Genomic DNA, 120,579 nt, shown 5'->3' on the forward strand with positions numbered 1-120,579 from the left:
GTTCGTACCAAGATGGCACACAACCTGAACATAGTATGGGTATCAGGTTACGGATAGCAGGTTGTGCGCCATCTTGGTCCGAAACAATGTATATTCAAATTAGACCCTTTCACTATTTATACTTACATGCGGGGATTCGCGGATATCACGACATTTCAAGAAAGGGTTCGCGTGATTGCTACTACTAACTACTAAAGCCCACAGTCTATCCAAAATAGCAATGTTACATTCTATTTATCTGATACAGGAAATACTGAGAAACTTTTTCGGCAGCGCGTCGACTACGTTCAACAATCGACGAACTGGTACAAAACCTCTTCAATAAAACCAGACAAATTGCACTTCTCAAGTTGTGTACAAATAACGGTACTCCCGTAGTATAAGTACCAGCACAAATACGGATTATGGTTAGGTTATAATTGTATTCCGATTATCCTTATTTTAGTTTTGTTACAAGTTCGGGGAGACTGTCTGTGTTAACCAAGTGAATATACCCTCTGTCCCTAGGTTTCAGTCCCTTTAGACTAGAGTTTAGACAACTTGATGTAAAGTAGGCAAACAAAATTAGTTACCTCCATATTGGTACACACACTTCTGGAGCGCCCAAATAACTACTATGCCGCAGTCCATTCAAAATAGTATGTTATAAAAACCTCCAAAACGTTTTCAACAACGCGCCCACTGCACTCTCAACTTGACAAGCACACGACGAAAATAAAGCCTACCTGAACAAATTGAGCTATATTCTATTTACTTGACATACCGAAACTTTGCGCAACGTTTTCGGCAATGCGTTAATTAGTTCCAACAATCAACGAACTTTTATTTGATACAAAACCTCATCAATAAAACCAGGCAAATTGCACTTACTACTATATAGCGTAATTTATCTAAAATACTGATGTTTTAAAAAAACAGGTCATCGCAGACTATTTACCTATTCGAATACCGTAAAAGTTTACGTTGCTTGAAGTTCTTGGCAATTTGAGGAAGAAACTTACTACCGTAGGCTCGGCGGTGTGGCGCATCGTGATAAACGTTAGAAACACACTGGTAATTTGCACTTATCAAGCTGTGTACAAATAACTACTATAGTGCAGTTTATCCAAAATAGTAAAGTTATAAAAACCTCCGAAACATTTTCGACAACGCGCTCACTACACTCTCAACTTCAATCGACAAACACACAACGAAAATAAAGCCTACCTGAACGAATTGAGCGATATTTTATTGGCGACATATGCTCCCCTGTTCTATTGATTGTGTTAGGCTGTGTCGCGTGTCCTAAAGTCCATTTATAAAATTGCTTAAACCACTTATCGATTTCAAATAATAACATTGAGCCGAGATACCAATTTTTTAAATTGTCTATTTCTCACTTGGTCGCGTTTTAACCTATTTAAGCAAAAGATCATTTTCATAAATAAGTTTATTCACTTTCGTTAATTTGTTTAATCAATAAATGAATCCATAAGAAATTAGTTTATGAAGGAATTAGCTAGCTCAATTTAACTACCTTATGGTTAATTCAACTTTCCTGTCGTTTCTTTTCATATCTGAAATGTCTACATATGGTTTATTTAAGCGAATATATAAACATTTTCACGATAATTATATTTCACAGTCACTCCGGACAGGTCTAAGTGCAAGCATACACTTAAATATGCATGGATACTACATTTCCAATACGCAGGAATTTGTCCGATTTCCCCTTGTGACTGACTGACTAGCTAAGGCAGTGGTTTTCAAACTTTTTCGTTTGTGGCCCATTTTCGTTCACTAACATTTTCATGCTGGGGAAAAACTTCAAGAAAAACATAGAATTCTTTATGCGAAATTAGACACTTTCACCTCAATAATAATTAGATTGAAATTACCACTCTGTAACAAAAAAGCATCATCCATTGCTACTACCATCAAATAAAACTAACTCATCAACAACTCTAGCAATTTTTGTTAGGTGTGTGGCCCGCCTGACAATGTTCCTGTGGCCCAGTTGTGGGCCATGGCCCATTGGTTGAAAACCAGTGGACTATAGTGCATGAACCCAAGATATGCAACCTGGTGCTAGCTCGGTTTATCCAATTCGCTAAACACGAGGTAGAATGACTTCACAAATCTTTCGACATTGAAGAGTATAATTAGACGAACAACTCGAATACGTTCCACATTACTACTTAATATATTTCGAATCTATTCCCCCATACAGGAAGAATTTGGACAAATTGAAATGCATTATAATACGTTTGCGCTTGCTATTTCTGTCCAAAACTCATCGACTTTGCATGACGGTATTCATGGTTTAGAATAAACCTTGTTCTATTGCCCAACTTCAAAATCAGAATAAAATATTTGATTTTGATTTTATCCCTTTTCCATTACAAGCACAATTCATAAACCTGTGAGAATGTTACCACAGCAGGACTGCTGATTTGAAAAATAGTACAGCGCTCTTCAGATTGTACAAGATTAAATATCGATCAACAAGAGAACTTGAAACAAACAAAAATTCAATACACTATTAGGGGAAAGTTACTTAGGCAACTATGGAACGCCAAACGGACTTTTAACTTTAGTCAACAGGTATACAGATGATTTGAATTATTCGCCAAATATCTTTTGCCCAACAGAACCACTTCACAAGCTAACTTTGACCATTTGCCAAAAGTTACATATTTTTTCCAACTCAGAACATATACATATGTCATCAAATAATTTTTTGATGGAGTCTTTTAATACATTCGTTCCGAACGAGTGCCCAGAAAAACAGCTATCAACTAACACAACCGTTTCCAATCTTTTTCGATACATTTCTCTCATGCCTATCTTGAAACTCTTAATTTATCGCTGGTAATACACGTAACAGGCACTCTGGCTTTTAAACAGTGCGAAAAGCTATATTAAGCGCATAAATATACGGAATATTAATAAGAAGGTTTAGAAACCCCGCACTCGCAATTAATGATTCAAATGGTTTGGTCTCATATGAGTTGCCTAATGTAATGGCCTTCTCTCTAAAACCGATACAACTTTCACAGACGGTGTGACGATTTAAATTTAAAAGTCGACTTTTCAATCACTATTGTTTACTGCAAACATATCGAATATACAAATCTTATTCTCCTAATGTGTATATAGACGTGCATATTACAATTTTGAAACTTTAATTTTTATGAATCAAAAGTCCTCCGTCCATTTTATATAAGTACACCTGGGCGACCAAGTTACAATTCCATAAGCTTGAATTTTTGGATCTTCCGTACAAAGCCTCACCACTGATGCGAAAAATGTGAGATTTGAGTGAAACACCTCCGCTGTGTTTTAAAATAACAAATTAGAAGTTATTCAGTTAGGGTTAGGGTTCGGAATGATTTGAAAATTTAAACTTCCAGCGCAATCTACATTCTTAACCCTAAAACTAACTAGACAACTAATAGTTTTTTTTTTTGAGAGGCGGCGGGGATGTTTTTCTGGTTGAAGCTTTTGTACAAAAGATCTACATTTCGTTTTTTTTTCAATTTGAAAATTTTCCACATATTTAAGCACAGTATTCACTCACCCATAAGTGTAAGTCTGTTAAGAGCCCTAAAAGCAGTGAGGGAGGGATTCAGAACGTTCACACGAACCTGTTCCTAGAATTGTCAGCGACCCCGTTCTTGGAAAGTGAGATACATACTATATTTGGAATGAGGGAACTTGTTTTAGTGAGTTCGACACAGAAGAGAAATTGTTTGAATATACATACACGGGTGATCGTTAGAAAAGCAGAAAATTTGAAGGTCAGACGAGATCACGAATAAAATGCGTGCTTACTCATGACTTTTCGATACTTTTTTATTGTTGTTAGGTTTTAGGTTGATACCTTTTAGGTTCTATTTGATTTCTGTAATATTCTGTGTAATATAACATATACCTTTAAAAAACTTTGTAAAAGTTATTCATTGTAAAATAAAAAGCTGTTTGACAAATTTTCTGTTTTCTAACGACCACCTTGTATATTGTTTTGTTACTGGATTGCGGGGTTGCATCAGAATTATTTAAAGCAGATTGATTATTACCCTCCGTGATTGACATACTCTCCTCGCGTGTAATTTGAATTTGATCTCAGCACGTTTATAAGTTCTTAATCATAGAAAGATAATCTAGGCTTTTGGGGATAATCCGATTTTTGAATTGATTAATTGTGAATCGAAAAAGTTTTTATTCTGCCAAAATTGAAGGAAAAGTCGACTTTTTATGTTGACGTTTCTTTGTCTTACTAACAATCTTTCCTCCAAACGAACCAACGGAGATAGGTGAATTTGCGCGCTTCTATATTTGGTTAACCTCGACCGCGAAGTAAATCTGTAGATCTTCTGTAAATCTGTAAGAAATCAGTGACTGCCTATACTTGGCCTTGTTCGGACCTCAAAATTTTGGGCTGGCTACGTCCTTGCTTCTGGGTCTACGCGGAACCTTATTCTTGAGCCCACCTCCTTGGTGATTAGGATACCAAAACCAGCGCATGTCGCATTTTGATAATTACAGTAATATCCTTGATAATATACTAATAATTGCTGAAATATGACGTAATATTTTCGTAATGTATAATTAAGAACTGTCCTTCTCCTGCATTGATCGGTGTATTCGAATAATGTTGAATATTTTGAAATATTATTATCGCGCGGGGAATCATCTGCAAGGGGTGTTTACTGCACAGTCTACCTCACCGTGGTTCAACCCTCGGCTATTGCATATCTTTACGAATACCTACTGCACTGACTAGCTCTGTGAGTTCCAACGGATGGTTGTACATAAGTTATACGAAAACAGAGAACTTGGAGAATGTCTATCTAACCTTAGACACAAACGCCACCATTTTTTGATCCAAATTTTATATCTAAAATACTGATTTTCAAGCAATTTGTTTTTGATATAAACACTTAAAATTCTTTACCATTGAGGTAATTCAACTGCTCACTTTCAAACACAATAATAAGAGCGCGCAATCTCAAACATCGCCTCCGGGAATGAAGAAGAGATACATGATATCATTTCAAATTTTTTTCCTACCTAAATTACGGAAGATAGCCGGAGGCATATTTGTACGACCTGTGAAGTATCCATGTACAATCTGTACAACGTGAAGCTTTTATTCGCTGTTTTGCTCACACTGCATTACTCACACAACATGCGAAGTTTGTGGAATATTACTTACTATTCGTCGCATAAGCGAGTCGATGTCAACGTCATACAAACTACCTCTAGTTTATTAATACTAACAATTCGATCGCTCCTTTTGCTGAAATAATTGCATGTTTTATTTTTGCGATTATTCTTTTCCCGATCTTCTATATCGCCGAGAGCTGGTTGAATGAAATATATTTCTCTGCACTGCCTACCTACATCAGACAAACTTCTCTCTTTTTCTTGTTTATTAACACTATCGATGCGAATGCCCCATTCAATAAAATACTTGCATCAAATAAATTAAAATACTAGGTAAAAGAATTAAATGAAAATGGAATATTTTTGTCGTTTTCCTAGTTGGAGTTATAAATATCCACCACCAGCCCGTTTTATGTTCGCTATACCAGTGCATGTGCCTTGGCCAGAATTACACGGTTTGTTGATTGCAATTCTGCCCCACAAACCATACAAAACTGCCAGTATTCAAAAAATGCAAGCCCACACTTTAGATTTTTTTCTAAGAATGAGACACGGGAGAAAGTATCATTATATAAACGAACTAACTCCGCATAATTACCGGGTTTTGAGATGATTTATCGAAATTTTTCGAGGTTCACGTTATTAAAGATTCATTATAGTCGAAGAAACTGCTTGCCGTGCCAATCGTAGGCCGTGGAAATTTTGTAATTACTATGCTCTCATCATGATGGATCAGACTTGGCTAATTTTTAGACATTGTGATCAAGTGTTCGTCAAAGAGAAGGTAATTATTGGACATTTGTTATGGCTGTAACGACGTTGATAAAGTAGCCTCTCGTCTAAACACGAATCCTTTGCAGATCAATGCAAGAAACCTATTTTATTCTTAAACGGGGATTTTGGGCAACAAAGAAAAAATTTACAATATGCATGTCGATTTAAATTGATCTATGACTTCACCATAAACAATATGACAACACGGAATATGACGTCATAATACATTCTGCACGTGAGATCCAATGCTCCCCGTTGGTCAGAATATCGGCCTGAATGCTATCATACATCTATGATTTTTAAACGAATTTGCAAGCGGTCAGGGTCGCAATTCCAAGTTGTCAATCCACCAATGTGCGACGCAAATTTGCAAAATTCCACTGCGACACTCCATGCCTTCATTTTCTTGAGTTTAGGCCTACTTTTAAGCTTTATCGATATAATCCCATGTGAATCAATAATCGCGTCTAGAATAAAACAAGTACCGGTAGCTAGTTTATCCGTCGATGGGATTGAAATCATTAACGAAATACTTTGTTGGAAATATGCTGGTTTTATACGTCATCAATTTTCTAAAGCGAATTCTATACTGTGACAAAAAAGATAAAATCCCTTGGATATATAAATAATTTTTCATACAGTAGTGCAGATGCGAATTGAGCAAATAAATTTTTAAGACGTTCATTTTTTGAGTTAAATCTCGTCATCAATAGGGCTCGGCATTTCGAATTGAATATTCGAAACGAATCAAATAGTAAATTATTCGAATCGATCCCGACGAAAATTCCGAATCGCCACCATCTTGGTATTTTAGTGAATTGCTCAATTTTGTTGTTGAAGCCATGTTTTAGAAATTCAATTCTTAAATGTGACTGTTTTCCTATTGATAAAACATGTTTCTATTGTATGTGACAACTACGCCAACTGACTAAGTGGTGGATTCTATGTTTCCATTAATTTATGTGTATGGAGGAGCCATTACAATAAAAAGTCGCATGGCCTACAATTACGTCGTTGTATTAAGTTTACTATCTTCCAAGTATTCGAGATTCGATTCAAAAAATATATTTGTTGCGATTCTGAAATTATCAAATATTCCAAAATGCCCAACCCTAGTAATCTAAAGAAGAAAATTGTTGTCGACTAAGCAGCTTGATAATACGGTACGATACATTTTTATCGCATCCCTTTGCGACAAAAACACCACAAAACGACTTATCATAAGATTTGACTACGTTTCGAAACCAATTACCCCCTTATCGCGTTTCTAAAACGTCACACAAACCACTGGCGTCACACGCTTCCTTTGTGTATTGTTATATCACTTGTCAACAAGTCAGCTTCGTTCTCTTTTTTTCATATATCCTGGGAGAATGCATTATTGACCCCTTCATGACTCAGACTTCCTGAGAATTCGCGGTTTGTTATTGGATACTCCCGTAGTGCGTGTACCAGGTTAAGGTGAGGCCATAAATTTATTCCGATTATCCTTATTTTAGTTTTATTACGAATTCGGGGACTGTGTGTGTTAGCCTAGTAAATATACCACATTTCCATTGGCTTCCGTCCCTTCATACAACTTGATGTAAATAGGCGAACAAAATTAGTTATCTCTATATTGGCACACACACTTCTGGAGCGCCTGTTATTATACTCTGCTTAAGACTGCAAATGGAGTTTGGATATTTTGTACAAAGTCCCACCCAAACAAAAAAACACTCAAAGTAAGGAAATTAGGAATTATCCAGTTAGGTTTTTGTGTTAGGAATGTTGATTGCACTGGAAATTCAGATTTTCTAATTTCTTTCCTAAACCGTACTGGATACTGTAATTACAAATTTGTTATTTTAAAACATCTCGGGGTGTTTTTCTCAAATGCCACATTTTTTGCATTAGTGGCGGTGACTTTGCACAAAAGATGCGAGAGTTTTAGTATATTATGCACCACACCATACCATAACTAAAATATTGTGGTCAGCCTAAAGTTCGATTTGACGATTTTCTCGTTAAGCAACTTGATATAGTATCCGAACAATTAATAATAATTTATAGTAGTAAAAGTAACAATTTAAGATTCCATTTTAATTGGATTTCAGTCTAACAATTATTTAATTCCCAATAGTTAAAAAAATATATATATAACAATAAATATCAATAAATTAGCTCATAAAACTTTACGGCTTTCACAGGTTTCAATCTGAGAATTATTGTCATTTCTATAATCATAAATACGGAAGCACAATCAAATAAGGAATGGATGTAGGGTTCCAATCGCCGTTTCGTCCAGGTTTTTTCAAACGGCGGGCGCGACCACAAGAGGGCGTAGAAAGTTTTTTGAGGGCGAGGGTATGTTTTATTTAAAAAACACGTTGCAAATACGTGGATAGAACGTAAATAATGAAAAAAAATGGAATTTTTGGAATGCAAATATTCAAAGGGGGCAAGGTCAAATGTTACGAATATTTTTATTTTTAATTAGATTTACGCCCCCTCAAAAAATTGTCTACGCCCCCTTGTGGGGCGCGCCCCACCGTTTCAGAGCCACTGGCCTAAAACAAGAACGAGTTAGTGCAAACTACTTGAATCTCACCACCGGTTCCAACCGAGATTAGATAGTACACGGTACTCTCATTTGAAAAATTGCACCCAATTTGACAAGCGCAAGTAAATTTTACAACATTTTACGACGTAAAATAATGAATTTCTCGTTCTCATATCTCCATGATCTTCATATGCGGATATTAATAAGAATCAAGTGTAAACAATAGATCGATATTGTTGATGACTAATAAATAAATGAACCAGCAATCAATACACAATACTTGTCGAAAGTTATAGAAGAGCTGTCGAGAATATGACGTTTTTACGGGAATATGCCATATGTCAGAACGCGATAAAACTCACGTCATTACTTTGTGTTATCAAGTATAGCACTTCTCCCGTTTGTCATTTCGTAAAATAAACGGTACTCCCGTAGTGTGTACTTTTATTCCGATTTTCCTTATTTAAGTTCTATTACGATTTTGGAGACTGTTTGTGTTAGCCAAGTGAATATACCCCCTGCCCACAGGCTTCAGTCCCTTTACACAACTTGATGTAAAATAGAGGAACAAAATTAGTTACCTCCGTATTGGTACACACACTTCTGGAGCGCCCAACATAGATAGTGCCGAAATTCAATTTTAGCGACTGTTTTGTGGAAGTGGGATAATACAAATACTCTATATCTATAAATCTATTTCAACTCACTTAAAAATCACAAAGTTTCTGATATACATGCTCGTCTATACTTTTTCTTCATCGCTTTGTTTTCTGTAAATCTGTAATTATACATCCCTCTTGATTTAACTATGCCTATCTGTTTTGTGATGTAAAAGTTAGCCGAACTAACTTCATGTGCGTCGGCCAGCATTCTGCTGTGACTAGGTTTGAACGACCTTTTACGTAAAATAACGTAACAACTATGGAAACAGGTCAATAGGAAATTCATTAACTTTAGCCCATGGACCTACGATATCCCTTGCTAGAAATCATGATTTGTTCTCGCGATTTTTCAATTCCTGATCTACGATTTAGTATATCGCTGAGAGATTTGCTGGTTGAATAAAATATATTTGTCTACACTTGCCATGCCCACTCTTTCATTTTCAAATTATTTTACTGTTTTAAACTCTCAAATACTTGAATTTTGAATAAATATTCAAAAACGGTTCTAGGAAAATTCGCCGCAGGAAATTTTTGCCGTAGGAAATTTCGCCGCATAGGAAAAATCACCGTATGAAAAATCGCCTAATTTAAAAAAGATTCGTTATTTTAGAGCATACCCTAACCCTATAATTTGAACTGTTTCAATCACAAATACTTGTTTTACAGCAAAATGCTCTTGCGATTTTTCCTATGCGGCCAGATTTCCTACGGCAAAAATTATCTACGGCCAATTTTCCGGACACGTTTAAAAACCACCCAATTTATTCAAAGTAAACAAGCTATGGGCTCCACCCATTTAAAACAATTACAGTTTATGATTTCGTCTAAATCTAAACAATGTCGGTACTGGAGTTGATCTCATCACCCAGATGTTTGCCCCGGGCGTTTTCTGATTAAATTTCTTCGTCTGATTTTTCAACTAATTATAAAGGTATCAACTTTGTAGCCATAAAACGCAGTACGATGCTATAATAATTTTGCAGATATAAAAAGTGCTAAAAGCATTTATCTTAAATTTGGTAAGGAGTACAACGCAAAATAACAAAGCTGGCTTACTTATACGTTTTATTAAGAAGAGTTTGGCACTTTATTTTGGAGAGAAGAAAATCGTACGGCGAATGGAACCACTTGTTGCACGTCCGACTATCTGTAAAGTTTTGAGAATAATTAGAGACAACCAATTTCATTTAACATATATCGGCTTTGATAGCGTTGGAAGCCTTAATTAACCGACCGGTGGCGAGGAGTCCAGCAATCCTCTCGCATATTATTGTAACCTGACTCGTGGTTGTGAGATTCAAATACCAATTTGATTGTAGAGATAGTAGCAAAAGTGACTGGCATTCCTGATGTCCTAGAAATTTAGTATTAGTATTAGAAGAAGTATATTTCAACAAAGTCATGTCTGCAAATACCTTGTGAAATACTTGTTCTAGTAATGTTATGTTATCAAAATTTAAATATTAATACATGCTCAATACAGACCCCTGCAGTAAGCGATAATCATGGCAAACTAACTACCGGTATACTTATTTGAGATACAACATCGCCTTGTATAACATATATCACGCTTCCTGAAATAGCAACTTGGCTAACATCGCACGCTACATAATGAAACATTACATTAACTCAACCTATTTTAACACTTAAAATATGGATATGATAAATATAGGATGTCTATGAAGTCCCTTTTAAAAATTCAAAAAATTTTACAGAGTAAAATGATGAGATATCGAAATTAGGGTTGTTTTATGTTATCAGTATTTCATAAAGTTTTATTGACACATTTAATACACTTCTAAACGTTTAATCAAAATTATCATTACTCTATTTAATATACTTCTATATATTCATTGAGGAAAAATCTGTAAGCACAATCTCGCTCACAACCTGGTAACCCTATTCTGCTCGCTACAGGTCTATTCAATAAACGTTTCCTGAAATAGCAACTTGGGTGACATCGCACGATACATAATGAAATATAAACTCAATCTATTTCAAAACTAAAAATATGAAATTCTTTGAATATTCTTCGAGTAAAAATTTGTATGCAGACGCAATCCCATACATAACCTGGCAACCCTATTCCGCTCGCTGCAAGTCTAGTCAATAAAGTTAGAATGATCTAACTGGCAACCCGCTCTCTACAGGGAAGCGAATCGACATCAGGTCGCTAATACGTCGCGAGTGGTCGCGAAAAGCAGTGATTAAATTCACTTGAACTCCCCTCGTCAACGCTGTTAAAAATATTGATTGAATGTACTTAACATGTTAAGTATATACAGTGGCGTATCTACGTGAAATGACGCCCATGGAAAAGTTTAAAAATGCGCCCTCTTGATATTTGGTTAACAAATTCTGATGACTGTTATTAAAATGAAATACTTGTACGTTATTATTTGAGAGTAAAAATACCAGTTTCAGTTATTTTCAAATTGAAATTATTTTATATAAACATATTAAGATTGTAACTTTTCGCCGTTTTGTCCCTTTTCTAACGGCGCCCGTGGCACGAGTCTCGACCAGGTTTGTTATTCTTTAATCAATAATTGTTTAGGTATTTTTACTTCATTTAATACATCTGTGAGGGCCAAAACAATATATTGTATCGATAAATTCTCTTTCCAATTTTAATTTTTTTTAAGACGTTATGGACACTCCAAATTTTTTGTCGACGTTATTAATTTATTAACACAAAAACGTCATCAAATTTCATCATACTATCGTGTCTTTAGGTTAGATATCACGCCTTAGTGAAATTAGTTACTATAAATATATACCTTCCCCCTATCACCATATATCATTCTCGTCTGAATTGTGGTCATAGGTTCATTTTGATTTCCCCGGAACAATAACATACACAAATCCATGACACACAAAGAGAGAGAGAGATTTTATTTACACAGACAATGAAAAACAATATCGATAATTTTTATAGAAACATTGTTTTGTGCTGTCCAGTATGCAAGACCGTTGAAGGCCATTGAGGCTCCTGACCAATTTTACACTGCTATTAAAAAGTCGGAATTGGTTGCTACAATATAAATATAAAGAAGACGGAAAATGAGTCAGCAGATATTTTAGTTCCATGATTCGACACTAACAGCACCTTATGATAGAGTTCAGAGGACATGTGAAAATATATATAATACCGGTACTACACTGTGATCTTGTACAGGGCTACTCAACTGGCGGTCCGAATCCGGACCTTTCAAGTATTTGATTCAGACCGCACCTAATTCTTTATTTTGGATCACTAGCCCCACTTTTGAAGTTTCCTTTTATAAAATGACTTTGATAATTTTGAATTTATATGAAAAGAACTATAACACTATAATAAACATTCTTGATTATCTAATAATCATTAGCCGGCCGAGGAAGTGCGCGTTTAAAAATGGCGAAATATAATTTCTGGAAAGACTGGACCCAAATATGTATGTAGTTTTGTATGCGGATCTTCGGTAAAATAGTTGAGTAGCCCTGATCTAGTACATTACAGATTACCATGAGCAAATCGGGCTCAGTATAAAATATAAATAAACAATAAGAATAGCACAGACAGAATAATGAAAAAATTTCGCACCATGTCATACTATTATTAAGGTAGGGCAAAGGTTTTAAAATTTTCTATTTTATATACATATTTCATGTCCTATTGAATACGAAATGGATTGTTTTGTCATTTTGTATTCTTAATCTTTTTGTTATGAAACAATTGCCTTTTTCGTTAATTGGTTTGAAATTTTCAGTGATTAAAAGGCTGTATTTAGCGCTAGAAGGCTATTACTTTCATTCATTTCAAAAATGTCTGTGGACTCTATGAGATTCGTTTTTTGTGTGTGGTGACGTAATCAAAATTTAAAATTGCAATGTAGCGGTTCCGCGTTTGGGGCCAGGCGAAATCGTGAAGACTGCGGTATCGGTAGTCTATTGTGACAGATTGCACACCCGTGATACCTCGTTTTGGCTTTCGTGTCCATATATTTGAGCATGTCTCTCTTGTTGTTTATCATTTTACATGGATTTCTAATCATTTTTCTATATACGACACAATATCATGTAGGGTTTCATGCCATCTTAGAAGCCCCAAATCTGCTTATCTTGAATTGTAATGGAGATACATATAAGAGGCAGTGGATTTGATTCAGTTAGAATAAACATCAACAAAGCAAACACGATTCTAGCTACGCAACAATTACGTCGTATAATAATAGCGTGCTTGTCAGTCTGAGAAAGTAGTGGTTTAACTGGTGCGAAGTATAAAGGTTCAGCATACTCCACTCGATAGGAAAAAGATTCGCACCGCTGAGAATAACCATGGGCATGATCTAATAAATTTGACTGGCTATGACAATTTAAAACGCGCACCCGCTCACGGCTTTTCAGGTCAAATCCAGCAGCGCCGCATTTCGGACTGGCAGAATATAAAATCTTTTTCAAAGCAAGAAATATAATCTATTTGGTTAGTACCTTAGTATCTTGAATATTTCAGTGATGGCTCGTGACTTTATTCTAGTGAATATTTTTCTCCTTCAGCCATATTTCTTTATATTGCCTGTGCGCGCACGTAACTTCGCTCAGAGATCTCACCTCCTTTCTTGGATAAGCATAACCTTGCTTTGAGCAAAATTTCACAAAAAAACTTATTGCATTGCAAATTTTTATAAAAAGCACGAAGGAATATTGACCCAAAACCCATAACGATAGTTTGTATAGTGTGTTAAAAACATAAACGGTACCCGTAACCTAGTTAAAAAATCACATCCTTTGCTTCTGAGTGAATGCGCATGACCTTCTTTCGAGAAAAAAAACATGATGCCTTGCGACAAACCCACAATGGAAAGTTAAATGACGGTTTGATTTTAGGAACTAACAATTCTTCAGAATGTAAATTTTTTGTATCACATATTCGGAAATAACACCAAAGACTTGTGTAGTTTACGGTGTTTTTTGATCAATTATGTAAGGGTCAGTTGTTTATGGTCGTATTGCAGGTCGAGGATGTGTCATCGCTTCATGACTCGTCTATTAGCGTGTTATGGTGAATCTTTAGAACTTTGACAACTCATTTAACGGTTTTAACCTCCATAAAAGGGCGTTCCAGAAGTATGTGTACCAATATAGAGGTAACTAATTTTGTCCGCCTACTTTACATCAAGTTGTGTAAATGGACTGGAACCTATGGGCAGGGAGTATATTTACTTGGCTATCACAGGCAATTCATTTTTGAAATGGGCTAGAAGTTTTATTGTAATCTACAATATATGGCTGAAAATAAACCGGGGTTTGAAAGTTCAACTTGACAATCTGTTTTGTCGAACTTATAGCTGTACTAACGAGCTCGCACCAAACCAAACCCTGCGAACCCCCTATCACCACCACTGTCCTTGTACACAAATAAGTTCAGATATCTCCTCAAAGAAAATCCCGTTTGTTTATTAAAGTAAAGTCTTAAAAATCACGGGAAGTAAGGTTACGCTAACGGTGTACTAAGAGGTACACACAAAAGTAATTATATGTTAACAGTTGAACTTATAGCTTAAATTGTGCAAAATGTAAATACTCGGTTACTAGACTTCGAAGCACTGACTCCAGAAAAAAGGAGTTACTGAAATGCGCAAATGCAAAGTAAAATGTGAAGGATAAGTGTCCGAGTTAACCTACCTGAATTGGAACAGCAACAACGTTCTGCAAACTCCTGTACACAAAACAAAGATATTTGGTCTCCGCTGGGAATTATCCAAGGACCTCGATGACGGCCTACTTTCACACTGGTTAATTATTTAAAGAACTAAATTTAACATAACTGGAGCTAACTCAAAACAAATTATTGCTTTCAAACATAATTTATTTTTCGCCGGTGTAATATGATGTTGAACCTGAATTCTTTAGAAAAACGGGAAAGATATATTTGATTCAAATATTCGTTATACTTTGAATTTGCCATTTGAGATCGAAATGAGTTTTTCAGCCGAAACTTAGGACTACCAGTAGTAATTTATTACAAAAAAAGTTTGCGAGAATATTGCCTGGAAACATTTCCTTATATTTTAGTATATAGCGAGATCCGATCGGATCGGGAGAAGACCGTAATATTTTTAAAAGTTTAGCTAGGAGTGTGCTAAGTGTGCTTTAAATTCTTTTTCATACCTTCGTTATGTACGTATACGATATCATAAAAACACATTTCACGAGAATGCAAGCTTTCAAACAACAGAAAAAAATTCTAGAACTATTATTTCATTCCTATATATAAGCGCTGTGAATCGATAATCCTTTACACCGTAAAAGCATAATTAGGAATACCTAATCCTCAGAACGGCGGAAACTTCAACTCACATATCAAAATAAAACTTGTAAAATTCACAATAACAAATCTATGTATTCCGATTTTCAGCTAGTTTTTAGCCCCTCAAACCGTATATATTCCAAATTTTCCTACCTCTTTTTACTACATACAAAAACATCGCGATAATTTTTTTCCAATTTTCCTTATTTTAGTGCTATTATCAGTTCGAAGACTAGCCAAGAGCCTCTCGTAGTATTTATACCTAAAATTATGGCCTAACCCTAACCTAGTACACATATTACATTCCGATGTCCGCCATCTTGGTTCGCATACTTCGGGAGCCCCAAAACATCTCCCAGTTTAGATAGAAGTTCGACAACACGATGTCAACATTTGACTTGGACTTCAATCTCGTTTAACACTTCGAATCACTATTTCATATCGAGAGAAAGAGAGATTCGTCTTTTCGTCAACCAAAATGATACAACAGTCATTGTAATAATAAAAATTAATAACAAGTAATAAATTAGTTTGGTAGAGACAGGAAGAGGTGATAGGAGTAGGACTATGTTTAAGATTCGCCACTGTGTTCAAGATTTACAATTTTAGATGACTGAATATTGGAACGTAGAACGTTCTAGGACGAATGTCTAAGATATGTTGTTATACAGCTAGAGTCTTTGAGCTCCTCGAGTGTTCTTGCTAAACATTAAAGCTAACAGTTTTCAACTGCTCCTCCAAAAATAGTTACTAATAGCTGAACTCGTTAAATAAACTAAATCCTTTATTTAAAACTTGTGAAACATGTAAATATTCGTTACATTACACAACATTATAACTTGCGAACGCCCTTTAGAGATGGAATGTCGCAAATAAATCTCCAAATTTACAATATTGTAATGAAGGTTTGAAGACTCAAAGTTCATTTGCAATACTTTTACAGTTACCATTCTAGAACCATTATTTTATTCTTATAAGGGATGTGAATACATAATACTATACTGTAAGCATAATTATAAATACCCAACCCAAATAAAAACACTTACCTTATAAAATCAACAATAACAAACTTTCCAGCTAGTTTTTAGCCCTCATAACTCAAATATATTCCAAATTTTCCTACCTCTTATTACTACATACAGACATATAAAAACATCTTCCAGTTTAGATAGAAATTCGGCAACACTTTGAAACGGTCGATCCGTAGTTTACCCTTTAACATTTCCTGCAACCGTTTTCAGTAATTGCTGACAATTTAACCCTGTTTAACTAGCTCAATTAATTTACACTTTCAGGAAATGTATAAATTGAATACTTTGTTACGGGCTCCGACGTACATTTTCATATTCCTCCAATTTAAACCTCCTTCTAACTCTCAAAATATGTCTACCTATGTGTTCTAAATTTACCTACAAAATAGAGTGCACCGCGCCACAAAATCTCTCCTAATCAGATTCATTAATAATGCAAAAATAATTTTGATTCGGTCGTTGTCTCTTATGCGCACCAGTGGAGTCTTTGGGAATAATATCAACAGGCTGTGGCGTTGTCATGCCTATATTACTCCACCAAGTGGCGTAAATGTTATTTTTGTGAAATTGTACCATTTTTGGACACGAAATGACCTATCTACAGTTTTGTTAAAAGGTTTATGAAACTTGATGTTATTGTTAATATTTTTCTTCTTTTATCTTTGCCTATTGGACAAATTGCTTTGAAAGGTTTTGTGCTTTGAAGATTGTTGTTGTCTCCAGAATGCTATAAATTTCATTCTTTCTCGCATTTCTGTGGGCTTTATGTAATTCGTTTTATACTTTTGTGTGCTGACGTCATCAATATTAACAATTGGGCACCTAGCGACGGTTCCGCGATCGCATTCGAGCGATTTGGTTGTCAATTTGTACATTCAGTTGGCATTGCTAATTTGAGATGCATTGTTTAATAGCTTGTCGAAACCGGTAAAACATTTGGACGAACTTTTCAATACCAAAGGAAAGGATTATTTTTAACCCATCCAAAGCAGTGCTAAGATATTTAAACCTAGTAAATATTTAAACCTAGTTGATCATACAGTGCTACCTTTTCTTAATTTTCCAGATTATTTTGCTAGCTGACCGACAAAAAGCTTGTAATGTAACAATTTAATTTTGACAGTGCCAACAAGATATTTTGTAACCCGACGCTTTCTACAAGTGATTTGTATTAAAAAATATTGTCATATTCATCATGTTATTAGAAGTTCGCCATTCAACGCTCAATAAACTCTCGGATGATTTATTTATTTATTCGTAATTACTGTCTTTTTCTGTAACACAATTTCTGTATAACTCTTGATTGCTAAAAATGATTGATAACCGATAAGATTGTCCTATACTTCCTATAATGCCGTTTTCAGCCCTACATGTACAAGATAGGGTACTCCCGAAGTATGTGGACTAAGATGGCGGACACCGGAATGTAGTATGTGTACCATGTTAGGGTTAGGCCATAATTTCAGGTAAAAATACTACGGGATCACTTGGCTAGTCCCCGAACTCGTAATATAACTAAAATGAGGAAATTGGTAAAAAATTATAGCCTAACCCTAACCTGGTACACATACTACGTTCCGGCGTTCGCCATCTTGGTTCAAATACCTCGGGAGTACCCATAATAGCATAAGGTGCATATGATTAAAAGATTTATTCCGGGAATAAAAGCCGATAAATCGGCGCTCCAGAAGTGAGTGTACCAATATGGAAGTAACTAATTCTGTTCGCCTACTTTACATCAAGTTGTGTAAAGGGACTGAAGCCTATGGGTAGGGGTGTATATTCACTTGTATAACACAGACAATCCCCGAACGCTTAATACAACTAAAATAAGGGAATTCGGAATACACTCATGGCCTAACCCTAACCTGGTACAAATACTACGGGGGTACCGATATGTCGGCGTAATCACATACCAAATCTAACCACTTCGGTGACTGAAACTACACTTTCGAGTAATATCCTTACCTTATACGAAGCTCGTCGTCTAATCGTTTCATCAAGTGACAATATTTGTTGTATTGATTATAGGATACACCGATATTGGGCAGGAATGTGTGCAGCTTTTTATTATTACAGCGTGAGAAAAAGAATTAATATATTTAGTATTTATAATTTCACACAAATTGTACACAAGGACAGTTTTTCTATTTTTTGCTGTTGAAGTCATATACATATTATGGCGCTCCCGAAGTATGTGCACAAAGATGGCGCACAACCTGAAACCATAACCAGGTACTATGTTCAGGTTGTGCGCCATCTTGGTGCACATACTTCTGGAGGTCCCACATAATTATATATTTCTGTTATTTTACCCAAAATTTTGCTGCATTATTTTAGCCCGATGCAGCAATTTATATGATATTTGGAAGCACTGTTGGTTATCACATAACCTTCGTATAGTTGAGAATTGTTCACAAAATATTGATTACCTCGACCTAAAAGTTATATGTCAGAATATTAAAAATGAAAATTATAAAAACGCATTGTTCAAATACAAAATAAACATTAAAGCACAAAATTTGATCAAAATCTACAATCCACTAAACAGATTGTTGAACATCGCCAACATTAGGTCGTTTCTTTAGGGTTTCTGCATCGTCTCTTGTGGGCGTTTCTTTATTGGTTTGTTTTTTATACGTTCCCAAAGTCTTCTAATAATGTTAGAAATTACATCATTTTTATCGTGACCAGCTTCATCGGTTGTTCTAAGCCACCACGGAGTAGTTGTTTTCATTGGAGTTGTCTCTGTTGGTGTTGCTGACGTGCTGGTGCCGTAATACACTGACGTATACTGTATTTTGAAACCCGGTGCTGTAATAAACTTGTCACTATGGAAAATAATATAAGCGCTGTTGTTACTGGACTGAATTTGAGCATTGAAGTTTTCATAAAATCCCGTCAGATGAGCCAGCTGTGGTCCTGTTTGATCCGGTGTACCATCATACATGAATACGTAGTCAAAGTCATCTTCTGTGTAAAAGTAGTCTACTTCGAAAACAATATTATACCAGGAAGGAACATGAATGATCCAGATGCAGTCAACGTTATTTTGATAATTTTCCGGATAATTTGGCGAAATAATTGTGCCATTGTTTTCGTATAAGGTGCCCCCACAGCTAATCGATTGAGATGGCAGTTTGTCTGGCGGTATATAAAACTCTGCATCGTATCGAATATTAAAACCGTTTGCCACTGAGTACGAATTAGTTGTGAAACGAAGAAAGGCAAAATTTGACGAAGTAACGATAGTGTTATTGTATGGAACATATCCCTCTAGATCTGCTATGATTTTATTGTTTTCAGAATCCCCGTCGTAAACGTACAAATAATCACCACTTCCCAACGAGAACGATTGTATACTCATTCGAATAAAAGTACCGAAAGGTGTTTCTACAGACCATTGGCATTCAAGATCGTTTCCATAGTAATACGACGGGTAACCTGGTGATGAAATATATCCATAAAAACCAGATAAAGAGCTTTTCCCGCATGTACTATTGGACATGGGTTGCGTGGTAACAGGTGAGGCTGTTGTATCAGATTGTGTGTACTCATTTGTTGAATACACATAAATCAAAAATCCTTGATCAGTTACACCAGAGTTAGACTGAAAGTGCATTGTTGCGTAAGAAGACGTTGTAATATCGAGGTAGAATAAATAACCTGTAAACTTTGCAATGAGTTGTGAAGAATCGGTTCCAAATCCATTGTAAATTCTCACCCAATCGTTAAAGTACTCAAGTCTGAAATAATGGATCCCAAATCGCAAAGCGCCGTATCCACTGTCTGCTTGGATTCTCCATTGACAATTGGCATTGTTGGGATACCCAACACTAGAAAATCCCGGAGACTCTATAATCGCAGATCCCGTCAAATACTGAATTTCGCTGCGCTGCTGTAAGCTAGAATAAGTCATATCCCAGTATTTTTTTTCTTTAGACGTTGCTCCGATAACGACAAGGTCCACCTATTAAAAAATGAAAAGTAGAAATGCAATAAGCTTCAAATACTCTTGAAGTAAACAAGTTAATATATGAGCACAGATGACTGCGACAAAATGTCCGCGGGCCACAGTCCAATTGCAACGACACCATAGGGGTTTTTAATGTCGTGTTACGTGTTTGCGCCAAACTGGGACGAACACGTGCCTGACAAAAATTCAATAACGGATATTTTTTTTTCATTGGTGCCATGTTATAATTAAAAAAGTTGAAATTTCTGACAGTAAAAACGTTGATTACAAATGGCGTAAGTTAGATTCGAGTGGTGTCTGAAATATATGGTTAAGCAATCAGGATGCAGTTAGCGTAATTTGTCAAAGCAGGTGACATTATTGTACAAAACATTCACACGAATTACGATAGCTATGTGGAGCAATTACGGGTTGAAAATATTTATTAAGAAAGTGTCACAGGGGAAGAAATAGTTGTCGAATGCAGTGTCGAATGGACTATCTCTCTGGAAATATCCAAGGAGAGCAAAATTACTGGCCAGACAATACATACCGTGTTTCCTTGGAAATAAGACAGGGTTCAGGACAGGTCATTTCAATTATTTTTTTCGAAAAATAACACTATAGGGCTTATTTTATGGGATGTCTTTTATTTACATTTATCAAAAACTAAAATTACAAAGTATCGAATTACGAGATTTCCAAATATATAAATTATGAAAAAGATGACTGGGTCTTATTTTAAGGGGAGGGCTTAAATTAAAATTCTTTTTAAAATTCAGGCTAGGTCTTATTTTCGTGGAAACACGGTAAGCCTGCGTCCCTCTTGCTTTATATTGATGGGATTTTATTGAATAACTAAGGTTAAAATTTTATAATGCTCAAGTTATAGTGAACACTAAAATGCAAAGGTGCCAGTGGTTTCAGTTGTATTTAAATGTAGTTGTAGTAAAAAGGGCAATACGTAAATTCTATGGTGTACAAATGTATTGTATATGTGCAGTTTCGTAGTGTATAAACCTCAAATTCATTACCAAAACACTTTTTGAAGAAACTGTTGTGTTAAACAAGAAATAGGTGATCCAGTAGTTTGTGTACCAGGCTAGGGTTATGCCATAATTTTATTCCAATTTTCCTTATTTTTAGGGTTACCATATTTTTCTGATCTCAAAGCGGGACACATCCAAAGACCATAGCTGTGGTTTTTTCAACTTTAAGTTTAACGATTTTCCATTAGGGGCCTATATTAAAAACAATCCCGCTGTCTTCATTGACCATATTGTCATCGAGCGTTCATGCGCTATCTGCCTAAATATCGGTTTCAGTTCGAAATAAAGAAAGGAATTTACGTTAACGTTAAACATCATTTTGGCATACGGGGCTTACACATAACAACTCGTAGCAATTATCCGCTAATGTTAGCGGAAAACAACCAACCAGCGAGACTTTTGGCTGATCGGTCGGGACGCCGGGACAAGACGTTGAAAAGTGGGACAGTCCCGCCTAAAACGGGACGTAGGGTAAGCCCACTTATTTTAGTTTTATAGCGACTTCGAGGAATGTCTGTGTTAGCCAAGTGAATACACCCCTAGCCAATAGCTTCAGTTCCTTAACACTACTTGATGTAAAGTAGGCAAACAAAATTAGTTACGGTACCTCCATATTGATACACACACTTCTGAATCGCCGCGAATTGCTTGTAAGAGTGTATTGAATTGCTTGTTAGAAAATATAAAATGGCGGTGTATTATATTAGGAAATAAATTAAAACTCACTTCATTGTTTGTTATAGATCTTTTCTTCACTTCATCGTTTTCTGCATTTGATAAGGCAAGATCGAATACACACAAGAAGGCAGTAAAACGGATAAAATCGCTTTCAGTGAAATCATTTTACCGGCTGGCCTAAATCTGAAGATGAAAAATAATTTTGACCGTGTGAAAGAATAAATTATAAATTTTGGTCCTCCCGTAGTATGTGCATCAAGATGGCGACCACCGGAAAGTAGTGTGTGTATCAGGTTGGGGTTTGGTCATAATTTCAGGTACAAATACTACTGGAGTCACTTGGATAGTCCCCTAACTCGAAGTAGAACTAAAATAGGGAAAATTGGAATAAAATTATGGCCTATCCCTAACCTGGTACACATTCTATGTACAGGTGTCCGCCTCTTGGTGCACATACTACGGGAGCGTTTGCCTCCAACTAATCTTGCCGTTTTGAGCCAGTACGCTGTCGGTACTAAACCAGGAAATTCGGTAAACTGCACCCTGTCCCAAAGAGTGCATAAGTACAGTTACCACTCATTTTCGATGTTATATAGTTTGAAGAGCGAGACGACATACGAAAAAATAAGATGAAAAAAGGGTGCGAAACATCAAACCATGCGTGTGTCACGTGATCACATTTATAAATTTTTCTTCGAAACTCCAACTCAAATTCCGACCCCGAGAAGTAACTAAATATAATGTATATATGTCAAATAATTACAAGACGATACATAGTCCACATCTTAACAATGCTTATTACAACCATATAAAAGGTCATGGTGTTTTATTTCGGGGATATTTATTGCAGTGACTTTAAAATACGACTAAATTTAACCTTCAAAAAAGTACTTGATTATAAGATTGCAGATTTCCGATCAATGTTTACCCCCATATCAACTTGGGCGTTTATTCGCCGGAAACCGCTTCCCGCCAATTGCTATTTTTCTATAAAAGTTATCCGTTACCAAATAATCGCGATAAACAACCATTAGTAGAGTTATAATATAATAACCGGCAATATTTATCATTAGGCAAGGTATAGGCTTGAAGCCTGGGGGTCTCAACATTTAATTTTTGGTACTTTCGTAGCGTGTGTAACAGGTTAGGGTTAGGCCGTAATTTCATTCAGATTTTTCCTAATTTTGGTTCTAAAACGAGTTCGGGGATTGTCTGTGTTAGCCAAGTGAATATACCCCCTGTCCATAGGCTTCCGTCCCTTTACACAACTTGATATAAAACAGGCGAACAAAATTACTTACCTCCATATTGGTACGCATACTTCTGGAGAGCAAAAAAAAGTACTTGACGATAAGATTGCAGATTTTCAATCAATGTTTACCCACATATCAACTTGAGCGTTTATTTGCTGGAAACCGCTTCCCGCCAATTACTATTTTTAATAAAGAAGTTATACATTACCAAATAATCACGATAAACAACCATCAGAGTTAAAATATATATACAAAAAGTACTTGACGATAAAATTGCAGATTTCCAATCAATGTGTACCCCCATATCAACTTGAGTGCATATTTGCCGGAAAGCGCTTCCCACCAATTGCTATTTTTTAATAAAAGTTATACATTACGGAGTTATCACGATAAACAACCATTAGAGTTGTAATATAATAACCGGCCATATTTATCATCAAGCAAGGTGGGCTGAAGCCTGGGGCCTCAACATTCGATTTTCGGTTTTCCCGTATATTTCCCGTACCAGGTTAGGGTTAGGCCATAATTTTATTCCGATTTTTTCTAATTTTAGATCTCTTACAAGTTCGGGGATTTTCTGTATTAGCCAAGTGAATATACCCAGTGGTGGGATTCAATTTTTTGTCAGCCGGTTCCTTCACAAAATTCATATTTTTTTACCCGGTTCTGTTACAAAAATTAATTGACAGTAACCAGTAATGCTAACCGGTTGGCTGATCTCATAAAATTCCGTGAGACGGTTCTATAGAACCGGTGCGAACCGGCTGAATCCCACCACTGAATATACCCCCTGCCCGTAGCTTTCAGTCCCTTTACACAACTTGATGTAAAGCAGGCAAACAAATGTTTAGCCACATATCAACTTGAGCGTTTATTTGCTGGAAACCGCTTCCCGCCACTTGCTATTTTCAAAAAAAAAGTTATACATTACCAAATAATCACGATAACCAATCATCAGAGTTAAAATATATTTAAAACCTTCTTTGTTCATTCCAAATTCACGGAATCATTTGACGTCACAATGCTTGCATACGATGTGCATTATTAGAACTAAAAGCAATATTATTTATATATATTTTAGTTATTTCGTTTGGTTCTTATTTTTCATGTATATATATTTTCTATTTAACTATTTGCTCCAGATTGTGTTTATTCAAAAAAAGTTTAAATACTGGTCATTTGACGTCATCTGCTGCTGTATACAGCAATTTAGGTGTCGCTGACACGTTAACTTTATAGTTTATTCGCGGCTTCTCGCCTATTGCAGTCGAATTATTGTACGACTGTTATTTTTTTTCTCTCAAATCATTTATTTTCTTTGTTTATTTATACAATATTCCATGCACGACGGTAATAAATATCTGAATCTGTAAATTCAATAAAAAATAATAAAATAAATTCACGAATCTAATGCAACGTATTACTTCGGATTTCAATTGTGACAGTTTGTAATTGAAAGACGCAATGTAATTCCACTTACTTCAAATATATGTGATATATATAATATTATTGAATAATATTCACATAGAAAATTACAATCATTTTCAGTGATCGGAAAGTTGCGACGGAATATTACGGAGGGTTAATTAACGTTTCAAACATGCCATCTAACATGCGGGGTTAGTTATGTGCGAGAGGATTGCTGGACTCCTCGTCGCCGTAGGATGGATGGTTCCCGTAACCGCTGGTCGGTTACGGCTTCCACCACCATTAAGTCCATGCTTCCGAAAACAAATAACTAACTAATTCCATACCTGACATGGAATGGTAACCGGACGAGAGGCCGTGGTTCACCATGTGGTTACGCCGAGTCAGAGTTCAACTTTGGGCTTCACAAGGTGTTATATTTAGTAATGTGTGTGAATGTATTGCATTGGGGCGTTACGTTTAGATTATACTTCGTCACATTGCTCTCAATACCTCAAGCCTTATGTCTTCACATTTGCGGAGAAGAAAAATAAAGTCAACTTTGAGGAATTGGAATGGTGAGTTTTTTGAATAAAATTTAGGCGCTCCATAAGTATGTGTACCAATATGGAGGTAACTAATTTGTTCGCCTATTTTACATCAAGTTGTGTAAAGGGCCTGAGACCTACGGGCAGAGGGTATATTCACTTGGCTAACGCAGACAGTTCCCGAACTCGAACTAAAATAAAAAAAAATCGGAATAAAATTATACCCTAACCCTGACCTGGTACACATACTACGGGAGTACCAAAATTTTAATATTATAAACGAAGAGGTAACCAAAATTTGGTTTTCGGATATATCAATGCAAAGTATTTGAACATTTCCGTTTTAAACAAAGCCTTCAAGTTTGTCAAACCACTTCATCCGAATCTATCCAGATGATTCGACGCATTTCATTGAATAATAAAACGCCAAGGTTAGCATACTACAAAGCGATTCAAAAAAATTGAACATCATACGACTGTATATATATATACAGACTTTTTAGCGTTAAAATTTTTTTAAAGAGTTGTCCAGCATCCCAAAGAAAGAGATTAATTGGCAAATTATACGGATTGCAATTATCTCTCATTAAAATAGAAAAATGTGTTTGAAATTAAAAATTTGCACTATGAAAAACGCAATTGCGCAATGGTCAAATAACCAGTACAAAGAATAACCTTTTGAACTTATGCATTGCACTTTTGTCATCTGAACTCCAGATGCCCGTTGAAAAGCCCTGCGCGAATTTTATTTTATTACGTAACAAAGGACATTACTCGGAATGTTGCAATCTGAAATATTCTCAGCTATTCACGATAAGGAAACCGACAGCGGCAAGCATATTATTGGGGTAAGGAAAAGTGTAACTCTTCTGCCTGCGAAATTTACTCCCAAGGGGTAAATTCACCACCCCCCCCCCACCCCTCCCGGTTGAAAACCCCCCGTCAGCAACTAGAGAGCCGATTCAACTTTGAAAATATGGCGTTTGATGGTGGAGTTTTCTTGGCGGATGATGCTTAAGTAGTATTTAAAAAGAACAAGTAGAAAAAAAATCACAAAACTAAAAACACGTTTGGAGCTTGCGTTCGAACTACGCGGAAGCATGTTTAAAAGAATTTTAACCCAAGCCCGCCTACATTACCGAAGCAAAATTGACGTAAAGTATATGACAACGCAATTGAGTAACTGCGGAAAAAATGAGTTTAGGTTGAACGCAAGAAGCCATCAAAGAGCGTACTTGGTGTATATGCATAGGTACCGTTTTATTATTATTATTATTGGACACGTACCGTTTTTCCCCGAATTTTCAATTTTCTTCCGAAAGATAACACTAGGACTTATTTTCAGGGATGTCTCATATTTTCATTTATCAAAAACAAAATTACAAAGTAGAGGATTACGAGATTTTCAAATATACAAAATATAAAAACGATATCCATTTACTTATGAATAACACATTTTTATTCAAAATACCTGCAAAACATAGATTATTAATCATTTAAATCGTGTAGGGAAGATTTCTTGATATAGACTGGGTAAAAAAATATTTGCGTTATTTACTAGGTCCTATTTCAAGAAGAGGGCTTATAGCAATGAGCATATATACAATGAGTAGAAACTTGCAAAGATTTGCTCATTGTGGCATTGCTCCCTGCATTTTTTACGTCGTCCAGCTAAATGGTTCGTTGCATATTAAGAAAACGCATTGCTCGCTGCCAAAATCCCTTGCTTCAGCCGAGTCGGGTGCGAAATTGGCCGTGTTGAGGTCTTTAATTCTTCAATACATATTTGGTTTTGGGTTTCGAAGTATGGTACGCTGAAAGCATACAACTATGAGCATATGCTTATTGCGAATGCATATCTATTAGACAGAAAACGTATCTACAGAACAGAATATGAACCAGTCGCCGAGAGGAGTGCGGTTATTTATGTATTTATTAATTGATATAACATGGGATTTACATATCCAAGGGGAGAAGAAAGCCGAAAAGAAGGCCTAAATATATGGCGAACCACGGCCTCTCTCAATCATAGCTCTGTGCTCCATATGAATCACATGGCTCTGCGAGCTATTCGTTTACTCATTAAAAATACTGATTTTAACTATAGATTACTCTGGGATATCTTGCCATTGAAAACAAAAGCCAGAAATTGGAAGAATAGCAGGGAATGAAATGTGTGTATTATGTAATGGAGAACCTGAGTTTGTTTCACATATTTTCATGTATTGTAAATTTACAAAAAATATTTATGAAGATTTTGTTTTAGATATATTAAAATTGTTATCAATATGATTCTTGCATATTATTTAATTTTAACGATCCTTTATATAGTCATATAGATACTGTTGATTTGGATGCAATTATACTTTTGTAATCAATAGTGAGTTATAAAATTTTGACCATGAGAAATTCTATTATATTCGAAAATAAAACACCACATTTTGCCTTTCTCAAAAAGCAGATAAAAATGGCCATAATATGTAGAAAAATATAGAGAATTATAGAATAAACAACCCATTTGAGAGGGAATTGAAAAATTTATGTAAAGCATTATTTTAAAAAGAAAATTATATGTTTATGATATGTATTTTATGTTTACTAATTTTATTTTTATTGTTTTATATCAATGCATTTATTAAAATAACCTAATTATGGTATGAATTACTACTGGAATTGAACAAAATAAATACTGGATCAAGAATGCAAAATGGAATATGAACTTATTTATATTATATATATTATTTTATATTTACCGTAATTAAAATCACTCATTGAGTGAACGAATGAGCATACTGTAATGCTTATTGGGAATACATACCATCTATTAGGCAGAACACTTATCTACAGAACAGAATATGAACCAGCCAAGTGGGGACCTGGGATATTGTATTCATTGATATAGATAGAGATAGTTTATTTTGAAAAGTCCACAATCTGACAATACAAACAAATAAAAAATGGAGAGTTCTGGAGAGCGAGCAAAACCTTTAAAAAAGTTCAAAACACGATGAGTATCATGTGCCTGCTGTGTTATAGCAAGTAGTAATGTGTAATGAATTTAATTCACTGTGGTAAATGAATTGCTATCTTTTTATTTGTTATGAGCACACTTGCTGAAACTCCATAATCTATTATTTTATTTTTTAGTAACACTTTTTATAAAAATATCAAATGTAGCCGAATGTAGATATGTACATGAGCACTTTATTACATATATATATATATATATATATATATATCTGCTGTAGAATGGTCAAATCCTGATCATGTATTATTGTGTGTTACTATCCTTCAAATCACTTGCCAGTCATAATCAAGTATTATAATTTGATGTGTTCAAATTATAGTGTTTAAAGAAATCTACCCATGATTTCATTACTATTATCAAATGTTTATATTTAAAGTGCTATAATAATAGAATTTTCCCCATCTTTGCTTATAAAAAATCCATGTCCTATTACATTCATTTTTAGTAGACAAATTTTCCAAATAATATGTATCCTCGCTAACCCATTTTTATGCAGTCGATATGCAATACATGTCAACTTATCAGCTGAATAAATGATGATCTTAGGACAAAAAATGATTATTTAGTACTTTCCAAATCAAAAATTCTTGTGAATAATGTATATAGTGAATAAGGTATATGAGAGGTATTGAAGAATTTAACACCGAACCTGTTAAATGACCCGAAATGTTGTAACGTTGTCTCCCAGTCAAACACCTGAGCATCTGTTTTTTTTTTAATATAATTTATATATGTTCATGGTTTGACGAACGAAATAAACTCTCTCTCTCTCTATTAGTTTAAAATACTGACTTCTGGACTTGGCTAATTTTATGCATATCAAAACTTGTCATTTATTTTTTCCACATGTTTTTCCAATAAAACATACTTACGCCTTACTACTGTTATTTGTAGCTTATTATTGTTAGCTAATTATTTTTGAGGTGGGGCGCAAGACCAACTGGGTTTACATACTTCAAGAGTACCTTTTTGTATTACAGTTGTGAAACAGAAAAAGCTGAATGTCGGTCTTATTCCATCTGTAAAGTTACCAAAAACTCCACAAAGAATGAACAATGTGTATTATCGATGAAATGAAAAGTGACATATAAAAAATACAGAAGCTGTGGAAAATATTTTGCATTACAGAAAAATTAGTTCACATATTAAATATTTTACATTACAAAAAAAAATGGTGCTCCAGAAGTATGTGCACCAATATGAAGGTAACTAATTTTGTTCGCCTACTTTATATCAAGTTGTGTAAATGGACTAAATTCTATCGGTAGGGGGATATTCACTTGTGTAACACAGACAATTCCCGAACTTTTAATAGAACAAAAATAAGGAGAATCGTAACCTAACCTGGTACACATACTACGAGTACCGAAAAAACAGCCCACATAGTAAAAGCAGTTATGGAAATACTTTACATTACAGAAAAATTAATTCACATAGTAAATAGCAGACGAAGGAAATATTTTGCATTGCAGAAAAAATAGCTCACATAGTTAATAGCAGTCATGAAATATTTCTCACTATTGATTACAAAAGTATAATTGCATCCGAATCAACAGTATCTATACGACTATATAAAGAATCGTTAAAATTAAATAATATGCAAGAATCATATTGATAACAAAATGTATTCTGATCAATTTTAATATAACTAAAACAAAATCCTCATAAATATTTTTAGTAAATTCACAATACATGAAAATATGTGAAACAAACTCAGGTTCTCCATTACATAATACACACATTTCATTCCCTGCTTTTCTTCCAATTTCTGGCTTTTGTTTTCAATGGCAAGATATCCCAGAGTAATTTATAGTTAAAATCAGTATTTTTAATAAGTAAACGAATAGCTCACAGAACCATGTGATTCATATGGAGCACAGAGCTATGATTGAGAGAGGCCGTGGTTCGCCATATATTTAGGCCTTCTTTTCGGCTTTCCTCTCCCCTTGGATAAATATGTAATTCCCATGTTATATCAATTAATAAATACATAAATAACCGCACTCCTCTCGGCGACTGGTTCATATTCTGTTCTGTAGATACGTTTCCTGTCTAATAGATATGCATTCCCAATATGCTCATAGTTGTATGCTTTCAGCGTACCATACTTCGAAACCCAAAATCAAATATGTATTGAAGAATTAAAGACCTCAAGTCAAGTTAATACGGCCAATTTCGCACCCGACTGAGCTGAAGCAAGGGATTTTGGCAGCGAGCAATGCGTTTTCTTAATATGCAACGAACCATTTAGCTGGACGACGTAAAAATGCAGGGAACAATGCCACAATGAGCAAATCTTTGCAAGTTTCCACTCATTGTATATATGCTCATTGCTTATAGTAAAATCATTTCTAAAATTCAGGGTAGGTCTTAATTTCCGGGAAACACGATAGTGGACCCATGGATCGTTTTGTTTTGTTAAAAATTTCCCTCTTATCGTTATTACCAAATGATTTAAAATTTCATTGGGTAAAGATTATATTTTTCGCTAGAAGGCTATTACTTTTATTTGGTCCTAAATCTGATATTTCATCTAAAATGTATTGCATAATTTTTAATTCCGGGAACACGTTTTTAGGACATCGTGATGGCTGTCTTCCACGTTTTTATGACATCGCAACCAGTAGTCTACTGTGTCACAGAACTTGAAATATATAAGATAAGATTTTATTTCGATTCATTCGATAAAACAAAATAAACATATATACACAAAAGATTAAGACGAATAATCTGGAAAGTGAACAAAACCCAATAAAATAAGTTTAAAACGTATAAAACGCGTTCACTTACTAAAGAAGAAAGAAAACAAGTCATAAACACAAACAAATAAACATGAATATTGACGGCGGTCATTACCCACGCGTGTCACTTGGTAATCAGGTTGCGTGGAATTTTTTCAAAAAACAAAACATTGAATTAAATATCCGCTGTGCGTGGGATGCGGCATGTAAACAAACAACCCGAAAAATCCTAGAATGAGGTGCGAATGCATGTTTCCGTTCCATGCTTAAACATATATCTAGTAAAATCCACTAAAACGTTAACATACCGATGTAAAAATTGAATGTAAATTTTCAAATATCAGTTCGTGCAGTTTAACTTTTGTATATCCGGTCTAGGGATGCCACTTTCGGATTTACGAATCGGATCGATTCGAATCGCATCTTTTCCGAATCGATTCGAATCAGATTTACGCGATTCGGAAAAAGAGAGCGATTTAGCGAAAAAAAAACATTGAACGTTTGTTAAATCGTCGTTTTCGGCGGCTTTAAATCTGCCAGAGTGTGTTTATGCGGCGCTCCAAATAACGCCAAATTACGGGACCGAAAAAAAAACATTGAACGTGTGTTAATCGTTGTTTTCGGCGGTGTTAAAACTACCGAATGCGTTTATGCAGCACTCCAAATACCACCAAATTACGGGACCGAAAGAATAACATTGAATATTTGTTAATCGTTGTTTTCGGTGGCGTTTAAACTGCCGAATGCGTTTATGCGGCACTCCAAATAGCAACAAATTACGGGACGTAAATAAATGAAAATGAATTTTTCGTGATTGACTTTTTTACTTGTCTGCCGTCATTTGTTTCAAGTTCGACACAACACACTCTTTTACGCATCACTCGAGATGATGTGTGGCGTAATTACCAGCAAACTGCGAGTTCAGTTTTCCACTAAATAGCCGAAGTTCCCATTATGCGCGAATTCAAATGGATCGTATACCTGGAAATTCGTGACAATTTTGATGAAAATTTTCAACAGCACACCTGCGCTGCCACTAAGTTATTGTACGCCCTGGCATGATTGGATAAAGAATCGGCTACCGACGTCTAGATAATGTTTAATTTTGATTGAAATTTAATTTAAACTTTGTTCTGAGAGCAATATTTCGCGTACATTTGAAGAGAACTATTGCTGAATGAGTTCATCGGCCGGCAATGTTAATTTACAATCATGTATCTCATCCTAAAATATATTTTTATTTTGTTTGCGTTTGTCAGGCTTCCACTCGAGTGGCGGTAAACGAAATCAGGGGGACATAATGTAATAGTACATACACGTCTTTTTCCAGCTGTTACCAAAAAAAAATAGTATTTACTTTTAATTTTGTTAGCGCGATACAAGCGGATAAAACATTTCGGATTATTTCGAGCAAATGTCATAACGGACAGGTGGGAGTAAATAATACTTGAGGAATGGCAACTTGTGCACTGTTTTACATCAACACGTGGCAGATTTCATACCAGACCGAGCATACGGTGCGAATGTCGTCTTACTTTAGCCCCAGCGACCATGTTTGATCGAGATAAAGCGTCAACCAATTATCGCTCGTCAGCGCGGCGTCCATTATGCACATTTGGACTTTCTGAATTACGAAATTAAACGTAGTCCACATTAATAATGAAGCCCGAGTTAGCCAATAACGCTGTTTGCCACAAATAATACTGTCTCTAATATTTATGGAAATTTTTGTTCGCAATCGTAGTCGGATGAACGATTGTTTTTATCGAAATTAATTTAATTTAATCGTGGTTAATTTTATCGTCTTCAATCATATTCTTGTAAGCATTTCCCATTTATAGTAATTCAGATGCAATTAGAATGTTTTTGTCGTATTACTCTATGCTGCTAGCATAAATATAAAATATTGTACTAAGATTTTGAAGATAAAGAATCGGTAATAAGGCCGTCCCTGATTCAATATAACAAGAAGGGAAATACCACGGTCACATATACTGGTGTGGGACAAGGGAAAGCAGTGATGTTACTGTGTTTACGACATAACAGTACAACTGTTCCCTGCTTATTTTCTTATATGAATTCCATCAAATTGCCTCAGCCCTGATACAAGTATAACACAATAACTCAGTATTGTAAGACTCACAGATAAGTTGCAACAGCAAGTTTTTCATCAATGCATTTATTAGTGATATCTATGACCTACATCTTTTTATCATGATGAAAATAAGTGTGGCTTGTTCACTGAAAAACCCTCATCACCCTTGCTATATAGCCTATTCCATTTTCAAATTTTTTTCTTCTAGATTTGAGCTTTTTTGTGAGTTTGGCCAAACATACGCATGTAATAAAAAAAAAAAAGCTTAATGGAATCAGATTCGGAAAGATTCGATTCGAAAAGTTTTGATTCGAGATTCGATTCGAAAAAAAATGTATCCAGAAGTGGCAACCCTAATCCGGTCACATATTTGAGCAGAGCATAATTTCGTCCGAACTTATTTTCATAATATATTTAAAAATCTTCCATTTTGCACCCATGTTGCACATTTTTTCAGTCCATCATTCAAAAATCTGCTATTTCTGTTATTTGTTTATTGATGTCACTTAGTCTGAGATTCACTTCTCGAATGCATATCTTCGGCTCGAGGTAGCCACGTCCGCATGCGACGGCGGTCGGTACCAAAGTGAATATATATATATTCAACTACAGTGACCTCACATTTCTAAGCCAAAAGCCTCTAGTGCTCCACACGCCCTCGTGTTTATTCCTTCTATAATTTGGACTTATTTTAATCAATTTAAATAATTTACCGTTTTCCCAGGGTATTATTTCAATTTTCTTCGGGGAAATAACACGAGATTTTCGGATAAACAAATTATTAAAACCGATATCCATTTACTTATAAATACCACGCTTTTTTCTCTCATGCGGTTTAGATTATTCTTTTAAATTTTAAAACGTGTAGGAGAGATTTCTTGCTTATTGACGAGGCCAAAATAAAATTCCGCTATCGACTAGGTCCTATTGTAAGGAAAAGCTTACATAGAGGTCATTTTTAAAATCCAGGCTAGGTCTTATTTTTTGGGAAGCACGGTAGTATTCATTTCAAAATGAATCCAAGACCGAGTCATCAGCCATATTTCAACAAGTAGATGTAAGGAAGGCATAGTACACTTTGGTGGCGCAACATCGTGGCGCAATATTTTCGGCGTCACGTGTTCAAAACAAACCAACAAACGCAAACGTATAAAAGCCATTGACCTCAATGATGATAGCTGATTCGCTTCTTCCAGTTTTCAGCGTTGCTGTTTAGTCAATGCGTGCATTCAAAGGTAGGTGGCGTTGCTTTGTAAATTGCTAGTTTGCAATGCTGCAACACTTTAATACACTTTATCTCCTGATCTTATACACTTCCACACTTGTCTATATCGTTTTATGAATCCCGTCTCACTCATCACACGCACAGCCGCTATTCACTACATTGTTTGTAAGTAATTTCATGTAATTTGATTATGAAGTTAGACGCCCGAATAATGACCAATCGTTTATGTTCATATTTGTTTGTTGTGATTTGGTTTCTTTCCTCCTCATTGAGTGAACTCGTCTAATACGTTATGAACTTATTTCAAGTTTTGTGGGCCTCATGCTGGTTTCTGACAGTTAAAAGATAAGGTAAATTTGCAAAAATAACTGAATGAGGGATGTTTTTGTATCTAAAGTAATGAGCTGATGCTACGTCCAAACGTGTGTACAGGCACAGCCAAATTTCTGCACAGACAAATTGCAGGATTTTGATTAAAAAATGACTTAATCTCTGTTATGGTACCGATAGTTGTAACCGGGTATCGGTAATAGCTAAGAAAAGTCCTTCGTCCAGATACCTATTCCTGATTTTACTATATTCAAATTTATTATTGGTACCGTAGTTCGCTATTTCAGAATTCTACATCTCAGTTAAAATTGACTTCGTGGACCAAAATTTCCATTCTGCGTTTTTATATCATATTGTTAATATTTTCAAATTTTCTATTTCCTGATTTCAGATCACATATTTGGCAAAGATTCAATTTTCTGACTGTTCCCAACATCATGTCTGATTCTACAAGGTAACTTTCAAATGCATTCATCTTACAGTCCTACTTTGTTGCGATTTATCGAGCCCGTTCACTCTGAATGTCGGTGCATTTGCAGGGCTATTTTGGCATAGTGTGCTAATTTTTGCCGTGGAGCACATATCTCATAGTGTTCATCTTATACCATTGTACCATTAAATCCTATTACTGTATTAAGCATCATTCTCCATACTAGTTCACCAACGAAAAATAAAACTAATAAATGTCTCTTTGGTGGGCTCGGTCTTTCTATATGAAAGTACAGAAATAGTTCTTGCTTGAACGGGCCACTTGGATGTTGGAAAAAATTGTCCACTAGCAGCTATTTGAACTAACTCAACGAACCCAGCAATTATCTGGGTCTCCAGAAGTCTGAGTATGTGCCCATAAGTGCTTAGAGGGGCTTTATTATGTGACGCAGTGATGTAATTTTCGATAGCATAGTCAGGTGGGGGTTAGGAATGACGTATTCAAAAATTGTTGAGCCAGGAGCCAGCCGAAGTACGCAAGTACTTCGAGAGACCCAATTATCCTACATGTAGTTACCCCCATCAACTCGCACAATTCAATTGTGATAACCCCTATAGTAATTAATGACAAATATGTACCTAATGCATAGCAAAATTGCCCAATGTGCCATAAGGTTTGCTATCAGTAAAGACTATTTTTCAGCGTTATTAATTCCCTGCACAGCAATTGATTATGTCAGTTTCAACTCTTCACCTATTCATAATATATTTAACAGATTCACATGTGATTATGCGAAACGAAAAGCGAATTGCAAAAAGTGCAAACAGCCAATAGACAAAGGAGTTGCCAGAATCGCCAAGGTTACTCCTAATTTTTTCAACGATGGGGACGGCGAAATGAAAATGTATCATCATATAAACTGCATGTTTGAGGTTTGTGATACATTAATGTCTTTTCTACTTCTATATAAATCATTGAACCGTGAGTAGTCGGAATCGTCTCATTTCACCTGGCATGTGCATATGCTGCTATTTATAGCATACTTGTTTTATGTTACGGTAGAAGACAAATAGTATTGAAGTGGAATCACCAGTTGGTTCATTACAATGTAATTTTTATGTTTTTAGTGCACTTTAAATTATTTATGTTATTAGTGTTTCAAGAATTAAGTTAAATTAATGAGAAGAAAAGCTATGACTCGAGTCATTATTTTTCTAAAACCATGAAATGACACGTTTATCTGCATTAGTTTCTACTCAAAGTTCATATCATTTGTAAGTAAACACATATACGACATTAATTTGACAATGAATTCTACGTTATACACTCAATCCAAGTAGTACTGGTACTTGATCAAACTTTCGTACCCATCCAAATTCAAAACACAGTCTATACCGGGCCTATTTAGCTCTTGAGTGCTGTGATTCAAATCATTTGGTCATTGAAACACTTTTGTTCATAAGCGCACTCATCTTGGTTATAATTTAATTCATACCCCCTGTGTCCTACATGTCAATATCTGATACTTATGACTTTTACTACCCTAGTTTCCACTTTTTTAATGTAGTCAATTCCCATTCCACAGAATATGCAACTGTCATCAAATATATGAATGTTTCAAACTCAATTTACGGAAACTTCAACATTGCTTTAATTTCAACTGAATAACTTGATATTCTTTTGTGTGAGCTTTGATACATATTTCACTATAGTCAAAAGTGTATTTTCCCATTGCTTAGGTATTCTCTCGAGCACGAGCAACCACCAAGAAAATTGAAGATCCGAGTGACTTGGAGGGTTTCGCAGACATGGAAGATGATGAGAAAAATCAAATAAAGAAATTGATTGCAGGTAATGACTGATAACAGAATTTTTGTTATATGGTCTTAAGATACGGAAATGTATTGGTACATGAATGTTATAAATCTGACATGGGCAAACCACGGCCTGCGGTTCAAATCAGGCTCTTCGGGTGATTTGGAAAAAAGGGGGAAATTTCTCCTCCGGAATAAAGCCGGACTGTGGAAAGTGACTTAGACCAATATATTTCTATCTCTCCCCCTTTGTGAGATGGGACCGAATCCGAAGAATTCTGGCACATTTATTTTTTAGAAAATTTTGTTTGGTTTATCATACCGAATCTATTACACTTTTAGTTAGGATGGTTGGCATGGGGATAGAATCAAAGATTTGTGTCGCATATGACGCCAACATACTAAGCATTTTAACCACACCATTATTTTCATTTACCTACTTCTCACAAGAATATTATCCCCACATAAACATATTGTGACTTTCAAGTCAACTCATATTTATCTGATATAACGATAATCACAAAACTTGGTCAACTGGTCCTTCACATGTAGCATTGTTTTATTCCAACCTACAGAATTATGTGCAAAACAAGCTGAAAAGCAGGCCAAGTCACCTCGTGGTGGAGGAAAGAAAGCAACACCGAAGAAACAAAAACCTGCTAAAGCACCTTCTCCAGTTAAAATGAGTAAGACATATATACTGCATTTAGGTTCGGTTATGTCAAAAAAAATTATCGCTCGAGTAAAAGATTTATTTTTAGGTCCATGGAAACCCAACATTGTCATATTTATTCATAAAATTTTCAATACATTATTTTTTGATTACGGTATATATTGTTATATTTTCCTATCAACAACTTTATGGTTATCTGGGATGCGGACTGCTAGTTTAGGACTTCTCTAATTGGAATCAATCGTTAAATTGTCAACTGAATGGGAAATAGGTTAGCGCAGACAACAGAGTTTTCAGAGCCAATTTTTTGTTTTTTTGAGGTGTAGTTCCAAGTATTTTTTTACAAAACATTTTTGTCAGCTTAGAGTCTGTAGAAACTTTACAGTGGTTCCACTGCTGTGTAGTTATGGTATTGTTGTTCTTCTTAATATGTTCTGGAATTTTATGCGAGATAAAAGATATTTGCAATTGCAAATTGTTAATCAAAAACAATGTTACTATTCAGAAGCGAGTCCACTGTCGAAGCCAATCCAATCTGCTTCCATACACACATTGAGCACAAGTGCTGATTCATCTAAACCGCCTCCTCCGTTCTCGAAAGATAATAATTTTCGTGAATATCGTAGACTATGTGCAATGATTGCTGATGAATCAAGTTATAACGAGAAAACCAATATTGTCAAGAATTTTATTACTCATGGAGCAAGTGGCTGTAAGTTTAATTTAATAATACAATTAATTTATTGTATATTGACAGATTTAGAAATAGGAATTTTATATTCATTTTTGGTGGGGGGAAAGATGATAAGACAGCTCACTCATAATTATGGCGTACCATGGCCTCTTGTATTGTTACCAGTCTATGTCTGGTATGGGATTAGTTAACGAGGGTTTCTGATGTATGGACTTGATGATGGAGGAATCCATGACTGACCAGCGGTTATGTAAGCAACCTTATGACAGCTGGGAGTCCAGCAATCCTCTCACACATAATCATTCCCCCATGGGGATCCCGCTTTTCTCCTATCGTGATATGATATGAGAATACCTAAATCAAAGCAATCTGTATTTTCGATAAATGGACATAGTTCAAAAGACATAGTACTAACCACCTTAGAATGATCAATAGTTAGACAACATGAATGAAACATCAATGATTTCTTCTGACCGATCTTTCATGAATTTTACAGCTGGATATACAGGTGACCTCCACATCCTGATCAAACTTTTACTTCCTGGTTCAATCAAAAGAACTTATAATCTTCAAAATAAAACAATTGCAAAAATTTTCAGCAGAATATTTGATACAGACCTTGATGAAATGATGGAACATCTAGAACAGGTACAAGTTTACAGCTATAACTAAATTTGAATATTTTTTTAACCTTTAACCTTGCTTGCTCAAAGTGACGCTCACTGAAACTAAAAGATCACTGGTGATACGCTTCACCAACCATGTGTGAGCGTCTACATGAATCAGCATTGTACTGATCGTTAGGAATACGTTTGCCACCGCACCTCTGATTACCCTGATTGTGTTCGCAAGTTCGAAAACCGTGGGGAATATTTATGTGCAAGAGGATTGCTGGACTCCTCGCCGATGTTTATGTAACCGCTGGTAGTTCACCATCAAGTCTGTGCATCTGAAACAAATAACTAGCTAACTAATCCCATACCCAGAATGAAATGCTAACCAGACGAGAGGCCATGGTTTGCCATATGATTAGAATGTTTTATCCCCTTTAGAACTATACAAACATTGTCATAGTAAAGACTTAATAATTTTAACATACTTTAATAACATAATTTTTAGAACTGCTCGATTTTGATAATCGATATGTTTGCGATGGGCTTGACCAGCCGCTTTCTGATCTTAAAGTTTGATTTCCTATTAAAGCATTCAGCAATTTTTAGTAAGGATGTATCTTAATTTTATTTTTCAAAGTAATTTATCACATTCTGTTAATTAACAATAATCCTTTTTTTGCCAGGGAGATGTTTCTGAAACTGTGTTTAAATTTTTTGAAGAAAGTGACTTTTTTCCACCTTGTAAGAAGAGTAATTTAACAATACATGATGTTGATGGAATGCTAGGGAGATTAGAAGGGTAAGACTACCTGTACTATTGTTATTGAGATTGGATTATTATTGGGAAAGAATATTGGGAACTAACATTTTTTCCTTGGAATACAATATTATAGGTATTTAAATGCCCAGGTTTGGCACAATCAATCAATCATCATTTATTTGTCAACACAACACAATATAAATAGATCAAGAGGAATATGACGAAATATGAGGCAAACAAAAACGACTAACATTAATTGTGTGACAGGAGTCGCGAGGGACTTCAAATGTCTTTGAGCAGGGATACATATGATGCTGATTCAGCTTAATGAATAAATTTAGTAAATGCAGATGCTTCTAATTAATCTTAATTATGGTAACCTCCAGGCACATTTTGAACATTTCACGACTGTCAAGGCATAGTTTTGGTCTACGAGGAATGATAATCTAAATTTCCATCAATATACTTTTTCTTACATTACTTGAATAGGAGACTTATAGTCATATTGTCAAACTTTATCATCACTAGCTATCCCAATCCAATGTTAAAAGTTTAAAACCAACATTATACACAATGATTAACCTGTTTATAGCTTTGAATTCTCTTCTGAGGGTTATTGAAGTGTAAAGGGATTGCTTGATTCTTTTTCACATTAATTTTTCCGGATTTATTTGGTCTTCTTGGTCATGTCCTTCAAGTCCATACATTAGAAACAAATATCTAGCTGGTAACTTGGCCGTGGTACACCATATTATTAAGGTGTCATCCTTTCCCCGGTTTATTGGATAATCAGAATCCTATCCTATGGTATGTTGATTATTATTAACCTCGAATTAAAATCCCTGCGACACATGGGTTTTTCACCTATTAAATACTCAAGCATTTCTTAACCTTTTTGACTTTCTTTTTTGTTAATTATTGCTTATTGTATGTTTTTATCACAGCCTTACAAGAGAAGAAGACCAAGAGAATGTATTGAAGACTTTTGCACGTAAATGCACAGCAAATGATTTGAAAGCAGTGATAAGACTCATAAAAGGAGATCTGAGGATAACAGCTGGTGATAAGCATATGTAGGTTCACCCTATTCATATTAGTCTTCGATAACTGCTAACTTGGTTGTGCTGTCTATTTGATTGGATTAGTTTAGTTGCTACATAGCCTACATATACCCCAGCAAGCTGCTACCTATTATATTTTTAAGATTCCGTCTTTCGTGATGTTTTTATAAATTCTCAAATGCTATAATGTTAACTGATAGTTGAAGTCTGGTAGCTTTTTCTTCACCTCTTTCAGACGCATTTTTTGGCTTTTCTAAACAATTCTCATTTTATGCTATTTATTTTATGCGGCAAACAACCAGAATTTTTTGATTTCTTCAGATTTGAATTTTTATCACATTTTTATAAAATTATCATATGCTGTACTTTGCATTTGACTGAATGTTACTACCTGGTAAATTTTTCATCAGTTTTATTTTTCATAAAATTCCTCCTGTTTAATAATGCCACTATTTTAATAAATCCCACCCCATACTGAGTAATCGTTCCATATTAAATTCAAATGTTGCACGGCCCATATTAGCATATTGTTTTGAACAAGCTGATACATAGAAAGATGCACTAGGACCATAATTGTCCTAATCAGTTACTGTATTTTATTTACCCTGTGAAGATAGCAGACTCTCTCAAAGAATAACTCTCAACTCAACAAAACATCAGGGACTTCTTCCCAACACTGATTCTAAAGTCTGATACAGGGGTCAGCAACCTACGGCCGGATCCGGCCCTCGACACTTCACTGAATTATAGTAACAAAACAGCTGTTTCATAGATTATATTCTTTACGCAAAAGAATTTACGTTTAGACTAAATTATATTGTATCGTAACAAGTATATAATTCACAATTACTAGTTTTAATAAGTCTATAATTTAATTATAAGTTAGACAAATGGCAACAAAACGCAGAAAAGTTGATGCTAAGTGCAAATGGTTTAATGGTGCAAATAATATTCAAATGGTCAGTCTTCGCGTGCTGCTTATAATTTAACTTCTGATTTGTATGAAAAAATGTGAATCATATCAGTCATCCGTTCGGTTTTTAACTTTCTAAAAATATGTGCGGCCCGTCAAGGACTTGCAACCTTTAATTTTGGCCCGCGAGCGACAAATGGTTGCCGACCCCTTCTCTAATACATGAGGCAGCTAGTTAATAAGGCCATATTAACTGCAAATTCTGTTACACCGTAAAATCATATTGCTTTTAGCAAGCTGGTACATTGGAAGATGTAGTCAGACAAGAACTTTCAAGTCTAATCAATTTCTCTAATCAGGGTAGATTGTTGACTTGTACTTGGCAATGTACAGTTATTATATATCAGCATAGTCAAGACATTAACTAAAATAAATGTTGCAATAAATAAAACTTGAATTTAGACTCGAAGCACTTGACCCAAATGCTCATGAAGCGTTCAAAGCATCAAGAGATTTGGAAGACGTCATCAAACGTACGTTGGAACAGAAAAAATCTGGGGGTTCAGGGTTGGAAGTTCGGGCTTCTCTGATGACCCCTGTCGCTCCTATGTTAGCTGAGGTAGGTTTTAATAAATTTTCATTTTTCTATTTGCTGACAAATTAATCTATTTGAATTCTTATGATATTACGGAAAAACATCTTTTCAACATCAAATGATAAAATAGTGCTTTTCACCCTTGAATTTTGTAGGTTTTTGGAGAAGAAATTTTTTTCATTTCAAATCCATACCAAAGTTTAGCAAAAGTTAACTTTCTTAAGTTTAGATTGCAATTTGTTGGATGGCTTTTCACCTCTATTTTATTACTCTTTGGAAACTGTCTTTGGCCATATGTCAGCACATTTTCACTTCATCGCATTTTTAATAACCTTACCTTTTTTAATAATTAAGTGCAAAAACAATAAAAAAACATCAGAAACCTTGCAAAAACACTGAAAAACCGTCCGAAACCGCCAAAAACCCTGCAAAAATGTCCAAAACAGTGAAAAATTGTCAAAAACCAACAAAAGTACTCTTACTATTATAATTTGATACTGCAGCCTTCTAATTGTTTGCTGTTTAATTAATCAAAATGTTTTCCCAGGCTTGCAAATCAGTTGAACAAGCCATGAAGAAATGTCCAAATGGAATGTATTCTGAGATCAAATATGATGGAGAAAGAGTTCAACTTCACATGGATAAAGGAAACTTTCAATTTTACAGCAGAAGTTTGAAACCAGTGCAAAAGCATAAGGTGGGGTTTGTTTCTATTATTTGTTGATAATTAATGAAAATAAATAAATACTCCAGTAGTGTGTGTCCCATGTTGAGTTGGACCATAATTTTTTCCGATTTTTCTTATTTTAATTTCATTACGAGTTCGGGACTGTCTGTGTTAGCCAAGTGAATATATCTCTTGCCCATAGGCTTCAGTCCCTTGATGAAGAGTAGGCGAACAAAATTAGTTACCTCCATATTGGTACACACACTTCTGGAGCGTCTTGATTTGAGGATAGAAGTAATTGTGTTTAAGCTATAGAGTATTACTTTAAATATTGTAGCGTATTTACGCTAAAGGTCAGCATTTGATTGATTCCACCTAAGTAAATATGTCCGTTTCTAACAATCGAGAATACAAACAACTTTGTTTGCAAATACTTATCGCCAAGCCATAGAATTCAAAGTTCCAATTCATAAACGTTTTTGAGGGCCCAAATGACATAGCAGTCCAGTTTCGTACCAAAATATTTTTAGGGGCAATTGTTTAAAGCTAGGTAATGCACACTCGCTCAATTATAACGGATTAATCTTCGAGCGAAGGTGTGGTTGACCCAAAATGCCAAGAGCTACCGAGTTTTTATTCAATCGTGAGAAAATCCAGTCAAAGCGGATTGGATTGGGCTTCTACAGTTCAAATTTATACTTGATCAAATTTTCAAGAATTTCAATATGGTCTTCCAGAAAATTCAACGCCACCACCATTCTTCTTTAGTTATATTAATACATATTACTGTACGTCTGCTCACAGCTCATGTATGCAAATATGCAATGCTCAATTCCTGTTCACCAGGAGTTGGCAAATTACGCCACACTGGTCAAATCCGGCCTGGCGAAGTGCCCATTTGTGCCTGCTGAAATTATCGATATAAATTACTGTTGAAAATATCGATGAAACTAAAGTCATAATGACCCGAGTTGTTACATTGTGATTCTTATTTATAAGTACCGGTATATATAGGTCAGCCTATATGCTGGACTAGCTGATTTTTATTCATAGTTTTTCATATTGAGTTTTTAGCCTCCGGTACAGTAACCACGTCTATTATCTGTAACGGGTCTGTTCAGGAAAGTAATTGCCCACTCATACTGTACACCCTTATGCTTCCACACTTGGCAATGTGCATGTATCATATTGGTCATTTTTTATATATTTGACAGATTGCTTTTAATGATCTTTTTTTCAGATTGTCCATTTTGAAGAAGTTATTCCAAAAGCATTTCCCCATGGTCACAGTATGATATTGGACAGTGAAGTGTTACTCGTGGATAACAATACAGGTATAGTAAGGAAATATTGTTTGTTCAAAATTTATTTCGGCCGTAGTATGTGTACCAGGCTAGGGTTAGGGCAAAATTTTATTCTGATTCTTCTTATTTTAGTTTTCTTACGAGTTCGGGGACTGTCTGTGTTAACCAAGTGAATATACCCCCTGCCCACAGGGTTCTGCTCTTTACACAACTTGGTGTAAAGTTGACGAACAAAATTAGTTACCTCCATATAGGTAGGTACACACACTTCTGGAGTGCCTTTATTTCATCACAGATACCATTGTTGATTGTAAATTCTGTTGAAGTGCCTTATTTAAGAATAGTGTTTGCCTACTCGTAACTGGAAAAGTAAATATAACGTTTTTGTGTGTAACAGGTTATAGTTAGTTGCTTTGCCTGACGTTTATTTTCACAATAATCTTCATTTCCAGTACATGGCTTATAGATTTGCTTTCAAATCTTAACTGCCCGTATTTCAAACCCATTTCTACTTTTGCAAAGCTCTAATCAATTTGGTTGTGCTGTATCATTCACGTCTAGTCATTCAACTAATGTTGCTGCATACTTTTTTGATTACCTATCATGCCAGAGATTCGAATATTAGCTTACTGCTTATGTTAATCAATTCAAATCATTGGTTATTCTAAAATGGCCAGTTTTGATGCTTTCTTGAATACAAATTTTTGAAACTATGTTTCACAGGTATTCCTCTACCATTTGGAACACTCGGAGTTCACAAGAAACAAAAGTTTACTTCAGCCACTGTTTGTCTTTTTATTTTTGATATTCTGCATTTCAATGGAGAAAACTTAATGAAAAGGTAACAAGTATTTGAGTGTTCTCTTCATTTTTTTAAGCAATAAGCTGCCCCACAACAAAGGTAACAACAGCGATCTTCAATAGTATTATTCAATAAACTTAATACTCAGTTCGCCATTCAATTTTTTTTTTTTTATAAAGAGACATATCTCATTTCATTGTGGTTTTTGCCATGATCAAAACATTTTCGTCAACGGTGTAAAATGTGAATTTGCAAGACTAAATTTAAATAAATAATGTGAAAAGTTCCCGAAGTATTCGTAAGTTGTGCGTCATCTTAGTGCGAATACTTCCGGAGCGCCAAAAGTTGGTCTTTATATGGATTGTAAACTGTTGAAATATATTTATCCCATCTATAATCATCTAAACTGAATTTGGAACATTTTTAATAATCTAACATTTCTTGTAACAGACCAATTCGGGAACGAAGAAAACTTTTGTCAGATAATATAAATGAAATCAAGAACAGAGTGATGTTGTCAGAAATGCAATTTGTGAATGTAAGTTTTGTGTTTGACTCAACTATCTCGACTCTGACTACCTTGGGTGTAATAAAATTAAGATATTTGTAGGAAAGGCCATTTTTTACGGGTTCCGATGCCATGCTCAAAAGTGATAGGCCCGAAAAAGCGTCAAATTTAGCAATTTTCTAAATGTTCTCATGTTTGAGAGATAACGACTATTTAAAAGCATTAGTCAAGTATTTATATAGAACAATTGAAAATTAATGTTGTCAAAATAAATCTTTACCATTGGCTAAAAATTTGCTGTGTTGATTAAGGGCTTGTAATAGTTTTACGATTTAATCCATCTTCGGTTATAGTTATCCAATTTACGGTTGAATTGTTTTGGCTATAATTCCCCAAATAAGTCTGTATAGAGAAAAATGTCAGAAGTACGTTTTTTTACAGTTCACTTCTCAATTCAGTAAATATTTATGGATACTAATATTATCTAAGTAAAAAGAAAAGGAATTCTAAAGACAAGATATTTCATAATTTGCATCGTATTATATTGTCATAGAAACCTGAAGATTTGAAATCAATGATTGTTCGTGTCATAAAGGATGGTTTGGAAGGTCTTGTGTTGAAAGATGTAAAGGTATTTGATCCATTTATTTTGATTTAATTAAAAAGCTTTTAAATACGATTGTAAGTGAATTATTGCTATTGATGTTCAGAGAATAATAATACGAAATATTGAAAACATTATCGTTTGTTTAGGTTTGCACTGACCAGTACAGTGTTACATTTATATACTTTAGGGCAGGGGTGGCCAACCTTTCACATACCATGCGCCACGTTTTAAACATAATGTTTCAGATGCGCCGTAAATCTCTTGTATTCCCACGCCTAATGTCCTCTTCTTGTTGAAATTATATAAATTTCTAATACACACACATATATACACACGTATATGTAGTTTTTACAATTTACAACTTCACATGAATAGAAATTAAGCAAGGAAGTATAATAAATAAAACTGATCAATTTTATTTAAGTACCGCCTTCATGAGACTTTTGCTGCTGTACACAACTGCAAATGTTTACAAACAAAAATCAACCTTAATACACGCCTTTACACACACAAGAAGAAACTTTACCAATTAAGTTTACAGAAAACCACTCATTTGGAGAATTACCGAATCACTGAATGAATAAATTTCAATGACAGTCGCATATATATAGTTAACTCAACGAAAATTCTCGTATCCACGCAAAAATTCAAGCAATTTACGATAAACAGATTACGATTGATTACGAAAAGGGAACCATTGTGACGCCATGCTTCAAGTAAAAATTACAGCCTTCCTGAAAGTAGGAGGAAACGCATTCTGTCTTATGAGCATTACGCAATAAAGCTGTTTTTAACAACGAAGAAAAAAAGGTACGATTAAGAAGTAAAGTTAGGCGTAATATTGAGACATCAGGCCTTTAGTATCAATATCTACTCTACTCTACCCTCGATTCTAATTGGCCTTTGCTAATCAGCTGTTTGGTCTAGCGTCGCGTGATTTTACTCCAGGCTTCTTCGAGATTAGAACTTGCGTCACAGCAAGCGATTTTACGCTTCGCTTTTATTGACAACGGTCATTTGAAGTTTGGATAAAAAAGGTGGTATTTAGGGGTCATTTTCAGAATGTTGTGGGTTGATTTATAATAAATTTTTTAGGCTTGGGCAATTCAACTGGTTGTTCAATGGTTATTGGGAGATATTTGGGAAGTCTGGGCAATGGAAAATCCATGTTTCAATCTGATAAATGACGATTTTCTATTTTTCCAGAAGTTCTGAACTTTTTATTTCAGTATGGAAAAATAGTAAATTTTACTAATTTTTGCTAAAAGTCTAGAATGAATGTCATAAAGTCCGTCCAAAAGATAACGTCGATAATCGCCTGTTGTTTCTAATTCCAACAAGCCGTAAGTGGGCGACGTGGAGTAAGGAGAATAGATGTTAGGTACAATCAAAAGTCACCATGTAAATCGCAAAAAAACGGCTTGGCGTGGAGAAGCCAAGTGCAATTAACAATTTTTGCATGAAAAGGGTTAAAGATGCAATGCGCCACCTCTAATCATGCAATGCGCCACGTTTGGCGCATGCGCCATAGGTTGGCCACCCCTGCTTTAGGGCATCGCTATGTCCACTAAGCCAATGATCAAGGTACTCCTGTGTAATTTTTATCCCAATTTCCCATATTTCAGATCTATTACAAGTTCGAGGACTAGCCAAGTGACTCCCGTAGTATTTGTACTTGAAATTATGACCTAACCCTAACCTGGTACACATACTACCTTCAGGTGTCCGTCATCTTGGTTCACATACTTTGGGAGTACCATTATCTCTACAAATGACCACTGATTCTGATCATGCTATTTGTATTTTAGTATGTTCAATATTTATCCGAAGGTGCATGCAGCACATTTGTTTTTAAAGTGAGTATGTTGTGTGTGCTCTCCAGCATCAATAATTAACACCTTATCTACATATCTAATGATCATGACTCATGACGTGAATACATTTAATGGGCTCGGTATTAAATTACCATGATTAGTAAAAATTTATACTTCATACTAACCTAAAGAATTTACATCCATTGATCTTTAGTTCAGATCGAAATTCAAATGGAATCATTTGGTAATTGTTTTATTAATAATTGTGTTGATTTCATTCAGAGTATTTATGAACCAGGCAAACGTCACTGGTTGAAAGTCAAGAAAGATTATTTATGTCAAGGTGCTATGGCTGACACTGCTGATCTTGTAGTATTGGGTGCTTATATTGGAACTGGAAGTAAAGGTATTTTGTATTTTTTTCTCAGAACAAAACTTCAAGAACGCAGTCATTGTAGTGTGAAATATAATGATCATACCTGACCAATCTTAGATGATTTAACGCTGATTTGCTTTGTATTGTTTGTGTGATGGCTCAGTAAGTGACACATTGGCCTCAACTTTGTCAGTGTAGCTTGTTCCAGTGAAAACCTTGCAAAAACAGTGAAAAAACACTAAAAATCATGGAAAACCACCAAAAACCTTGCTTCACCACTGCCATACCAGAGCTTTTACATCAATAATCAACTGTGATAAAGATATTTAAATACACCAAATTGAGACAACATTTTGAAATCAGCAAATTTTCAACCCTTAAGCATGCTGCGTGTTACCAAACAGCCTGAAAATTTGGCGCTCCAGAAGTATGTGTACCAAGATGGCGCACAACCTGATAACCCGATCACGGTACTCATACTCGGTTCAGCTTTTCCGCCATCTTGGTACACATACTTTTGGAGCGTAGTTTATGTACCAGGTTAGAGTTTGGCCTTAATTTCAGGTACAAATACTACGGGAGTCACTTGGCTAGTCCCCGAAACTCGTAATAGAACTAAAATAAGGTAAATTGGAACAAAATTATGGCCTAACCCTAACCTTGTGCACATTTTACCTTCCAGTGTCTGCCATCCTGGTTCACATACAACGGGAGTACCCAATTTTTTTACATTTACATTTTTTTCATATTTGAAGGTGGTCTGATGTCAGTATTTTTGATGGGAGTGCATGATCCTCACACAGATAGATGGAAAACTGTAACCAAAGTAGGCAATGGACACGATGATCAAACTATCGATAAAATTAATAAAGAATTGAAAGTTACGAAAATACAAAAGGTTTAATGTTTATTATATTTAATTGGATAAATGTGCCCTAATTGTGTTTTAAGGAATGTAGAATGATTGGTGCGAAAATATTTCCATTGAGAACTGGTATTCAGAAAACATGGGTGTGGGAGGAATTTTGTTGGTTTCAGGGAGGAAAATTGTATCGGTATTCCTCGTATTGTGTGTACCAGGTTAGGGTTAGGCCATAATTTTATTTCGATTTTCCCTATTTTAGTTCTATTACGAGTTTGGGGACTGTCTGTGTCAGCCAAGTGAATATACCCCCTGTCCATAGTCACTTACACAACTTGATGTAAAATAGGCGAACAAAATTAGTTACCTCCACATTGGTACACACACTTCTGTAGCGCCGTTGCTCGCGCAGGGCCTTAATTGTAGCAAAAGGCATAACTTGGAAAATAAAATACCATCTACGACTCTAATATCAATCAAAACATAACAGACGCCATAGCTCTTGAGTTTGACTTATCAATTTTGCTCCATTACAGGACTTCAACAGAGTACCGAAATGGTTGTTATTGAATCGTCAGTATGTTCCTGACTACATTGTCGAAGATCCAAAATCAGCTCCAGTTTGGGAAATTACTGGAACTGAATTCAGTAAATCTGATGCTCATACAGCTGATGGGATTTCTATAAGATTTCCAAGGGTGACAAGGATAAGGTGAATATTTTTATTTCTTCTATGAATAAGTCTTTTAGGGTTTGTTGTGGGACTGTATGTGTGGAATGGTATTGTGGCTAAATCAAATGTAAAGGTATTGATATATTTGCATTCAAAATAAAATGTGTGAGTTCATGAAATCGGAAATCTTAAATCAGAATGTTTATTCAAACTATGTTACCCACCACTTCATCCAGGGTGTGATAAATTGTTGCTTGTGTGTCTAGGACAGGGGTTCTCAACCTGGGGTTTGCGAACCCCCGGGGGTTCACGAGAAGATTTCAGGGGGTACTTGGATGGCAGTCGAGTTTTTGTGTGTTGCTGTTTTTTAATATCTTTTATTACTACCAGAGGAAAATGCGTGCCGTTTAAAACTGGATGCCAATTGAAACATAGATTTTCCCCGATCTTGCGTTGTTGTGATTGTGACGTGAACAATGTGAAATTCACGGCTTTGCAGGAAAACTGAAATTTCCAAATACAGTGTGCTGCAAGCCTGCAAGCATTGGAGAAAGTGATATCCTTATTGAAACTTGAGAGGGTTTTCAAGAATTTATTAGTTGGACGGAGGACTAGGGCAATATCAGTAACAGGGAAATTAAATTTAGTTTTATCTGGTCAATAAATTGTTGTTTCAACAAATTGTTAGTCGATATATCACAACTTTGTTCGGTGTCAGATTACCGGGGGTTCGCGTTGATTGTTTCGTGACTCGGGGGGTACTTGACAGAAAAAAGGTTGAGAACCCCTGGTCTAGGAGGATGTGAATGTGTGTGATGCATGAAAATAATTTTGCTCGATTTGATCTCGAATTTGGAAACTGTGTTTGTATGTGTAAAAAGCTTGCGTGCATGTTTAAGTATATATGTGAAATGCATAGGTGTATATGTGTAAAAAAGTATGATTGTTTGTATGAAATGCATCCTTCTTAATAAAACTTGAGTTTTCTCTCCCTTGATATAATCACTTTTTGAGTGCAATAACTATGTCTGTTTTGCACAATTTGTTCTCGTCGTTGCACCAATTTTTACGCAGAGTAAGTCGCTCAAAGCAGATTTAGATGATAAATAACTGTAATTTGACTTGATGAATACTTTTACATGCAGAGATGATAAAGACTGGAAAACAGCGACGAATCTTCCAAGATTGAAAAAACTTTTTGCAAAATCCAAGGAAGAATCTGATATTTCTGCTTTACTTGATAAAAAATCAGGAACAAGTACTGTGAAGATCGAACAGAGATCTATGAAACTAGATGATGGTGAGTATGGTTATTTTGGTACTCCAGAATTGTGTGTACCAATATGGAGGTAACTAATTTTGTTCGCCTACTTTACATCAAGTTCTGTAAAGGGACTGAAACCTATGGGCAGGGGGTATATTCAATTGGCTAACACAGACAGTCCCCGAACTTGTAACAGTATTAATATAAGGAAAATCGGAATAAAAATATGACCTAACCCTAACCTGGTACACATACTACGGGAGTACCGTTATTTTTATGCGACATTTTCACTCTTCAATTTTGATTGAGGATGTGCTTATAACCTATGTATCAACTGATATGCAATGTGGGTGTGATGGCCTGATGTCCCCAAATTTTTTGACACATTCTTCCCTTTGTCTGTTTTGATCCTTATTTCTCCCTCACCTTGCATCAAAGTTGTGTTTCTGCTATTTCTTCAATCTTTAATAGTTCCTAATCTAGTGTTGTGTGCATCTGACACGACATGTTTACAGTTTATGTGAGTGTATAAATACCTATTACAATAAATAACTAAACAAAGTTAGTGAACCATACTAACTACAAAATAATACCTACTTCCGTATTTCCTTTCTCAAAACAACAAATTGATACGTTCTGATAAGATATATAGATAAGTTATATAGATAGTTATATAAGATAAGATATATAGATCAATGTGAAGACGGGATGCTCACACACACACAACTGGCCGAAAACAGAGATACGCAGCATTTACCCTTGGGTATTAAGTTTAGCCATCGCATCCTAAATATGGAAAACTTATATTATTATGGTCACATTTAATATAGGAGCTTCATCATCACCATTGAAACGAAAACGAGATCCCGGTACAACACCAGTCAAGAAAATTCCGAAAATCAAACAAGAAAACGGTGGAAAAGCTTCGTTTCTACATGACGTATTCACCGACATGAAATTTGCGATATCTTCTTCAGTAAAAGATCAGGAAAAAATGAAAAGATATATTGTTGCTTTTGATGGCGACATTGTTGAGGTACGTATCCTTAGAGATTTGTGATATAACCAGACCACATGGACATTTTGGCATAGGAGTGCTCCAGAAGTGTGTGTACCAATATGGAAGTAACTAATTTTGTTTGCCTACTTTACATCAAGTCGTGTAAACTGTAAAGGGACTGAATTTTATGTGCAGGGGTAATATTCACTTGGCAGACAGTCCCCAAACTAGTAATAGAACTAAAATAAGGAAAATCGGAATAAAATTAGAACCTAACCCTAACCTGGTACACAGACTACGGGAGTACCCTTTAAAGATCATTTTGTGTTACCACTGGTAACTTACCAGTACTTGTTATTCTTAGTGATTGCATGGACATATTGGCATTCTTCACATTATGACATGTTAGTGGTTTGGCATCATTTGAAAAGGTTTTGAGAACTTGCGATTTAAGGATAGATTTACAAGTGCAATTTTGTTCGCTTTTGATTTTATCTTAAGCTGAATTCACATTTTTATACATGAATACGCTTGCTTACACTCCTGCTTGATAACTTTCAAGCATCTGTTATTTGATCTAGTCTTCTGCTAAAACTAGAAATATATGTTGAGTATGTAATAAGTATGGTACTCTCGTAGTATGTGTACCAGGTTATGGTTAGGCCATAATTTTATTCCCATTTTCCTTATTTTAGTTCTATTACGAGTTCGGAGACTGTTTGTGTTAGCCAAGTCAATATACCCTCTGTTCATAGGTTTTAGTCCCTTTACACAACTTAATGTAAAGTAGGCGAACAAAATTAGTTACCTTCATATTGGTACACATACTTCTGGAACACCTGTAGTTGTCGTTGTCGCAATTCTAAGGTAAACTAGATATATGAATCTCAATGTAGGATAGGAATTTTCTATTCATCTGACTCTGAGTAATAAAATGATAAAACGATTCAAACAAAAGTTCTCTTTCTGTTCCTGGACACGATCAGTTATAACCAGGTAAACATCCAAATGTATGGGTGGGATGGAACCGCGGGAATTGGAAACATTTTATATTTATGTTATCTTCAATTTTTATTTACTTTTTACTTTTTCTATTATAGAACTATGATGTTTCATCTGCAACACATACAATAGGGGAGATAAATTCAGATGATATTCCTTCCGATTGTAAAAAGTTGACCGAAGATTATATTTGGACTTGCATTAAAAAGAAGAAATTAGTTGCTTAGATTAAATTTTGTAATATGATTTGCTTTCATATCAATATGTACATTGTAGCAGCCTAGCAGGACCCATTATTGAAGTCACGTTTGAAATATTAATTTATAGATTTTGATTATGTGAACTGAGTCTGTAACACTCGTTGTATGATAAAATGTATATGCCCATCTGTCTTTTTGTCTTAAAGAAGTCTATCAAATATAGTAATAAATATCAGACAATGGGTTTGAAAGAAAAATTCCAACCATTCAACTTTTTTTGTTTATAATCTTCCTCCTTCATCAAAATTGTTTTTGTTCGTATTCGCCATTATTGAACTGTTCTTTCTCTTGGAACATTTTTTCTATATGATTATCGTGGTATAGATTTTGTTTACATAAACTGTAACATTCATTGTATGATTGAAAGCATAACCGTTTTTTTGAGCCTAAAGAAGTCATTCAATATTCAATATTTGTTTAATATAAAACTAATGTGTCTGAATAAAAATGTCCAACTTGTTTCGATGTTTGAAAATCTGTTTATCAATTCTCTCCCTTTTCAGTACTCTTTATCATGAATGTTTTTGTTTCCTATTCACCCTTTTTTTTGATATGTGACAGAATTTTAATCTAATTTAGTTACTTTAAATATTTAGTATACAAGCTTACATGATAGTTGCTGTGTGAAGTCCTGTACCATATATACGTTTCACAAGTGGTTCTACATGTGACCTGTTTACTTTTGAGTAGAAGGCTCGTGGTCTAATCAGGCTCCAAAAAAGATTATTTTACATGAATACTCAATTAATTCTGAGAATCAAATTACTGTGGATCTCAGAGCCCTTATTAAGTTCGCTAATCAACCCCATTTGTCAACTCGTTTGTTATTCCTAATTTTATGTAAACGGCCTGTGGATGTAGGACAAGGAGAAAGGCTCCTCAGTTCAATACATAATACCTGTGTTTTTAATTCTACATTGCCTCCCCTGCCTTGTTGAATCATTATACTGCGACTCTCAGAGCCCTTATTAAGTTCGATAATCAACTCCATCTCTCACATTAGTCAACTCGTATATTGCACTGCGATACCTCAGATTTCTATAATAATGTGTAATCAGTTTTTATTTCTAGATTCTAGTTTGATTTTCATGCACCTGATATATTAAACATACGAACATGCTTGAGTGTGAAGATTATGATTGAGTTTCTCCTATGCTGACAGAGTGCTTTTTCAGGTTTGAAGCTAGAGGAGAGTGAGATACCATTGTTTCAGAGAGAATCTATTTGACCAGTTATATGATTTTACTATTTCAGTATTCACCTCATTCCACTGGCGTCTGATGAGATAGCTAAGTTAGGATCTTTATAAGGTTAGGCTGTAATTTTATCCCGATTTAAGTTCTATTACGAGTTTGGAGACTGTGTTTTAGCCAAGTGAATATATCCTCTGCCCATAGGGTTTAATTGATGTAAGATGGGCGAACAAAATGAGTTACCTCCCGATAAAAAGACTATTTGCTTTGCAATGAATGTATCTTCAAATCGATGACAAACACTGCCAAAACGTCATTTTACACACAAGGTTGTAAACAAGCACTCGCTATCTCCCCCAAAGTCTTTTAACATATGAACAAGTTCTGTTAGTTTTTATCTGACCATTTTTATCAGAATCTCATACATTTGGCTGTCTGGTCTTAGACATTATAATGCTGCCTTGTATCAACATCTGTTACATGGATGTATAAAAAGAAATGACATTTCAAACAGCCTTTCCTGTCAGTAGTTTGCTAAAGTGGCTAAACATCACACACGGCTATACTTTTTACTTTTTGGTACTCTAGGAGTATGTGTACCAGGTTACGGATAAGCCATAATTATTTTTCTTATTTTAGTTCTATTACGAGTTCGGGGACTGTCTGTGTTGGCCAAGTGAACATCCCCCCTGGCCTGCCCATAGGTTTCAGTCCCTTCGTACAACTTGATGTAAAGTAGGCGAACAAAATTAGTTACCTCTATATTGGTACACATACTACTGGAGCGTCCTCTACTTAATGCATATGCAATCAGTGGTCCTTGCTGAGTTATCAAGAAACTAACTAGATGAGTGGTTGCTGTTGTAGCGAATAAACTTAATAAATTTTCAAAAATTTTGATACATCTCACCCTATCCGCAAATCCTTAATTGATTTCTAAGCATAGCAGTTTAATTGCTTAGATCAGATCCCATGTTGGCTTCTCCAATGCATGAGAAATCATGCTATGTGATTTATATGTTTGGATGCCATTGATGAGATTATGTCCAAACAGTGTTTTTTGTTGTGGTTGGGTAATTTTTCTGACAAGGGCCAGGTGCTTCCACAATTTTTCCAGCAAAAGAAAACTGTTCGAATATAATTTGCCTCTTAATAGATGATGAAACGTTTAAATGATGAAGAAATATAACGTCATCAAACGGAAACGTCATAATTTACCGTTTGGCAAATAATGAAACTGTTCAAACCAGCTTGTAAAAAGTCTGACCAGGCTCTTTTTCGAGCCTGGTCAAAATTAATTTTCTCATTTTGTGTTAAGTGAGATATTTTATTGAAATCATCATGAAAAAGAAACTTTACTTTGTGAGCAATTTTTGTTGTAAATACAACAAAGAAAAAATAACATAAGAATAATAGTAATATGCTGTATTCAATGGTAAAAGAATATTTTTATTACAAGTCCGAGACTGAAATAATCTGGCAACAGTTAAGAGTTGGATTCTGCTAAACCTCTGATAATGAGAGGATTTAATAAACGATTGGGCTGAGAATAACCATGCGAGCATTGAATTAATCATGATTTTGGTTTGGATATGAGTACATATAACACATTAACGTAATGGACCTAAGGTGTCGATTGGTTTGCCAGTATGAAATGTTCAAATAATGCTAATAACATGCAACACTGACTGAAAGTACTCAATTTCGATTGGAATCATAAAAATTCAATATATCTATGAAAATTGAAACATAGAATCCAGCAATAACACACAAAACAGTACAACACACAAAAAAAAGAATTTCATTTCTATTTTTCCTATTTAATTGAGTTGAGCATGAAATTGAATAATTCCTGTAAGAGGATGGGCGCCCTGGAAGTATTCGTACCAAGATGACGCACAACCTGAACAACCCTAACCTGGTACACTTACTATGTTCAGGTTGTGCGACATCTTGGTACGAATACTTCAGGAGTACCTAAGGACGTCTAATCAAGAGCGTCATTCAGACATTTATCCACAAACAGAAAATACAACAAAACAAACAAATCAGTTGTAATACTGTTGAAATATGTACTCAAATCAATATGTTATTGAAAGTACAGAACTTCAATATATCCCCAAAAACAAAAGATTGAAACATACAATACATATTTAGCAACAACAGACAGGATAGTACAACACACAAAACAGACTTTCTTTTATATTTTTCATGTCCAAGTTTATCCGAGTTAAGCACGAACTTTGGTGCTCCCGAATTATGTGTAGCAAGATGGCGCACAACCTGAACATAGTATGTGTACCCGGTTACGTTTCAAGTTGTGCGTCATCTTGATACACTTGCTTCCGGAGCGCCCAAAATTGAATAATTTAATTACAGCGACCTTTGATCAAGAGCGTCATTCAAGGCACTTATCTAGAAAGTGGAAGACAAATTAGTTGTAAAGGACAAGACAAAATGATGAAAACAAACAGGAAAATTTCACAATATCATATAGTTCGAGATTTACAGAAGTATTAGTGCTCGATTTTATCAAAAATATTCATGATTCAATGCCAAATATTGATTGAATGAATACGGTAAGTTATATTTTTAGAGAGTTGTAAAAAGATTGTAGTTTTTATGGAAAGATTCTGTACCAGAGTTTTATTGACAACAATATTGGGTGTGTGCTATATTTACTTTGACACAGGTATGCGCATGTTAATGTCAAAGCCAAAATTTGACGACTTGCCTAAAACAGTGGTTCTCAAACTTTTTAAGCCGCACCCTCTTTTAGAATTAGGATTTAGAAAAACTAGCTAACAATGAGCTACAATACAAATACCAGATAAGGAAGCGAAAGTACCGGTATGTGTTATTCAAAAAACATGTTGAAATATATAGAAGGAGTGTAATTATCCAGAATAAGGCGAACAGGATCAAATCTAACAAATAATTAGATTTTTAATCATCTTCACGCCCTCGCAAAAAATTGTCTGCACCCACCTTGTGGAGTGTGCCCCACCGTTTGAGAACCACTGGTCTAGAAATCTGAAATGAATGTATTATAGAATTTCTAGTTCAACCAGTTCCTTTAAAATAGTTTGGGATTTCTTTTTAGGCTGATTAAGTCTGCATGGAGAAATATTAGAAAACGGATGGATTTCAGCCCCCGAATCTATTCCATGCTAAGATTGAGATTAAACTCAATTGATAAAGTATAACAATGTGATGATTTCTAGATACAACAGCAAAAAATATGATAAATAAAAAATAATAGTAAAAAATTTTAGGCACTAATATGGTTTATTTCTTCAGCAAAAATAATTTTAGAAAAGTGATGAAAAGTTTGTTAAGGATTCTAATTTTGTTTTTTGATCGAGTCTAGTAGAATTATTTTTCTAATTTTGATTTTCTATGTATTTTTCAAAATAATTTTTGCTGAAATTCGTTTTCCATATACTATGTACATAAAAATAAAAACAGGCACGAGACAAAAATATTAAAATACTCGATTTATCGTTGGCCTTTTTATGCTGATTTTCATATATGCTGGAGGGAATAGATATTCTTCAATAAGGTGATACAGGTATGTAGGTAACCAACATTGCAATGAAGTATCAAACTAATTTTAACTATTCAATTCTAAACTATTAAAACAATTACCGTATTACACATTTTTGGATCCCTTTATGTGTATTTACCAAGTTTATCTGGGAATAGCTAAAAAATTAAACTTTTGCGGAAATTTATCATTAAAGTCACTTTTATACATATTCAGAGTAGACTTATATTATAATTTCTGAAATTAAGTCTACAAATATGCATTTTAACAATGTTGTTATGAAAGTAATTCAACCTCCAAATATCTTATAACAACAACATAGTGCAGAATTTTGGTCCAAATAATGATCTGTGTAATGAATGGACATAGAGATTGTAATTGCATTGTTTAGAAGTAAGTGAGGTTCGCTGATGGAGCAATAATTGTTAAATAAATCATTGAAAACTTGGCACCTTAATTTGCAAAATGGGAACACTGTGTTTACTTCTGTTTTTTCTTTTCTTGTTTTCTAGTTTTATTGATTCAATATGGCAACCTTCAAAGTGTACTTCATTGCAATATCATTATCATCTATGGTTGTTCATTACATGTTTGAATCTAAAGTACTTTTGCACAGACTTGGCATCTACTGACTCTTGTTCGAAGGTTGCCAGCTTTTAGAGTCTCTTTTTTAGGTGAAGTAAATTGCTCTTCCTTGCTGATTGTCGTCAGCCAATATGAAAATTGGTTATTGTAGAAAAAGCAATGTCCTCGAGCACCATTACACTCTATGAACGGTGTTGCTCGGAAATCTTCTAGGCAAGAACCTGGACTTGATAGCGACTGACCACTTCCATCTGCTCCTGATGCTGTGTGCTGTAGTTCAAAAAATTAAAACATGACTTTTTGAAATCTGCCATTGTACAAAAAATTCAGGAAGTTACAAAAACTTCAAATGTATGTATGTATTCAGATGGATCTTTAATGAAGTATATTTTACATTAAGTTCTATTTAGACAGATTTAGATTGGTAGTCAACATCAATCACCTCATTTTTATAAAATAATACGATTGAACCCATATTCAGAAATTTATATTTGCTGGCGACTGCCATAACAAAGTAGCTCTATACGTCAATTACCACTAGTTTGGATCTTTGAGTAGGGGATAAAAAAAAAATACAACAAAATGGAAGTTTAAAAGACAATTGAAATAACGATTATACATAATTTGTACTTACCATTAAAAAACTGTATCCAAACCAAAGTCCTTTCCATCCATTTGGGCAATCAGGTATCATATCACTCTGACTATGGAACGCCATTGCTATTGATTGTGATTCACAAACTGTGCATCTGCTGACGTACTCTTCAAGCTAAAAATGTAATTTCAAGTTTTATAGAATCTGTTTGATTTCATGTTATGGGTATTACATGTTTATACGCATGTCCTATTAATAACTTGAACCCTAAACACATTCATCTGACTAAATCTATCTCATCAAATTGAAGCTTCAAGCAAAGAATAATACTTGTTCAGTGTCAAATAAGGTTCAAGTATAACAGCTTTGTATGTACCGTGTCTCCTTACTCATACCAATATCCTGTTGTAAATTATTATAATTTTCTTCTTATATAATCTTCCAACAGGAAGACACATTTGTCTATTTGAAACTGAATATTCTATATGCAGATTTAGAGTCCCAACTATCATTTAACCTACCAGGTTAAATTACCATCGGCAAGTTATAGAAATAACTAAAATATGTATGTTTAATCACAGTGAATTTGTTTAAAGGATTCATTTATTTATGAGCAACAATTTTGATTTTTGTTCAAACAAAATATGCATATTTCTAGGATGTAAATAATTTAGAAATATAGAATTAAAAATTGCTGCTGTGTGGCCCTCTTAGGGGCCATAGGCCCCAGGTTGGGAACCACTGGTCTAGCTCATCATCGACAAAATTTCCTGAAAAAAATTAGTTCAAAAACTTACCCCAGTTTCCACGGGCATCATAGGTATCGGTAATGTTGTTGCAAGCCAGTATGATTTATCATTTCTGCTGGCATAATTGCAAACTTCATTCACATTGCAATACAAGAATGGCATTGTGTTGAAACGACGAAGACACGACCCTGTTGAACCTGAAAATTGGAAAGTGATTATAAAAAAGTAAAGACTTTCGTATTCTGACTTTTCATTTATTTTTATACGACATATTTATGTCTTTTGCTCTGTCTCGGCTCGGTGGTGCTGCACATCATGCTAAGTATTAGTAATACGCTCGCCACAGTGCCTATGATTATCCTTTGTGTGTTTGCGGTTTAATTATGTGCGAGAGGATTGCTGGACTCTTCGCCATTGTAGGGTGCTTCATCCGTTTTTTATGTTCATATTAATATTAGAAATCATTTTTTTGTGTCATTCTATGATTTCACTAGATTGAATCAACCCTTAGATGTGATGCATGAGGATGCATTTTCAATAAATCATTTTTTGTGTGATTCTATGATTTCACTAGATTGAATCAACCCTTAGATGCGATGCATTAGGATGCATTTTCAATAAACTATGACCCATTTATCTGTGAAGATCATAATATTATCAAAAAATAAGTCTATGGGCAAGGTACATATTCACTTGGCTAACACAAACAGTCCACGAAGTCTTAATAGAACTAAAATAAGGAAAATCGGAATAAAATTATGGCCTAACCCTAACCTGGTACACACACTACAAGAGTAGCATAATAACAATTCCACAAGACAAAACGAACCTAAGTCTTGTCCATGAGCTCGTTCACTTCCGGACAGATACAGCATACTGAACCCAGACCACAGTTTAGAAGTTCCACCGGGACATGTTGGAACATCAACCGTTTGACTATGTCGAACTATTAAATGACCAGCAGGCCTGAATTTTCCTGGTTTTCCAGTTCTTCCCTTTGTTCCTCGTGCTCCATCAAGTCCTGTGTTGTGAAAATTAAAAAAATTGTGAGGTTTTCAATATAAATAGTTGTTAATACACTATTTATTAACGATCTATCTATTTTAATGCTTTTCTCTTAACAGAGTTCCACACAAGCATTAGGACATTGAATGTATCTTGGTTGCAAGTCTCTGAACCAGAGTTAAGTCGGGTCTTGGGTCATCCAGCAAAGTTTGAATTTGAAATTTTAAAGTTTTCAAAAATTGTTAGAGGTATATATCAGAGATTTGGAGTGTAAATAAATATGTTACTCTCTCGTTCACATCTATCTTAGGTTGAGCTTATTATTATGTGAAATATCTGACAAGTATTTGCAAAGTGCTTTGTCAACTCAAATAACAGTAGGATTCTTCAAATTTTGTAATAGATACAATATGGCAATATGCAAAGTCATTGGCGTATGCAGATAATAACAAGCATTGTGGAGAAGTAGACTCATATATCATTCGAATCCAAAAGTGAGTCAGTCGGTCATCGAGTCTTCCAGTGAGCTGATGACAGGTCACAGTCATTCCATTTAGATTACTCATGTTACTCATGTTACAAGTCTTTGATGAAAAGTGACTGGAAACCAACTCGAGTTGAGTCAATGTAAATAGTCAAATAATAACTAAGTTGCTCTGAACAATTTGTGATTCTATCAAAAAGCATGTCCAAGTCATTTGTACAAATCAATATTTCATATAAAAAATCCATGATGCTCTCATTTTAATTTTTCAAATGAACAGAATATTATTTTTATCCCTGACACAAACTTACCAGCTGGTCCTTGTGGTCCAGTCAATCCTGTGGGTCCATCGCTTCCTCTTTCTCCTCTTGGCCCCGGTATTCCATTGATTCCATTTCTGCCTGGAATACCTGGCTCTCCCTGTGAAAGAAATGTTTGATTTTTCATCTAGTTACTAAGATAGGATTTTCATATTTATCCTGGATGAGAGGAAAAGATATAACACGACTAATCCATATGACATACCACTGCCAGTTAGTTTCGACCAGTTACCAGTCAATGTCTATTATAAGATTAGTTAGCCAGTTATCTGTTCCTGATGGTAGAGGAAGCTATAAGCGACTAGCAGTTGCGTAAACCACATTTTGGCGCTGAGGTGTCCAGAAATACATAATTAACTCTCACAGGATTCGAGGCAGCGAATCCACACAAAGTAATCTGTGGTGTGATGTCAACGATTGAGGTTCATTCCATATATCTGTAAGCTTCTCTGTTGTCATATACTTATTATTAAACCTACCTTAAATCCTTCGATACCGCTGGGTCCAGGTTCCCCTTCCAATCCCATTAAACCTGGCAACCCTCGTCGTCCTTTTTCTCCTTTTGGACCAGGAGGAACATTTTCTGGTTCTAGTGATCGACCTGGTGGTCCTGCGTCACCTCGTTCTCCTGGTCTGCCAGGGAATCCTGGTCTTCCAATTTGTCCTTGCAATCCTGCATTTCCTTTTGCACCGTCTGGACCTTGAATTCCAGTGAGACCTGACATTCCTTTCATGCCTGAGTAACAGATATGAATAAATTGAGAAAACAGTGTTGTCACCTTAATTGGGAAAACATCACACTTTAGAAAACTATGTATTCTTGCATTTATGGCTCCTCTACTTATTCCACAGAACATCTATCTACACAAAATTGATAAAAATTATGTTCGAATGAAAAAAAAAATATTAATAAAAGATTAGATATATCCAGTGTTGCGGTATAATCTCTCAAATACAAATTTGCAAGTGCTTAGAGTAAAAGTTTCTGAAATCACAGGGATCTACATTTTTAATACCACAGAGTCAGTTAAGATACATGATACCTCGAAATTAAACAAATTTGTTATTTGGCTCTGGGTGGAAAACAGCAAGCAAAAACTCCCATTCTCTGCTTTACTTGTTTGAAGGGTAATAAACAATATTTTGCTGATATGTCATTATATTTTTTGCATTAAAGATTCAGAACACAAGATATATTATTGGGTACTCCTCAAGTATGCGTACCAAGATGACGGACACTTGGCTGGTCTTCGAACTGGTAATAGAACTAAACTAAGGTAAATTGGAATAAAATTATGGCCAATTCTAACCTGGTACACACACTACGTTCTGTTGTCTGCCATCTTGATAAGCATACTTCAGGATTACCGTACCTAATATTGTATGGTCACGTATGAAATGTTTTAATGTCAAGCAACCTGTTGGGATTATTTTAGTATTCATTTAATTATACCTTTGTCTCCTCTCTCTCCAATATCTCCAGGAGATCCACTTTCTCCAGGTGAACCCGGGCGTCCATCTCTTCCTGGAAGTCCAGGATTACCATTCATTCCCCTCATTCCTCTTTCTCCTGCGTCTCCAGGCAATCCTATTTCTCCTTCTGGGCCAGGCGGGCCTAAAAGATGAAAATGTTGGTGTGATCTTGTCAAATATGCATAATAGAAATAAATACAATTGTTAGAGTGAATTTAAGATTTATCAGAATGAACGAGGTATTCGCTATGTAAAAACTGACTTTGACTCTGACAATATATTGAATAATTGTTTGGTTGGTAACAGTTACCACATTCATTTGCTTGTTGGAAATCAAATATTGCTTGTTATTGAAATACAACTAGCTAAATAAACCTTTTATTATAGGCACACATTGGCTATTCTTTGTAAATTATGAAAGGAATAAATTGATTACCTGGTGGTCCGGGCAATCCTTGCCTTCCATTAAATCCTGGTTCACCTTTTTCACCTGGAAAACCCGGCAACCCTGCCTCACCAGGGAAACCTTGTCTTCCTCCTAATCCAGGAAGTCCTGCAATACAAAAGTATTTTAGTAATGAGTTAAAATCAGTAATGATAAATAAAAAGTGGGGTATAATTTTCAAATTTATCCAGGCAAAGAGGAAAAGCGATAAGACGGCATAAGGATACGGCATACCATGGCCTTTTGTCTGGTTACCAGTCCATTATGGCATGGGATTAGTTAACCAGTTTTTATTTGTTCCAGATGCATGGACTTGATGATAGAGGAAGCCGTAACAAAATAATGCTAATGTAAACTATCCTACACGCTTAGGACATATTTACCTCCCACAGGATTCGAACCTGTTAACCCACACAGGTAATCAGATTTCCAATGGCACAACCTTAGTTAGTTGCTAATTAAACATTTTGAACAGTACGGAAAGAGAACATATAGGGATGTAAAATGTAAGGCACATACCAACATCACCCCGATCTCCTTGACGTCCCTGAGACCCAGATAACCCAGGTAATCCACTTTCTCCTGGTGGTCCTTGTAGTCCTAAAAATTTAATACCAACTGTGTTATTGTCAAGTGTAGGTATAAATCTAAAATATGAATTGTGACCTGGACTAAATGCAATCAAATACTGGGTGTCCTAAAATAAATGAAACTCACGAAATTGGTGATCGAATTAATAGGTTTCATTAATTTTGGAACACCCTGCATTGATTTGTCTTCAAGAATTGAACTTTTTAGATAAGATATGTTGTTGCTTTTTTTATCACAGTATGACGTCACTGAACAAGTTCCAAAAATTAAAAATCTAACGCAATATTTTTGTTCATAATTTACAAACAATAACAAGATATATAAGGAATAAAAAAATGTCTGTAAAACATGAAATATCTCATGTATTTATTTCTTATATTACATCTCACTAAGTTGTTTCCCTGACAAAATTGACTTGATTTTTTTTTTCAATTGCTTTCTACAAATATCTCTGTCACAATAATAACCCATTATTAACTATTATTGTACCAGAATGAGATTTTCATTTTATTCCATAAGACAGCTTAACCATGAGGTAAACAACAATTTCGCATATAGTTAACAGTCAAGGACGGTTATGTAAACAGGTAATCAGTTATCCATTTCAGATGTATGAACGTAATCAGTAAATTGTGATTTGTGACTCTTTTATCGCAGACTTCTTCTACCAACCTGGTAAACCAATGCTTCCAGCTGGTCCAGGAACGTCAGAGAACCCTGGGCGTCCTTTTGGTCCGTTTGTTCCATCCGTTCCATCTAGTCCATCCAGACCAGGAATACCTGCATCACCTATGGTGGGAACAGCAAAATATTGATAAATTGAGCTCAGATATGGCTAGAAAAAGTCTGTTTAGAACTCAAGATTTTAGGAGAATCAAAAACAGGATGGAAGATTTGGAACAAAAATTGTCCAATTGAGAGAATAATTCAAAATTAGGATCATCACATTTAGGTGAATACATAAGCACTTGCTTATGTATAGTATTTTAATGATAAAAGTAGCATTTGCAGTGCTCAGTAACCAGCGATGAAATGGCAAATCAGTAGATTAATGATTTGAATCAACATCTAACATACTGAAACATACTGATTGCCAAACAAACCACACAAACTCAATGATATACAATATGCTCACAAGCTTGCAGCATATGTCACGTTCTAATAACTTATTTTTCATGATATATGAATCATGAATGAATTTTGACACAAAATGCTCAGGTCATATTCTGTACAACCAAAATACACAAGTATTTTTAAACTTTTGATTGAATATATAACAAAATTTGTAATTTGAGGTTGACGCCATTTACCTTTTTCTCCTTTCGTCCCAGTAGGTCCTGACAAACCAGTTCTTCCATTCAATCCATCAATTCCATTTCTACCTGGAAATCCTACCATTCCCTTTTCACCTGGAGTGCCTGCATTAGATTGAAAAATATTGAGTTGTTTTTGCAGTCCGTATTACGACCCTTTACTCAACATTTGATTTGATTGAGATACATGATAAAATTCATGATTTATCCTGTCCAGAAGTCACAAAAACCTGGCATCACAATACAAAAACAGCTCCGCACATTTTATTAACAACCAACCTCAGGTCTTTCAATATTGCTTTTAACCAGATAACAGCAAAGAGTATAATTAATTACCTGGAGGGCCAGTGAATCCTCTATCTCCTCTAATGCCCCTGGTACCAGGCATACCAGGTATACCAACGATACCAGACAGACCTGGTCTTCCCTTTGTACCTTTATCCCCGTTCATTCCATTGAGTCCGTCTAGTCCTGCCAGACCTGGTGAACCTTCCGGCCCATCTCTGCCCGGCTGACCTGCGTATATATCATGAAATAGTGATCTTAGTTGAACTATAATGCAAATCAAAGTTTTTTGTTTGGGTTCCAGTCTAGGCCTATTATTGGAATATCTAACCCAGTGGTTTCCAATCAGGGTGCCGTGGCACATTAGTGTGCCACAAAAAGATTTTGCTGTACCGCGAAGACAGTTTTGAAATTATTGCAAGTGATTCCAATCCCTTGAATTCCACAAGAATTACCCATGGCTCTTGCTAACAAACAGAAACGACAAAATAGAGGAGTCGTATTCCAGGTATTTTGGTATTGTTTTAATTCTAAGTTTTGCATAATGCGCGCCAACACTGTTTTGTAAGATTGAAAATATCAAACAGGGTAAACAAATTATTGCGCAATTTTTTTTCTAAATTTGACCAAGGAATTATTATTTGACTAGTAGAATTGCCATTATTGACGATTTATTGAATTATCATGAAATAGAGGTTATAGTATTTCTCTGAGGACGAGATGTTGATATAATAGTTGAAAAATATTGTGAATCAAAGCATTTCATTTGGGTTTCAGTCTAGGCTGATCATTGTAATATCTAAACCAGATGAATGATTCAAATGCATTGACATAGATAACAACATTTATCATATATTTAGAAACTTACTAAAAGAGGTAATTTTGATATTAAACATAGGCTTTAAAGTTAGATCAGGACTTACAGACAGCATTACCTACACAACTTTTTATCTTAGTATTAAATTGTGAATCTTTTCCACTACAACGCTTCAAAATTACGGGAGTCCGGAGTCCAGACTTCCCAGAAAATATATTTCACTGTGTGACTAATTATATTTTCATTTCATTATATATTCATTTCCCACAACTTTGAGGTTTTAGAGATCCAAATGAATCCAAGTTTAATAATCGGAATTCGCGAACACAGACTGTGGTCTACCAGTTGAATAGTCTTACTTTATAATATAAGCAATCTCCGTGGTCAAAAATGATGTTTTTCAAACAGTATCCAGTTTAGTTCAGATTATGAAAAAATGTTACCTGTTTCTCCAGAAGGACCAGGCAATCCATTTGGTCCAGGTCTACCAACATCGCCCTTTTCCCCTGATTCTCCAATCAAACCCGGCAACCCTGGTTCTCCAGTTTCTCCGTCTTCGCCATTCAATCCATCCAATCCAGGTCTTCCTGGCAATCCACCGGTTGATGGTCCTGCTTCACCTGGTTCTCCTTTTTTACCCGGATCGCCTTCTTCACCTTTCTTACCAGTCATACCAATCATTCCTGAAATATGTTTATAAAGTGTTTCCAGAATAAATTTTTATGTTGAGAAAATAGGGAAATATTTTTGAACATCTAATTCAATGTAAATAAGAATAATATGATCTCTCTCTATTTTTTAATGCAGAGGTTGGCAGGGAAATGACATGTGCTTTCCCTTAAACCAGTGGTGTGCAACCTTTTTTTATTCGCGGGCCAAATACAAGTAACTGGGTGAAGCCGCGGGCCGCACCTTTATTTAATTTAGGCTTTCTGGTAGTTGCAAGCACAAAAATTGCCTATATTTGCTATTGATCTTACAGCATTATTAGGGGTTCTTGCAGAAAAAAGTAGATTTAAAACGCATAAACTTCTGAAGAAACCGCTATTTAAATTTTTTGTCCCACCGACTTCTAACGAATGCAGTGAGAAACACGTTTTTGTAATTAGTTTTTTTGAATTAAAAGTTAAGTTTTTCAAAATGCTACATATGGGTCTGAAAAAAATATTCTATCAATCAAAACAAAAAATATTGTCGACAGTTCTAATTGTAAAATATTATTGATAGAAAGACAACCACAAAACAATTTAAAAAAAAAAACATAATTAACTGGCAAAAAGTTTGAGGTAACAGGCTGGGTGGTGACGATAAGGTCATCAGATTTGTATACTGAAAGTGCTTCAGGTGGTATTTCACATTTGCAAGCCCTCATTCATAATCATAAATAAATATTGAAAATGGAGTTATTTTCAATACACCATGTGAAATCATTTGGGATGGTTTAATCCTAATTATAAAAATAAATGAACCAGATTTTGTCAAATCATATTGCAAAACAGAATAAGAAATCGAAAGTAAAGAGATTACTTATCCAATGTGCTCAGACAATTAAGAAAATTCAATTAAATCAAACCTTCTAGAGTAGTGATTCCCAAAACGCGGCCCAAGGGCCAATTACAGCTCGCGAAACGATTTAATATGTCTCGACGAACTTAGGTGAAATAGCTTAAGCCATTGTTTTTTTTGGTTTTTGCGATCTAGATACGACCAATTGTTACTATCATTATCCAAGTATCACAGTTTAAGCATGTGTAAATTCGTAAGAATTCAATTATACGGCCATCTCAATTACACGTACTGATACATGTATTGGCTTGTTGCGAGCGCTCGCTTCCTCTGGCCCGCGAATATCCTTCCACTTCTCATTTTGGCCCCTAGTCAATCAACTTTGGGAACCACTGTGCAAGAGGCTGAAAATATTACCTGGTAGTCCTGGTAAACCTCTCTCCCCTGGCGCACCAGGTTCTCCATGTTTGGATGCCATTAATTGTCCAACAATAGTCACATTCAAAGCTTCACCTGGTTGACCTTTTTCACCTTTAGGACCATTACTACCGACGTCGCCTGGAAAGTGAGAAAGGAAGGATGCTAGTTCATGAATAGTTTAATTTGGGAGATACAATTGTCTAACGGTAAAGCATTGATCTTAACCGTGTTTGCATCGAAGAGTATATATCGTGGGTTTGAATCCTATGCCCACTACCTCACACAGGGCAGAATAAATTGAGAATGTTGAGGTGTAAGTGTTTTTTTACCCTGTCTGGGTTCGCAGGTTCAAATCCTGTGGGGGATATTTATGTGCAAGAGGATTGCTGGATTCCCCGTCGTTGTAAGGTAGTTCACGTAATCGTTGGTTGGGTAAGGCTTCCTCAACCATCAAGTCCATGTCTCTGAAAACAAAATAACTGCGCAACTTATCCTACTAAACTCGACATGGACTTGTAACTGGACGAGAGGCCGTGGTTCGCCATATGATTAAGCCATCCTAGTGGCTTTCCTCTCCCCCAGGATAAATATGGTAATCCTATCCTAGTAGGCTACGCCGAACTAAAATGATTTCGGTTCTTGCAACAAAAACTTCTTATGTATCATTACATATCAGTGGTTGCGGACCTCCTGAAGTATCCGCACCAAGATGGCACACTACCTGAACTCAGGTTGTGTACCAGGTTAGGGTTCAGGTTATGCGATATCTTGGTGCGCATACTTCAGGAGCACCGTGATTCCTTTACATGAGGACTTGTTCAGAGCATTATAAAAAATACTATTCTAATGAAAATGAACCCGGGGTCTCAGGAGCGAATTTGTAGAATCTAATTTGCTTGGACTAATATATTGATAATGATCGATCCTATGAAGCTTAATAGTATTCATTTTTTGACATCTGCTATATGTTATAATACTGTTGATAAATCTAAGATGACACATACTATGTCAACGGTGGGCAAACCGCGGCTCGCCAGAGTTTTTGTTCGGCAATAATTATATATTATCCAAATTTAACTAAGAGAAACTGTAGCGTAACAGTTTTTTTTCAATTCATAGAGCGGTTGAAGAATATATACTTTGCATTATTGTTATCATACGTTTGTGTAAAGTTCTTTTCAGTTCACAGTATTCTAATATTATTAATTTCATAAATTATGCGGATCTTACATATTTCTGACTTGCTGCATGCGGCTGTTATACTAAAAAATGTTGCCCACCCCTGTACTATGTACTAGATTCGAACCTGTGAACCCACGCAGGATAATCGAAGATGCAGTGGCAAGCATATTCCTAACTCTTAGCATGGTGCACCACACCGCCGAGTCGAAACAACTATCATATTCGAAAATAGAGTGAAATAATTTAGTTAGATTGGCGCAATCTTCAATAAAAACAGCATATCTACCGGTAAGTGATATAAGAATTATACTTGAATTTCAAAATCATTACAGTGAGATAAACTGACCTCTTCCCCCCACATCACCAGGGATTCCTTCTCGTCCAGTGTCTCCTTTCGGTCCTTCTGGTCCGTATGATCCTTTTTGTCCCATTTTTCCAGGAGGTCCAGGCAGTCCTGCCATGATTTAATACGTAATGTGTTAAAAAATAAGGAAAACTGATTTCAAGAAACTAGTACAAAATACACAAAATAACAAAATAAATACGATAGGATTGATTGCTTATACAGAGCCTGGTTGGGAGTGAAAATTATATAAAATTGTCATCACAAAATATATAAAAAACATTCATAGATAATGATTGATGGGTACTCCCGAAGTATGTGAACCAAGATGGCTGACACCGGAATGTAGTTTGTGCACCATGTTAGGGTTAGGCCATAATTTCATTCCAATTTACCTTATCCTAGTTTTATTTAAGTTCGGGAACTAGCCAAGTGACTCCCGTAGTATTTGTACCTGAAATTATGGCCTAACCCTAACCTGATACACATGCTATGTTCTGTTGTCCGCCATCTTTGTTCACATACTTCGAGAGAACTGATTAATGAGCATAAACTCACACTTGCTCTTGTCACTTGTATTGAATTTTCATAATAATTTTTTAAGTAAGCCTTACTGAATGTTTCCTCTTATTTTGGTAAGCAAACTTTTTATAAATGAAATATTATCAGTGGATAACTGTAATGCTTGCTCTTGCCCTTGATTTTGATAACATTCTCTGAAGTAAACTATATTCGGATCTCCAGAAGTATGCGCACCAAGATGGCGCACAACCTGAACATAGTATGTGTACCAGGTTAGGGTTCAGGTTGTGCGCCATCTTGGTGCCCATACTTCTTGAGCACCCTATATTCAGTATATTTATTTCTTCTTATGGTTCAGTAAACCTTTTTTAATAAAAATACTACAACTGCGATTTTCACAGAAAAGTGTTATAGCGGACAATGAAATAAAGAATATGCTCAAATATGACAGTTTCGCTTTGTGTTTATTGCTTTTGTTTTATTTTACTCATTTTAAATCTTGGTGTCGCAGACTTATCATGACCGTTTCTGGTCCTTTGCAACTTCCCGTCAATTGCAATGAAATTCGTTACTGTGATGCATAAAAAATATTTGTTGTGAATTTTGTGTTGTGATTTCTTGCACGACAAAATAAATGTATTGTTGTTGTCAAAATGAATTTCTTTATCCGCTCTGTGAATGAGTACTTACCAACAGAGCCAATTACTCCCATCATTCCATTGGGACCTGGGAATCCTTCAAATCCTGGTCTTCCTGGTTCTCCAGCTTGTCCTGGGGGGCCTGTGAAACCTTTTTCACCTGGTAAAAGAATGAAAATAAAGTTAGAAACATTATTTTTATATTGGGTATCAAGATCTTAGCAATTAGCAATTTGTGGTATTTCACATGCTTGTAATTGACTCTTTGAAATATTCTATATAGTAGGGCTGTGCAACCTTTAATACAGGCAGGCTAAATACAAATAACTGCGTGGAATCGCGTGCCGCAACTTTATTTGCCGTAGGTTTTCTAGTAGTTGCGAGCACAAAACTGGGTTTGGGCATTGATCTTATAACATGCGTTGTTCGCTTTGCCCAAGCTAGCTGTTAGGACATTGTCATAGGCATAGATAATAAATTCAGGTATGGACTTGACGCAAAAGATTCGGAATTACTCACACATTAAACTCGATTAAACTAAACACTATTCAAAATTGGCACTTTTCCGCGGTCTGCACATTTCTTCCTTGTGGGCCGCATTTGGCCCGCGGGCCGCAGGTTGCACACCCCTGCTATATAGGATAGAAGTTTTGCTATCCTATTATCTATAATCGTTTTATGTAGAAATCAATCCTAATTTCTAATTGGGAATTATAATTAGTCAAACTGGACTTCTGTTAAGAAGAATCGTCTTGTCATTACAGCACTGCTTTTTATTGTTTTTAAGGTATTGACAGTGAGGAAATAATTATGTGCAAATGAATTAATTAATAGACTTCTCCCCATAGCAAGGGTGGTCCATGTAATTACTGACTGATCACATTTTTTTCATAATTCCACCATGAAATAAAATATATACTCAAGCCTTGGCAAAATGTTACATTATTTTTATATTATTCCAAGTGCTGAATTTTGGTTTCATCTTATCATTTAGAAATTTTGCAATAAATTTGTTCAAGAATGTGGAGGAAAATTTTTTTTGGTTGCAAAACATAAAAAATATACATGTCCGATTTCTATACTTATATATGTTCAAGCAGTTAATAAAGCTAACCATATTTTCCAGGCAGTCCAGGGAATCCTTTCATTCCTTTAAATCTACCAGTGGCAGGAGGGCCGGCCCCACCAATCTCTCCTTTTGGACCTGTTACCCCAATTAATCCAGGAGGGCCACGTGGGCCAGTAGGCCCTCTGTCTCCAGGTCGGCCTTCAAAAGCAGATTCTCCTTTTTGTCCTGGAGTAAAACAGGTATATAAAAGTGAAATGACAGTAACAGCAAACAGTAAACGAGTTCAATTTGATAAAGTATGCCCATAAATAAGAGGAAATTAGATAGAGTCCTAACATTTGCCTGTCAAACAGTGTTGCCGAGCGTCGAGTTGAACTCATCAAGGAGTACTCTCAAAGTATGTGAACCAAGATGGCGGAAACCGAAACGTAGTATGTGAACCAGGTTAGGGCAAAATTTTTATTTTCAGAATTCCCCGAACTTGTTAGCCAGTGAGACATCAGTGATTGACTAGACCTCATCCTCAAGACCCAGATGACTTATGACTCCACTCAACTCGCGATCTGGGGTTCGGGGCTTTTCACTACTGATCACAGATGTTAAAAGCGTTATTTAAATTGATCTTCATACAAAAAGGCAAAACATGGCATGATGGTAAAATATTATGAAAGGTATTAGGTTGACAATATATTATTCTAAGAGAGTGTGTTCACAACGAGGTGACAAGATATCACGAAATTGTGTAACTTTCATCAAAACACACATTGGCAAGAAACTACGGAGCTCCAGAAGTATGTGCACCAAGATGGCGCACATCCTGAACATAGTATGTGTGTCAGGTTAGGGTTCAGGTTGTGCGGCATTTCAGTGCACATACTTCTGGAGCGCCGAAACTACTAACAAACAAGTGTAGTCAGCAATAGATAAAAATGTTCTATCATTTTGAATCACAAATTTTCAGTTTTAAATATACCTGGCGGTCCTAGTCTTCCAGCTGGTCCTATTAAGCCGGGCTCTCCATCCGGTCCTGGCTTGCCATCTGCACCCATTTTGCCTGGCTCTCCTGGTGTACCAGGTTCACCAACAGGGCCTTTCCCTCCACCTTTACCGGGATTACCCTTTGGACCTTCTCCTCCTGTCCTTCCTCGAATATCTTTTAAAAAATTGCATTTCATTTATGATTATAATAGGATTCTAGTTTGGCGTATATGCAAATAACTATTATGAAGCAAGATGCAAACATTTTAGTATTTTAGTTTAATCAAAAGTTTAATGTGGCTCACTTCATAATTCAAAAATATATATTCATTAATAAAAAACGTTTACACTAAAACAAATTTGATCTTCCTGAACAAACCTTATGCAAAATTCTTATAGGCCTTACCAGGTATTATATCCTTTGTTAAAAATTTACAAAAAAAAGTTTTCCATCCTTTATTATTTTATTCCATACCTGAAACACCACGTTCTCCCTTTACTCCTTTCTCTCCCGGAGGGCCAGGGACCCCATAATCACCATCATACCCATCTCGACCAGGTGGTCCTGGAGCACCCTTGTCACCAGTTTCACCTGGGAAGCCTTTAAAATATATATAAAGTGTTAATAATTGGTCAAATAAAATTAAAGACTCAACTTGGAGTTATAATTTAGTATTTAATTCATATCCCTGTATTAAGAGTTTAAGTATAGAAATAGTTTTTATTTAACATTTTTTGTCTGTCAAGCTCCTTAATGCTCGACTGCTCATATCCTATCTGTATTAGAATACCGAATGACAGTGTAGGACTGTTGAGGCGGCATCATACAGCGTCAAATCAGCCTATCACTATGAAGTCTTAGAAAAAATGACCGAAAATAGTTCTACGTTGTGCTTGTGACAAAATTTAACGCATTAGATAATTTTTCATTCTTAACTGCATTATATATTTAAATAGCATATAGCTTAAAGTTCAAAATCCACCCTTCGGATTCATTCCAGCCCTTATAACAGCTGACTTATTAGATTCGGTACAACAACACAACGAAAATTTTCTATAAGACTCCTTTGTTTCGCGTTTTCCACATGTGGCACAAGATGGTGTCCATGAACTTGTTTGACATTAGGCAAGTTGGTTGCCGGCCGTTGGTTGGGAGACTCCAATATGGACAATTACCTTTAGGTCCTGGGAGGCCTGGAAGCCCCGGAGGCCCTGGTTCTCCAGATTCACCAACTACTCCTGCCAACCCATCAACACCTGGTCTTCCCATGTCACCCGTGTCTCCTTTTGATCCTGGTAACCCCGGTGGGCCAGGCAGACCCATCAATCCCTTTTCCCCCCTCGGCACCTCTACTTCTAATGCTTCACCAGGTGGGCCTGAAATACAATACAGTGAATAATGGGACCTCTAGAAGCATGTGCACCAAGATAGCGAATAACCTGAACGTAGTATGTGTACCAGGTTAGGGTTCAAGTTGTGCGCCACCTTGGTGCACATACTTCGGGAGCGCCGAATAATGATGTAGCCAGAAAATTGAAATAATTTAGTAAAAGGAATGGTGCTCATCGAGTAGATGTTTATAATTATCTCACAGACAGGAATGTCAATAAAATGAAAACTCAGTTATAATCTTTCATCCTGATATCAATTCTAGTTTAAAAAAAGACAACGAGTTTAAAGTTGAAAATGGGCGCGCAAATCTCGGGCACACCAGGTTTGCTTTGACGTATTTATTGTTTTCTTCAAATAACATATATAGTCGAATCTTTGTTATTATTATTAATATCTGTTAGACTATTTTAAGGGTGCCGTTGCTCGATAACCTATATTGGTTTCCCTCGCCCTGAAACGCATTTTTCCTATTCATTGTAATTTTTTGTATATCCAGTGTGTTTTCAGTATGGAGACAAAATAAATTACTGGTTACTGACTGATTACTGGGTCCAGAATGATGGTGCTACACTGTTTTAGAATCTTTCTGTCTTTTAAATAAGTATAGAAATCGGTTGACTTATCAGTATTTCTCAACTTTTGAAAAATGGTGAATCCAATTAATAACATTCTATTAATTTTAGTAAGAGAAAAACAAAATAAGCTAAAGAATTGGAAATATAAAACAAATTATCAGAAGAATAATAGGAAGAAGAAAGGCGTAAACAAAGTACTTTGTCTAACCAAACCAATTATCAAAAATTGGCGTTCCAGAAGTGTGTGTACCAAATACCGATGTGGAGGTAACTAATTTTGTTCGCCTACTTTACATCAAGTTGTGTAAAAGGACTGAAACCTATGGGCAGGGGTTACATTCCGTTGGTTAATACAAACTGTCCCCGAACTCGTAATAGGACTAAAATAAGGAAAATGGGAACAAAATCATGGCTGAACCCTGACCTGGTACACACACTACGGGAATCCCTAAAATTGGCAAACATACCTTGTTTTCCGGGGTATCCAGTTATACCAGGTAAACCTGGACGTCCAGACTCTCCTTTTAGTCCTCGGGCTCCAGGTGTTCCCTCAACATCTCGTCCAGGCCGACCAGGGTTTCCTCTTTCGCCATCCGAACCTTGAGGACCAGGTTTACCGGGTTTTCCTATGGGTCCTAGTTCTCCCTGAAAGTTTTTTGTTGTTGAAATAATGCCGATTTACATATATAGTATTGCCTTGTAGAATTTATCGTAAAACGTATTTACAGATATAGGACTGTTTTGTTCCAGATCAGATGTGGGCAATTACTTTTCTAAGTGAGCCAGTTACAGATAATAGACTTGGTTACTGGGCTGGACGCTCAAAACTATAAATTAAAAATTGTCTATTTAAAAAGGTAGTCAACTAGGATAACGTTTATATAATAATAAGAAGCAATACGTAAAAATCGTGGTCATTATGACGTTATTTTCATCGATATTTTCAACGGAAAAAGATATATCTAAAAACTATAGTTGTCATTTTAGCAGACACAATTGGGCCGAATGAAACACTTCGGTGGGCCGTTTTCGTCCCAAAAAGCGAAATTTGCTCACCCTTTCTGAAAAGACAATGTCCTGCGGGGAGACCGAGGATTAAATTTTCATGTTGTGACAAACATTTTGTTTAGCACATGATGCTAAATAGCATCGATGAAGCACTATGATTGGATAATAACTCAAAGACAGGCAAATTTGCATTTTAGAAAATAAAAATTCGAGACGTGGAATGTGAATCAGGGAAACATAACTGTATAATAGAAATCAGATTGACTTTGACATCCGCTTTGTTGTACTTGACATGAAAAGTAAATTCGTTCATTTGTTTATTTCAAAACTTTTGCTATATTGTTCTATTAAATACCTTTTCTCCTCTAGCTCCAGGACCACCAATTCCACCAGCTCGTCCAGGTAGACCATCCAGTCCTGGGGGACCCTGTCCCCCTGGAACACCTTGCTCCCCTTTCTGTGCTCTGAATATGTCACCAGTTGCAGGCTCACCTTTTCTTCCAGGTGGTCCAGGAATGCCCGAAAAACCTCGAGGTCCCTAAAACAGTAATACAGACAATTTAATTCAACAAGAAATGTGTTATTGCGGTCAGTAGTAGTGGAATTTCATCCTAAATTATACAGTTATACTGATCCTTATTTGTGCTTTTTTACTGCTGTTCAAGTGCAGTAGAAAAATAACACAAACTGAACTGCCGTCATTGATATCATATCACTATTATTATTTGAATAGTCTTCAAATATATTTCCCCCAGGATATGAAAAATACTAATATTTGTGAGGTTATGAGATAATGAGATAATGAATATGAGGTTATGAATATAAATATAACATTGTTCCATGCAAGTATGCAATTCGTATTTGAAATACATATAATAGTCTCACTAGGTCTCCAGGAGTTCCCATTGCACCATTTTCACCGGGTGGTCCTCTTTCCCCTTCTCTTCCTGGTATACCAGGAAGGCCATTGCGACCTGGGTATCCAGGAGGTCCTCTTGAACCGGGGTCTCCTCGTTCACCCACGGCATCTGCGCAGTCACATTCTCCTCCATGATCACCTTTCATGCCCATCAATCCCGTAGGTCCCATTTCACCTGGCAAGATAATGGTATTTTCAAATATTTACCAGAGTCACAAAAATGTCTTCACTTGTCCCACTTGTTCAACTTATTCCACTGCTCTGAGTCAGTAGAATTTATCGATACCATATATTGTTTTGTCCCTCACAGATGTATTAAATGAAGTAAAAATACTTAAACAATTTCTGAACAACAAACCTGGTTGGGATATACTGAAAACTGACCTATGGACACCATGTATAGTGCGGGACAAATGAATTAGGTAATCGTATGAAATGGGCTTCAAGCTGTGTTCTTTAATATTATACTTTGAAAAAATGTTTACAATTGGGACAAGAGTGAAACCAGCGGAACACGTGGAGGACAAGTGGGACATAACAATTGTGAAACATCCTGCTGTAATGGGTTATTGAGTAAAGATAGACGATTATGTAATAGTATTTTAAACCCAGCAATACCTAAATTGAATCAACATATATAAGTTTTGAGGCAGTTAAATTATTGGACCGAAATAAACTCGAAGTATTGAACACCCAGTTTTTTTGTTACCAGGGTGTGTGAGAATAAATCAATTGATTTTTCAGCCAATCTTGAAAAGAAATATATTTCCAATCAATCAGATCATTTTTATTTCATTATTTCTTTCTAACAACAAAAGTATGCAAGTCAGCGGATGACAGTTCATCAGGAAGAATAGTTTCTACATGTTCAGCTGCACAAATAAATCAGCTTTGAATTACCTTTCAATCCCTTTGCACCCTTTGCTCCAACATCTCCCGTAGGCCCAGTTTCACCAACTATATTTTCACCGTCATAAATGAGCTTTCCTGATTCACCAGGACGACCTCTAGGTCCTTGAAGACCACGTAAACCAGGAAGACCGTCCATTCCATCTTTGCCACTTTCGCCTTTGACTGATCGCCCTGGAGCGCCAACATCTCCTCGAGAACCCTTGTCACCAGGCAAACCAGCGGGCCCAGGCACACCGTCAAGTCCATCAAGTCCTGGTATGAAGTTGAGACAACATTAATACATGAAAAACTCATGGCAGATAAGTTTGCAGTTCGATTTTTAGTAAACTCAGATTATTCGAATTCTTAACAATACTTCATTTATGTTGGTTAAAATTTGATCAAGGCGAAATTATGTGAAAGATAAAAACACTACAAATAACACAACGAGTCGAAATATTGTGAAATCACGTGATTTTTCACATGCTCAAGGAGGCGCTCCCGAAGTATGTGCACCAATATGGCGCACAACCCATACCTAAACCTGGTACAACTACTATGTTCAGGTTGTGCACCATCTTAGTGCACATAATTCTGGAGGTCCTTCAAGGACTACTCGTTCATTGGTCTTATCGGGTTTTCTATCCGCCATGATAAATATGTAAATTCTATTATGTTAGATCCGCCATGGGCAATCTACGACCCGCGGTCCTAATCCGGCCCGATGCGTAATTCAATTTGACCCGCCTGTTGCTGCCACATTCAAACTTCGACCAAATTCCGATGTTTTAGCTAAAAAAAATAGCTCAAAGAATTTGTTGAGATTGCGTTCAAATTTAGTTTTGGAACGGGGCTTATTGTTTTCCGCTTTTGCTTTTGTAACACTGTAAATATTGTTCGTAAAATGTAACTGTTTATGCCATACTTACATGGCCCGCCAATCTAGATGTGCACAATTTTAGCCCCTGCTTTAAAAACCTTGGCCACCCCTGAAGTTAGATTTTTAATGAAAACTTACCTTTGAGTCCAGTTCTTCCTTTCTCCCCCTGCACACTGTCACCCGGTGACCCTGCTGGTCCACGGTTTCCTCGTTCGCCCTTTTCTCCATGCAAACCAGATTGGCCATCAAGTCCGGGAATGCCTGTTTCTCCCCTGATTCCTCTTTCTCCTTCGGGACCTGGGAAACCAGGAGGCCCTGATGGGCCATCTAGACCCTGTAATATGACGGGAACAAATTGTTAAGTTGTAGCCAAGTATAGAATAATTCATGGACGGGTATCATAAGATCATAATCTTCTTCCAACATCAAGTCCACGCATCTGGAATAAATAACTGATAAACTACCCCCATGTGCGACGTGGACTGGTAACCGCATGACAGGCCCTAGTTCGCCATATGATAAAGCCGTCTTATCGACTTTCTTTCGATTGGGATAAATATGAAGATCGGCTTGATATTGCACCATAATGATCAGTAAGATAAATACATTTCAAACACCTAACATTGGGAGGTAGGCTTCAGTTGCGTGAACTTTGATAAAGTCCGATATGCTTATCGAACAATTTTATATTATTGGTTATGAAGTCACCTAATTAATATAGTCTTAACATCTGTTTATCATTAATCGATATTCACTTCGAATTGGCAGAACGCCGTGGTTATATTGCTTCGATATACATTGTGCGCATTTCGCTAAATTAAAAATTGTGTGTGCATGTGCCCATTGCTATATCATGCGATTGCTGGATAGGTCGCTGTCGCAGGGAAGTTCATATAGATACTGGTTTGAGACGATCCCTATCCGTATTCATTAAATGGTTGGCATGGATTGTCACGATGGCAAATTTTATTCCGCTTCTGCTTTTAATCAATGGTATTTCTTGTTTTATTTGATAAAACATATGGCTTGAGTTGTGACAGATACAATCTGCGATTCGAGACCGCTGTAAGAGTAAATTGGTAAATTGTTGTGAATTTTATGTTAGTTGTTTTATCTTGGCGTTAGTCAATAAACATACGACTCTGCACAGGCATAGAACCTACATCAAGTCCGCGGAATCCAGGAATTCCTTCAGATCCCGGTACCCCTCTTTCGCCTTTTAGACCTTGTGCACCATCAGTTCCTGGTCTTCCATCGTCCCCAGGTTCTCCCTGAAAAGATGAATAGTTAGTGGTAAAGCCGGATTTAAAAGGAAGAGAGCGAGAATATGTTCGTTTGTTATATCAGAAAACAATACAAATTTATATATATACATAAAAGAAATAAATATTCAAGTTTTCGGTAAATGACTGGATGGAAACGATACGACCGTTAAGGTCATCAAAGTAAGTTATTACCAAAAGAAAATTGCACATATATATATAAATAGTTGAACAGGTTTAATATTTTACCTTTCGTCATATATCCATATAAGATTATAATAGACAAGGGTAAGTAAGTAAAGTCGTAATTACGCGAGTATAACAACCTAGCCAAAAATTCGAGTCGCATTTGTGAATTCCGTAAATTTAGAATTTAGTGATAGTCAAATCTGGCATTTAACAACTAAAACCTCAGCATTAAAACAAAGTGACTGAACTAAGGATGTTTATATTTTGAAATCCACAAACAATGATGTTTGCTGTCGGTATTATTACTCGAAGATGCACGTCGAACCGACTGTTTGAGGTAGTTACTTGCGAAATAAAATACGCCCTCCATTATGACATTGCACGGTTATAAATTGGTTAGCGGTTATAATCAAACATTATTTAATATTTTACCTTTCTTCCATTGAAGCCATTTACTCCGGGCACGCCAGAAGGTCCACGAGGCCCTGCGGGCCCCCGAACACCTTTCTCTCCTGTTTCACCCTGCATGCCATCGAAGCCCTGATATATAATATAGTGACATTAAAATTAAGCCTTACGATGATACTGAATAATTTAGTTCACTGAATTTTAAAAGCAAAATAAAAACGGAGAGTGTCAAATGTGTACAATCGAAAGAGGTAACGGTAGCATAAGTATGCAAGCATTACTAGAAGACATCACAATCTATAAATAATGAAGGGTTTCGTTTTTTAATGAGAAATTCCTATTTTGCTTTCAACAACAACAAACTATTTAGCGAAACAACCCTTAGGTACCATTCGTGTTCAATATCAAAATCGTAATAACTTACCGGTGGTCCAACAAATCCTGGGAATCCAATGTCTCCCTTTTCTCCTTTGTAACCCTGAAAATATGTAACAAATTTATTCCTCAGTATGACTTAATGTTAGACTCACTCCCTCATAGATGACGCTGCCCGATAATTATCACTGGTTTTTAGCATCTTCCTTCACACTGAAATGCATTTTTCATCTTTCTTAATTATGTTTGTACAATGTGTACTTTCGGCATGTAAAAAAACATTACGACGACTGATCGAACAATTGGCCGGGGGATATTTGTTAAAAAAGTCTTCCACTATATGACGCTGTTGGGTCAAGACAGACAAATAAATACAACACGAATTTCATTTTGAAATCAAACTGGGGGGCAAGGTGGGCTCCCGAAGGAGCTATCTTTTAAAATAAATAGAAATGTTTGGTAAGGGTTCCTAATTGAACCGCGAATCAATTTGAGTCAGAGTTACCCAAGTCTCTGGTCGATTCATTCACTGAATTAAGTTTGATTCGAGTCGTTCCGCGTCTTCGATAAATGCGGACTCTGCTCTAACACAAGTGACGTCAAATACTCGGGCATTCCAACATTGACACTATATGGCGCTGTTGGGTCAAGACAGACAACTCAACTCGACACAAATTTCATCATGAAATCAACTATGAAGTCATCAGCTATTACTTAAAAATAGTGGCGCTACAGAAGTATGAGTAATTTTCGACTACTTTACATCAAGTTGTGTAAAGGGACTGAAACCTATGGGCAGGGGGTATATTCACTTGGTTAACACAAACAATAACCGAACTCACAATAGAACTAAAATACGGAAAATCAGAATAAAATCACGGCCCAACCATAACCTGGTACACACACTACAGGAGTACCAAATTGAGAGCAATATTTGGTATAGGTTTCTAATTAAACCAAGAGCCGCCAGTCGATTTGCGTCAGAGTTATCCTAATTTCGAGCTGAGTTCAAATTCGAGTCAATCACTGAATTAAGTCCTATTCGAGTCGTTCCGCGCCTTCGATGAATGCTGAGTCCAGTCTAATTCGAGTGGCGTCAAATACTCGGACTTCCCCAACACTGATTATTAGCGCTTCGCTTAAAAAGGCTTGCGCGAATTTCTGGTTTATAAATTTCCCAGTCTTGTTAATTACAATGACCTCCACCTACCTTACTTCCGTTTCTACCAGGAAGTCCTTTGAGAGGTTGTGTGAAGCCAGGTGGATTTCGTTCAAGAAAATCAGGTCGTCCTCCGGCGGTACCAATGGATCCCTGAACGAAATAATTGATTAAGTTCATGAAATTGGAGTATTTTATAGCACTGAATTAAACTGAAACACGGAACGAGAAATAGCTGCCTCAAGCGTCATCTAAATTTCATTAACTAATAGTTTGAGGTAAAAATTATGAATTCATACTATAACAATCGTCGCTGCTTCTAACGTAAACCAACAAAACAATTACACTTATATATAAAACATTCAATTTCCATAATTAATTGAAAAAAAATTAAGTCAATTCAAGAATATATGCATCTGGAACAAATACCTGGCTAACTAACCCCATACCCGACATGGACTGATAACCAGACGAGACGTTGTGGTTCGCCACATAATCAAGCGCTTTCTTATCCGCATCGCTCTCTCCGAGATAGATCCTAATCCTAGTACAAATATATCCCAATTCTATTGACAGGTTATCAAATCGACTCAGCGCAAGCGCATTTTTCCAAACGTTGGGTGGCTACTCAAATTTTAGTTTTTTATAAACATGGCATTGATACCTTTTCTCCTTTTTCTCCTTGATAACCGATCCCTTCATTCCCTTCGTCTCCCTTTTGTCCTTTTCGACCAGGAGGGCCCTAAAGTTAAAAAAAAATTCTGAACACTCGAACAACAAATATACAACGTGTCCATAAAGTCAGTTTACCATTTCAATTTTGTTATGAACTCAGTTCTCAATATAACTTAACCAGTTTTTATTTAATCAGTAATTGCGTAATTGCGTAGTTGTTCAAGTATGTTTACTTCATTCAACACATCTGTGAGGGCTAACACAATATATTTTTTATATATAGAATTCAATTGACGGCTGCATGACAAATGCAAAAATATTAGACTTTATGAAGGGTCATGCAAAAGACCTCCTACAATATAAATTCTTTGTGAATTGATTATTTAATTGAATTCGACATTTTTTGCCCCATTCTGTATAAAAAAGAGATTGTCTATCAGGTGCTACAGAGAAAAGAATAGCTTATAATATCATTTAATTCGTCAAAATCAATGTTAATTAATTTATTAAAATTAAACTATTTATTCCACAGCTTCGCGTATATAAACAAACGACAAGGCTTTCCAAATCGCCATTTTTTATGCATTTCATATTAAATCTTCCACCTCAAAACACTTTGAGGCAAAATTGCATAAAAATCTCCATCAAGCGAATATTCAAATTGTACAATAATTCAGTGAAAGTCAAATAATATCAAATGTTTAATTTTATTGAACCTTTGATCAGCGCATCAGTAAGTAAGTAAACTAACCCAAAGTGTTACTTACAGGGGGTCCGGGCGGACCGTCGTATCCCATGGGGCCCATTTGTCCAACTGGGCCCTGAATGCCAGGCCTTCCTTCTGGGCCAAAAGGGCCGTCTTCTCCCGAGGCTCCTTTGATCATAGAAGCGTCATCGACATATGCAGGTTCACCTTTTTCGCCAGGAGCGCCGTCCCGACCCTGTCAAAATCAAATAGTAACCCTTGGAACGATATATCCTTGAATAATAAAGGTAATAAATAGGCTTCCAGTGACAACATCACTCCTCAACCACCATAAATTTTATAAAGCAAATGGTCCATTAGTTAAAGAGAATAGCGATTTTTCATAACAACAAGACTAAGTAAAAGAATTATAATAACAACACTAGCAACAGCATAATACTAAAACGATCTACGGTACATGTCCACTTCGTGGCCAATAAAAGAGCACCCATAGGTGCTTGAATTAACATAATTCAAAGATTTAAAATATCATTGTAAATCATTCATCAAGGGAATTCACATATTGGTGAGATTTTGAATTTACTTACCACAGGTCCTGGTAGCCCAGGTGGTCCGGCTTCTCCACGAGGACCCAGATCTCCTTCCGTTCCGTTACACCCATCAAGTCCCGGATGTCCTACCGGCCCTTGTTCTCCAGGATGTCCAGGCAATCCGTTGACTCCTGCATATCCCGGTGCACCGGTTTCTCCCTGCGTAAGGAAAATAGAAATCATTTCATCTTTATTTACTGCAGTCTATATTTTTATTGTACTGCAGTCGTTTTCAACCATTTATGGCTCGTGGCCCTAAAGGATTTTAGCACTCATGGCCCTTTGTTTATCATTGGCTTTTATAGTGTTATGGTTGATTGATTTTCAAACAATTTATGCTCAACAAAGTGAAAACACCCTGTGAAATAACCTTATGAATCAATGAAACTAGAAAGAATGGGGGATTTTCTTGTAATGAGAGAAAGTAAAATCAATTTTGAGCCCAGCATTGTCGCCCCCTCCAACTGCTCTGTAGAACCCGGTTGGGAACCGCTGTTGTACTGAATTTACGTTGTTCGCTTACCCTGCTTCCAGACTGTCCCCTCGCTCCAATTCTACCAGGATAACCCTTTTCTCCTTTCGGACCTGACAAACCCTCTGGGCCTGGAAATCCTGGAGGTCCGGTTGTTCCAACATCTCCTTGTCTCCCGGGAAACCCCTGGCGAAAACGAACGTATATTTTCAAATAACTGAAGTATCGAATAAATTAAATAAATCTTCACAATAAAAAAAATTAATATTAATACTGTATCGTATGACTTTATCAAGGAAAAGCAATCAGCTACCCGCTAGTGGAAAGTTCGAAGTAGGCCTAAGATATATTCAATGCTATATTTTTTACAGCAAGTTCTCATATTTTTACTAGGTCAAAAATATTTGTTTTTGCACCGAAAATCATTTTTGCCTGAACCGAATTAAAGTTATAAATCTCTCATTTCATATGGGCTGATTTATAATTCAATATAATTTTTATGAATAAATAAATACAGTATTATCAATTATACGGACAATTATCGCATCCGATTTAAGATTGCGCTAGCGGAGTGTTTAAATAAAGTAAGATATACCGGTATTCAACAACATATATTCTATCGATCTGAGTTTTAATATTTTTCAAGTCAACTAGCATCGTGATTTTTGGATTTAAAAATGCAAACATGTGGCACACATTGCTTGACGTAGCGAAATGATAATGAACATTGCGATCCTATAAGATAAATATACGTAATAGAAAAAGTTTTTTTTTTAAGTCATATACCGGTATGTATATTTATGCATAGTCAAACTGTGAATTATTATAATGTAACTCCATCATTCAGCTTCCATCGTTGGAGTGAAACGTCTTTAAACAAAGAATGTTCACACAATCATAAATGGTAAATAGAGCACGCCATCAATCAAGTGTCTTTAAAATATTTGATCAAAGAGCATCGGAATAAAACACTTTAATCTGGTCGGTCAGAAACAGACAAAACAAACATTTAATACGCCATTTATTGTTAGCTTATTTTCGTTGACTTCCTAATTTTGTCTAGTATTATCGTTTTTATAAAACAACAACTGTGCAAAATAAATCAATTGGCGAGCATTTAGCATTTATAGAATGATCATTTTATTGCAACTGCCAATGGTGACGAAAAGAGCCAACCGTTGCCGGGAGCTTTGATTGAATGTAGCCGGCTATAAAACTCGTCTCACAACCTTGATCTTACATCGTCTAACGCTAAACAGCTCAAGTTGGTACATTTAGAAATAGTTAAGTATGAATACTTCTGATATTTACCCTATTTCCCTTCTCCGAAACACAGAAAGAACATGGTCCTAGGTTCCTACAGTCACGTCCAGCACACGGTCCCTTGATGTTCCTTTTGCGTTTTCTCTGTAAAAAGATTTTCGAATTGGAAATATATGCTACCATTATTAGGTTCATCTAAAACGGGAATCTATAATATGCAATATGTGATTATAATTAAGAATAAATACATGCGCATTCAACATGGGGGTGAGTAGCGCAATATTCACAGCACTATCCAGACTAAAAAGTTTGTTTTCATCTGATTTTTGAATGGATTACGAATATGACGTAATAAAGCAAGACCAATAAGCGTGCCCGATCTTGCTAGGACAAAAATTTGCAGCGTGGTTCTGGTTTCAGAGACATTTTATTATGAATATCAGATATTGAGAGTTTGAAATCATGCTGTTGCACATATTTTTCTATAAAAACAGATCAAGCTATGTAACGGTACCTAAGGCATGTGATCGGGACGTAGCGCCTAACGTTAGCATAATTTAGACGGGTTAATTTTGTAATGGCAGAATGTGACGGTCAGAACTGTAGATTGGTGTTTTTTTAATAGCGAGGCATATCCTTACGTTATTGAAAGTATATTTCAGGAATTAGGGAAAAATCGTAATGACCGTAGATGCAGAGATGAGTTTGACTTTCTAAATTACTGAACTGGGTGGCACGCACTGCTGCACGCCCTGACGCCTGTACTAACTGACTACGGTAACATCTGGACATGCAGACATGGGCTGCAACTTTCGAACTTATAATACAGCTATTTAGCTAGAGACCTAGGCTAACAGGCGCTGTAATATATCTATGGTAGGTCTATCTGCCCAAGTACAGAAGTATTAGTTCATTATGACTGAACAAATCCATTACAGAATTAGGAAAATATTTTTTTTATTCAAACAACATTTATCAGGCTTAGAGACTAATTGTGCTCATCTTGAAAAGTGTGAAATTGGCAAACAGCTTTATACAATTTAGCAGTTATTGTTCAGATAGTGTGAAACTTATAAATGTAGAAAGAGAAAAAGGATAAAACATCGTATAAGTGACAAAATAGAGCTATGGAACCACCAAATTCCCCAAAAAAAGATATGGGTCGAAGGTTGAAAAAAAGATTTTAGTGGGATTTCTAATACTAACAAATAGGCTATATCTATAGTTCTGTAGCTAGAAAAAGTTATGTTTTGCCACATGCAGACACGTGCGTAAAACTTGACCCTAGTCGCCAAAGTAACCACTTAGTACGGTGATCCCTTTTCTTAGCCATTATACAGACTTTTCCCCCATGGCCGTTTTGTCCCAGTGCAGCAGTGACCCTCTGATCGTAAGATGGTTTGAAGTATTATTTTGAATTACATTCGCCTTGAGAGTTGGTAAAAAATATTGATTTATAAATACATGCAGATTTATAGGACATTTAGCCGCAGTTAGGCGATTACAGAGTTAGGGTTGCACCGTAGCCCCAATTTATGGTATATTGAATACATATCATAAATAAATAAATAAATATTTGTGAATTTCATATTAATATAATTAAACAACTTCATGGGCGAATATATAACTAATTCATAACTGAACAGTTCTGTGGTCGGGAGAGTCCATGAGGCGTAAGGTCTGTGAACCTCCTATTCAATGTCTTTTATTTTTTATCAGTAATCATCCCAATTGTTGGGTTTGTATGTAATTTAATAACCATTTTTAAGCAGTTAATAATTGACTGGTAACTTTGACCATGGCACATCATGGTTTTGGACGCGGTGGCAGAGGATATGGATTCTTGGCTTCACAAAAAGAAGAGGGAAAACCTGGCATCCCAGAAGAGGAGAAAAAACCAGTTGCAACTGATTTTCGAAGTCTATTACTCGGACGTGGCAGGGGAGCACAATTTGCAAGAGGGGCGTCCTTGTTTTCAGGAATCGAAAAACCACCTTTGATGGGAAGAGGTGCGGGCGCATCTATGGGCTTAGCCAAAAGTGTTGAGACTGGACAAGTTGGGATACCAACTCGTGATCCAAATGATAATATTTTACAACCGAGAGTAGAGGAGGCACAATCTGTTCGGCCAAAGATTAAAGATTTGCAAGTACCTGAATTGTCTGGACCCAAACCAATTTCTTTGTCATCTCTGACCAAAGATGTGAAAGATATGGATATAAGTGAAACGACAAAACCACAAATTATAGGTCACAAATCTATTGAGGATAATAAAACCAGTCTCATAAAAGCGGGAATATCTGGAACTACCACACAAGTTAAATCACCTACAAAAGTGGAAGAATTTCATCAATTACTTGGGTCTAAAACAGGTGGATTGCTGGGTAAACCAGGGTTAACATTCGGGAGAGGATCAGCTTTAATGCTAGGGAGAGGGACAATGCTCCAACCTACAAAGCCTATTTTACCGACCGCCATAAAACCTCAATCTTTGGACACTTCATATGAAACAATACAACCCATTTCTGCTCCGAGCCAAGTTGTTATTGATTCTGGAGATAAAAGAGGAGCAGTGCTCTCAGTGGGAAATGAGAAGTCTATGGAAATGTTGAAACAAGCACAGGCATTCCCTACATCAGGCAGAGGAGTCACTTTGCGACCTAGAGGCTCAGAACTTCCAGGTACATCTGCAAAAACTGCACAAGAAGGGCACCCTACCTCGCTATCGGAATTTCATCAAAGAAAACCAATGCCAGAAACGATGGCTTCGAAACCGTTACCAAGTCTTTCCCAGTCACCAGAAGACCTCATGGTGGTGAAACGTGATGTCATTGAATATTCTGGTTCCCAAGGAATGAAAGTTCCTATTGGTATCAATTGCGTTCGACTAAAATGCAGAAACGAAGCAGTTTACCAATATCATGTTTCTTTCAATCCTAATATTGACAACAGAAACATGAGATACAGCCTTCTTAACCAGCATCGTGAATTAATTGGCAATACTCGCGCTTTTGATGGATCTATTTTATATCTCCCTATCCAATTACCCAAATCAGAAATGATTGTGGAATCGGAAAGAATCACAGATGGAGAGAAAATTCAACTTAAAATAGCAATTACAAGAGCGGTGCATCCTGCTTCTCATCTTTTGATTCCATTTTACAATGTTGTTCTCCATCGATGTATGAAGATTCTACAAATGTGTCCCGTAGGACGAAATTATTACGATCCAAGCAATGCACAACCAGTGCCAAAATACAAACTCCATTTATGGCCTGGGTATGTGACTGCGATTCGTGAAATGGAAGGTGGTTTGTTGATGAATATCGACACTTCTCATAAAGTTCTACGAAATGAAACAGTTCTTACAGTTATGCAGGATATATATCAAAACAATAGAGGAGATTTCCACGGTCAGTGCATCAAAGAACTTGTTGGATCGACCATTTTAACAAGATATAACAATAATAATTACAGAGTTGATGATATAGATTGGAGTATGAATCCTATGAGTACTTTTACGACTTCAAAAGGTGAAACCATTTCTTTTTACGATTACTACAAGGCACAATACAGGATCGAAATACAGGACAAAAACCAACCAATGTTGATTAATCGACCCAAAAAAGCAACACAGCGTAGCAAGCGAGTTGAGGCTGGAGAAGACAGAGTGATATCATTGGTACCGGAATTGTGCTTTTTGACAGGTTTAAGTGATAAGCTTGCTGGTGACTTCACAGCAATGAAAGAGATTGGGAATTTCACCAGACTTGGACCAAATGAGAGAAATTCACAGATTGAAAATTTTTTACAAAGGTTGAATGGATCGCCAGAAGCCAGACAAGAACTTCTTAAATGGGGATTGGAGCTTGAAAATCGTATTGTGTCAGTGGAAGGACGGACACTTCCTCCAGAAAAAGTTCTTGTTGGGAATAATCATGTTTTTCAATGTAATGAAGATGTAGATTTTTTCAGGGATATCTCTCGGGCACCTGTGCTTAGATCCGTTCCAATAAAACATTGGATTATTGTATTCACTGCAAGAGATGCCACAAAAGCTAAAGATTTTGTAAGAAAATTTGAAGAAGTTTCGAGAAAAATTGGAATGCAGATTCAACCTCCGAGTTACATTGAGCTTAGAGATGATCGAAGCGACGCTTTCAAGCATGCGATATCGGGTGCAGTGAATCCCAGTCTGCAACTTGTGGTCTGCATTTTTCCGACATCTAGAGATGATCGCTACAGCGCTGTTAAACGTCTATGTTGTGTGGAAATGCCTGTGCCTTCGCAAGTAATTCTATCCAAAACACTACCCCGGGATCCATCAATGGGAAAATTTCGTTCAGTTACCATGAAAATAGCTTTGCAAATTAACTGCAAGTTAGGTGGTGAACTTTGGGCACTGTCTATACCACTAGAGGGACTCATGATTTGTGGAATTGACGTTTTTCATGAAGGAAGAGAGGGAAAAGGAAAATCAGTTGCTGCTTTGGTAGCAAGCATGAATAAATTGATGACGAGATGGTTCTCTCGAGCTGTGATTCAACTTCCACAACAAGAAATTATTGACAGTTTGAAAGCTAGTTTTTGCGACACTTTGACAAAATACTATGAGCTGAATCACAAGTTACCAGAACGAATCGTGATTTACAGAGACGGTGTCGGAGACGGAAGGCTTGGAATGGTGGCAGAACACGAGGTAAAACAACTTCAAGACTCTTTGAGAATGTTTGACAAAATGGCAGGTGGAGAGTATATTCCTAAACTCACTATTATCGTAGTTTCGAAACGGATCAACATACGCTACTTCAAACAAACAGGAAAAAATTTGATCAATCCGCCTCCTGGTACAGTCATTGACCACACAGCTACTCGACCAAACTGGCCAGATTTCTACCTTGTATCACAACATGTACGACAAGGCACAGTGTCTCCTACTCATTATATCGCGATACACGGCCACACATTTTTGAAGGCAGATCACTTACAGAGGTTGACGTACAAGCTTACACACATGTATTACAACTGGCCCGGGACAGTGAGAGTACCAGCACCTTGCCAATATGCTCATAAATTAGCATATCTCGTTGGAGAAAACATTCGAAAGGAACCAGCACTAGATTTATGCGACCGATTATTTTATCTGTGAACTAGATACTCTATTCATCATTAATAGAAGAGGTATCAGTTTCAGGAAAAACTTCATACTGATCATTTGTATGCTAAATTAACATTACATTACATTCGAATTCTCTTAATAAAGAAAGAAGCGTAAAATATGAGTTTAACCTGATGGCACTACATGTCATGAACCATACTCAACTTTTACAATTTCTCTATGTATTTTAAAAGTTCTTGGCCTATTTTGGATTATAACGTACACATGATTCCTCTGTATAGTATTTACTTTTGAGTGTGCTTTTTTCAAGAGTTTGCTATTTTTGTCATTTTCCACTTACTTCTGTTAAGTAATTTTTTTTTCTATCACACCCATCCCAGCCTGAATTTCTGATTTTTCGCAATCTTATGCCTCAAAAGATGAAATTTATATCAAACAATGCTTGATTAAGACCATATTGGCCTAAAGTCCATGCTTCCGAAAACAAATAACTGGCTAACTAATCCCATACCCGACATGGACTGGTAACTGGACGGTCGAGAGGTCGTGGTTTTGCATGTGAATAATCTGTCATACCATCTTTCCTTTTACCCAAGGATAAATATGTAAATTATAAAACACAAATGTGCTTTATGCACACTTTCTAGATTGTTTTTTTATGAAGTAGGTAGAAATGAGAGCATATTTTGTTCGATAAATAGCGCTCAAATTTTGAAGTTGCTGTAGTCAATATTTCTGGTGCCTTTACTTTAACACTTTTATTGTAAATAACTGGAATTTCTTTGTTGTTTTGATCAGCATTTTATTTACTTTTATGTTGCAGTATTGCAGGTGGGTAGGTTCTTTAATAGCAGAACTGTTAATATCTGATCTTGAGTTGAAATACTGGTAATACTTTTTTGTTTTGCGCATTCCACCTAAGTTTCACATTAACATTTCTTTCATTTTTTTTTCAATTTCTTTCCATTATTATGTTTTTCACTGTTATAACCATTCCCACTAGGGAAGATTTTGAAAGCTGGTTTTCAAGTAACATGAAGGAAGCTCGTGATTTAGAATTTATAAAACATATCATTTAAAAAAAATTGGGGTCGTCCCGAGGGAGAATTTACTAGCCTTTAAATTATACGAGTCGAGTCAAGTTTATTTTTTCCAACCAGTAAAAAGGAAAAAATGATATTTACATTACTCGTGAAGGGAAGCCGCAGGGACCAAAACTGGTTATCGAGCAGTCACACTCAAGTATTGTTTTTCACAAACTTGTACCAGACAAGACATTTTAAATCAGGGTTGCAACTTTTCTTTACAATGGGCCAAATTATGATGACGCTGAGGATTTGAATATGATATAGTTCTAACATCTAACTTTTAAGTTTTTTTCATGACAAGGGTGTGCAGGCAAAGGTGCACTGGACTATAGAGAGAGATTTTTATTTTGCAAACAAAGTCAACATTAACTTAAATTATAAAAAGAAGTATAAATTATAAAAAGGAGTAAAATAGTATAATATTAATTGGTTGATCATTGTTTTCTGGGGGCCAGTGCAAGACCAGTAAACGTCATAGAGGCTTGTGATTTATTAATTTTTGCCCCATTTGTACTCCTAGCCGACACTTGTTCAGGTCTGATGTGCGACCTAAAGAGGCTGTCCTCTGATAATGTTTTTTGATACTGGAAATTGTCCCACAACTAGCCAAAGGTGAATAAATATATAATATAATAATATTTCAAGTTACATACTGTCATATGGAATAGTAACAGATCACTTCTTGTTCTATCAGTTCATGGAGTGAATGTCCTTACCGTGTAGTATTATAGTAAACTTCTGTAACTTGTATGTGTGTACATATGTTTATTTGTCTCATAATATCATAAATGGAATTAATGTTAGTAATTGGCATATTAGGACAGTGGAATAATGTGTATGATATACAGGGTGTTAAAAAGTTAAACGCAAAATTAACAGAAGTTAAGATGAAATGCTACTTAAAACATTTGACGACTGACACCTTTCAACAGTATTGAATTACGGCGAAATGCCATTTGAACATTTCACGACTGACGCTTTTTAACAGTTACCTTTTAACGTTGCCATGACGAAAAATTTTACTTTAATTTTGCAAAACTTTTTTAACACCCTGTATTCATGAAAAGTTCACTGTTCTGTGAAACTGGTTAGTTTATGTCTCATGGCTCTTGAACCTTGATACTAGTTTTTGTTAATTACACAAATTTTTATTTTGTGTGTTGTATTTAAAAGTAACTTATCTATAGGTATAAGTTTATTTCGTCTCCATAGTCAGCATAAAAGATAAAATAATTAATAAAAATAAAATAAATAAAACTGATTATAGAATCAGGAGAGCAGACAAAACTTTAAATAATTATCCAGTGTCTGAGATGCTATGTAGAAAATACATTTGTGTGAACTACTGAACTTGATTCCCAGAATAGTTAAGCGTTTTATTTTGAATTACTGCAATTGTGTGATATACTGGTACAAATAATGGTATACTAGTCAGTACTACCCTTGGTTGTGGGTCACTACTAATTTTTGTACCATTGGGAGTATTTTTAATTTATTGGGCTTGTTAATGACAACTACGGCATAAGAAAGATATGTTAGATTGGTGAGATTTCCTAAGTTTGAATATCTAGAATGGGAATGCATAAAGCTTTGGAAAAAAATAAACTTGACTATGACTTCGTGACTATTGCTGTAGCTTCTTGTATAATTTTTGATACAGTACTTTTTTTCAAATATAGTTAAAAAGTTGCAAAGGGAATTTTCAACTTATATAACTTCTTCAAACATTTATAAAAATATGGTCTTTGCCACCTCAAATTTCGATGGAGAATCCATCAAAAAATATCCTAAAAAGTATACTGATGATGGGGTAACTATAAACCTGACATGGACAAATTACGGCAATCCAATCTGGCTCGCCTGATGCAGCCACCACCAAACTAAAACCAAATTCTGATGTTTTTAGAATAGCTCATGAAATTTGTCGAGATCGTGATTAAATTTTGTTTTGGTAGGAGGCCTATTGTTCTTCATTTTTGCAACACTGTAAATATTGTTCATAAAATGTAACTTTTTAAGTCACACTTATATGGACCGCCAGTCACAGTGGGCAAAATTTTTGGCCTCTGGTCCAAAAACCTTGTCCACCTCTGCAATAAACCCTCTATACATGGTCTCTCCCTATTACGTTTTGTCATTTCACCCATGAGTGCTTGCTCATATCATGTTACATTAGGTTCCATTACATTTGAACCCACGTACATTTGAACCCACGACAATTGCACCTGCATACTATTGCACCTATGGAAATTTTTGTTTTACGGATATTTGAACCCATACCAACCCTAACCCATGGGTTTTAGCACCCGCATATAGATTGAACCCGCGGATATACACATGGGTTCAAATGTACGGTCACCGTTACATTATCATGGATGTTATATCTGATCATATTTTGTTATTATTTTTGAGGAAACAGTTCCATTTTTTATTTTCATTCTGCAATTATTAATTGCCTCATCACTATTTCTCTCAAATTTCTTTTAAAAAAAAATTCGTTCACAGTGATAAATCTTTCATCATGTCTTGTTCTATGGCACTATTATGGGTTAATGGGCATTCGAAGATCACAGTTGATCTGTACTGTTTGGTACTAATGGGAGTTACAGATCGCGATCCAGAAAGTGTGATTCAAAAGCAAAGTCGTGTAGTGCGGTTGGCATCGTCTATCTTTGCTTTGTCTTTAGGTTTTGGAGATCCAGCCAAAACAAATAATTATCTTCTAACACTACTTTGATTACAGTTCAAATAAAAATAGGGGACATGAAATCAACTCGAGTCATTATTATAGTCGTCTATCTAATGATAGATACCGAATAGTTAGCAGATTGATGTTTAGCCAGCTCTGAACTTGCAAGGCCGTGTGTGAATAGAGCGAATTGGTTGGGATTTGGCGACACCCGCGATTTATGGTAATAAAATTGACAGGAGGTTCTTTTCTTGTCATTGTTGTAAACTGCTTGTCTGGGGAAGTCTATGTCAGTCAGACGAAACGTCACAGAAATACATTTGTGATAGTGTGCAGCAAGACTGCATAGACTGGTTTGAAAGTTGGCAATATTTTAAAGAAAAATATGTTTTTTCATTTAATCAAGCAATCTTGCTGGGAAGTTAGGCTCGTCCAGTTAATGTTTCCCAGAGCATCGATTACCTTTTTTTACGTTAACAAAGACCGATCAATAACAATCAAACTTTTTGCTGCTGTTTATACACTATTTCAGTAAACAATAATTAGACCCGAAAAAACTGCGGAAGACTAATCTAAAAATTAGCTATCGGTATTGTTAACGAGATGTGGCTAGATATTTTGAATCAAAAAGATCAAACGATTATAATTATAAACATGTGCAGCATCTCCAAGCGTAAAATTGCCAAATCAATAGGCATCAAATTTTTCTGAAGTACTGTGGTAGTGTTTTCTGGGGTCAAGGGTCGGGAAAGCATTCATTAAGACTAAGTTGCCAGGCGATCACGCCCTAGTTTGAAGAAAGAGAAAACGTAGTTCACTCACCGCAGTGGCTTCTTGTATGCAAATGATTCCGATAATTACGATGAATAATCTGAAATAAAACAATGAATGTTTTGAATGCTTTAGTAATTTTTAAACGAGTTTGACTATGCAAAATAATTTACCGAATGATCTGAAAAATATTCCTATTTTTAAAGCAGTCAGTAACGGGATATCCTGAACCAATAAAAGTCAATAAAATAGGCTTTAAAAAGGAAATTGAATAGTATGTAATTGCACTGTCTTTGATTTTGTTAACCGTCAAAAAATGTACAAGTATGTATATTACACATTGGGAATATGCCAATTCTATTTTGCAATGATTTAGATTTTAGAGGATTAAACCTTGTTGCAACCGAACCAATGTATCTGTCCTACAACTGTCATTGCCTGAATCCCCTTTCTGGACCAGTGATGGATGTAATATTTAGGGGTGGCTTCACTTCTTTAGCAGTTGTGTATGCAAATAGTTGGAAGCGACGGAATTTTGAAACGATAAATATACTGGCCAACAGAATCGATGAATAAATAGGCCAATTTATATTGCAACGTTGTATAATTGTGTCAGTTTAAAATAGTAGCATGTCCAAAACAAACGACTGTTGGCCACACAGGCGCAGTAAGATTGCAGCAGAGGAGAACAAAATTGTAATTGAATAAAGCACACGGTGAGCAAATTGTTCGTCGTATGGACTATTCTGTTATGACGCAATATATATGATCCCTGTTTCGGCTATATGATGACACAATAACAAGTCAGACTGCGGCAACCAAACGGCGTGATGGATAACTTAAATTTAAGCCCCTTAATAGTTTGATCGAGGAGCTTAGCCTTTGCAACTAATAAAACATCGGCTCTGCTCCATCAAATAGGCTTCCCTTATAAGCAACTTTAATCGATTCTTCCCGCTTTCTACGCACAATTTATTTGACTGATATGCCGGTAAAATGTTTATACTCCAAGCAAGCTACGCCGGTTACACGAATATGCGACGCTAAGTGTACGATCGAAGAGCGTTCAAGAATCTAAGACGGGGAATGTATCAGAAAAAGTAGACTGTTTGCTTAACATAACTGACTCAAGTAATAAGTAACTCTACCAATAGTCACAGTACGACAAAATCGACTGTGGACAATCTCATTTATGACGTCATAAAAGGTATTGGTAATACAAATTTTTGGTAACAGTAAAAAAAAGGATGAACATATGAAGTTCTATGGACCCCAGTCTTCATTTCGATAGTCTCTTCCGCATATGACTATTGGGCTTCAGTGTAGACGGCAAGTTTTTACACTACGACTCATTTATGCATTTGCCAAATTTTAATCCCATTAGTTATATTACTTCTGTGCTCACTGCACTAAAAATGACATTCGGCCATTGTCACAGTGGGAGGTGATAATGAATCGCGTCATCCAATCTAATGTAGCTTTCAAGGATTTAAATATTTGAAAAAATGCCTGAGATAATGTCGCGAAATTATGCAACGTAAACGCATCGGCAATGGTTTGGAAATATTTCACAGTTCGAAATTGACCACATTTGTGAATATTTCTATGATAAGTGTGAAACCTCCCGCACGCTTGTTGGAAAGCTACAAGGAAAACCTCAGTAATGTAAACATATACGACGCTGAAACCATGTTTATAAACATTCTATGATTAAGGAAAATACTGGTTATTATTATACTCTGCCAAGTCAAACGGAATAAAGTAATTCATTGAATATTATGGAATCATATACCGTGTTTCCCCGAAAATAGAACAGGGTCTTATTTCAATATTCTTTCGAAAAATAACACTAGGGCTTAATTTCGGGGGATGCCTTTTATATTCATTTATCGAAAACTGGTCAATTTTCCAAAGTCACGTCCATCTTATCAATCACCCTTTGACCCGGACCAATTTCCTCAATTACTGTTTCCTCTTTTGAAGTCCCTTCATCTTATTTAATGTCAAATAACAACATGGAAATAGGCTTCACCTTAACTTACTACTTCAACTACGGGTCAATGGTTAAATTTGTTTGTACGAAATTTGGAAATGTCATCGTTCGTGAGAGTTCTCAATGATTTGAAACGAGTCGTTCTTGTCAGGCGTTTAAAATGATTTTAAATTGCATACATTTCCAATGCGACAATACCGGTTTGTTATAAACTCACCGAATATAGATTCGAAAATTGCAGACAATTTTCATTATATCTAAAAATTGATATTTGATAAGCTCATTTGTAAGATTCAAAACTCTATTCAAACTTCTGAGCACACATAATATGCACTAATAAGACGCAGTTTGAAACGTATATCCATCTACACTTCTAACTAGCGATGTGCAATGAAGCGTTACCCAGATAGCGGAAAAATAATTATTGTGTAACAAAGGATAAACGGGAGCCGTAAACTATGGTCGACGTCTTTCACCAAAAGCAAATTCAAAAATTGATTCATCATTTAAACGCCAATGATGTATTGAATAGCGTGAACTAACACAAATTTTGGTTTTTGATCTATTTTTAGATGTAGCCCATTCGATCACAATTTACGCAATTCATATGCAATGTTATATGCTATTTGCATGATACGTGCAATTTGGTATTCCCGTAGTTGTGTACCAGGTTATGTTTAGGCCATAATTTTATTCCGATTTACCTTATTGTTTTAGTTCTATCACGAGTTCGAGGACTGTCAGTTTTAGCCAAGTGAATATACCTCCTGCCCATAGGTTTCAGTCCATTTACACGACTTGATGTGAAGTAGATGAACAAAATTAGTGACCTCCATATTGGTACACACACTTCTGGAGCGCCCGGAATTTTACCACTGAATTTGAAGTCGGTAACATTCAGTACATTTTTACTCCCAGTTATCGTTTTTGAACACTTACAAAGAGAACGTTTTTAGATAGACCCAATGCAGCACTGAATCGAAAAGGTGCACACTGTTTCCCGCGATAGTAAATTCATGTATACATTCTCGAATTGGAACGTGAACACGAGCTAATGAATGGATAAAAACGCCAAAATCATTGCACGATTCTCTGTACGGTTGATTGTATTTAATAACGTTATAAAATTATAATTCATATTCATAAAAATGATCACAAAGAGGTCTATCGTAAAAAAAGAATTGATAATTTAGGACAATAAATGTAGTGAAAACTCAAAATTTATCGTAGGTTTCCTATGTGAGTTATATTCGTAAAACCGATCCAATTTGATTTATTTATTTGGCGCTCCAGAAGTGTGTGTACCAATATGAAGGTAACTAATTTTGTTCGCCTACTTCACATCAAGTTGTGTAAAGGGACTGAAACCTATGGCAGGGTGTATATTCACTTGGCTAACACAGACAGTCTCCGAACTCGTGATCGAACTAAATCAAAGCATAACCCTAACTTGGTACACGTATTACCATTTATTTTTCATATGTCGATAACTTCATTAGAAAAAACTACTTCTCATCTCAAACCCTATAATACTTCTTTCATTCAACTAATTATTCACATTAGTCACAAAAAAATGAATAATAAATCTACATATTCAATTGTAGCATTTCAATTTTAGACATGATTGTAATATTACTAATCCAATATTCTGGTTACATATTACATTTGATAATTAAACATGTATTATTTTGTAGTATTGTAGTATAGTAATGGACTGACTCAGAAAAAATTAGAAAACCAACGCTTTCTTCTGCAAAATAGTTGGCAAAGTATTCAATAAACCAGTACTGACATATATGTATATGTTTTGCCGCGCTCCAAAAGTGTGTGTACCACTATGGAGGTAACTAATTTTGTTCGCCTATATTACATCAAATTGTGCAAATGGACTGAAACCTATGAGCAGGGGGGATATTCACTGCTAACACAGACAATCCCCGAATTCGTAATAGGACTAAAATAAGGAAAATCGGAATAAAATTATGGCGTAACCCTAACCTGCATGGTATACATATCGCGGGAGTACCCGTTTTGCTAAATCGCATGTATATATTGAACTAATCAAAGGTATTCATCGGATTTACCGTTTTTTAATTCACCCCAAATTTTTGATAAAACTTATATAAATTTATATTAAGCTTTGAAAAACCCACAAAAACGTATAGTATCGTTCAACAGCGAATATGTCTGTTTATAAATAAGTGTAAACCATGGATTTTGTCTTAAATATGACACAGCTCTGGCTTAAATAATTTGAGTTAATTATGATAAGAATTACAATTTTGTTATCGTTTTATTCACGTGATGTTTTGAATTAGGTAATCATTCAAGTTTATGCTTTGGCACTAAAGATTTCGAAATAAACTTAGTAACTATACAGTACCAAGCAACTTCTGAAAGCTTCTGATACATTTGGATTTGTTGGACATGCACAATATTGTGATTATGCCAATTTCGGTGCTCCCGAAGTAAGCGAACCAAGATGGCGGACATCGGAACGTAACATAGGTTAGGGTTAGGCGATAATTTTTTTCCAATTTTCCTTACTTTTAGTCTTATTATCAGTTCGAAGACTAGCCAAGAGCTTCCCGTAGTATTTATAGCTAAAATTATGGCCTAACCCTAACCTAGTACACATATTACATTCCGATGTCGGCCATCTTGGCTCGCATACTTCTGGAGCCCCCCAATTTCTATTCAGCGAACGTTTGTTTGCGCCCACAAAATCTCTTTCTATATATAATTTGTGGATATCCCAATATTTTATTCAATTTGTATACTGCTTGCACCCCTATTCCAACTGCATGTATTTAACATCATGCATTTGTCAACTCGACACTTGACTATTGCGACTTGTGAGCTTTATTACGTCATAAAGAATTAATGCTCAAATGGAAATCACATCAAATTACGAAGCCTGATGATCACATCATGGTTTTCTCTCGCAAAACAGTACAGAAATGTAATTTTTAACTAGCATCAATATATTGAATCTCCAATGAAAACTTGGCTTCTGTTACATTGAAGTTTTTCAGTTTGTATTACTTTACATATTCTGAATCTCATCCTTCTTATTTTCATTGTTATAGCTATTCTTTGCATTAGAATGTTCCATAATAGCAATTAGAATACCGATTCATTCTCGCATAAAATTGGCTACCTATGTAGAGCCTTAATTGTGGAGAAAAAATTTCTAGGCTGCTACATACTGTATCTTTTCAAACCTAGCAACCACATGTTTTCACATTTTGTCAAAATAAATTTTCCTCCATATATGTTCTTACACAAAGACTAATAAGGTATTCAAATGCCAAATATTGAACATGTATTGGGGTGCTGTACTAATGTACACCGATCTTGCTTACTGCTTAAATTTGAATGACATGTTGCAATTGACACTTCAAAACACGTATCCAAATTAACTTCGTTTCAAAATGAAACAAGTAAATACATTACAAACTAACCAAAATATTCTAAAAACGACGCTTCAGAAGTGTGTGTACCAATATGGAGGTAACAAATTTTGTTCGTCTACTTTACATCAAATCGTATAAAGGGACGGAAACCTATGAGCAGGGGGTATATTCACTTGGCTAACACAAACAGTCCCCGAACTCGTAATAGAACTAAAATCGGAATAAAATTATGGCGTAGCCTGGTACTCACTGCGGGAGTACCGTCAAAACTGTTCAAAATATATGAACATATATACGTTATATTCGTGTTGTGAAATATGTCGTTCGTTCACTAGATTATGAATTGTTTCAGCTATTTCATAGCACGGTAAAATTAAAGAAATTTGACTCCATTTTACTTGAACAGAAATTAACATTTTTAAAAATTGGCTCAGAAGTTTGCGCTTTCAGGCATTTGCGTGGCTTAAATTCGACCAGAACTCTACATAGAATTACTTTACAAATTATATCATTGAATCAACTCGAACATTACTGGATGTACAAATAAAACTAGCTTCAAGAAAAAGATCGAAAATTGATGAAACGTTTAAAATTCATCTCATAATGGTACTTACATTGATTTCCGCATGTTGGCTTCCGGTTAGGCCGTTCCGGGCCAATTTCCGAAGATTTCTTGCTTCTTAAACTTTGTGAAATTTCTCTAATTCATTAGCTTTATATAACTGGCCTATTCAGGAAGTTATTGGCTGTAATTTGCTTCGAGCTTTCCTCTATTGAGCATCGAAGCACAGCGCGCACGTTCGCCGGATCTAGAGCTCCTTGGAACGGCGAGTTGGTGCTATTGGCGCCGACTAAAACTATCGCTAAAAAAGATATTATATAATTATTAGGATATTCCTCGTAAAACCGTACACATTTTCGCCTAAAAATTGTTAAATTTTGGTCTAAAATTCTGGAATTTTGGTGGCTACGACTGAACACATATCTAAGCGACAGAGTTTAACACTTACGCCTATCTAAAATAAATAAAAAAGCACTGAAATTTTCCATTCTTGCTAGCAACCTACGGGATTCGGTATCGAGCGAGCGGATCGTCCGCCGCCGTCTCTTTTTTTCGTCACTTGCCTGCGGCTCGGTTGGAAAAATAATAAATAAACAAAGACTCGGAGATGGCCTATTTCTTTAATTACTTGGAGAACTAACTTGTGCCGAAAGGAAACGGAAAAGAGTGACGGTCGTCCAAATGAAAAAGAGAGAAATAAGAAAGTGAGAGAAAAGTGTGTGAAGAAACGAAAAGAGTGGGATAAAACACAAAGAAACACAATGAGCGTAAATTTGAACGAGCAAGGTGTGGCACGCACAGGATAGGTTAAATTTCACAATTTGGCGAAGTTTAATATAGGCTAAGTAAATTTTAAGCGGCCTACCCTAATGTACATTTCGTCTATTGGTGTATTTGGTTAGAATAACAAACACCCACAAGATTCTTTGTAAAATGCTTTTAACAAAACGCGTATAATATTATCATTTCACAGTACCTAGATTCTAGGCTATCGTATATATACAAATAGTTGATTGATTTGGATGTAAATGACGAAATATTTGGCACGGGATATGAATTTGAAATATTATCTTAAATAATCTACAGAGGCTATATTATATATTGAGCCAGCGCAAATTCATTCAATTTGATTTTTTAAGCCCCATTGAACCTCAAAACAATGTCCGATGATTTACTTGTAATCATTTCATAGACAATTTTTCTAGAGTAATATTAAATCATACTTCGCATTGTATCGCATCTAATTTATGCTGGTATAAAATCAAAATAAACTTAATGTCAAAATAAACCCGCTGAGGAGTCTAAATTATGTATTTCAGTGCTTGTGAAATATGAAAAGCATTTGGCATTCTAAAATGTGGTTACGTTAATATGGGATAAAACATGAAACATTTAAGGAGATTTGAATCAAACCGTCAATTTTAAGCGAATTGCTGGATGGTTTGATAGTTGAAAATTTTCATCAACGAATCTATCGCAATCTAAAGCCTTGGCATATACTAATAAATATCTAGATATACATCAAGTTTTCGAATAAGACTCAGTCATGTGTTTTTGGTTCCGGGTCGGGTTGGTTCCAGAAGAATTCACCTGCTTACAAATCGTGAAACAACGTAAAAAGTATTCTCACAAAACGACTCCTCCCAGTATTATAATTTTATTAATATTCCACAAACGATTTGTGTACTTTGTACCTTACGTTTGCGGCCTAAGCAACCAAACTGAATATATTGTTACAGCATAGTTGAATTCTATCAATATCAATATTTTCTTTGAATATTCGACACTAGTTAAAATACCTAAATAAAAAAATCCGCCTTTTAACGCTCGTATCGATTTTGAGTGCATGTTGATCTATTGTATTTCAGATGACTGATGGCTGGAATCTTCCGTTGCAGCCCCAGATAGTTATAACTTTCCGGGATTAGCTTAATTGATAGATAAGCCTTAATACATTTTTTGCTTGATAATTTTGCGACTGTGACGTTCTACTAACATATGTTTTTGATTACAATATCCTATCCGAATCTGATGAAATATATAGTTTTACGCACAATGTAAGCGGCAAGATTGATGAAATGTGACTCCTTGGACATTTCTGGTACTCCCGTTGTCCATCTTTCACGCAATAAAAAACTTATTTGAATTCTAGAGATATGAGAGCATGAGGTTGACTGCTTTCGATTTAGTTTTTTTTAATTACACATCACGGCGCTCCCGCAGTATGTGAACCAAGATGGCGGACACCGGAACGTAGTATGTGTACCAGGTTAGGGTTACGACTTAATTTGGAATATCGAAGAAATCAATTTAGGAAGTTCCATAAATCAATGTTTGTTTTCCGAAATATAAGACAAATATATTTCGGTCAATATTTTCTTTTCTGCTCTTGACGTTGGTCTGGGCGAAATTGAGACTGATCAAAAACACTTCAGGTGCTCGTTATTGTGATGAGAGCGTAATACGGTTTTGCTGAGAAATACGCTTGACGGAATAAAAGTGTGACAAATAATCTGCTCTCATTTGCACTCGTTGGGTTGAACTTAAAGGTGAGTGTTCTGATTCAGAGATGTTAAAACGTCCGTGTTCGTATTCACGATAAAAATCTTCAAAATTTTTTCTGTTTCTCAATATGTTGTTGCATCGTTTTTTTTGTGATAGGTGTTAGTGTTGATTAGGCGGTCAAGACAATACTCATCTTCGTTTGTGATGCCGAATGGTTCACTGGTAAAACGCACAAAAAAGACTGATACATATCAAGTTTGTATACTGCCACGTATTTACCCATGCAACCACGAGGTATTTCTAATCCTCCAGGATGGTTTACATAGGATGGGTTTGTTGCAAACAGTTTTAAATTACCACAAAATACGCAATAGTGTTTAATATATTTATAAATCAAAACCTAAAAATAAACCTTTCTGTATTTTTCTCGACCGCTTGTTTGTAATTAAATTTCCACTGATACTTCCGATATTGTATGAGGATAAGATTATGAGGTTTGCTCAAGAACACGAACAAATATTCCTAAAGATTTCAAGCTGATAAGAGTCGAGTGTTATATAAACAATTCAGTAATTGTGCCAAGAATATCTGCATTTTTTCCGTTTCACAATGGGCAGCATTTGAACATCTCTTGAAGTGACGGTAAATATTTGAGGATAGAGTTACCGTGAAATTCAACTTAACTTTACGTTTATTTGTAGCCATATGCAAACGTTTGATAGTAAACTTCAGCACACCAATGTGAAATTAGTCTTACAAGTGTTCGTTTGTTGGTTTGCAAATTTATCTTGCGAATGCTGATTGCGGCAATGTTGTGGCGTTTATTGGACACGTGGTCGACCTATGGATCGTTTTGTTATTATGTGCTTATTCTTTGTCACAGAAAAAAATCGCTTTTCTCTTTGATTACTGGACCAATGGCTTTAAAATTTTCAGTGCTTAACGATTAAATTTTTCGCTAGAAGGCTATAACTTTCGTCGTTTTACAATGGGCTGAGATTGAGGTGCATCTCATGAAGTGGTGGTAATATTTGAGGGTGGAGTCACCTTGAAATTCAACTCTACTTTACGTTTATTTGTAGCCATGTGCAAACGTTTGATGGTAAACTTCAACACATCAATGTGAAATTAATCTTACAAGTGTTCGTTTGTTGGTTTGCAAGTTTATCTTGCGAATGCGGCAATGTGTTGACACGAATCTGAATAAGTGTTTGAATGGCGTTTTGTTATTTTGGATTGCCTTTTCCACTTTCTACCCAGAAGCAAGTATATACGGGTTAACCGTCGAAATAAATTAGAATCTGGAACGTTTCAACTTCAAATGAATTCAACTTAAAATCTTAATGAATATTCATTCACATTGCTTCCCTGTTTACCGGTCACCTCGGTTTATCTTAATTTGTGGATTGCTTCAATACGCTTGTATTGCCTTTTCGGCGCTCCAGAAGTGTGTGTACCAATATGGAGATAACTAATTTTGTTCGCCTATTTTACATCAAGTTGTGTAAAGGAACTAAAATCTACGGGCAGGAGGATATTCAATTGGTATATCGGAATAAAATTATAGCCTAACCATAACCCGGTACACATCTACGGGAGTACCGAATTTTCAAGTATTTGTGGCTTAGCATTCCAAACATTTGCATTTCAAAATCATCCTGTAGTAATTATAGAAATCAAGAAATGCATTTTTTATCTATACTGAAGAACTTCAGAGAAAATAGTTCAAATTTTTAAGGTCAAAATTCAGGACAAGAAACCGGAAGTTCATAATTAAACATTATGAGTGAAACTTCGTCCGAATTTGTCGCTCTAATTTTGGTATCTTAAATGCTCATTTCCTGAATGTGATAACTTCGACAAACCATGAAATTGGCAATTAAAAATTAGGGTGCCGTTGATAAGGGAATTTTAAACTCTAAACTTTCCAAAACTCCAAATAAAAATTCGCTGAAAATTTCCAGGAATACCGAATATCATATGTACTTGCTTTGAAAAAGGCTTAGTATAATCACCTACGGACACGCAAGCAGCGAATATGATCAAAATTTGTCGTTTAACCAACCCTCATAATCTCATGCATTTGTGATAGTTAATTAATTAATGTACTATTTTTATATCAGATCTGGCAACCGGGTGAGATGTCGTGCAGGGTCCTTTCTTATGAGTAATACATCGTATCGGCTTTCCTCACCCCAAAACAAAGTCTAAAAAGTATCTTTGAAATCTAGGACTTTCTAATTAAAATTTGTCCGAAAAAGAGTTTCACGTCCGCAGAAGAGTTCAGTTCCTCGGGTCAAGGGGTCACGAATCACAGCATTTTCCATCTACGACGCGTATACCCAGTTAGGGAATATTAATTTAATTCAATTATACTATATAGTGATAATAGTAAGCTCATAATTGGCTCCAAAATCAACCAATCTTGCGGATGATCGAAAGTCTAGACATATTGGATGTGATGGATTTTGCACAAACAGTGTGGGTGGCGGTTATAGTCCCATTCATCTTCTCAGTAATGAGTTGGACATTCCTAACATTTGCTACTTCTACTATATATAGTGCAAAAAATAAGCGAGAATTTCGTTTTGTGATTATTCGATCCGCCTATATAAAATAGTAATTCATCTATATCCATAGCGATCTATGTGAATGATTTCTCTTACAAAATACACTTACTAATGCCCGTATGATTTGGTTTCTGCGAGACTAACTACTTATCCTTCTTTTATGCTTTTGTGTCGGTGGATCCGTATATGCATATAATGCAAGGATGCTGTAGCAAGGGTAAAGATAACAATCCTAAGTGATTCAAGAGTTTTGCTGCACACTAACACAAATATATCTCTGTAAAGTTTCGTCTGACCAAGGTCAGACTCATGTATGTCTGAAGAAGTCTGACCTTGGTCAGACGAAACGTTACAGAAATATATTTATGTTAGTACGCAGCAAGACTCTTGAATCACTTAGGATATACGAATTCACTTTGAATTTCGATGTTCTCATTAACTTTGAGTATTGTACAGACGTATATTACGTTGATTCATCAATATTCTCTTTAGCTTCTATTTATCCAGAAAATCTGATTTACTAAAAGTTTATAAAGTTCCTTTACAATTTCAATTTTGTTATGAAGTCAGTTCTCAATATATCTTAACCAGGGTGGTTGTTTTTTAATCAGTAATTGTTTAAGTATTTTTACTTCAATATATGGTTTCGATAAATTGTCTTTGCAATTTTAAAAAATGTATTTTTTTTGTATTTATTTCTTTACAACTTAGACAGAGTCATCTATCTAGTGATTCCAGTAATCCAGTAATTGACAACGAATCAACGAACCCAAGCATTTTACTCTGAAGTATTGCCTGGTCTGGACGTTTACAATGATAAATTGATTCAGAAATGATAACACACTTTGTAAAGTCGACGTGGAGGTCTAATTGTAAAGAAAGTAGAAAGGAGTTTACTAATAATATTAACTGTATAGTATAGACTAATAGAGCAGTGGTTCTAAAACTAACTTGGGGCGTAAATATTCCAAATGATAATCTTCACGTCCCCTCAAAAAAATTGTCTATGCCTCCCTTGTGGGTCGCGTCAACCGTTACCGTTTGACAACAACTGCTATAGAGTATTTATATACTTGGTGTCCAAAAATATTCGCCCGATTTTATAGTAATAAAAAAAGAAAAGTTTTTGTTTTTGTTCATTACTAGTTCTTAACGTGCTTGTAGTTCTTATTTATCATACAATTAAATTTATTTAAACTTACAATTGTTATTAATAGAAAATCGGGCAAATTTTTTATTTTTATTACTATAAATACGGGCGAAATGTTTCAGACACCCTGTATTTTTTAATTTTGTAAATTATTGGCCCGATTTAGTTATTACTGTCAATTCAATTAAATTCATGGGCAGTAAATTATTTCTGGTTTTAGGAAGGTTCGTTACTTTATACAGGATTCAAATCATATTCGGGATGCGATTCGATTTAACCAATCGATAATCAGCCGAACATGAATAGAAAATATTTCAGTATTTAAGATTAAATACACGTGATGAGGCTGCAATGATCAAATGAATCAAAATCATGCTGGGTTGTAAGTGAATAAATGAGCAGTGATGAACATTAGACACTGCTGTTTACACGTCACCACTAGAATTTCAATGTTTATAAAAGATGTTCTTGTGTTTAGCGCTCGGGCATTTGCTGGCATGTATTGTGCATCACTATCAATTTATATAGTTTTATTTAGCTCTTGGCAACTCATTATTGGTCGTCCTAATTTGACTCAGAGGTGAGCTTTCTTTTCTTCTGAAAAGAACATGGAGAAACGAAAGGAATGGATTCCGAATTAGTATTTGTTCTCACATGTTTATCAAAATCATTTCGTTTAACTTGATCTGCACATCTTGGTACAATATCTCTGTAATACAGATATCAAAAAAGGCAACACAACTAACCTTGTTATAGCTGATATATGTTGTAATTGCCATAAAATAGGATATGATTTACATATTTATCCCGGGGGAGAGGAAAGCCGATAAGACGGATTATTCATATGGCGAACCACGGCCTCTTGCCCGGTTACCAGTCCATGTCGGTTATGGGATTAGTCAGCATTTTAGTTTGTTTTCGAAGGCATGGACTTGCATGCGACACCATCGCCATGCATGCGACACTCTTGATGTAAGCCCTATAAATCCCAATATACATTTCACCAATGGCAATGCAATGAAATGTGAATTACGCAATTATAGCAGTAATTTTACATTTTGTTTGCTATCGAATAAACTTATTTGAATAAGGATTCCACGTGTCGTTTTTCAGCTTAAAAGGAAATCAGTCTCGCATGTCTTGGATTATTTTCATTGATATTGTAACACGATCCATGGATTATTCCTAAGAGTAAAGTTGCTTGCTTTGATAACCAGTTAAGAGTTTATTTGTTTGCCTGTCTATATTGTGTTTATAGCAATTTGGTGAATGGAAATTTGAAAAAGTTTATAAAAAGCACGAACACGAGTTTTATCTCCGAAAGTAAAAATTTAGTGTTTTAAAAATAACGTCTGATTCACAACAACAATAAATTAGAATGAATGTTATTACCCCACCAGCAATTTTGTTTATTCTTTTTACGTTAACTAAAGTTAGGATAAATTTGATTAGTTCGCTAAGAGTATTGTCCCATCTCCAAACGTATCTAAACTGACCCAAAATGAAAACGATTAAAGAAAACAAATCAGGAAATCTGTGTGGGAGCAATAACAGGACCAATGAGTGATATTGCGAATCTATTTTACATTCAAATCGGTACTCCCGTAGTGTGTGTACCAGGTTAGGATTCGGCCATAATTTTATTTCGATTTTCCTCAAGCTTTCCGATTGAACTGAGAATATTTAAGTTCTATTACGAGGACGGGGACTGTCTGTGTTAGCCAAGTGAATATACCTGCCCATAGGTTTTAATCCCTTTACACAACTTTATGTAAAGTAGGCGAACAAACTTAGTTACCTTCATATTGGTACATACAATTCTGGAGCGCCCTCAAATCCTTCTCTCCTGAAGCTGATCCCATATATAAAATAAATAATAATAACTTGATCAATAACTTCGCTTGTGCAATCTCACATTTTGATTTCGCTTCGTTAATCTTCTACGTTCGTTTTTGTTTTTATTTGGTGCTTGAGTCTACTTTGAGCTCTTCTTTGGTGGTCTGCTGTTTGTTTCATTATTATCACCTATAACCAGGCATGGCCCGTGGAAAATTAGCTCAAATTCATTCATATGCCATGCGTGGGCCGGAGTATTCGCATAATAATACATCTTAAACTCCTTTACTATAAAATTAAAAAATATTTGTGTTTAGTTTAGTTTAATTCTGAGAAGCGTAAAAGTGAAATGCAATTGAAATGTGTTGGCATTTATAGGCGGCAATGTGTATTGTATTCATTCTATGGTACTCCCGAAGTATGTGAATCAAGATGGTGGACACCGGAACGTAGTATGTGGGTTAGGCCATAATTCCATTCCAATTTTCCTTATTTTAGTTCTATTACGAGTTCGGGGACTAGCCAAGTGACTCCCGTAGTATTTGTACCTGAAATTATGGCCTAATCCTAACCTGATTTACATACTACGTTTCGGCGTCCGCCATCTTGGTTCACATACTTCGGGAGTACCATTCTATTCAGTTGAAGTTATTATATGCATATAATGCTGACATCATTACGAAAGAATTGAATTGAAGAGGAGTGATTTTGCGTCGATCAAATATTTAATCAGAGCATCCCAGAAACTGGAGACATGTTTTTAACTCAAAGTGTGTTGATAGGTTCGAGTTCAAAGCCAATCAAAAACGATAAAAAACTTTGAGAAAATGGAAATACAAAAAACTACAAATTTAAACACTATCCACACCAATGTCATTTAACGATATAGGTGTGTGTCTGAGGTGAAAGTATTCGATAGAATAAGGTCTTCACAGAAACTCACGTTACATGGAGGCGGACTTTTTCGAACAATATAGCGCCGAAAATCTGCTCATACAATGAAAAGTTGAAACTTTACAACATATGATACGTCTTCATACTTTGATCAGGGGTTTGTTTGCGTTGCGACAAGATTTTTGGAATCTCTGCGGCAACCAAAGACCACAAGCAAATATTATAGGTGCGGCGTAATAAAGAAGAAACCATCTATTCATAATACTATAAAAGATGAGTAAATTTGCCAACTAGGCTTTATTATAAAGCATTAGAAATTGCGATTATGAACGATTTTATTACTAGAGGAAATTTAAATCTTTTAATTCTTTTTAACAGCAATGCAAATGCGCAAACTATCAATAAAATTATATAGAAATCGATTCGAATTTTTCACACAGCCAGTGAAATTGCCACTATATCGATACGTATTTTAATTATTGAGAGCACTTTATATGACATCGTGTCATTTTATGATATCTTGTACAATTGCTTTGGCAAATATCAGGCTCTTGTGAATAGGAATTTAATCGAATCGTCAGAACTTTGATAAACAAATATTAGCTGGAAATCAAATTTTCCATGTAAAATGTTTGAAAAAAAGTAATTTTGTAAAGTAAAAATTGCAATCAAGTCTGACTGAATCATTCATTCGTTATGATTGAAGTTGTGAGTGTTGTCGGGAGATTGTATTTTCTGCAGGAAGATCGAATCTATCAATATGATCATTTTATAAGTTAAAAAGGTCAAAAGTCGTTTCCAAAAGTTTGCTCAAGTCATAAATTTATCCCTTGAACTAAATAAAACCATACTATAAAAATTCGACTTCACTTCCTGTATATTTTAGAGTTCAAGAAGGTGTTGCAAGGCAAGAAATACGGTGCAGTAGTTAAACTGTTTTATATCGATCATTCATTTGATGACATTATGAAATTCGAGAAAAATAATGATACTGTCATGTTCTATTTAGTTTGATAAAGCTCTGAATCGGCGTTTTTATACACTTGTTTAGCAATATATATACGACACTAAGGTTTCACCATATGATATTTGAAAATTTTAAATACATTTCTATGCAAGGCAAGCGCAATTTACAAATTTCAATACAACATACAAATTTCTTAAGTAATTCAAGAGTCTTGCTGCACACTACACAAATGACATTATAAAATTTGTGTTAGTGTGCAGCAAGACTATTGAATCACTTAGGATAGTTATCTTCACGCTTGCTTCAGCATCCTTCCAGTATATGAATACGGATCCACCGACACAATAGGAATAGAAGAAGGATAAGTAGTTAAAGTTTCCGCGTTTTTTTTGTTCACAAACTTTCTTTTATTATTAAACCATCAATAGGCACACCTGTTGTCGTTAACCTACATATTTTCATGAGTAGTTGAGTGCGCCCTCTCCAAATAGGGCGCTGATCAAGCGGTGGCATAAAGGCAGGCAGGTAGAGTAACTGAACTCCGTCACTGCGTCAAAGTAACTGTCGTCAGAACTCTAAATATATATAATTCCAGGTGGTATTAAATCTGATGCAAGACTTGTAATATATATAAGTTCAAAGAATATAGAGGACAAATGTTTATAAGTGATACTTATAATAATTAATAATTCAGTTGTGGATTGTAATTAGTCATGATAGTTCTCGGATCATTTTGTAAAATTTCAATCTTATCCTGACATTAAGTGGTGTTCCCATTTTGAATTTCCATATTTTGGGGTTAGATAACAAATTTTTTGGGGAACACTCCTTATCGTTTGACAAGTATAACTTCTATGTCGTTTTATTTGCACAAAATCTTACTTTAGCGGCGTCTTTTCTTTTCACTCGCCCTTAAAATCGGCCTGAAATGGTTTCCGGATTGCGGCAATTCGTCTACCTGCGGCCGTGTACCTTAGACACAGGTAAGACGTGCTGCACACTTTTCTGTCACTTCAAATCCCACTCTCTCGTTTTTTGTATTTTGGTTTCTTTTTTAAGAGATGAAGTGAGAGGTGAAATGCGAATTCTCGCGCAAGCACTTCTTGTGCCTTTCACAAATATTTAAAATGAAGGAGAGGGTAACCAACTTGATACCACATCCCAAGTGTGGGCCTTTGTTAAAGAGTTGATAAATATAAGATATATTTTGGCCCGGTGAATATAGCAATATTTTGTGGGTAACATCTAATTCTAGGACAAGACATAATGTTTTTAAATTCTAATGATTTTTTCAGTATGGTAGTTAACGACGTATATGCCTGATTCGTTCTTAATTTGAGTGATTCAAGTAAGCATACAACAACAAAACAAATGTTTGGGTCGCATCAGTTTTAACCAAACTGTCTTTCTTTTCCATATTCCTTCACTTTCTTTGATTTCAATTTAAACTTCGAAATTTTTTTTTTTTCATATTAGTTTTACAATATCAATTTACGTAGACGATTCCTGAATATTAAGTTTATACGCCGTGGCTGGCCCTCGTTTGCTGCTGTGTTCTATATAGATGTCTCGCATGGCTGTAACGGTATTTTCAATACTTATTCCTTGTTGTTATTCCTCAGAACTTTGCAAGAAAATCTGATTAAAAACCACCGACTTTGTTGTTGTTTTCAAATTTTTGTCTCCGCGCGCAAACTGTGTATTGAATTACGACAAAACTGAGTTGCACTCTTGTTGTGTGAACTGCAAGTTTACTGCAAACAAACCTATACTGCATCATAACGTTTGGGATAACAAATATTGGGAAGTCACGTGACCAAATTTTATATTTAGAGTTTTGTTGTTATGTCATAAAAATCTTTATTATTTTTGACGGAGTCTCATGAATACTGTATTTTTAACAGGTTGCAAGTCATTGCTTCGCATTGATTTCAAGCAAAATCCGTTCACTTGAATAATTATAATTCCTTGAACCCGAAACCGTAACTAAGCCCGCAGCTAACTCTAATTACAATAACTTCCTTGAAGTGGGCAATCTTATTAATTAAAATGGTTTCTCTCTATTTTTAAAGTCTACGTATAGGTACAGAAATGCCAGGAAAAAATTAACCGTTGAAAGAGAAATTGTAAAAAGATTGTAGATCCAATATTCTAGATGTTTTGCTAGATGTTCTAGGTGTTCTGTCCAAACAAAGCCCCACACAAGCTGCCACGCTAAGGTTGTGCGCTGATTTGAAGGGAATCTTTTGGGGTCTTTAGAAGAAATTCTTTTTTATCCCAGAGGTGAGCAACATCATTTGTCGGTCGCCCGTTGAACCAAAATCATACATCTAGCTTGACCACATAAATAATTTAGCGGGAAAGGCAGGAGAAAAGAATACGGCTATTAATCAGCCTTACAGTAATAAATGCACTGGACAAACCGGGGAAGAAACTAACGCTGCTACAAGAGCAAAAACATTATGTATTTTAACCCATGTGAGCGCCTTCTCAAACATAAACTGTCGGATAAAGATTTTGTGCCTGATGGGGAAAAATCTGAGTGTTGACATGGGCCCCACTAAATGGCTTGGCGGGCCGGGTTTATTCGAATAGGAAAACAAATGTACTCTGGGCATAGACTGCACTCAATAGATTGCGCTGAGCGCAGCAAAAATACAGTATTATTACTAGACTTTTACATCATTTTAATTACAGTACCTGTATTTTTTCATCTGAGGGAATTACATTTATTACTCATTTTATCATATACAATATTAACCAGTTTTTCTGTGGAATATTTCGAACAAGAATAAATTCTAATTATTAGATTGCTATATTAAATAAATGGCTGGAAAATACCTTTACTCTCAGATTTGGACGCGTGCGATCTGAGTTTATCTGCGTGGGAATTTTTCAGTTTATCATTATACATTGATAGGTTTATCAATTATAATATAACAACCGTTTTATTAAGAACTGTTTTGAGGTATTTCAAATAACCACAATAGCTGGCATAATAGCAGACGTATATAATTGTAGTAACATGTCCTGATATTTCAATCGTTCCCTTTTTGGGCATCGTGAATCCAAATTGAAATACCGTATCTGAAATATCTGAATTAATTAACAGCGTTCATCAACCTGGACTAAGGCTGGTATTTACTCTACTAAGCTAACCATTTAAAATCAAGTTCAAACAAACTTCGAATGCAGGAATAAAAAGCCCATATCGTAACGGAGTTCAATGGAGTATAAGGGAACACAATTAGTCGAGCCGATACTCTAATGAAGATGCTTGCGCCTATATATGAATTATGTTTATTTAACTGTATTGACTGTATTGGTAATACACCAAGGTATCCGGAAACAAATACAGGAGATCTCAAAAAATGTGAAACTTTGATATGTGAACTAATAATATCTGACTAGAAGCCACTAGTGACTAGATAATGAGACAAATATGTCATGAAGACTTTGCATTATTCCAAAAAATATTCAAATCCTATTTCATGGTCTATTTCGAGTCTCGTTATCCCACGTACATCAGGCCGCACACGAATACCTAACGAGGTCACGAAGAGGTTGATAAGCCTTTGAGTCTTCTCAACGGGTGATCTATAGTTTGTTAATAATCTTACGATTTTTCTTTGGCCTGGTATGAGTCATAAGATGAGTGAATATATTAAAAATATGAACTATATTCGTGATTTATCTCAATACCCACAGAGTTCAAAGTTTGAATAGAGTGTAACTCATCCTCCTTGTTGCATATGCATATTCTATATCGGGGTTGTGCAATAAGCGGCCTGCGGCCAACCACCCGGTCCGCCAATCCATTTAGTAAGGCCCTTGTCAACACTCATATTTTTCTCCATCAAACATAGAATACTAATCCGACAGTTTATGGTTAAAAAAGGTGCTTACATGGGTGGATTTACTTATGTTTTTACTCCTGTCACTGCGTTGAATCTTGCATTGTGATATTTTTTTTTAATTCGTTATGGGCATGGAAAAACTGATTTTATTGTTTGGCCTAACTACATGTCTGAAGTTGGTTATATGTCCCACCGAAAAAAATTTTGCACACCCCGGGTTCTTTATCAATTATTGAGATTGTCCAGGTACTGCTCTTATGACTCATGTTTTTAAACTCATTTGAAGTTTTCTCCACTTTCCAAACTTGGGTTTTGTGCGTCTTGTATTTTAGGATATTATTTGTGGTTAATTCAAGAAACTTATATATATATCTTATTTTGATAGGAATTCTTGCAGTATTTGAGCGACATACAAAAGCGAAAAGTTGTGCCTGGATAGGTAATTCCCCGTCCCAAACAAAATACTTTTTCAACTTTTTCGTAGAAAATGATTGCAAAGTAACAGCTAAATCTTATATGAGAATAACATAAGCTTTTTCCTTGGAATATGAGGTATATTTGTGAGAGAAGTTCTTCAAACAAAACACGATATAACTTATCCCAGGGGTATGCAAACGTACAAGAGGGTCAAATACAAAAAACTGGGTGAAATCGCGGGCCACACCTTTATTTAACATAGGCTCTCTAGTAGTTGCAGTCACAAAAGTTTCGGTTAATTATTTTATGACATGTATATGTAGTTCGCTTCTCACAAGCTAGCTGTTAAGGCATTGTAACGGCTTGAAAGGCTTGAAATTACACGTTCGTACCAGATTAAACCAAATTTAAAACGCTTTTCGCGGGCCGCATAATTTTTCGTTTTGGGCTGCATTTGGCCAGTTTTTGGACCAGATATTGCCCACCTAGACAGGCTCACTGGCGGCCGTGTAAGTGTGACGTAATAATTTAGCTATCAATCTTCATGAATTAGGGTACAAAAAGGGGCAGCATTATATTATTAGAAACCATCGGTAAACGTTAGACTAAATTACATGACAAGAATGCGTGAAGTATGAAAAAAAAACTTAATGAGATCGTTGTGGGGATGGTAACAAGACGGGCCAGATTGAATTCCCCAACGGGCTAGATTTGGCTCGCGGGCCGTACTTTGCTCATGTCAGATTTATAACCTGCTCTCCTAATTCTAAAACTTAAAATATGCGATAAAGATAAGATTTACTACTTTGAGGACGACATAACTCTGTATAAGGGGCAATATAGCAATTACAACCCTCACTCAAATACCTTGTAGGGATAAACTGTGTCCAATTGATAATTCACGACAGACGGGAAATAATGTAATTTGTTAACGTTTGTTGTTAAATTGTTTACGACGATAATAAACAAATTAGGTTTCGTTTTCTACATTGTAATAATGTGTATTGCGACACTCGTGCAGGTGTTCGATTGTTGATATAAACTAATTTACGGTGCAATAACTCAATGATTCGAAGCTGGTTTTCAGGAACCACCGCACACGAGTAATCATAGCATTTGTAAACCGTCATTGGTTTCACGGACGTATTGCTTACCACAATGGTATAAACACCAAAAGCTTCAATACGGCGATGTCACTACTGAAAAATAATAAAAAAGTAAAAAGGGTGGCGTGATCGTCATACGTCAGTTATGACGTTTTATGGTCTGGTAGGGGTGGTCACGTCTCAACTGTCATTTATTTACACTATAGTTCTTTTAGCCAATCAAGTCAATTACATATTTGTTGTCACAATGGTCTAATCATGATGGCACCAAATGCAATATTACGTTTTCTGTACATGTTAGCATTGTGTCATTCATTTCATCCAGAAATCCCAATCAAGTTGGTACGATTAGCTTGAATTGAAAAACCGGTCAACCAACTAGGAATGGTTCTCAAACATTTTAAGCCGCGCCCCTTTTTAGAATTTGTCAAGTCACGCGCCCCATCAAAAAATGAACTAGCTAACAATAAGCTACAAATAACAGATAGTAGGGCGAAAGTATGTTTCATTAAAATACCACGTTGAAAATACGAGGATGGAACGTAAATATTCAAAATTAAGAAGGGAAATCTCCAAAATAAGGCGGACAAAATCAAATCTAACAAATATTTTTATTTTTATTCATCATCATGACCCCTCAAAAAAGTGTCTACGCCCTCCTCCTACGAGCACCATCGTTTGAGAACCACTGAACTAAAGGCATTCAATATTTGTCCTGATTTTAGCCCATTTAAAGCCTGGTTCAGAGCCGCAATATCGACGCATGAGTCTAGTTTAAATATATAGACGTCGGTGATCATATGTTATCTTTCACTTTTAGTGGTTGTTTGGGATTCGTACGTGACTTAGGAACATCAAAAATATCTCAATAATATATTTCTAACCCATAAAATTACATCATGTTGATTCTGTCTGGTTTCGATTCTGTGAGTGTTTAATCATGTGGAACACTCGCCTTTGTGGTACCGAGATCAATCTTTGTTTCCTCATAATTGAATAAAAAAAGTTGATAATTAAATCATGAGAGAGGTTGCTTAAAGAACAGAATATATATAGTTTCATTGTTTTCGTAAAACACACGGAAAATTTACTTAATATGAAGCAATGCGTATTAGTTATTGCGCTCACATTATTTTTGTACAAGTTTATGCGAGACTATTACTGGATTAGTCGTCGCCGTACGTTGGTTCACTTAATCACTGGTCGGTTACGGCTTACTCCACCATCAAGTCCATGCATCTGGAACATATAACTGTCCAACTAATCCCATACCCGACATGAACTGGTAAACGGATGAGAGACCGTAGTATGCCATACGATTGAGCCATCTTATCGATTTTCCTTTCTCGGCGGATGAATATGAAAATTATACCTTATATGTTACTAAATCATTTTAGGATAAAACTGGTATGATTCGTTTTTTTTTTGCGAAACGTACTTCATATGTCGACAACGATTCATTATTCTAAATTATTTGACACACACTTTCGTGAGGGAAGAACAGTTGAAGGGTCTAAGAAATATAGTCACAGACATTGAGTAAAAACAAAGCTATTTTTTCCAACTTTTAAAATTTAATTAATTCGTTACACCCTCGTTATGTCTCGCCAATATGTCGAATCAAGATTACTTTCTCTCTAATCACAGACAAATATCCTTCAAATCATCATATTAGTAAGGAATTACATTTCTGCGGTGACACTTTCTCCGTCATTAAATTACTTCATATTATTCATTCCGAGTTTATTAATAGCAGATGATGTTTCAGCCTGATTAAATTATGGCGCTACAGAAATGTGTGTTTCAATACGGAGGTAACTAAGTTTATTCGACTACTTTACATCAAGCTGTGTAAAGGGACTGAAACCTATGGGCAGGGGGTATATGCACCTAGCTAGTCCCCGAACTCGTAATAGAACTGAAATAAGGAAAATCGGAATAAAATTATGGCCTAACCCTAACCTTGACGATTTCAGTACACAATTTCAGATTATGTTTTGAAGTGTTTAAATAATATTCTATCATTTTGCTGATATCATCATGAAATCCAAAAGAAATTTACCAATTTGTTAAGAGTATTGAACAAATTTTCGAGTCTGTTTACAATTTATGTATCTAATTTCAGTTCCTCGTCGCGTCAAAATAAAACTGGTTTTTCATCTTTTCTCCCCAGACTTTAACAAATATAACCTTTGATCTGATATGACCTTTGATCCCATGGGAAAATCGTCCAGACGTTTCATCTTAAACAAAGTAAACCGGAAAAAACAAGGAAGAGAACAGTTCTATCTGGACCATTAATAAATATAGTTTGCGGAGTTACATTATTTAACTTGTGGGTACTCACGTCCCTTTGATAAATCAGAAAAGGATATCAATGTATTTTGTGTCGCTTTTAAAATTTGGGAAATTGAACCAGAATTGTAAGACAGTGGATATTATTCAGAGAGATTATCGAAATATTTCTCTAAACTAGACTAAGTAACACGAAATTTCAGCGTTGTTTGCATCCCGTACTTTAGACTGGATATTTAATACGATGAAAATTATAATACCCTAAATAATTCTAATTATGAAATTATTGTTATAAACTTGAGGGAATAGTCAGAGGATATTGAATCTATAAATATTATTGGTACATTGGTAATATCTCAAAATAAATCGTGACTCAGTTCCGTAGTTGAACAAAATATCCTCATTTAGATATAAAATCAAGTATATCATATAATACCCTTTATATAATTTGTTTGGATTTCCTAAGCATAGACCGGTCATACACGGTACTCACGTAGTGTGTGTACCAGGTTAGGGTTAGGCCATAATTTTATTCCGATTCTCCTTATTTTAGTTCTATTACGATTTTGGGGACTGTTTGTGTTAGCCAAGTAAATACATCTCCTGCCCATAGGTTTCAGTCCCTTTACTCAACTTGATGTGAAGTAGGCGAACAAAATTAATTACCTTCATATTGGTACACACACTTCTGGAGCGCCGTTATACACACAGAACATGATCACCTTATACCCATGTATAGAATATACCATCAAATGCATGTAAAGGTAGCTATTTTTTAACAGTGTACAAGGTGTTCATCGAAATATGAGAGGAAGCCTTCCAGACAAAGCGGTTAAAATTCCCATCAGTAGAAAATGAAGTAAACCAGACAATAATATATTTAGAAGGTGATTATTATCTTCGACTCAATTCACGTTTCTGATTTGAACTTTGATCCCAAACAGATGCTGACTAGACGTCGTTTTATTTTTCCGAGATGAGAATTTGAAATTTTGGTAAAGCAACAAAATATAGTCATCCATTCGATATATTTTGGTAAAATAAGCACCTTGTTTTCGAACATTTTTC

The 120,579-nt window shown here is 35.6% G+C and overlaps 3 protein-coding genes and 1 pseudogene across 4 annotated transcripts; 2 read left to right on the plus strand and 2 right to left on the minus strand.

Moving 5' to 3' along the window:
• Window positions 1–18,723: 18,723 nt before the first annotated feature.
• LOC120327860 (scavenger receptor cysteine-rich domain-containing protein DMBT1-like) lies at window positions 18,724–20,404 on the minus strand. Its single transcript, XM_078114831.1, has one exon. The coding sequence runs from the start codon at window positions 20,366–20,368 to the stop codon at window positions 19,034–19,036; it is 1,335 nt and encodes a 444-aa protein (XP_077970957.1). The 5' UTR covers window positions 20,369–20,404; the 3' UTR covers window positions 18,724–19,033.
• Window positions 20,405–34,360: 13,956 nt separating this feature from the next.
• LOC120328278 (DNA ligase 3-like) lies at window positions 34,361–54,570 on the plus strand. Of its 2 annotated transcripts, XM_078114531.1 has the most exons (21): window positions 34,361–34,438; window positions 35,150–35,212; window positions 35,964–36,120; window positions 36,928–37,039; window positions 37,578–37,688; window positions 38,181–38,387; window positions 38,866–39,017; window positions 39,667–39,782; window positions 40,688–40,816; window positions 42,180–42,336; window positions 42,860–43,009; window positions 44,220–44,313; window positions 45,007–45,124; window positions 45,536–45,623; window positions 46,147–46,224; window positions 48,297–48,420; window positions 49,146–49,288; window positions 49,789–49,964; window positions 51,071–51,225; window positions 52,020–52,225; window positions 53,290–54,570. In XM_078114531.1, exons 2-21 carry the CDS (start codon window positions 35,196–35,198, stop codon window positions 53,416–53,418), a joined length of 2,619 nt encoding a protein of 872 aa, XP_077970657.1. In that variant the 5' UTR covers window positions 34,361–34,438; window positions 35,150–35,195; the 3' UTR covers window positions 53,419–54,570. The 2 variants fall into 2 exon arrangements, with proteins under 2 accessions (XP_077970657.1, XP_077970658.1); XM_078114532.1 differs by lacking the exons at window positions 44,220–44,313; window positions 45,007–45,124; window positions 45,536–45,623.
• A 1,484-nt stretch (window positions 54,571–56,054) lies between these two features.
• LOC120328573 (uncharacterized) lies at window positions 56,055–102,214 on the minus strand. The gene is made up of 36 exons (XM_039395101.2): window positions 101,967–102,214; window positions 95,995–96,043; window positions 86,325–86,420; window positions 85,065–85,199; window positions 84,539–84,700; window positions 84,013–84,186; window positions 83,235–83,312; window positions 82,622–82,723; window positions 81,461–81,514; window positions 81,061–81,168; window positions 80,341–80,448; window positions 79,316–79,511; window positions 78,307–78,570; window positions 77,373–77,581; window positions 76,843–77,025; window positions 75,947–76,124; window positions 74,688–74,888; window positions 73,987–74,112; window positions 73,507–73,686; window positions 72,579–72,758; window positions 71,517–71,624; window positions 70,308–70,415; window positions 68,777–68,917; window positions 67,297–67,536; window positions 66,088–66,267; window positions 65,749–65,856; window positions 65,111–65,227; window positions 64,367–64,447; window positions 63,839–63,955; window positions 63,383–63,544; window positions 62,409–62,665; window positions 61,921–62,029; window positions 60,950–61,141; window positions 60,169–60,317; window positions 59,411–59,545; window positions 56,055–59,046 (listed from the first exon to the last, which is right to left on the minus strand). The coding sequence occupies exons 1-36, from the start codon at window positions 101,978–101,980 to the stop codon at window positions 58,789–58,791; spliced, it is 5,259 nt and encodes a 1,752-aa protein (XP_039251035.2). The 5' UTR covers window positions 101,981–102,214; the 3' UTR covers window positions 56,055–58,788.
• On the plus strand, window positions 87,992–93,695 carry LOC120328574 (piwi-like protein 1 pseudogene; annotated as a pseudogene).
• Window positions 102,215–120,579: the final 18,365 nt, after the last annotated feature.

Source organism: Styela clava, chromosome 7 (genome assembly GCF_964204865.1).
Source record: "Styela clava chromosome 7, kaStyClav1.hap1.2, whole genome shotgun sequence".
NCBI lineage: Eukaryota > Metazoa > Chordata > Ascidiacea > Stolidobranchia > Styelidae > Styela > Styela clava.

What these genes read in the sequence shown, in the direction of transcription:
- LOC120327860 (XM_078114831.1), bottom strand. Translation starts at nt 20,368, where the DNA reads ATGACTTATTCTAGCTTACAGCAGCGCAGCGAAATTCAGTATTTGACG.
- LOC120328278 (XM_078114531.1), top strand. An exon ending in AAGTTACGAAAATACAAAAG is followed by an intron (nt 49,289 to 49,788) that starts GTTTAATGTTTA and finishes GCTCCATTACAG; the next exon opens with GACTTCAACAGAGTACCGAA. An exon ending in CCAAGGGTGACAAGGATAAG is followed by an intron (nt 49,965 to 51,070) that starts GTGAATATTTTT and finishes TTTTACATGCAG; the next exon opens with AGATGATAAAGACTGGAAAA.
- LOC120328573 (XM_039395101.2), bottom strand. An exon ending in TGGGAACTCCTGGAGACCTA is followed by an intron (nt 77,026 to 77,372) that starts GTGAGACTATTA and finishes TTACTGTTTTAG; the next exon opens with GGACCTCGAGGTTTTTCGGG. An exon ending in GGGAGAACGTGGTGTTTCAG is followed by an intron (nt 73,687 to 73,986) that starts GTATGGAATAAA and finishes ATTTTTTAAAAG; the next exon opens with ATATTCGAGGAAGGACAGGA.